This window comes from Cryptomeria japonica, chromosome 9 (genome assembly GCF_030272615.1).
Source record: "Cryptomeria japonica chromosome 9, Sugi_1.0, whole genome shotgun sequence".
In the NCBI taxonomy this organism is placed as follows: Eukaryota; Viridiplantae; Streptophyta; class Pinopsida; order Cupressales; family Cupressaceae; genus Cryptomeria; species Cryptomeria japonica.
Genome location: NC_081413.1, coordinates 559,946,029 through 560,090,207, shown reverse-complemented (window position 1 = coordinate 560,090,207; position 144,179 = coordinate 559,946,029). Strand labels below are relative to the sequence as shown.

At 36.8% G+C, this 144,179-nt stretch overlaps 1 protein-coding gene across 1 annotated transcript; it reads left to right on the top strand.

Annotated features, from left to right (window-relative positions):
• The first annotated feature begins 44,814 nt into the window (after positions 1-44,814).
• LOC131070855 (carotenoid 9,10(9',10')-cleavage dioxygenase) lies at positions 44,815-113,603 on the top strand. The gene is made up of 14 exons (XM_058006524.2): positions 44,815-45,233; positions 45,748-45,818; positions 65,400-65,414; positions 70,021-70,132; positions 105,388-105,487; positions 105,700-105,762; positions 110,295-110,405; positions 110,673-110,857; positions 111,090-111,228; positions 111,556-111,673; positions 111,781-111,882; positions 112,049-112,300; positions 112,846-112,957; positions 113,275-113,603. Exons 1-14 carry the CDS (start codon positions 45,024-45,026, stop codon positions 113,296-113,298), a joined length of 1,614 nt encoding a protein of 537 aa, XP_057862507.2. The 5' UTR covers positions 44,815-45,023; the 3' UTR covers positions 113,299-113,603.
• The last annotated feature ends 30,576 nt before the right edge of the window (positions 113,604-144,179 follow it).

Here is a 144,179-nt window from a genome sequence, read left to right as displayed (position 1 = left end):
TTCTGGTCAGAGAGAACATTACATACAAGGGATTATATGAAAAATCCAAGGAAGAAAACCAGAAGCTGCAAGCAAAGGTATTGCAACTAGAAACGGGGACTCCTATCAGCGAATACACCTCATACCCCGCAGGACGCAGCTTGGATGACGTCTCTGATGCCCTGTACTGGAAATATCAGGCAGAGAAGGCCAATAAACGCGCAGACAATATCCAGCAAAAGATGGACAAATTGGTCAATGACATCATAGGACATCGGTTTAACACCATGCTCTTACAGGTCGAACCATATTGGATAGTTTACAATGGAACAATAAAAGCGCTAACAGAGCATGAGCGGTTAAGAGCACGATTGCAGGGAGTGCTAAGCAATGACGATTCCATGACGCCAGAAGAAAAGGCTGAAGGTAACGCGTATATGGATAATCATGTCAAATTCGAGGATATGCTGAGAAGAGATTTAAAAGAATTAGATGATGAAAAACCCGTTGGAATGCCTTCCGTCTACAAGGAAGGAGAGGTAATAACCTTGGAGGATTTGCGAAAGGAGCTTGTCAGCATCAAGGATTGGGCCTTGTCAGAAATTGATCGGAGTAAGGATATGGTCCCTACCGTCAACCAGATGATATTCAAGTACCTGATGCTAGGGGATGAATTAAAAAAGCAAACGCCTCGAATCAGGACATTCAAAGACGATGATTACATTCATCATTTGGGGCTTTTGAATCTCTTTTTGCTTAAGTTTAGAAACACTCGAGTTAACGACTAATATTTTGAAAAGTCGTGTCTCTTCGTGAAAAACTTTCGTCCTCATACATATATGAGAATGATTTTTGTAATGTAAAGATATTATTAGATAGGATTAAGAGCGAAAGAACGACAGCCTGTAAGTCTTTTGTATACGAACTTCAATGGAATACAAAGCTTGATCAAATGTTTCCCTGCATATGTGTTGTGGATTATTTCATTTTCTTTTGGCAATCGTCTGTGATATTATCTGATAAAGATAAGGTTATTCATATTCTTAAGATCAAATCTATGCTTTAGGCTATAATGTTGCAACAAAAGTTTTGCATGCGGATTGTAATTGTTCCTTGCAAAGCTTAATTGACTGGTCCCTTAAGGGTAGGGTTAAATTCACTCAATCAGCACATAATATAAGCATTCATTTGGTTTTGAAAGAAATAGTAACTGACAGGTTCATAAGGGATGAGTTAAAAAACTGTCTCACAGATTCGCACTACAAGTCCTGAAGAAAATTGTAATGACTCTGTAACCCATGCAGTAAAGAAGGCACTGGCTAAAGTCTCAAGTTATACTTATCATTTCTTTTCATGATTAGTTATTTCGACAGCTACAGGAGTAATTAAGAAACATAAAACAAAATAACAATCTTGAACTCGTCTGCTATATCTCCATTCAAGGAACTCATGCCATTTCAAGATCAGGAGACATCAGAATAGGATAACATATCTGCTATAAAAGGCACTGTTTATTGGAGACATTCAGTGAATAGGTATACCCGCCTAGGTCCTGCAGAGCCTAAAGAGAGAGAGTTAGTAACTAAATAGGTTCACTCTATAAGTTGGCCAAGTCAATTGGAGGGTTTGATCATAGGAGTTGGCATTTCCTTAGAACCCTTCCAATCTGTTGATTTGAGACCCAACAGATTGGCGACTCTGCTGGGGAAGAATTATAAAACTCTGCTGTGGGAAAGAGCTCAGAAGAAATAAAACAATTCATATCCTCTAGAAAAGAGGTGGCGACTCTGAAATAAGAATTTCAATGCACGGTACAAGATCGGTTGCGAAAGGACAATCTTTATCCCAATTAGATTTCCCTCAACGAAGGAACACAAATAAAGAACCCATGAATGATTCCATGAGAGAAAGATACGACCAGTATAAACATGAAAGTAGCCAACACTCGCCCTTAAAGGAACAAGATAGAACAACAACTTCAAGCCCGATGAACGAAGATTTGGTTGCGGCATATAAAGCTCAAAAGGGGCGATGCCAAATTCCCCCTGGTTTTGAAAATCATGAAGCACGGTCCAGACAATATACACCACCTCCATTAGGATCAGGTATGGCAGATCCTGCAGATAGATTTACAGATTTAACCAGACAAATGATGGAGGCAGCTGCTGAGATGAGAGATTCAGGAAGGACTCAGGAATGTTTGGAACTGTGTGCCAAGTTGGGCATAAATGTTGGTGAGGATGACTTTAATAAAGATGTAAACAACTACAAGAAAACATATGCTCAGGGAGTGGGTAGAACAAAGAGTAATGATTTCAAAGCTTATGAGAACCCTCTGTTTGGTAACAAGAGGGATGATCATGTGCAATCAGGTGCACCACCAGTCCAGCAAAATTCACATACAGGCTTCGTCCCTCATAATCAGTATCCACCTCCTGGTCAATTTTATAACCAACATCCACCCCCTAATCAGTTTCAGTATCAACACCAGAATCAATACCCTCCTCCTTATCAAAACCAAATGCCCTTGTATGGTAATATGAACCAGAACTTTGTGAATCCTCATGGAGGGCATGGACTAATAAATATGGAACAAATGAGGCAGTTTGATTTTTCAGGAATGATGATGTATCCATATCCCATCCCAAATGAAATCAGGACAGCAATACCAAAGTTCACAGGAAGTAATGCAGTTTCAGGTGAGGCTCATTGCAAAGCCTTTGATGCAGTAATTGAGGATTTTGGTTTGCCATATGAGGATGTCAAGATCAGGTTGTTTATGCAGTCATTAATAGAAGATGCGAGAGATTGGTTCAGAACGTTGCCTGATGCATCCATTAGAAATCTTGCAGAATTCAAAGAAATGTTCCTGGAACAATATGGAGACCATAATAGTCCTGAGTTTGCTTTGCATGAAATCATCAGCATTAAGAAAGAGCAAAATGAATCAGTAATTGACTTTAACAAAAGATTCAATAGGGTTTTGAACAAAATCCCTAATAGAATGAAACCAGTACCTGAAGTGAGCATTCTGTACTATATCAATGCTTATGACAGCAAAACAAACTATGAGTTGAGAACCAGAAACCCAAGAGACCTCCGAGATGTTATGAAAGATGCCATTGTTATAGAGAACAATAGAAAGGCTGCTGGTAAGGTTGGAAAAAGAGAGGATGCAAGATTGTACAATCCTAAAGCACCCAAGGCCAATAGGGATGAAGATAAGCTTGACAAAGTTTTAAATGCCCTAAAAGATTTATCTGTAAGAGTAAACAAAACAGAGAAGCAGCAATACTACCGTCCTGAGAGACCTAGACTACATGACATGCCTTATAACACTACATGGAAGGATGGAAAACCAGTAGAAAGGAACCACAGAGACAATCAACAAATTCCAGATCCTTTAAAAAGAGCAGTAAATTATACTCAAGACGATGACATGTGGTGCTATGCTTGCAATATGCCACACGCTTCCTCTTTGTGTGCAGTAGCAAGAGGGTTGCAAGAGGAAGAGGATAGCTATGAAGATCATGTGGATGATTCAACTATTAATATGATGTCATTTAGTCAGGAAGGAAGGTCAGATTCAATAAATATTGATCAGTGCTCTATTTTACCTGTGACCACCAGCAAAAATGAAAGTGTCAAACTCAGAGTCCCTACTGAAGAAGAGAAAAGAAAAATTACAGCTTATGCTGTTGCACAAGCAAAAAGGACTTATGACTTAAGAAACAGGATGGTGAATCCAGAACAAGGTAAACCTGCTAGTCTTTTCATGAAAGAAAACGATGAAGCACTTAAGCGAGTGAATAAGGCAACTAAGGCTAAGCAAGATGGTAATCAGGGTCCTGATGTTCAAAAGAAAGAAATGGTAAAAACTCTTTCATCACAGCAATCTACCTCGTTTGATATCTCAGCTGCACTAACACAATTAAAAGTCTCTGTCCCATTAATGGAAATCATGAGGTTTCCTGAATATAGGGAAAAAACTTTGGAGATGATTTCAGGTGTCCAAGAAGGGAAGGTTAATGAATAGAAACGAGAAGTCCCAACAGGTGGCAGTAATGAACAAATGGCTCCAGTTATATACTTAGGGTCCACTATAACTAAAAATCCAACACAAGTAGACCCATTTTACCTCACTTTGGTGATAAACAACAAAAGGGTAAAGAATTGTATGATTGATTCAGGAGCAGCCATAAATGTCATGCCTGTTGGGGTGATGAAAGAATTAGGATTGGAAGTTGATACTACCTTTGGAAAATGCTATGCCATGGACAATAGATCAGTCCCAGTGGTTGGTGTCATGAAGAATGTAGAGTTCAGATTAGCAGCCTGTCCAGAAGCATCATATAAAACAGATATCACGGTGGTAGATGTTCCACCAAACTATGGAATGTTGTTGTCTAGACAATGGTCGAATATTATTGGTGGATATGTGCAGCTAGATTTGTCTTATGCTACGATTCCAATAAATGGACAGGAAATAAAAATTGACAGGGAGCCTCGGTCCACATATATCATAGAAGACATGGAAGGAACAGTGAACCAAGTATGTTTTTTACAAACTGATATGGACAACTTCCAGGTACAGTTGACAAAACCTAAATTTAAAGAGTGGATCCCCATTGAGTCATGTCTAACTGAAAATGATGGTCAGATATGGAAGATGTTCTTTGATGGGTCTTGTAGCAAAGAAGGGAGTGGGGCTGGAATCCTTTTTATTTCACCTACAGGAGAAACTTACAAGTATTCTTTCAAGTTGTTATTTGAATGTACAAACAACATTGCTGAATATGAAGCCCTACTCACTGGTCTTAACATAGCAGTCAAACATGGAATCAAGTTGATAAGTGTCTTTGGTGATTCAGAATTAATAGTCTCACAAGTAAAGGAGAGATATGCCTCGAAGCATTTAAGACTGAAACAATACAGGAATGTTGTATGGGATACCATGGAGCTTTTTGATGCTTTTCAGATAACCTGGATAGATAGATCAAAGAACATCATGGCAGATTTTCTAGCAAGTATTGCACTAAAAGGTAATGATATAACGCTAACTGGGATATCTGAAGTGGAAATGAAAGTGAGACCATCTGTTCCTGACAACTTGTATAATTGGCAAGTGTTTCAAGATGATGCAAATCTGCTGAACTTCTTACGGTGTGCTGATCATTATCAGGCTCAAGCTATAAATTTTAATGACTTTGTGGAACAAACTGAAGGTAAGGAGACCTTATTTGGACATGAAATTATACAACTGAAGTCAAATAAATTACCAAGAGGCCTGGTAGCATTAGAGAGAACTTTTAATGCTCAAGATGTAATTGAAACCAAAGGGTCAGCTGTTAAAGAAAGTGATGTTGAACAAATCAATCTAGGAAATGAAGAAGCCCCCAAGAATGTTTTTATTGGAAAAAAATTGACTCCTACTATGAGGCAACAACTGATAATCTTGTTAAAAAGATATAAACATGTGTTTGCATGGTCTTATGAGGATCTCAAAGCTTACAGGGAAGATCTCTTTCAACATGAGATACCACTTAAGCCAGAAGCTAAGCCATTTAGGCAAAAACAGAGACCAATTAATCCTACATTGCTACCAAAAATGAGAGAAGAAATTATAAAGATGAAAGATGCAGGAATAATAGAACCATGCAGATATTCCACATGGGTTTCTAACTTGGTACCAGTCAGGAAGAAAAATGGGGATATTAGATTATGTGTAGATTTTAGGAATTTAAACATATCGTCTTTAAAGGATAACTATCCATTGCCAAACATGGATAATATGCTGCAGAAGGTAACAGGGTGTGAGTTGCTGTCCATGATGGATGGATTTTCAGGTTACAATCAGGTAAAAGTTAGAGAAACTGAAAAATATAAGACAGCCTTCACAACTCCATGGGGCACTTATGTCTATGCACGAATGCCATTTGGATTGACCAATGCTGGAGCTACTTTTCAAAGGGCAATGGATGTGGCCTTTGCAGAATTGATTGATATAATCATGGTAGTATACCAGGATGATCTGACTGCGTACTCGAAGAAAGCTGATGATCACTGTGAACACCTTGAGAAGATATTTAAAAAAGCCTTAGAATATGGAATTTCCTTGAATCCCAAGAAATGTCACTTTGGTGTTGAAGAGGGAAAACTACTTGGACACATAGTATCCAAGGAGGGGGTGAGAATTGACCCTGAAAGGGTAGCAGCTATTAATGAGGTTCCCATCCCCCGAACGATCAAAGCCATCCAGTCGTTTTTGGGACAGATTAATTTTGTGAGAAGGTTCATTTTGAATTTCGCAGACATAGTGAAACCTATAGTAAGGATGTTGAAGAAAGAGGCAAAAATTGACTGGACTGAAGAAGCAATTGATTCCTTTGTGGCTATTAAAAGAGCAATTTCTGAGGCACCACTACTGATTTCCCCAGATTTTGGCAAACCATTTATGATATTTTCATTTGCTTCTTGTCATACTATAGCAGCAGTGTTGTTACAGAAAAATTCAGAGGGATATGAGCAGCCCATTGCATACTTTAGCAAATCTTTAAGCCCTTCAGAAGTAAAATATGAAATAAATGAAAAGCAGGCCTATGCTCTGGTCAAAGCAGTAAAACAATTCAGGCCATACTTAGTAGGGGCCGAAGTTATTGCTTATGTCCCCAATGCAGCAGTAAAAGATATCTTCAGACAAACTGAGGTCACGGGCAAAAGATGCAAATGGATCAATCAGATACAAGAATTTAACATTGAGCTTAAGATTTCACAGGTTATCAAAGGACAAGGACTGGCCAAACTCATGACGGGAATTGAAATTGAAGAGTCTGATGTGAATCAGGTTGGATGGGAAGAAGCTAATTTCAGTATTGAGAAAACATCATGGTACACTGATATCATGTATTACCTTAAGCACTTAAAGTGTCCAGATGCTATGACCGATAGTCAGAAGAGAGCTTTGAAGTTAAAATCAGCAAGGTATGTGATTATAAATGGGGACTTATACTGGAAAAATAGAGATGGGATATTGTTATTGTGTCTGGACAACTACCAGGCAGACAAGGTTCTTCATGAAATGCATGATGGGGTTTGTGGTGGCCATTTCTCAGCTAAGACTACAGCACATAAAATATTGAGAGCTGGATATTATTGGCCATGTGTCTTCAATGATTCCTATAGATATGTCAGAAAATGCGAAGCTTGTCAAAAGTTCTCAAGCAAAACAAAGTATCAAGGATCACTCCCGTTGAGACCAATGTTGACTGAGGAACCATTCCAACAGTGGGGAATTGACTTTATAGGGGAAATATCAGAAAAATCCAGTGGAGGACACAGATGGATATTGGTTGCTACAGATTATTTTACCAAATGGGTGGAGGCAATACCTACCAAACAGGCCACTAGCAAGGTGGTGATAAAATTCTTAATGGAGAACATTATTACTAGGTTTGGTGTTCCTGCAAGAATCATCTCAGATAATGGCATGTCTTTTAGATCAGAGGAATTCAACAATTTTTGTGATGAATATGGCATTAAGATATCACATTCTTCTCCTTATCACCCCTAGGGGAATGGGCAAGCTGAATCAAGCAACAAGAACATCCTGAAGATCATTAAAAAGATGCTGGGGCAGAACAAAAAAGCATGGGACTCAAAGTTGAATCTTGCATTATGGGCAGACAGGATAACTGTGAAAAAATCCACAGGAAAATCTCCATTTGAATTGGTTTATGGCAAAAGGGCCAGACTACCTTTGGATAATCTTCTACCTGTACATAGATTTATGATTCAAGAAGAAATAGATGTTGATGATCCATCACAAGAAAGAATAATGCAGCTAGTAGAACTTGATGAAGTCAGGGCAGAAGCTCAGAGGCAAAATATCAGGATTCAAAATCAAATGAAGAGGTTGTATGACAAGAGGACATCTAACAGGAAATTTTGTGTAGGAGACTGGGTTTTAATGTGGAATGCCAGGAGTCAAGACAAAGGCAAGCATGGTAAATTTGAAGCCTTATGGATCGACCCATATGTGATCATAGACAAAGGGGGGGAGGATTCTTATTTGCTCCAAAACGCGACAGGGGAGGTCCAAGAATTGCCAGTACATGGGCAGTTCTTAAAGAACTTCTTCTCCTGAAGCACTCTGAATCACCTGTACAGTAGGGTAGGATCCATTTCCATTGTAAATACCATCATATCTGCGCTAACCAGAGATTCTGGATTCTTGAAGGCATAATTCAGAATGCCTTCATCCTCAGTTAGAGCCGCTGTTGAGCACTATTTTTTAAAGAAAAAATATAATAAAAATAAAAAAATAATAATATATGTTTCCATAAGCATGAAGACTAATGGATATTTCGGCCAGTAAGCTGTATCGAGCACTGCAGGAGAAGTTTCATCGAAAGAGCTTTTTCATCGACACAGGGCATGTAAAGCATTAAGCAAAGGTGTTTCGGAAAGAAGTTACCTTCGATGAACGCAAGAAACCGCTCATCGATACCCCAGGTTTCATCGAAAAGGTAAAAGCAAAAGGCGAAAAGGCAAAAGGTGATTTCGAAGAAATATCGTTATCGAGGAAACTCAAGAGACATTCATCGAAATGCAAGTTTCATCGATGAACGTGGTGTCGAACAAAAGAAAAGCTGTTTCATCGAAAAAAAGGATATCGATGAAAAAGGGGATATCGATGAACACTCATAAGCCTTCATCGAAGAAAGAAACTCATCGAAAGTATGGCATCGATGAAACTCACGAGCAACTTGTCGAAAAGGGAGACTATCGATGAAAAAGTAATTTCGATGAGTCTTAAAAGCGGCTTCTCGACGTAAGTTTTTCACCGAAACAATATTATCGAAGAGAATGAGCTTTCGATGGAAGATTCAAACACTCGGCCGAAGATAAGGGTTTCATCGATAATTTGAAACGCGCGCACTTTGAGCGGACTGTACTTCCCGCGAAGGAATTAAAGGCCCAGTTGAAAAGTGTCACATCTGCAATTAAATTTAAAACACTTGAGTAACCGTTACAGATGCAGAACATTAACTATACACAAGTTGCCCATTCAATTACAGTTAAGCTGAGTGAATTTTCATAAGAATCAGATCGATGCTAAGAGATTGAAAGCTGTGAAGAACTTGCAGAGATTTGCAAACGATAACCAGAAGAGTTGAGCATTCTACCAAGTAAGTATTGTCTCTCTTATTTACTGTAACTATGGAACCTTCGTCTTCTTCTTCTAAAAAGAGTAGGAAAGGAAAAGAGCTAAACCCTGAAGAGAAGCCCAAGAGACAGAAGAAAGAAGGGAGGGCTTTGACTCAGGACTTATTAGACCAGTGTCCATCGTCTAGTGTAAGGTCCAAGAAGATTAAAAGTGAAGAAGAAGGATTAGAGGACAAATTTGAAAATCTAGGAGACATTTGGACTGAGATAAGAGGGCATGAGTTATTTTTGTTTGGTTACAAAAGAAGGGATGCACCCGAACCCATTAGTAATCTGTGGAAAAGGAACTTAGGCAAGTTAGTAGTTCCAAATGTATTTGTAGACGTAGAATTAATGAAAGCTCTGGTAAATTGCTACAACCCGAGAACTAAAACCATATGTGATTACAGAGGGAATACATTAGTAGTAATCAACAAGCAGACTATTGATATGGTTTTTGATCTAGACTGGGAAGTCGAGGAAAGCATCGATATGAAGAAACTTTCACAGGAATTCTTTAGTTTGGAAAATATCTACAGGACTTGGAGGCTACCTGTTCACAGGCCAAAAGTGGGTGGGTCATTTGTTCAGTTTGGCAAAAGTGACAAGGTGCCATTTGATGTCAACCACTTCCATCCATATTTCAAATATACGTATTATACTGCAGCCCAAGTACTAGGCATAGAGGCTCATCCACTCATGGATGTTGGGATTATGGTTCTGTGTGCTGATATTCAATCAAAAGACCCTAGGTCATTTGATTTTGCTACTTATGTTGCGGATACCTTGAATCATGGGCTGGAAAAAATGAAAGGAGACCTTGTGAATGTTCACTTTTCATTATACTCCATGCTAATGCATATTCTTCTTTATTGTGGACAAGAAATTAACTTCTGGCCAGATGAGTTCAGCATCAGGTCTTATGATAAGAATGGTCTGAAGAAGCCGGTTCAGTTGTGGGTATCAGCATGGGACCAGAGGTTTATGAACAACCAATATTGGCATTTTCAAGAATACTTTGTGAAACCTCTCAGTGCAGCTTTTGGACAATGCAGGGATTATACTTTGTCCTTTGAAATTAAGAGGTTCCTCAGGCCAAAGGATTTCTCTCCAGAATCACAGATTGAACATAATTGGGGTGATTGGTATTGCCATGATAATCACACAGAGATAAGGGTATTTGGATATGAAGGGAAACCACACATGCTTCCAATTACGGTGCCAGACAGAGTGGCTAGCTTGGAGATTATAAGGCAATTGTCTATTGCCAGTGCTAAACATTTAACTGATTTTGGTAAACAATCTATTGTTCCAGGTTTATTAGTTTTCTCTGATTTCATTGTCAAAAGTTCAAAGAGTTATCATTTATTACAGAATAAATTAAAATACTATGGCATGACTCTGGGTGAGCCTAGGGAGAATTTTGATCCCGAAGGATATATAAGAGCTGACAGAGCCTCACAGAAACTCAAAGCTGGGATGCATATGGCCAAAATGCCAGACGACCTAATTAAAAACCTTGAGCGAGAGGAGGCCAAAGTTTTAAAAGGAAAGAGTGAGTTAGTCTGGGAGGCCTACAAATGGAAAAGGGCAAGGGGAATGATAGATGGAGACCTAATTGGAAATCTCCAAGATCCTCTAGAGGTAGCTAAAAGGCTGCTTCAACATGAAGCTGAAATTATGCACAGAGTTCCTTCACAATTCCTTCGCTTCATTAATACTGAAAGAGACAGTCAGCCCCTAGCTCACATGTCACCAAAATCAACCGCCAGTAGTATCCCACCTGATTCTCCTCGAGAGGATTATCCTCCTGGTTTCGAAACAGAAATGAACATGGACATAGGAGAAATCAACATCAAAGATGTTGTTGACATAAGAATGACTGAGCATGAGGACTTCATTGCTGATGATGGATTCGCCTCCTCTAGGGAATTCCTCTCATTTCTATATCAATACAAAGGGGCTCATGTCAAACGAAGCATGGCTGGAAAACCAGAGGAAGAACAGATGAAGAGATTACAGGATGAAATTGATGTCCTCATGAAAGATATGACTCCTGAAAAGGGGAGGAAATTATTAAAAGAGGCCGGTGTGATCATCTTCTCTGGTTGGGATATCAACTCAGCACTCTTATTTGATGGCTTTTTGAAGAAACAAGATTTGAATCAGCAGGTATTGCCCCAGGAGGTAGATAAACTGTTCCTAGGCTCTGGATATGATCCAGACAAAAAGGCTCTCCTACAGTGGGCACTATATCCAAAAGGGAAGAGGCCAATCATTGTGGATATAGAAGAAACCTTTGGGCATCTCATGGTTCATCAGGTTGGAAAGACTGATCCTAGGGTCACCGCAAAGCTCAACCTGGATGTTGCAAGATTGAACTTGGACCAGAGAGAGTTTCTGGTCAGAGAGAACATTACATACAAGGGATTATATGAAAAATCTAAGGAAGAAAACCAGAAGCTGCAAGCAAAGGTATTGCAACTAGAAACGGGGACTCCTATCAACGAATACACCTCATACCCCGCAGGACGCAGCTTGGATGACGTCTCTGATGCCCTGTACTGGAAATATCAGGCAGAGAAGGCCAATAAACGCGCAGACAATATCCAGCAAAAGATGGACAAATTGGTCAATGACATCATAGGACATCGGTTTAACACCATGCTCTTACAGGTCGAACCATATTGGATAGTTTACAATGGAACAATAAAAGCGCTAACAAAGCATGAGCGGTTAAGAGCACGATTGCAGGGAGTGCTAAGCAATGACGATTCCATGACGCCAGAAGAAAAGGCTGAAGGTAACGCGTATATGGATAATCATGTCAAATTCGAGGATATGCTGAGAAGAGATTTAAAAGAATTAGATGATGAAAAACCTGTTGGAATGCCTTCCGTCTACAAGGAAGGAGAGGTAATAACCTTGGAGGATTTGCGAAAGGAGCTTGTCAGCATCAAGGATTGGGCCTTGTCAGAAATTGATCGGAGTAAGGATATGGTCCCTACCGTCAACCAGATGATATTCAAGTACCTGACGCTAGGGGATGAATTAAAAAAGCAAACGCCTCGAATCAGGACATTCAAAGACGATGATTACATTCATCATTTGGGGCTTTTGAATCTCTTTTTGCTTAAGTTTAGAAACACTCGAGTTAACGACTAATATTTTGAAAAGTCGTGTCTCTTCGTGAAAAACTTTCGTCCTCATACATATATGAGAATGATTTTTGTAATGTAAAGATATTATTAGATAGGATTAAGAGCGAAAGAACGACAGCCTGTAAGTCTTTTGTATACGAACTTCAATGGAATACAAAGCTTGATCAAATGTTTCCCTGCATATGTGTTGTGGATTATTTCATTTTCTTTTGGCAATCGTCTGTGATATTATCTGATAAAGATAAGGTTATTCATATTCTTAAGATCAAATCTATGCTTTAGGCTATAATGTTGCAACAAAAGTTTTGCATGCGGATTGTAATTGTTCCTTGCAAAGCTTAATTGACTGGTCCCTTAAGGGTAGGGTTAAATTCACTCAATCAGCACATAATATAAGCATTCATTTGGTTTTGAAAGAAATAGTAACTGACAGGTTCATAAGGGATGAGTTAAAAAACTGTCTCACAGATTCGCACTACAAGTCCTGAAGAAAATTGTAATGACTCTGTAACCCATGCAGTAAAGAAGGCACTGGCTAAAGTCTCAAGTTATACTTATCATTTCTTTTCATGATTAGTTATTTCGACAGCTACAGGAGTAATTAAGAAACATAAAACAAAATAACAATCTTGAACTCGTCTGCTATATCTCCATTCAAGGAACTCATGCCATTTCAAGATCAGGAGACATCAGAATAGGATAACATATCTGCTATAAAAGGCACTGTTTATTGGAGACATTCAGTGAATAGGTATACCCGCCTAGGTCCTGCAGAGCCTAAAGAGAGAGAGTTAGTAACTAAATAGGTTCACTCTATAAGTTGGCCAAGTCAATTGGAGGGTTTGATCATAGGAGTTGGCATTTCCTTAGAACCCTTCCAATCTGTTGATTTGAGACCCAACAAGGACGATGCAAAGCATTGAGATCTCTTTTGGTCTCTCTCATGTTGACTCAAAAGACACATGTGTTCCCTTCTTCTAGGTGACCTTCCTTGATTAGGGAATGAAGAACAATTATGCATACATACATATGATATACATGAATTATCATACAGCATACTGACCCCGAGGAAAGCGAAGTCACCTTGTGCTTTGTGTTTTGTGTCAATTATCCTTGGGTTTATCTCACACTTGGGGGCTAAATATTTGTGATAACGTGCTCCTTTCCCTTCTCATTTCTTATGTGTATCACTACCTTAAAGAAATCACCCCCGTTGAGGCGTGTGTGATCGCTTTAATGTAGGGGGGCATACATCCCGTCTATCCCTTCAGGATACTTGAAAATTTCTTGGCGAACTTAGCTTTGCCTTGAAAATTTTTGGTATTTTTCTCACATGACTCATAGTGAGGGAACCTTACTACTTACAGTCATGGTTCTCCCTCGTGATCTTCCCTTTTACTTTGTCAATCGAAGTCGTAAGATCCTTAGTCCACTGGGGGCTTGGTGTATCTTGCCTTCTTGACATGGTGAAAGTCTTTCAATGTTGTTTCCTTGTACTTTACCAGAAGTATGAGCGTACGCTTATACTCCCGCTAAAGTGGGGGCTAAATGTAGCGACCTAAAATTGCGACACTTGCAATTTCGACCGCATTTGGGTCTTCACGATGGCGACACAACACTGAACCTGAATGGAGACCCCGAAACTTGTTCATGACATCAAAAACTGCATTTTTCAGCACCCTGGCCTGATCCTCCTTGCACCCTGCTGTCCCTGGAGGTGGGACCATGGCGCCCAGCGCCCTGGTCCTTCAGGACTAGGGCGCCCAGTGCCCTGGTCCCCCAGGACCATGGCACCCAGCGCCCTAGTCCCTGGCCCTATTTTTGGGCCCGGTCTCTTTTGGGTCTCGGGTCTTTATGTTTGCAAATTGGAAAATAATGTTTCCTGGTCGGCCTAAGGTCAGAAAAATCAGTCTTTCAACCCTAATTGACAAGTATATAAACTACATTTCCTCTCCCATTTTGGTAGATGAAAGGAGGAAGGACATATGTGTACAAGACGCGGAAACGATATTCAAGCATTCAAGCATTCAAGCATTCCTTCAAGCAATTGATCATTCTAAGTCTCCATTCAAGGCTAAGTGTTGCATTCAAGACAAGGATTCAACCATTGAAGAGGAGATCACATACCACATACAACATACAACATACAACAACATCTACACCTTCGCATGTAAGAATACAAACATTCTTACAACAAGGTACTAGTACTTGTTTTACATTACAATCATTTACATTTACAGCATTTCTCATTTCTTGGTTAATTCCAAAACCGGGGTTTGACCTAAGGGAAAACCCCTAATCCCTAACCCCCCAATCGTCCTCTCTGTTCTGTGTGTAGGTTGTAGGTACGCGGCTGTAATTGAAGATCCGGAATCCTTGTTCAGAGACGAACAGATCCCCCTTCGTTTCGCAGATTTTTCGGAGGACCGTGTGCATGCCGGGCGCCATCGTCCTATCAACTTTCGCTCAAATTTGCAGGACAGCGCCGTCTCGACATTTTACTGCTAATTCCAGGTCCGCAGCTTCATCCTATATTCCTATCTCTGTTTATAAGTGAATCTTTCTCACTTTTCATGCATTCCTAGCTTAATCCTTCTATCTACATTCTTTACAAAAGAGGGTAGCCTTGTTGTCTTAACCCATGAAACTCATTTAGAATCCAATCTTGCATTGTGTGGGATTGGATCTTGTGGGTTTCAACCCCTCTTTTGAATGTAAAGTCTCTCCTAAGTGAAAACCGTCAATCCTAGTGACCCCCCTTTCTCTCTCCTTGGAGTGGTGGGGGGAACACTTAGGGTTCGCTCGCAATTTTCTGCTTTACAGTTCTTAAGAGGAAAAAATAGGTGATATCTCAAAATGAGTTTGACTTTGAATTTTTAGTTCCTCCAAGACCTAAGGGAATCAAAAAGCCGAAGATAGTATCTCGGGTGGTAGTAGACCCTGCTTCCAAGAGAAAATATGCTGAAGTTATGGTGTCATTGTCAGACAAGGACAAAGGCAACATACAATCTAAAGATTATACCATGTAGGTTGTAGAGCTCAGGGTGGAAACACATGAGAGTGTGAAATTAGATTCTCAAACAACCCTTAATTCTTTATCGAGAAGATTGGATCAAGAAGGGATGAGAAAAATGTCTTGAAACAGAAGTGTGAATAGCTGACCAACGTCCTTTTAAAGGTAACACAATCTTCTCAAGAGGTTGAACCTATAGGATCATCAATAGACACTGAAGCTCTCAAAAAGATTGAATAGGTAGGAGCTAAAGGTCAGGTCATGGATGAATGGATCTCGCGGCTAAGGTCAAAAGGCTCTCATCTTCTGAGCTCAACAATGGAACTACTGTCCGATTATGAAGTGATCCAGAGTCGAATGCAAAGACTCAAAACCTCTTTATCACAGGAAATTGAGGAAGTTGTGAAAAGCACTAGCTTGTGGAGCAAAATGGCGGATTTCAAGACAGATGTCCTAGTTGAGAACAAGATAATTCCCACAAGGGAGAAGTACACTCAGATCCTGTCATTATTGTCTCATAAACAAGAGACAATGAAGTTAATGATTATAGAGCTGGACCGGGAGAAGAAAGAAGGTGACGACAAGGTTGACCTTATTTTTTCTAAAGCTGGTGATCTCCCTTGCTATTATATGATAGTGATCAAAATCTTGTCACTGCTGAAGTCATCACACAGGAATTCCTTTCCTTGATGGACCAATGCACGAGACAAGATTTCTCGCTTGATACCTTTGATAAATTGTTAGAAATTCAAGTCAGCTTTGAAGTCCTCGCATCCATGTTGAAGGATGTTAAAAAGAAACAGGTGAACATTCAAGATGCAATGTCCTGCATCCAAATCATCACAAGTTCTACCTTGATGCCGAATGAAGCAGACATCAAAGCCATCCTTGCTAAATTCAAAGTTTTCCAGAAATCCAATGAAGAAGAGAATCAAGAATGAAGTACCCTCTTTTGGCACTCTTTCTTCATGTAGCCGCACTGATAGATGTTGTCAAATTTTGTGCAGATACACGTTTTCTTTATGTAGTAGTTGTAGTAAAATGGGACTATGTGGTTGAACAAGTCAACTGTGCCCACCTTTTTCCCAACTTATTTTCCTATATAAGGAGGACCTTTTTGTAAAAAAAAAATTTTTATCTTTTTCATGCTTAGCAAAACTCTGTTGGATTTTTATCCCAATTAAGACTTTGGGCTTTTGTGGTTAAAATTCAATCAAATAAATAAAGAAAACAGTTTTGTTGATTGCAAACTTTGTGTTGCATCAAGAAAGTTGTTTATATTATTTAATGTTCCTATGTCCATTGAATACATATTACCTTTACTTCTTTGATCTTTAAGATATTGCTACATGGTTAGAGAGCTCTCAAATCTTGCCAATAGACTTTGTGCTCTTAGCATACTTGAGAAATCTGTTGATAAATTAAGTGACTTGTAGTAAGCTTTGTATTACTGCGGTTATTTGTAGTTTAATAGATTAGAAATCTATGCTTGAAGACTTTGAGCTTTGAGCTAAGTTTCTAATTGTTTAATTTACAACGATCAGTGTGAATTAGTGTTACCATAAAGGAGACTTTGTGCTGCTTAAAAGTAACTCTTTGTGTAGTTTGTTAGACTAATAGTTCTTTTCTTTAAGTAGCTGAAGAGGTAGAGAAATTGTAACTAAGTGAAGGGAGAATACATAAACTTTGAAAAAAAAGAGTTATATGCCCAACACCAACCCACAAATTTAATTTCTTATTAATTAGAGGAGAAATTTCATAGGGAACGTCCCCTTGATGAGAGGAGAGGTTAATTTCTTAGCATAGCGTTGTGTGAATTTTATGTTTTGTCATTAGTACGCTGGTGACAAAATATTCACCCAACACACTGCACCTAGGAAGTTGTGTTCCTATGGCCGACATAAGATTTGTATGTCTATTTAAAGACATCTTAGTGAATCATTTAAAGAGAGAGAACTGATATAGAAGAGGAGATTTTATGTGAATACTGATATGCATAAAGAGTGAAATCTTTTGTTGAAGAGCAATAAGTGTTTAGATGAAGAGCAGCGTTGAATGTACTTAGAATGATCTGATCAAGCAAGTCTTGTGCTACTCAGAATAGATCAAACCTTTCTTGTTGTTTTCTAATCATTACAACAAAATCAAATCCCCTAACAGGGTAAACTCTAACAAGCTTCATTGTACAAATCCTCTAACAAGGTGATCCACTAGTTTGGATTCTCAAATCCTCTAGTAAGGTTACTCTTAACAGGGTAGTACTCTTAATAGGGTATAAGCTTCTAATCAAGCTTGGGATCTCTAACAAGATTCGCTCCTAGTAGAGCACTTTGTAAGACCTTAACCAATCAGTTATCTATTACTGCAGATAGTTTGTGAGTTCCATCTCACCAGGGTTTTACCTATTTAGGTTTTCCACATATAAAACACTTGTGTTATGGTGGATGTTCTACTTTTTGTGGATGTTGTTATTTCATTTTGGATAGCATGTATCTTGTTTAAATGCTTGGTTAAGTTCATCTACCGGTTAGTGTTTGAAGTTATGTTTGTTTTGGTATCATTGATTCACCACCCCCCTCTCAGTGCTTTTCAAGACCATCATATCCCCACAAGTAACAAAAATCTGATGTTATCGAATATCTGATAACATCGAATATTTGATGTTATCAAATGTTCGATGTTATCAGATTTTTTACGTTATCAAATGTTCAACGTTATCGGATATCCAATAATATTAGATAGCTGATGTTATCGGATATCTGATTTTTGTTTGTTTTTTAATAAATATAATTTATAATATATCATAATATATAATATATTATATTACTAGTATGTATAATATTTAAAATATTATTTTATATGTTTTATTTAATATATAAATATTTATATATAATATAATTAATAATAAACATATATATCTTGATAGAACATTTTATATTAAATAAATTATGTTTCCTTGGATCCCTTGTATAATCTCACATTTGGACACTCTTTTTCTCTACCTATAGATCTATCTCTCTTGCTATCACCAACTCTCTTCTCCTATGTATCATACTTCAAGATATTCTCTCTCTCTCTCTCTCTCTCTCTCTCTCTCTCTCTCTCTCTCTCTCTCTCCTAAACAAGGTATACCTATGAGAAAGGGTGCCAATGAAATTACTAGTGTCCTTATGAAAAGATATCAAATATCAAATATTATCTGATATCTAATACTTGGGCCACACAAAAGAGGATAGTGGGTCATTTTGAACATTCCAACGGTCCCTACATTCTTTTTACAGATGACAAACATGGGTTTTTAGATAGACAGAGACAAAATTCTACTTTTTTGAGAACCTTTGACATAAATGTGTCATTAGCAATCATTTTTTAGCATCTTTGTGGAGGTATAATGGGGAGCAATAGTCATTTGAAAGAAAAACGTAAAAGAAAACTTTCGAAAGACCAAATTGAAGCATATAGACAAAGAGATAGAGAAAGTCATAGGAAGAGAAGACAAAATATGTCAAATATTAGTGAAGGTGAGGCCTCTGCTCCACTCGTAAGTGTTATTTCAAGTGAAGAGGAAATTGAATATGTAAATATTGAGCATGAGATTAAAAATGGAAATGAAAATGTAGATATTGATATTGAAAATGTTGAAGATGGTATTCAAATTGGGAATGAAAATGTTGAAATTGATATTCAAAATGTTCAACATGATATTTAATTTGGAAATGAAAATGTGGGAATTGATACTCAAAATGTTGACATTGAAAGTGAAAATGTTGGAATTGACATTGAAGGTGAAAATTTTGAACCAAGTCAATGTTATGTATCACCAAATTACATGACAAATGAAGACCCTTATGTGGAAGAAAGACAAATTCCAAATTCAAGATCTTCAAGAACCCCAAAATGGCTACTTGCAATTGATGAGAACATTAAAGACGATCTTGAAGGAAAGAGGTCAACACAAACCATTCAATTGTGGGCTACACAACTTTTCAACCAATATTTTAGCAATAAGACATTGACCGAGCAATGCCAACTTTTTGTAAAATTGCTAAAAATGCAAAAGATGAGACCTTTGCTAGCCAAATTGAAGATTCGTGTGAACAAGAGGACGAAAAAAAAATGATTATTATCAAAAATCTTTTTAATCCTCTCAATTCTATTGGAAATAATAGCAAGGAAAAAGATAAGAGATTTTCTCAGAGAGTGATTACAACCTCCTTAGTAACCATCATTTGAGAAAGGCTCGCTTTATGAGACAAAATTTTATTGATTTGAACATAAATCATAAAACTTTGGATAAAGCACTTGCAAGAAGAGATAGACTCGATGATCCTCATCAAAATGATACATGGGATTTTGGTGGGGAGGTTCCACGTGTTGACAAGAAGCAAATCGATAATGTAAAGAAAGAAATTAAACAATTTTGGTACTCTAACTCTAGAGTATCATCCAATGTAAAAAGATGTTTTAAAAATAAGAATTGGTAATCGAGACCACACATCGCATCTTAAACATTTCTTGGAATCAAGCCAAACAATTTTTTTTTAAAAAATTTGTGAAACACATCCAACTTTACAAATCTCACAAAGGGCTTTTGAATCTCTAAAGTCATTTTATTGTGTACCTCTTAAGATTCATAATACTTGTTGAAAATACTATGTGTTGTTTTCAATGTACCATGAACTATTATGATATATTTGTTCTACTTTGTATACTAATGAAATGTTGTAGGAGTGTGGTGCAATGCAACTTCCGAGATCATTGAGGGACTTGCTAGATCTATTTTCATGTCTTAGAGATGATGGCTGATTTTTCTATAGAAATGATTGTTTAAATGAGAAGTGCTCACAATGTGGTGGCTTGTCAAAGTTTGTTTCATGTTTTCATGAGGGTAGTGAACATGAATTTGGAAAGAATATTATTAAGAAAAGAGATATGAGACTGTCAAATATACTTTCAAGAGTGGAGGTGAAGGTTCTAGATACGAGTTGCTCTCTAGAGAAGTTAATGTTGTTGATTTTATTTCAAATTTTAAGGAAAAAAATTTATACAAGTATGCAAGGCATACCCATAGGTCTCATTGGTTGGATTGGCAATTCAGGATGTGTAACAACTCTTTCTTGATTGGCACTATTATATCAATGGTCAATTTTACAAAAAAATACAAATTGCAACCACAAAATGAGGTACAAGCTCAGTATTACATTCCATTCAGATTGTTAGTTTTGTCCACATAACATATAGACATGCCCCTGATAGTACAGAAGAGGATGGGAAGATAATGAGGGAGTGTCATTTTAATATGAGTGATGATAGATCTGACTCCTTTGAGTATGTGCAAAATTGTTTCAAAAACAAATTGAGTTCTTACAAGAAAAAGATATTGCAATGGACCAACATCTCATTTGTTCAGAAAATGACATGAGTCAAATCAATAATGCTTGTATGTTTTATTGGTTGAGTATAATGCATGTAGAGAGGGATGTACCTCATATTTAGATTATTTTTTAAGTTGAGCATGGGAAAAGGGAGAATGATGGAGCAAGTGCATGTTTGAAGAGAGCTCTAGTTAGGGAGCGATTGAGGATTTAGGGTGCTAAATTTTCTAATCTAGGTTCTATTGCTAATTGTTGTAGTTCAACAATGTCACAAGGATGGACACTTGATTCAGCAGCACGTAGATTCTTTTGTTTGGTTGGGGAGGGCACAATAGGACATAGATTCAATTGTCAAAAAATCAAAGATGCATTCATTTTGAAGTTCATATGCAAGTACATGGACCATTTGGACATGAGAGTTGGCTTATTTTTGTCAAAGTTGTATTCAATGTGACTAGGATCAATGAGTCAAGTGAGTGGGTGGATACATAGGCTCCATAATATCTAACTCCTTTATCTTAGACAATATCAATTTCAAATGATGACATGGAAAGTTTAGTTGAGTACAACCATCTTTCATGCCTTCTACAACTAGGACATGCTTTTGCAGTTGTTGCACTGCAAGCGAATGAAGAGAGATCAAACTACTAGTTGGCATGATGTGTACGAGGAAAGTAGAAGCTAACACATTCGATGAAAAATGGTGATGGGTTCATGTATTCTATAGGTTCAGTTGTTGTTGCAAGGACTTGATTGTGAAGATACATGATTAGAAAGAATTGCATACCTACATTTGAAGACCATGAGAGATACAAAACCATTCTCATGTATTCACACCTTGTTATAGAAACAAATGTTAGGTTTCTTGAATCATCATGCAAAACTAAAACAAATTTACTATGGATAGTTAATAGTGTTGATCATGAAGCAATACTGGATACTCTTAAGAAAAGAGATGACCCTTCAAGAACACTTGATTGGCATATCTAGCTCATACCAATTGACTGTAAGGAATGGAAGGTACAATGTATTGTTAATACTAACATCCATATGGTTCATTATGCTTAGGTTCATTAATTTGTTTGGTTAATAAACTTATTTAAATTCTCATGGCTTGGGAATGTAGGGATTACGAAAAAATCATGGACACTTGATTCAACAGTGCTTTGATTCAATAGTGTTGATCATGAAGAAATATTGGATACTCTTAAGTGAAGAGATGACCCTTAGGCATACTTGACTAGCATATCTAGCTCATACCAATTGACTATAAGGAATGAAAGGTACAATGTATTGTTAATGATAACATCCCTATGGTTCATTAGGTTCATTAGTTTGTTTTGTTAATAAACTTATTCTTCTCATGTCTTGGGAATGAAGGGATTACAAAAATCATGGACATGCATGATTCAACTGCCAAATTGAAGAAGTGAATTTGTTACAATGACAATGCATCCAACATTAGAGTTTATGTTACTATTACTATTAAATTACTTTTACTCAGTATTCTTTTTTAATAATGATATTTTGTATAATATTGCAATGCAGGTGTCTTTGAGAGTACCAGTGGTTGGAGCTATGTGTTAGGGAGAATAGACATCAGAATCAAATGTATTACTTTTGTATATAGGATTGCTTGATAGAATTGATGTATTTGTATGCGATGACGTTGATGTGATTGGATTGTTCATAGCATTGATATATTTGTACATGATGACATTGATGTAATTGTATTGACGACATACAATGTATTTATACATGATATCATTGATGTAGTTGTATTGATTCAATATATGATGTATTTGTATTGATCATATACAATGTATTTAGAGGCCAAATTTTGTACATGTAAATGAAATTTTGTGATGATTTTTTTGTGAAAAAGATTTATGATTATGCAAGTTCACAATGGTCACCTCTATGTGTAATGATGATTAAGATTATCTTAGATATAATATATCTGTAGTTATAGATAATAAAGACACATTAGATTGCAAACTTGCCTAACCAGATGTATCATATCTCAAATGGAGTGCATTGAGTTGTTCAATGATACATTGAAGTTTCTCCATGAGAGAATTCTATAGGTTACTTTAGATGGATCACTAAGTGATGTGGAGCAACTACAGGTTTTGCTTAAGAAATTAAAAGATCATTCTTCTAATTTGGAAGCTATAAATTTGAAGGATGTCAAGAAGAAGGTAGAGGAGAAAAGATTAGAAGAGCTAGTAAACAATTATGCAGATGTAATCAACTAGCTACAAGAAAACATAATGCAAAGGTATACAATTTTTTTCATCGATGGCCTGAATCAACGAAAGAGATCAAAGATTAGATAGATACCTTGGAAGCAAAATTTGTTTAGTTATATAATTCAGTGGATCTAAAGAATGATGACGATGGCAATGGGAGATTGCAAATTGAGAGCCTATACATGAAGTTAAGTTTGTTGTTAGATTAGAATGAGATGATTAGGAAGTATTTTGGTCATTTGAGAGATGTGGTAGGTATACACCTCACCAACATGGTGAAGATACATAAATAATCTCAGAAGTTAAGTAAGACTATAAATGTTCTAGTTAACTACATAGAGGCAGAGAATCTTCCTTTGAAGATGGAGAGTCAGAGCAATATCTTGGTCTATACATGATAGGATTATAATACTACCTGGGCTCAGCTAAAGGTCATTCACAAGAACATCATAACTCCTTAGTGAAGTGGTTACATGTTTTTTCAGTAACAAAATTTTGATTTTGTACATATGCAAACATGTTGGTAACATAGTTTGGTTTCCAATTTCGAGGTGTTGTAGATAGGGGGAGTTGTATATAGTTCCTTGAATTTTGGTTGTACAAAAATACCCTTTGTATTTGATATCAAAGGGGGAGTGATTTTGGAGTTGTCACAAGTGTTATCATCAATGACAAAGGGGGAGATTGTTGCAAATATGAGTTTTTGCATTGTCATTGATGTCAAACTTGTTGATCTAAATGTGTAACTTCATAGCATTTTTTGGTCTAAATGCGATCTAATATAATGCATTAATAATGGGTTAGCTCTATGATCATGTAGATATGTGGAATCTATTTGTGGACAGTTAAGAAGGCTTATAAAGATGTATCATGAAGTTTTTCAGAGCTTTGATGTTGATTTATGGGATCCACAATTGATGTTCAATCATGTGTGACTATTCTGGTGTCAGTATATAAGATTGTGTTACATTCCTATGTCTACTAGTATTTTGGTGATGTAGCTCAATTACTCAATGTTATGGATATTTGGGGATGTTATCTTGGGTATTTGCTTGTGTCTTTGGTGGTTCACATCATAATTGGTGTCAGTTATACTAGTGTACCTTAACCGCTTTATCTTTTTCACTTGACCTATAATGTTTTGGTCCATGCAGTCACGTGCAAATTTATGGGTGATATTTTAGGATGGATAGGAATGTGCACTGACATGTGTGATGCCTCACAGATCTCATTTTTCCTTCCAGAATACAATGTAGATTATTTTTGGGCTAGCTATTTTGTATTTGCACATTACATCTAATTAGGCTGACCTAATTGATGATGTTGAGGTTGCAAATGGTATATAAAGGATGGAATAATTATGGGAATAGATATACTAGCTGTGTGGGTTATGTGAAGCAAATGTGAAATAGTTGTAATTCATGGAAAAATAGGAATTAGGGTTTCACTAAGTACATCCACTAAATATCCCAATTAACCAAATTACATTGAAAGAGGGTTGAACCCAATAGATCTAGGACCAATCCTGATGGGAAAGAGACTGAAATTCAGATTGGATTCAACTGGTTGGAGATTGATTATTTCTTTCTTGATTGAATTGTAATGTAATTGTAAAATTAAGGTAAAATGAGAGATTATTGAAGTAATCTGATAGGAACAATAAGATACAAATGTCCCACAAAACCACCAACTAATATTTGGGAAAAATAAGATGTTTAGAACCTATCCTCAGAAGTTCAACCTAATTTTTCAGGATCAGGTAGCACAAATCTGCCTTGGTCCTCCGAATTTTTCACCATCGAAAGATGACTTGTTTGTCACTGTTGACTCTGTCAGATTTCCAGAGTACAACTATGCACCTATTTCTTGCACATAGAAAGAAAGGGTAAGATGTTGGGGATAGGGGTTTTCCTTAGGGAAAACCTCGGTTTTGGAATTAGCCATGAATGAAATAATGCAAATACTAAAATAACTATTAAGGAGATATACCTTAGATCTATAATTGTTGATTATGATGCAATGTTCTTTGAACGTAATCACAAATGTTAAATGTAATGGCATTAAAAACACTTGAACATGAAAAACCCTAATCACACACACATGCTTGCATGAAGATTGATGTAACTCTACTCTATAATGCTTGAAGGGTGAATATAGAACCTCGAATCTTGAAAAGTGTTTGATGATGAATTCTTCATAGATGCATGAATACTTTAGGTAGTTCATGGATATGGTGCAGAGGCACCTAAGCACACAAGCATAGCAGGAGGTCAAAAGTCATAATATGAACAATTTATTGTATTTGAGTCATTCATAATATATTAAGGTTATTTGAGTCAATTGAATCATAATATGTAAGGCTAAATGAGTTATTTTGTCCAAAGATATCATATTTGGTCCATATTGAAGTTTTAAAAGTGTCCATGTAAGAGTTCGAGTCATTTATGTCAAAAATTGTAAAAATTGCAAAGTTGCAATATTTCCAAAAAGTGCAACAAAAGTGTAAAAAATGAAATCCATTGGTTATGAGGTGGTTGGATTAGTTAGAAAGGAGTTTGAAATGGTTTATAAAACCATGTTTGGTTGAAATCAAGAAGGGAGATCAGTTTGGAGGGGATTTGACAAAGATTATCCATCAAACCCTCAAACTGTCATGAGGTTTTTGTTAGAGTAAAGGTTTTAATTTAATCATGTTGATTAAATTACCTTTATTCCTCTCTGGAGATTTCACTTTAGTTTGCATTTGCGACATTTAATAATTATATTAATTATTAAATGTCTACCTATTAGGGTTTCTTTTAGGGTTGCACAATATCCTTTTATAAGGATTCATCATTGTAATTTATCTCTCTCTTGGATGAATACATTTTTTCAGCTTTCAGAGCACCCTTGCTTGTTTGTCTCCATCTCTTCTTTCTGTGACAGGTTATTTGCATGCAGGTGATCTTCGGGGTCTGTGAAGTTGGCTTTCTCAACTTCCACATGGTATCAGAGCCCCAGACCTGCTGCTTCCTGTTCATCTTCTGAAGAATTTGGAGCTACGAGGGTTAGATCTGACTTTCAGGTTTTGGTTGCATCAGATCTGTGTTTGTCTTCTGTTTTTTATTTTGGAATAGGGGGGTATTTTTTTTTCGGTGCACTTTGAGCCCAAACGGACCTCTCCGTTGAGCTCGTAGTGCCCAAAAACCCCTATTTCCATATAAAATTCGTCCGATTTGGACACAGTTGCTCCAGAAGGCAAATTTTTTTATGCCCCAAGGCCGTACGGCCCTAGGGCACGTAGCACGAGGCAGATTTTCAAAAAAAAAATCAAAAAAAAATTTTAAAAATGCCATTTTTGTTAAACGGCGGGCGCAGCCAGTGTTAAGGCCAGCGCCACCGGTGTGCAGCCCGGCGGCCACCGGCCGGCCACCGCCGTCGGTGGTAACCGCCCCAGCGCCGCCCAGCGACGACCGCCGCCCGCGCGCCACCCGCACACCGCCATTCCGTCGCTGCCACCCCTGCTCCGCCACAGCCGCCAGCGTGCCAGCCCCCTGGTCAGTCATGTGACCAGGGGCCGAAGGTCTTAGCCCCTGAGGGCTGTGAATTTTTTTTTACCTTTCAACCTACCTTCACGAAATCGGGCATAACTCGGGCATTCCAGCTCGGATTTTCGAATGGAAATAGGCGTTGGAAAGATGGTTCTGAGCCCGATCTAATTGATGGAGTCTTTTTCTTTGATTTTTCCATTTTAAAGTGTTTTTTGCTAGTCAAAGTCAGCACAAGTTTTTTGCACTCCAAGAGCCATATCTTTTGCATACGGACTCCATTTTTCGCAAACGAATAGGCATTGGAAAGGGGTTTCTGTGATCTTTCCAGATCTATCATTTATTTTTCCAGAATCTACACTAGGTACATTTTATTCAGTACTTTGTGTTTTCACACATCTGTCAATTACTTGGACGTTTCAGACTTGGAAATGATTTGTTTGTGTGGGATGGCTTTATTTGATCTACTTTATCAATATTAAAGCCATTTAGTCTCAGATTTGTTAATTTGAAGAGTTATCATGGGTTTTTCTACTCACCCTTCAGTTGTATTTCTAGAACGGGGTAATTACGAGTCATGGGCAAAGGGCATACTTACACACTGTAGGTGGCTTAATATTTTGCCTTATTTGTATGATCTCATACCTAAACCAACAGCTTTAGAGGGAAAACTAGCTTGGGATATCATTAGAAATCACATAGTAGGAGTTATTTTGTCTAGTGTTGATTCTGACACTGTGTGGGCTATATCGGGCATTGATTGTCCTCACTCACTTTGGACACGTCTTTGGGAGATCTATGGAGACCCCAGTCTTTCTCCATTCCCAAAGGATCCTGCTTCAGATTGTCTTGTACCCATTGGTTGGAGAGATAACACACCTTTTGATCATGATACTTTAAAGGAACTTCAATATTTAGACACCCTTACATATTCCGATGAATTAGAGGATTGTTTCACAGTTCCTACTCTTCAGACTGAGAATCTACATGTATCAACATCATCTCCTTTTGTTCCTAATCAGTTTGACATTGCCTCTTCTTTGGCTCCTATTGATTCAGCTAAGCAGGACATCATACATCTTTCAGACATGGCTACTTGGGATTCTTATCTTGTAGGCATTTCATCTTTGTTTGTAGAGTCCTATATTGCAGACTTGGAGGATTACTTTGAGGATTTTCAGCTCCTCTTTGTTGACAGCCATATTCCAGTTGTTAGCCCACCATCATCTGTGCATTCCGAGGTTGCAGTTTTTGAGTCTTTAGTTCAGTTTGGATTTGACATCTTTTGTTTCAGTTCAGACAGAGGGATTCTTCAGCATCCTATTATGGCACACATCTTGAGACAGATTGATTCTTCTCTCTTCACAGGGTTTCTTCATCTTCGTCCTTTGGATCCATTTCTTCCCAAGGGGAGGAATATTATATGCCACTTCAGGATCTCTTTCTGGATTCTACCTCAGGCATCCATATGTGCGACAGGAGTTTCTTCATTGTGGGGGGGGCTTCTAGTCTCTTTGTTTTTCTCCTATGGAGACCATTGTATATGTACTTATATGATAGAAGTTGTCTATGGGGGGTATCATGTTATCCACCTCCTATCCTTCTGTTATTAGTGCATTTATTTCTTTCATCTCTTTTTGGAGTAGAGTTTTTCCCATGAGGTTTTCTCTATTTCTCCACTTTACAGAGATTTGGTTGTAATTGGGTATCTGATCAGGCCTTGTTGCCAGGACCCAAGTTTACTTTCTTGCATTGTAGTTACCTTTGCTTTCTTGCACATGTTTGTAACTACACTTTTGCTCATCTTAAGGGGGGGGTGTTAGAGTAAAGGTTTTAATTTAATCATGTTGATTAAATTACCTTTATTCCTCTCTTAAGATTTCACTTTAGTTTGCATTTGTGACATTTAAATAATTATATTAATTATTAAATGTCTACCTATTAGGGTTTCTTTTAGGGTTGCACAATATCCTTTTATAAGGATTCATCATTGTAATTTATCTCTCTCTTGGATGAATACATTTTTTCAGCTTTCAGAGCACCCTTGCTTGTTTGTCTCCATCTCTTCTTTCTGTGACAGGTTATTTGCATGCAGGTGATCTTCGGGGTCTGTGAAGTTGGCTTTCTCAACTTCCACAGTTTTAAGGAATCTATGGCTGTCATAGATCCATGGAGGATCACATTTGATGTAATTTTTTATATGTAGATGTTATTTAATTATAGATTGATGAAATATCTTTCAGATGAATCCTTTCTTGTGCATTTTTGTGGAGTATTTGGCAAGATATGTTTGTTTTTTCAATGATTGTCAAAACCCTGCCAAGGGTTACCCAATTTTGGAAAAATGATCATAACTTTTGATTAAATTGTTGGATCTAGCTGACATTTTGAGATAGCTTGTATAACTCAGTAATATAAATTTTGACTAAAGCGATTTTCTCTATGAGAAATATGTAAAATGTTATGGATGACTGTTTGTTACAGTTCACGGTGAAAAGCAGATTGGTGAAGGCAGCAACAACCCAGTTGTAGCATTTGGTGTGGTCACATGAGAGATAATATTAAAGAAAGGATATATGTGTTGGAAAGGTCTCTGAATCTTCTTTCCACTGCTTTTGGTCTTACTTTATTTGGTTACGAATTGAATATTTTATGATTATTTTGGTGAAAACAGTTGTTAAGGGATGAAACCCTAAACTAGGGTATTCCATGGCAATAAAGAATTTGTTCTCTCATGTTATGGTGAATGTTATGATATGAAATATTGAATGAAGGGTTTTAAGGATGTAATATAACCTTTGAAATTGTCTTGAAGTTGAGAACAGTGATTTATCTTTTTATATGTCTCTTGATTCAAGTTTAAAATTTACCCCTGAATGAAGGTTTTATGGATTTTCATGATGCTCTGCATCAAATTGGTATCAGAGCTAGAAGATCCTGAGTGTGTGGGTAGAGTGTCGAAGGAGGAAATCCACACCAGGACCTAGCCATGAAGGATTTTTTATTTGGTTTTTGCTGATGAGTTTTTGGTTGCAAGGTGCTCGTCCATCTAGCTGCAAGAAGGTAGACACGAAGGCTTGTCATGGGGCCATAGGAGATGGTCCAAGGGGCCTGAGAAGGAGGTCCAGTTGGTTGCCAAAAGACTAGGGAGAGAGGAAAAGAGGAGAACTCCTAGGTGAGGCATAGAGGTTGTTGGTGACGTGATGCAGCATGGAGAGGTAGACTTATGGCTGGTAAAAGCACTTGGATGGCAGCCACTACAAACTATATTGGTAGGAGTCACAAAGAGATTGTTTGAGAAGGAAGCAGCAGCATAAAGAGGCATAAAGAGATAAAGATGAAGACAAAGGTGAAAATTTTCACTCAAAATTTTTCTTGCAAGTCATTGTACCCACGTTTCCAAGGGACTTGGAAACTTTTCAAGGTTGGGAGTATGGTGTAGAGGCACCTAAGCACACAAGCATAGCAGGAGGTCAAAAGTCATAATATGAACAATTTATTGCATTTGAGTCATTCATAATATATTAAGGTTATTTGAGTCAATTGAATCATAATATGTAAGGCTAAATGAGACATTTTGTCCAAATATATCATATTTGGTCCATATTGAAGTTTTAAAAGTGTCCATGTAAGAGTTCGAGTCATTTATGTCAAAAATTGTAAAAATTGCAAAGTTGCAATATTGCCAAAAAGTGCAACAAAAGTGTAAAAAATGAAATCCATTGGTTATGAGGTGGTTGGATTAGTTAGAAAGGAGTTTGAAATGGTTTATAAAACCATGTTTGGTCGAAATCAAGAAGGGAGATCAGTTTGGAGGGGATTTGACAAAGATTATCCATCAAACTTTCAAACTGTCATGAGGTTTTAAGGAATCTATGACTGTCATAGATCCATGGAGGATCACATTTGATGTAATTTTTATATGTAGATGTTATTTAATGATATATTGATGAAATATCATTCAGATGAATCCTTTCTTGTGCATTTTTGTGGAGTATTTGGCAAGATATGTTTGTTTTTTCAATGATTGTCAAGACACTGCCAAGGGTTACCCAATTTTGGAAAAATGATCATAACTTTTGATTAAACTACTGGATCTGGCTAAAATTTTAAGATAACTTGTGTAACTCAGTAATATAAATTATGACTGAAGAGATTTTCTTTATTAGAGATATATAAAAGTTATGGATGACTATTTGTTACAGTTCACCGTGAAAGACAGATTGGTGAAGGCAGCAACAACCCAGTTGTAGCATTTGGTGTGGTCGCATGAGGGATAATATTGAAGAAAGGACATATGTGTTGGAAAGGACTCTGAATCTTCTTTCCAGTGCTTTTGGTCTTACTTTATTTGGTTAAGAATTGAATATTTTGTGATTATTTTGGTGAAAATAGATGTTAAGGGATGAAACCCTAAACTAGGGTATTCCATGGCAATAAAGAATTTGTTCTCTCATGTTATGGTGAATGTTATGACCTGAAATATTGAATGAAGGGTTTTAAGGATGTAATATAACCTTTGAAATTGTTTTGAAGTTGAGAAGAGTGATTTATCTTTTTATATGTCTCTTGATTCAAGTTTAAAGTTTACCCTTGAATGAAGGTTTTATGGATTTTCATGATGCTCTACATCAAATTGGTATCAGAGCTAGAAGAGCCTGAGTGTGTGGGTAGAGCGCCAAAGGAGGCAATCCACACCAGGACCTAACCATGAAGGATTTGTTATTTGGTTTTTGCTGATGAGTTTTTGGTTGCAAGGTGCTCGTCCATCTAGCTACAAGAAGGCAGACATGAAGGTATGTCATGGGGCCATAGGAGATGGTCCAAGGGGCGTGAGAAGGAGGTCCAGTTGGTTGCCAAAAGACTAGGGAGAGAGGAAAAGAGGAGAACTCCTAGGTGAGGCATAGAGGTTGTTGGTGAGTTGATGCAGCATGGAGAGGTGGACTTATGGCTGGTAAAAGCACTTGGATGGTAGCCACTACAAACTATATTGGTAGGAGTCACAAAGAGATTGTTTGAGAAGGAAGCATTAGCATAAAGAGGCACAAAGAGATAAAGATGAAGACAAAGGTGAAAATTTTCACTCAAAATTTTTCTTGCAGGTCATTGTACCCACGTTTCCAAGGGACTTGGAAACTTTTCAAGGTTGGGAGTATGGTGCAAAGGCACCTAAGCACACAAGCATAGCAGGAGGTCAAAAGTCATAGTATGAACACTGTATTGTATTTGAGTCATTCATAATATATTAAGGTTATTTGAGTCAATTGAATCATAATATGTAAGGCTAAATGAGCCATTTTATCCAAAGATATCATATTTGGTCCATATTGAAGTTTTAAAAGTGTCCATGTAAGAGTTCGAGTCATTTATGTCAGAAATTGTAAAAATTGCAAAGTTGCAATATTGCCAAAAAGTGCAACAAAAGTGTAAAAAATGAAATCCATTGGTTATGAGGTGGTTGGATTAGTTAGAAAGGAGTTTGAAATGGTTTATAAAACCATGTTCGGTTGAAATCAAGAAGGGAGATCAGTTTGGAGGGGATTTGACAAAGATTATCCATCAAACCCTCAAACTGTCATGAGGTTTTAAGGAATCTATGGTTGTCAAAGATCCATGGACGATCACATTTGATGTAATTTTTATATGTAAATGTTATTTAATGATAGATTGATGAAATATCTTTCAGATGAATCCTTTCTTGTGCATTTTTGTGGAGTATTTGGCAAGATATGTTTGTTTTTTCAATGATTGTCAAGACCCTGCCAAGGGTTACCCAATTTTGGAAAAATGATCATAACTTTTGATTAAACCATTGGATCTGGCTGAAATTTTGAGATAACTTGTGTAACTCAGTAGTAGAAATTTTGACCGAAGCGATTTTCTTGATGAGAAATATGTAAAATGTTATGGATGACTGTTTGTTACAGTTCATAGTGAAAAGCAGATTGGTGAAGGCAGCAACAACCCGGTTGTAGCATTTGGTGTGGTAACATGAGGGATAATATTGAAGAAAGGATATATGTGTTGGAAATGCCTCTGAATCTTCTTTCCAATTCTTTTTTTCTTACTTTATTTGGTTAAGAATTGAATATTTTGTGATTATTTTGGTGAAAACAGTTGTTAAGGGATGAAACCCTAAACGAGGGTATGCCATGGCAATAAAGAATTTGTTCTCTCATGTTATGGTGAATGTTATGATCTGAAATATTGAATGAAGGGTTTTAAGGATGTAATATAACCTTTGAAATTATTTTGAAGTTGAGAAGAGTGATTTATCTTTTTATATGTCTCTTGATTCAAGTTTAAAGTTTACCCTTGAATGAAGGTTTTATGGATTTTCATGATGCTCTGCATCAAATTGGTATCGGAGCTAGAAGAGCCTGAGTGTGTGGGTAGAGCGCCAAAGGAGGAAATCCACACTAGGACCTAGCCATGAAGGATTTGTTATTTGGTTTTTGCTGATAAGTTTTTGGTTGCAAGGTGCTCGTCCATCTAGCTGCAAGAAGGCAGACATGAAGGTCTGTCATGGGGCCATAGGAGATGGTCCAAGGGTCCTGAGAAGGAGGTTCAGTTGGTTGCCAAAAGAATAGGGAGAGAGGAAAAGAGGAGAACTCCTAGGTGAGGCATAGAGGTTGTTAGTGAGGTGATGTAGCATGGAGAGGTGGACTTATGGCTGGTAAAAGCACTTGGATGGCAGCCACTACAAACTATATTGCCAGGAGTCACAAAGAGATTGTTTGAGAAGGAAGCAGCAGCATGAAGAGGCATAAAGAGATAAAGATGAAGACAAAGGTGAAAATTTTCACTCAAAATTTTTCTTGCAGGTCATTGTACCCACGTTTGCAATGGACTTGGAAACTTTTCAAGGTTGGGAGTATGGTGTAGAGGCACCTAAGCACACAAGCATAACAGGAGGTCAAAAGTCATAATATGAACAATTTATTGCATTTGAGTCATTCATAATATATTAAGGTTATTTGAGTCAATTGAATCATAATATGTAAGGCTAAATGAGCCATTTTGTCCAGAGATATCATATTTGGTCCATATTGAAGTTTTAAAAGTGTCCGTGTAAGAGTTTGAGTCATTTATGTCAGAAATTGTAAAAATTGCAAAGTTGCAATATTGCCAAAAAGTGCAACAAAAGTGTAAAAAATGAAATCCATTGGTTATGAGGTGGTTGGATTAGTTAGAAAGGAGTTTGAAATGGTTTATAAAACCATGTTCAGTTGAAATCAAGAAGGGAGATCAATTTGGAGGGGATTTGACAAAGATTATCCATCAAACCCTCAAACTGTCATCAGGTTTTAAGGAATCTATGGTTGTCAAAGATCCATGGACGATCACATTTGATGTAATTTTTATATGTAAATGTTATTTAATGATAGATTGATGAAATATCTTTCAGATGAATCCTTTCTTGTGCATTTTTGTGGAGTATTTGGCAAGATATGTTTGTTTTTTCAATGATTGTCAAGACCCTGCCAAGGGTTACCCAATTTTGGAAAAATGATCATAAATTTTGATTAAACCGTTGGATCTAGCTGAAATTTTGAGATAACTTCTGTAACTTAGTACTATAAATTATGACTGAAGTGATTTTCTTTATGAGAAATATGTAAAATGTTATGGATGACTGTTTTTTATAGTTCACGGTGAAAAGCAGATTGGTGAATGCAGCAACAACTCGGTTGTAGCATTTGGTGTGGTCACATGAGGGATAATATTGAAGAAAGGATATATGTGTTGGAAAGGTCTCTGAATCTTCTTTCTAGTGCTTTTGGTCTTACTTTATTTGTTTAAGAATTGAATATTTTGTGATTATTTTGGTGAAAATAGTTGTTAAGGCATGAAACCCTAAACTAGGGTATGCCATGGCAATAAAGAATTTGTTCTCTCATGTTATGGTGAATGTTGTGATCTGAAATATTGAATGAAGGGTTTTAAGGATGTAATATAACCTTTGAAATTGTTTTGAAGTTGAGAAGAGTGATTTATCTTTTTATATGTCTCTTGATTCAAGTTTAAAGTTTACCCTTGAATGAAGGTTTTATGGATTTTCATGATGCTCTGCATCAAATTGGTATCAGAGCTAGAAGAGCCTTAGTGTGTGGGTAGAGCGCCGAAGGAGGAAATCCACACCAGGACCTAGCCATGAAGGATTTGTTATTTGGTTTTTGCTGATGAGTTTTTGGTTGCAAGGTGCTCGTCCATCTAGTTGCAAGAAGGCAGACATGAAGGTCTGTCATGGGGCCATAGGAGATGGTCCAAGGGGCCTAAGAAGGAGGTTCAGTTTGTTGCCAAAAGACTAGGGAGAGAGGAAAAGAGGAGAACTCCTAGGTGAGGCATAGAGGTTGTTGGTGAGGTGATGCAGCATGGAGAGGTGGACTTATAGCTGGTAAAAGCACTTGGATGGCAGCCACTACAAACTATATTGGTAGGAGTCACAAAGAGATTGTTTGAGAAGGAAGCAACAGCATAAAGAGGCATAAAGAGATAAAGATGAAGACAAAGGTGAAAATTTTCACTCAAAATTTTTCTTGCAGGTCATTGTACCCACGTTTCCAAGGGACTTGGAAACTTTTCAAGGTTGGGAGTATGGTGCAAAGGCACCTAAGCACACAAGCATAGCAGGAGGTCAAAAGTCATAATATGAACACTGTATTGTATTTGAGTCATTCATAATATATTAAGGTTATTTGAGTCAATTGAATCATAATATGTAAGGCTAAATGAGCCATTTTGTCCAAAGATATCATATTTGGTCCATATTGAAGTTTTAAAAGTGTCCATGTAAGAGTTCGAGTCATTTATGTCAAAAATTGTAAAAATTGCAAAGTTGCAATATTGCCAAAAAGTGCAACAAAAGTGTAAAAAATGAAATCCATTGGTTATGAGGTGGTTGGATTAGTTAGAAAGGAGTTTGAAATGGTTTATAAAACCATGTTTGGTCGAAATCAAGAAGGGAGATCAGTTTGGAGGGGATTTGACAAAGATTATCCATCAAACCCTCAAACTGTCATGAGGTTTTAAGGAATCTATGGTTGTCATAGATCCATGGAGGATCACATTTGATGTAATTTTTAATGTAGATGTTATTTAATGATATATTGATGAAATATCTTTCAGATGAATCCTTTCTTGTGCATTTTTGTGGAGTATTTGGCAAGATATGTTTGTTTTTTCAATGATTGTCAAAACCCTGCCAAGGGTTACCCAATTTTGGAAAAATGATCATAACTTTTGATTAAACTACTGGATCTGGCTAAAATTTTAAGATAACTTGTGTAACTCAGTAATATAAATTATGACCGAAGAGATTTTCTTTATTAGAGATATACAAAAGTTATGGATGACTATTTGTTACAGTTCACCGTGAAAGGCAGATTGGTGAAGGCAGCAACAACCCAGTTGTAGCATTTGGTGTGGTCACATGAGGGATAATATTGAAGAAAGGATATATGTGTTGGAAAGGAATCTGAATCTTCTTTCCAGTGCTTTTGGTCTTACTTTATTTGGTTAAGAATTGAATATTTTGTGATTATTTTGGTGAAAACAGTTGTTAAGGGATGAAACCCTAGACTAGGGTATTCCATGGCAATAAAGAATTTGTTCTCTCATGTTATGGTGAATGTTATGATATGAAATATTGAATGAATGGTTTTAAGGATGTAATATAACCTTTGAAATTGTTTTGAAGTTGAGAAGAGTGATTTATCTTTTTATATGTCTCTTGATTCAAGTTTAAAGTTTACCCTTGAATGAAGGTTTTATGGATTTTCATGATGCTCTGCATCAGGATATCAAAATTAATTGATAGAATGTCTTTATACAGGGTTCCCTAGGTAATTTACCAATTAGGCTTACCTCCAATGGTCATGTGTAGCCCCAAAAATCAAATGCTATCAGGGAGATATAAATACCTACCCCATTTCAAATTGGGGCCCATTTGAGAGGGACCAAGGCATTTTAGGGTGCCTTAGTCCAGACTAGGGCATTCCATGCCTTGGTCCTTCTACAAATAGGACCAAAATAAGTATTCAGGGGGGGGGTATCCCACAATAGGACCCACCAATGGGTGTACATGATATCAAAGTTAGATAATGGGGCTTGAACGAACCTAAAGAGAGCATGCTGATAGGAAACACTAAAGTTAGAGCACTAACATGGGGTGCAAATTGGATCAATGACAGTTTACGATGCTACATTTAGCCCCCACTTTATTGGGAGTATGAGCCTATACAAATACTCGCTCAATCTTTCTACTTTTTAGCGAGTATTTGAATGGATTATTTTGTGTTTTATTTGATTTATACACTAACCACTAGGCTTTAGATTTTCCACCCTCTTCAAAGACTTTGTTGTGTTTTGTTTTGAGAATGAACACCCCATATAAGACATGCAAAATATAGTACAAAGAGGGTGATATGCAATGTGCCCCCCTTAAGATGTCAATATAGTCCTATTTTTATGTCTTAAGGAAGCTAGAAATAAGGATACAAACCTTCAACACCATTGATATATCCTTTTAGGAAACAATGTTCATAAATCCAAGATAAAGAGGCATTACTCTTACAAGGAAGGAAAATATAGTTGAGAAAGAGATATCTTGCAACAAGTGTAAAGGGATTCTTTGGAGGAGAAGAGATCTTCTCTCAAAAGACACCTACCTCCAAGAGGAGTTTCTTGAACAAAAATAACATCATCGACCAAAAGAGAGGAAGGAGAACAAGAATACATACCTTCCTCCCTTTACTAGGTAAAAGTGATTCTTGATGAAGGGTGACACACTTTTGACCCTAAGTGAGGATTTTGTTTATAGTAGATACACATTACCAAGTGTAGAAGAGGTTGTAGTTAAGGATACACACCTCTTGCATAAGAGAGAATCCTTAAGAAAATAAGCAACTTCACATAAGGAATGATATCATATCATAAGAAAACACCACTCAATAAAGGAAAAGTGGATCCTTATAAAGGATAAGCGAAAGATCAATGCCCCCCAAGTGTGGAGACAATGAGAAGGATTCACACAACCTCTAAGGAGAGAGTTATACATATTAAAATGCACTACTTCAAGCAAAGATAGGTCCTAAACAAGAAACACACATGTACTTGCATGAAGGAATATTCAATGCAAGAAAAGACATCAAGATATGCAAAATACAACTCTAAAGAAAAAGTAATCTTCAAAAAGAAGAGAGAATTGAAATTATATTGCCCTTTCCCCCCAAGTGAGGAAACAAGGAAAATATATGTTGCTGCCCCAAGATGATTGCTATTGAAAAAGCATCACCACTCATGACAAAGAGCCCCCAATTAAGTTAACTACTAGTTCCATAGGGTGAGGAGAAACATGGTAGGGTGAATGGAATGCTAAGTCACTACCTCTTCACCAAGAAAAAGTGAAAGATGAATTGTAAGAGCTATGTGATCTCTATCATATTGATCTTGAACAAATGCTTTGAAGGCTTTACAATTTCCAAGAGAATGAGAATAACTACAATAAAAAAGACAATAGTTATCATCTTATTTATTATTATAATTGAAATTAAGTCTAATTAAGGGAAAAACAACATTCTTATCATACTTCAATCTCCAAATGATTCTAGTAGCTAATTTGTCTTGATAATAAATAGAAGTAGGTCTTGTTTCTTGAGATGTAGGACAAGGGTCGCTAGAGGGAGAAGGATTATCTTCTATGATTTTGATAGTATCATTATTGAATGAGTTCTTTTATTCCCTTTTGATAACCAAAATAATCATTTTCATGGTGATCATGGGTTTGATGATATGAGAAAAAAGGATTATTTGAGGAAGAAACACCTTTAGATGCAAGATACTCCCTAAATCTTTGAATTTTAAAAAGATCATTCATAGGTGAATGGTGAGGATGTCCTAGACCTTTGATACTAGCTTGGGAAGGAGGGTTTATAGGGACTTTGATTCCTTGTTCATATTTTCCAAGTGCTTGCCCACTATAACCTTGTTTTTGAGATTATGTTATAACCACTCCTATAAGAGCTTTTTAATTGTGAAGAAGAAGGACCATTGTCATGAATCTCTTTAAAATTTGTAGTATAAGGACACATGGAAGGATAAAAGGGAGAATTATATGAAGAAGGAATATCCTTTGTAGGGAATCTCTCCTTTCTATCATCATTATTCATATCATTGATATGTCGGGAGGGAAGATCCTTATCATCTAGGGTTTCATATTTTCTTAATGTTATATGAGGATATAGGTCATGAATAAAATGCATAATATCATCTTCCCTATAAATATTTTGATGACTAAGATAAGCTCTAGGAGAATAAGGAGGATCTAATGAGATTGATAAACCAACATTTTGTTCTTGTCCCCCTTGCGCTAGAGCATACCTATGAGAAGAGGATGGTGTCATGTTTCTCTTAAATTCTTTCTCTCCATTAGAGAGATCATTGATAAGAGTATTTAATTTTTCCTCATTCACATTAGATATCCTAGGAGAGGTACAATTGTTAGCTTTGTTGATGTCATCTTTAGGATTATCATTGTCTACAAAAGCCTTTATGTGATCTACACATAATACACGTTGTTAAAAATTTCATCATAAAACAACACATAATATGGATAAAAGCTTTGAGATATCATTTGCAAGTAGAAAATATCTTTGAAACCCTAAAAATGCAATATGCAAAAGTACTATGAATGAAAATATGTAATGTAAAATGAAAGAAGCCATTATCCAATAAATGATTATGATAAATGTAACTAAAAATAAATGTAATCATATGTGAAATAACAAACAAATCAAATTTAGTAATTTCCATTATGAGTGCCTAAAATCAAATCCAAAAATATAAGTGAAAATAATGCAACTCAAAAGCCAAAATTAGCAAAACAAATTAAGGGTTTTATGAAATTAACCACTAAATTTTAAGTAATTGTGATCTATGAAAAAAAAAATTCAAATGCCTAACAATCGAATTTGAGACCACAAATCATAAATAAGCATGCAAGGAGTCGGGTTCACCAAAATGTAATGGTTGGAAAATTAGAAATTAGGGTTTCATTAAGCAAATCCACTAAATAGCAAAAAAAAATGAAAGAGGGTTGAACCCGATATATTTAGGCCCAATCTCAATGGGAAAGAGACTCAAATTATGATTGAATTCAATTGGTTGGAGATTGTTTATCCTCTTTCTTAATTGAATTGCAATGTAATTATAAAATTAGGGTAAAATGAGGGATTATTGAAGTAATATGACATGAATAGTAAGCTATAGATGTCCCATAGAGCCACCAACTAAGATATGAGCAAAACAAGATGTTTATAACCTATCTTTAGAAGTTCAACTGATTTTTTGGGACTAGGTGCTCATAGATCCACCCTGGTCCTCCAAATTTTCCACCGTCGAAAGTTGAATTGTTCGTCACTATTGACTCTTCCAGATTTCTTGAGTACAACTCAACACCTATTTCCTGCACACAGAAAGAAAGGGGAAGATGTTGGGGATAGGGGTTTGCCTTAGGTTAAACCCCAATTTTGGAATTAACCATGAATGAAATAGTGCAAATACCAAAATAATTGTTAAGGAGGTATACCTTAGATCTGCAATTGTTGATGATGATGCAATTCTCTTTGAATGTAATCACAAATGTTGAATGTAATGGCATGAAAAACACATGAACATGAAAAAACCTAATCACACACACACGCTTACATGAAGATTGATGTAACTTTGTTCCACAATGCTTGAAGGATGAATATACAACCTTGAATGTCTAAAAATGTTTGATGATGAATGCTTCACAAATGCACAAATACTTTAGGTAGCTCATGGATATCAAAATGAATTGATATGATGTCTTTATATAAGGTTCCCTAGGTAATTTACCGATTAGGCTGCCCTCCAACAATCATGTGTAGCCCCAAGAATCAAATTATATTGGGGAGATATAACACCTACCCCATTTCAAATTCGGGCCCACTCAAGAGGGACTAGGGTGTTTTGGGGTGCCTTGGACCTTCTAGAAATAGGACCAGAATAAGGAGCTAGGGGGATGGTATCCCACAATAGGACCCACCAATGGGTGTACATGACATCAAAGTTGCATAATGGGGCCTGAACGAACCTAAAGAGAGGATGGTGATAGGACACACTAAAGTGGGAGCACAAACATGAGGTGCAAATTGGATTGTGACAATTTACGACACTACAACAATATAAAGGTTCAAAGGTATACTAGAGCAGTAATGAAGATAATTTCTGATGTGTTTTGTATAGTAAATTGTGATCAACATTTCACTAGATGTATTTCTTTGTAGTTTAATCTTATTGATGTTACTCTATTATAAGTTTTTTTATCTTGCCCCAAAGAAGTGATCTTTAGTGTTTGCAAGTCCCTATTGTATCTTGCCCTAAGGTTGTGAGCTTTAGTCTTCCAAGTCATTTCAGGAGCAATGAGCTCCTTGGTCGCTGACCTAAACATTGTAACTTGATTATCATATAGCAAGATAGTTCTCATCGTGGTTTTTTCCAAATTGGGTTTTTTGCGTAAAAATCTTGGTGTTCATGCATGGTTTCATTTGTGGTTTCAACAATTTACTTTCATGCATATGGTAAATGAATTGAATGTTAAGTAAAAGGTTGAATCTGATTAAGTTTTAGTGTATGTTGCTTTTCCTCCCCCCCTCTTTGCATCTGGTAGTGCTCAACACCAACCTTAAAATCTCTCCTCCATTTGTACCTAAATTGTATAATCTTAAAATTCATCATAAAAAACTACTATTGATGACTTCATCCTTCCATGCTCATTTCCATGTTTTTGATTAAGTAAAAACAGGTTTTAAGGGACTCGAAACCCAATTACATTCGAAAGATATTCAAGAAGGAAACAAACAAGATAGCTGCAAAAGACCAGCAAAAAAACCAGCAGCAGAGAAAAGGACAACAAGAAATTGACCCCAAGCCCAGCATTACAAGAAAATTAAAAACTCTTCATAGTTTCCTCAAAATTCTGCACCAAAAGCATCATTGCCTTGGCCACTTCCCTCAGGTCGTTGTTTTCCTTTCCAATCTGACTCTCTTTCATTTTCGTGTCCTTCTCAGCAGTAGTCTGCCTAGTTCTGCGCCTAGTGTTCTGGTGGGTTGGGCTGGAAGTTGGAGCATCTTCTATAATTACCAGGTTCTTCTCCTGGTTTTTCTTTTCCAGATGATCCACTAGCGCGTTCATATTCTGGGAAGAAACTTTAAGGACTTGGAGGCTGTGATTCATAAGGCTTTTCAATGCTTTCTCATTATGGGCAATCCAGGTGTTGACGTTGTCTTTGTCCTCCTCCACCTATTCTTTCATAGTTTTAATAACATCCTCCAAATGTTTCAGGTCGCCTTTTATCAGATCTTTCTCCAGCCAGTCCTCCATCTCCATTTCCTAATCCACTTCATTGTTTTCCGTATCCTCGTTCTGTTTCCCAGAGTTAGACATCTTAATTAGCTTATTGATCTTATCTTCCAGCTCCCTTTGCTTACCGTGCATGCTGGTGATGTTTTCAACAACCCATTTCTGAAAATTGAAGAATTCAAGGGTGCAGTTGCGGGCGATGTCTAGGATGGTATCCGCAAAGTCCTTGCTCTGTTCAGTCTCCTCAGCATTAGGGTTGTCACCCTCCTTAGGATTCAGAGCCTCATTCTTGCTTTTTGCACCCTTAGGGTTAGAGTGAGGGTTCTCAGAATTACCCCCTTCCTCCCCTTCACCATAGTTCTCATCCTTGTTTGGCTCCATTTCAGTATCAGTGTCCTTATCCTTTCCCTCATCTTCATCACAATGCACCCCCTTTTCTTCATGCTCTGTTTCAACTTTCCTTTATTTATGGGTATGGGTGTTGGGCTGATCCCCATTCGAATCAGAGTCTTTGCATTTCTCAGATATATGAGTGTTGATGATCAAAGGATCATCCTTGGTTGCCCTAGCCTTATCCTTAATATGTTCATATATAAGCAGAATGAGTCCCTGGTGAGCTAAAGGATAGGAGCTAGGCTTTTTAGCATAGTTGACAAGGCTCTCGTTTAGAGAGGAAGCTAAATAGAAGGGTAAGGATATTTTGGCCCCATGACGGAAATGGTTTAGGATAGCGAAATGATAGTTATAAGTTTTTGTAAATCTACCATCCACAGTCAAATATCATGCTCATTTCCATGTTGCTATCCATCCTTGAGATCTATTATTTATTCTTCTTTTTCCACCACCAATATTCTTAATAAAATCCTTATCATCACTTCACTTTCCCAAACCAAGTTGAAAACCATTGTCTTGTTTATTTATTGGAAGAGCTTACTATTACACCCTCATATGAGATTTGTAGCACCATTGCCATCAAAACTATTCAAATTTAACATTGAAAATATAACTGAAAAGAGTTCCTATATAGATTTAGGTTTATTGGATTAGATAATCAAGAAGTTCATTCCTCCATCCAACCCCAACAACAACAAAAGCATTGGCAATGACTATGCTAATATCCTTGAATATAGGGCTAGTACTACTATTCCCACATGTAGTACTAGTAACACTAAACGTAATTTGTGTAATATACCAACATATAGAACTTGATAGACTCAAATTATCAATATATGTACTTGAATTAGCAACAACAAATGCATTGGAGAAATGTCGCATGGATGACACACTCGTCATTAATAAATTTCTAGTTGACAAATAGTACTTCAATTCTTCTATCAACAACCTAGGCACTTCTTAAGGATCTTTTGTAGGAAACCCCTCCATAAATAATTGATATGGTCACTTGAAAAACCTTAGTTACATTGTACTATATTGCCTCTTTGTCTATTTCAATTTTATTGTTCAATAATCGTAGCTTGGAAGTATAAATAAAAGATAGTTTACATAACTATGATTTAATACATGTCATTGCTTCGTATTTGCAAACTATAATAGAGAAACAAAGTTAACATTTATAGTGAGTTTCTTGCTACTCCTTATCTCTTTTGACTATTATGAGATCATTTTGTTTACACATGTCTCAATTTATGATAATTCTATCTATTTGATCCTTGTCTTCTCCTAAATTGAAAAAAAGATTACATATACTCAAGATATAACAACTTCATCAACATTAACAAATATAACAATTATAAAAAATGAAATACATAGTTAAATTCTATATTTTATATGGTAGTTGTACAAGCACTCATTTGATTACACACAATTTTATTTTCTTTAGCAATCCTACAATACAAAACATATTGCTACATGACTTACTAATTTTAGATATTCATGACAAGATATATAAAATATTACTTTTAAAAAATGATCAATTTATAAACATGACCATTCCTATTGTGTAAACATCAATTGTCTTCTACTTTTACATCATCACCAAATTTATCAATTCTAGTCATATATGCAACCACTATAATCTTATCATATTACTATGTTAAAAGATATATTTTCTTCTACATTATAATTATAACAATATATTTGATATGAAAATCACCTTGACTCTATTCTATACAATATAAAACAACTTCTTAATGCTTGCCATATGTAAAGTGTATTAACAATACTTTGTAAAAAGGTGGTTCAAACTTTCTAAATAGACACAACCTTACATCAAAATCAATTAATTATTATTATTTTTTTTACAACTATACTTTTTAATTACATGTTTCACTTGTTCACTCAAATGCATTCACTACAATACAAATACAACCTAAAACATAAAATCATAACAATTATTTTTTATAATAATACATCTATTTTTTTAATTTTCTTATCAACAATAATATATAAAGACAAACAAAATTATAAATTTACTTCAGAAAAACATACTTTTAAAAGAAATCTTTTTAGATATAGCCTAATTTTGTACACACTAAAAATTTTACGACAAATCTTTTTAGATGTAATTTTTAAAAAAAAAAACCAAAATATTTTTTTCTTTCAATTCTCACATTTTGTGCAGCCTGGAGATTCTTGAGAAATTGAGGTGCTCAGGATACCAAAATGATCGACATAAAGAAGACAAATATTGACAGAAATGAATTATTTTAACCTAGTGGAAGTAATTCATTCATAATCACTGCTCATTAAATCCTTAAATACAGTTGCTGGTCAATGATCATTCGATAAAATCCTCGACAGTAAACCCTATCACTGAAAATTATGCAGATAATTATCATCCCGTTTTAATTAATGGTACCGACAAACACGCGTCAGACATTATTGGGGGTACAAAAGCTAGAATCCAAATATGGCATCAATGTAGATTGTATTCATTACAGCGGAATAAATAGAAGTTTAATAAGTGTGAGCACGTCTCAAGCAGGGCTAAAAAGATCTCGTAAATCATTATTATCTTTGTCGTATCGAATGAAAGTGCGTGATAAAAAAATCCATCGACCTTTCCAATGTGAATGGGTCCCTGTCCCATTAGAATGATCAGGAACGATGATTTTTGGGCTATTTATAATGCAGATAAGGAGAGGGTTTAGTATTTTGGTTTGACATGGGGACTGTGGGAGAAGAGGATTGCAAGGCTGTGAATCCTCGCCCCAGTGGCGGGCTTGTCTCATGGCTGATCGAGATTGTGGAGAAAATAGTGGTGAAGAGTTTGTATGGGCATTCCAAAAAGCCACTACATTATCTCCTGGGAAATTTCGCCCCCGTGGAGGAGACCGACCCCAATCCAAACTTGACTTTCGTGGGACATCTTCCTGTAAGTAGCCCAAAAGTAGACAGCTGGCCAGGTGTTTGTCATTTGAAATTTGAAAATTTTATTTTAGTGATGTTAATTTTTGACTATGGAGTATGGATTGTCACCTGAAATGCAAAACCTTTTGCCAGAAGCTCTCCATAATAATAGTATGGAGACTGTTTAAACTTTATGCTGTGTGTACTCCAGGCATGTTGTTTGTAATTTGAGACTTCAAATGTTCCAGATATTAAATAACATGTCAGCCGTTTTAAGTTTTAGGCTTTATGTACTAGGCTTTTGTAATATGAAAGTTTTAAGTATTCCAGATATAAGCTGTTTAAGTTTATGCTGTATGTACTTTACTTGTTTCATCAAATCAAAGCTTTTCATTTCAATGAATATTAGTCTGTCTGTGTGCCGGCAATGCTTGAATAATGTGCTGGCTGTTTAAGCTTTCCACTTTATATACTTTTATCAATTTTAATGTAATTTTTATTTTTCATTTATAAAACTTAAATTTGTGTGTATGTGCCAGCAATGCTTGAATGGCGAGTTCGTGAGGGTTGGCCCAAATCCTAAATTCACTCCAGTTGCTGGTTATCACTGGTAATTACTTCCATGAACTATGACTAATTTTTTTCAAAACATCAATGAGTAGGGCCTCTCTCTTTTTAAATCTAACCCTGCTCACTATCAGACTTCAATTAAAACTACTTTTCTTTTCAATTAAAATAACCATCTATCGTAATTAATGCAAAATTTGAACAATTCAGCAGCCGCAAACTAAGCAGGGAGAAATCAGGCATCTTAACTGTCCTTATATCCATTTCCAATTTCCAGATTATGCTCTAGTAAGTTTGGAGACTGATTCCTGCTTCTGACAACACAAACAAATTTGAAAAGACTAGAAGCGATGAATCCTCAAAATCGATCTTCAAAGGTTGGGTATTCTCATCAAGAAAGGGGACATATCATACTTCTGATGCTTGAACAAAGCTTCAGGAAAGACCTGTGTGAGTTTCCTGTCGCCTATGTTTTGTATAATCCTCCGTGGTTTCAACTCAGTTCGTTAACCTGATGATGACATATGGAAGGCAATTCAAAATGTTGATTTAAAAACTCACAGTTCTTTTCAGAAGCTATGCTCAATTTCTATAGATTGTGAAGGTGCAAATGCTAAATTACTCTCAAATGACAACTCACGTCCCCATCCCTGGTACTGAGGGACATCAGGGTCCTTTTTACCGTGGAAACTGACGTGTCCCTGGGATAGATGAGAATGTCTGAAATGTCGTCAAATGTCTTGGAGATGGTCAGATGCTCCCAGTGGTCTGATTTGCATACAACCGTATGTTGGAGCAGCAAACAATAAATGCAAAATTCAGAACTTCCACAAAAGAATCAAGCACAATAGATTAGCCAAGAAACTATCCAAAAACATGTGTGTATACAACGAATTCTCCTTTTATATATAGGACAAGAAGGAAGTAGGAAGGTGAAATGGAAAGACTGACGGACTCTTCAAGGGATGTGACATATGTAGAACACTTGGGACAATTGTGAGAGCATGTGTTGTGTGTCTATTAGGTGTTGGAAGCTCTTCCAATCTCCCCTTGCACTGGCATAAAAACTCAATATTTTTTAAGGATATGCTCCAAATTGAAATAAAAAGAATGGTTTTTTTCCATTGCTATCCACCGTGCATTATACATCTATTCTCCTTTGTAAATTTCTTTCTTTAAAATGCTAAAACCCTCCATTAATTCCACTCGGCTCCCCAATTTTCTCTACGCAGTTCCCTCCTTTATGCATTCCTTCAATTCTTCCGAGTATCTCCATCAATCTGCCCCTTCCATGTGATTATCCAAGGAAGCTGTCCAGGATGATGCATGAGCTGGCCTTGTACTAACACCTCTACCATGGCCCATTATTGAAGCTACCCATTCTATTGAGTAAAAAAAGTCCTTTGAATGTGATCGGGAGATCATGCAAAATACGACTATGTTAAGCTCTTTATGAAGGATATCATGATTGAAGTTTTGCATGCTAAATCGTCATTTCTTGCACATTATTTTTTGGCTAAATTTAGCCTTAAACATTAAAATACAGTTTCCGGCTTCTTCTTTTCTACTAACAAATGTAACTGAAAAGATTCTCCTAATTTGGATTTCAAATGTGTGCAATGACAATCAAAATATTTCAATATATTCATTAAAAATACCAAATATTGCATTTGCAATTATTAATAAAATCAATCGAATCATTAAATAATAAAAAAATAGAGATATTGAGGATTGTGACATCATGTGATGAAGGGGCAACTTAGATGACCTAGCTGGAAGGGGCAATTTCACTAGAAAATAAATGCCAGATAATAACCACTATCAAAAATTTGCAAAGGGGTTGCCTAGCATTGAGAAATTAGTTGAAGCAATACCCAAAACCATTAACTCAATCCATCAAGCTTGGCATCCAAAAACATGTTCAACTAGCTTAATGAAGTATATGGCCAGATCAGGAAGCTCTGCAAATCACATAGAAGCAACACACAAAAGACCCAAAAACTAATGCCAACATTCACCAAAAAACTCACAATCAATTTACCTTGAAAACCTTCATTTTGTGAAGCCCTAGATTTCTAGACTTCATTAAATTTTGTGTTTCCTATGTGAAAACACCAAGCCAGTGTAATGGACACCCTAGAATGCCCAAAAACTAACCCCACTGCTGATAGGAATTTAGTCAAACAGTTTGCAGCCAACTCCTTATTCCTCCGTTTAATGTTTCAATGTTTTTTTTTGTTTTTAAGTCTTTGCATAGGTATGAAACCACATAACATGAACTAAAAAGAATTTACAATAATAGGCAAGCTGGAAATTGAACTACTGCTGTTATAATATTATTTCCAGAATTAACAAAATCAAATACATAGCAGGTTATTTTCTACTCACTAAATACTCCAGCATTTTGACATAATGTTCCAACCAAAGTTTCTAATTCTGCTGCTACAGTAACATGAATAGTGCCAGGTGAATAGTGCCGTGTGAATAGTGCCAGGTGGATAGTACCCACGTGAATAGTGTCGCGTGAATAGTACCCGCGTGAATAGTGTCGCGTGAATAGTACCCGCGTGAATAGTGTCGCGTGAATAGTACCCACGTGAATAGTGTCGCGGCCTGTAGCTGGAAATGCAACCAAATAATACTGCTGCTTGTAGCTGGAAAAAAGCACCCAATCTGCCTGTAAATGAAGCTGATAGCAAAGGATTCCAAAGGCCAAACCCCAAGGGAATGACATCTAGAATGTCACAAGAGAGGATAGACGTCCTCTAATGCCAAGAACGGATCTGCAACTCACACACCAAATTCTTCTCATATTCCACATGCCCAATGAAGCCACAAAAGCTCCCTTTTATTCTTTCTCCAAGGGGCGACCCAACTCACTCAAGCAATGTGGGATAAAACATGTTCAATATAAAACATATTAAAATATTCACTTATGTCTCCCTTGGTTGCCCCTTTGATTTACACATATCTCCATAAAATAAATATTAAAGTAACACTTTAATATTTTACAATTAAATTAAATGTTTCTTTAATAAAACTTCAGGCATTAAAATATATTAGCAATCGGACTCCGAATAGCGTGAGTGATAGCTCGTCGGAAAGCTCTCGCCAAGGAGTATCAAATCCAATCACCAAAACTAGCCCCCGTTGTGTCCTGTTGACTTACTAAAAATAGTAAGTATGCTTGAAACTAAGTAAATCAACTTCGTTTTGGCCCAAACTGGAAATGACTAGGCCAAAACACTCCAGGATCCCTTTAAACCCTTTGTTAGCCCTCGGGACCATGTAGAGCTAGGCTAACGCACATATACTTGGTCAATCTGCTAGAGTGGGGACATTACAGCCAGCTAGGATGGATCTTTCACCATCGAAACTAGTGTAGATTGATGAGGATTTACCTCCTCAATCAACTTCTAGAAGAACATTTCAGTATGTGTGCAACTCTGAATGAATGAGACTGAGAGCCAAAACCCTTTTATATAGACTTGGGGGGAAAAGAGGGAATTTAAAATTTAAAATTAATTTATTTCCTTCGAAAAGGCCACATTAACAATTTAAAACAACTTAATTTCCAAGTTCCCTTTACTTGGTGTCCAACTTGGGGAACATTACTTCACTTTATATATTTAACACTAAAGTGAATATTAAAATGTTACTTTGTAACTTTAGTGCAAATATTATAATAATTCTAACCAATTTGCGAAAATCTTGTCAGGGCATTGAAAATTGAGACCAGTCATGCAGAAACATAGTTGATGCTAAACAATAATGGCAGGTGCCAAAATGAGAACTTACTATAAAGAGCAATATTCTCCAAGAGCTATGAAGAACAACCCAAAAGGCCCAAAATGCTACAAGGAGTGTTGCCACCAACTAGAACACTAGCCGAACACCCATAGAGTTGTCGAAAGCCAAGAAAACTAAAACTGAGCTCTTCAAGAAAACTAACTACCACCAAATAGCATAGGAGAACCTAGGAATAGGCTAATGGGAAGCATCAATTGACTAGGTCTGAGACAACCTCCCTCCATAGAATTGCTTGTCCCCAATAAATTTCAAATCTAGATGTAAAATCTGCTCACTCTCTTAAGTCACATCCTCTATTGGAAAATTCTTCCACTTCACCAAATACTCCTCGATAATCATCTTCTATAGAGTATGCTTCCTATAATCAATCATTGTCTCTAGAATTAAGACCAATTTACCTTGCCATCCAAAGGAGGCAACTGTGAAGAGGGAATCACATTATGCCCAAGTGCTTTCTTGAGGTGAGATATGTGGAAGACATTGTGCACCTTGCTACTCTTAGGTAGCTCCAACTCATTGCCACCTCTCCAATCCTCTTGCAGATCTTGAATGATCCATAAAACCATGGCTTCAACTTCTCTTACCCACTCTTCTTGAGTGTGGATTGTCTGTAAGGCTGTAAACACAAGTAAACCATGTCCCCTGCCTCAAATGCTCGCTCAACACAGTATTGGTCTGCATGCAACTTCTGTTGATTTTGAGCATGTTGAATGTTATTTGTCAAAGGTCTCATGATATCTTGACTCTGTTGCAATAAATCTTTGGCCTTAGGCACTCTACTATTGCCAAACAGTAAATCAAAGAAGCTAGGAGCCCCATACCCATATAATGCCATGAAAGGGGACATCTTTATGGTCATGTGATAGGTGAAGTTATAGCAATACTCACCCAAATGCAATTATTTCACCCATGCGTTTTGTTGCCCTGCAACATAGTTGCATAGGTACCCTTCCTCCCATTTGTTGACAATTTCTGTTTGCCCATTTATCTACATGTAATGTCCCCTTTTATTAAATGCCCTAGTTTCGCCTTAAATCACAAATCCAAGCAAAACAAGAAATAGAAAAGTTTTAATGATGTCATTTACTTGTTTGGTACCCTGCAAACATGTTAGGAAACCATTGAAACATAATCATAAACTAGACCTCTCCTTTTAGAAACATTAACTTAATTCAAAAGCATAGAACTTTCCAACTAGGGTTAGGAACATTAATTAAATTATAAAATACATCTTATCTATTGATGCAATTTAACCATAGGGGAGTTAGGATAAGAAGGCATGTTAGGGTGCCTGAATGATCCTCTACCCTAGGCCCAAGAGCAGATATACCTTCCCCCTTGGCCTAATGTGGCCCTTGCCATCCATGTGAGGGGGTGTACCTAGTGAGGAGTCCTATAGCCGTTCCCCTTACCTTACTACCTTTATCCTTCTCCCTATGATTGGGATTCCTAAATCTAAGGATTAGCCATGGTAGGGTTTTAGGGAAACTACAATAGGGTGTCTTGAAAGTCCTTCCCTCCTAAGCCCAAGGGCAACACTCCTTGCACCCCCATGACCTCATGGGACTACTAGTCACCACCATAAGGTGGTGTACTTAGGAGAGGACCTCATAACTGTTTTCCCTCCTTGTATTCCCTTATTATCCGTCCCATGGGTGATTTCAGCACTTCAACAAACATATAAAGATTTATACATTATTGCCCATCTATATATAAGAGATCACAAAGAACCCATCTCTCATAGAGTCAGTGTAAATTATGATAATGAGATTGTTATGTGTAAATTGTTCTAAGCATTGGTGCTGGTTAGATGGCTAACATCCCATAGGATAGAGTCAACACCTTTCCTTATTTTGTCTCGGTCTGATTGAGAATGCAGAAAATTGTGAAGTCTTTCAATAAGACAGTTTTCTTTGTGTAGGTGTTTCTTAACATACTTAGTGATGGTGTGAATATTGGTGTCATAGCAGGGACATGACATTGTAGGTGGTAGCTAGTGCTAAGAGTCAATTCTGTTCCACTAAATTTGAACAATTTTTGCCAAAATAAACTCATGAACTTGCTGTCCTTATCACTAACAATGTTTTTGACATCCCACGTAACTTGAAAACCTCCTTGAAGAATAAATCTACCACTTGAATTGCTGTAAACATTGCTAAAATGGCATAAATCAAGCCAATTGGTTAATCTGTCCACTACCACACATATGCAATCCTTCCCGTGCACCTTGGGAAGCCTTGTAATAAAATCCATAGAGATACTTTCCCATTTTTGATTGGGAATGGGTAGGGGCTGCAACAAACTAGTAGGATAAGTATGCTCGTTTCTTTTTGTTGGCATGTAGGACACTCTCAAATATACTTAAGGACTTCCTTCTTAAGCCCCTTAGTAGAAAATCTCTCATGGATTTGCTTGTAAGTCTTATAAAACCTAGGGTGGCCAGCCATAGGAGCATCATGAAAAGTTGTCAAAACCTTCATTTTAAGCCTTGATTCAGGAACCAACTGTTAATTTTATGATCAGATTAATAGAATGGAGATATAAGACAATTCAATCAAATTCGCACAGCATATACCCCGGGAAAACCCTCCAACATGACGGAGAAAAACCCAGCAACAAATGTCTCTTATTATATTAATCAAATAGCAAGATGTCTTTACAAAAAATCGTTTGACCCCTTGAAGCTAGATGTATGAAACAATCCACACTTGATGTTACACGAACTGCTGGTGGTGATATTTGATCTGATGTGAAAGATTGGACTGCAGTGAATATTATTTGAACTGCTGTGTATGATATTCGATCTGCCTTGAATGTGTGGACTATGATTGTGTGTGTATATTGATTGCCAAGGAGGGGAGAATCGATCTCCCTTTATACCCGAGCAAAGGTGACTCTTTATCAAGAGTTGGCTCACTTCGAACCAAGACCACCCTTCATTAGAGCACGGTGACCTTTCATAAGGGTGGCAGACTTCTCCAAAAGTTGGCCCCCCTTAATAAATATATATTTATTTTCCAAACAAATGCATCACACTTTATTAATTATCAACCAACTCCAAATATGCAAGGTCGATGGCCAATTGCATATTTGGTGAAATCGACCCCAAGGAGACTCCCGTAGATACATACGCCAACACTCCCTCTTAGATAGGGAGGAATCCTTGCTGATATCTATGTCATGGAATGACATCCACCATGGCTACTCCCAGAGGGTGAAACAGAGTTCATCACGGAGGCACTCAACGTGGTGACATCCATCATGGCTACTCCCATGTATGGATATGGATATGTACACAAGTGTCCATCACGGAGTCACTCAACGTGATGTCATCATCTAATCATGGTGTTCACCATGGTTGCTCCCAGAGGGTGAATAAACACAAGTGATGTTGTCATGGAGTCTCTCAACATGACATCCACCATGGCTACTCCCAAAGGGTGGTACAAAGGCTTTCACCTCAAACTTCTCTCTCACAGAGAAGAATGCATTAGCAAGGGCTTGCACCTCAAACTTATCTCTCACAGAGAAGAATGCATTAACAAGGGCTTGCACCTGAAACTTCTCCCTCACAAAGAAGAATGCATTAAAGTACATCTCAAGAAATCATTGATACTGAGACTCCCTCTCAGCAAGGGCTTCATTCTCCACAACTCCAAGCTTGTGTCGAAAATGCACAAACTTCACTTTGGCAAGGGGCTTGGTGAGAATATTGGCCATCTGATCATCAGTGCTAATGTACCTCAGTTGAATGGCTTTCCTTAGAACCGTATCTCAAATGTAGTGGTATTTGATCTCCACATGTTTTGTTCTGTCATGAACCACAGGGTTGACAGAAAGTTTCACACAACTCTAATTATCACAATGAATGACAGTAGGCTCCATTGATTGTCCAAACAATCCTACAAGTAGTTTTCGAAGCCACACTGCTTCTTGAGCTGCCACACATGCTGCAATATACCTTGCTTTTGCAGTACTTATTGCCACTGAAGACTGCTTCCTGCTACACCAAGAAACCATAGCAAACCCTAAACTGAAGCAACAACTTGAGGTGCTCTTCCGATTTGTAACACTCCCTGTCCGATCAAAATCAGATTATCCTTGCAGATTTAGATTTGCACTTGAAGTATATCTCAACCCATATCCTACAGTGCCACGCAAGTACCTCAATATATGTTTTGCTGCAACTAGATGAATATGTCTTGGTTCACACATAAACTGACTGAGAGCACTCACTGCATAACAAATGTCAGGTCTAGTATTGACTAGATACATCAATGAACTAATCAACTGTCTGTACATGGTAGCATCTACCAAATCCAAACTAGCTGCAGACTCACTCAACTTCTTCAAATTTGTCTCCATAGGTGTAGACGTAGACTTGTAGTCCATCATTCCAAATCTCTTCAAGATATCTATGGTATATTTCCCTTGATTTAGAATAATCTCATTGGGTCTTTGCCATACCTCCAATCCTAGAAAGTAGTGCATAAGACCTAGGTCCTTCATCTCAAACTCAGAAGCTAACTCTTTCTTACATTTGTCAATGAGATGATCTTCTCTAGTAATAAATAAATCATTAACATAAAGAACTAGTATAAGAGCCTCGCCATCAATTACCTTGAAGTAAAGATTTGGATCTGCATCATTCTTGAAGAACCCCAAGCTCATCAAGTATCGATCAATCCTCTCATACCAAGCACGAGGAGCCTGCTTAAGGCCATACAAAGCCTTCTTTAGTCTGCAAACATGAGACTCCTTCCCATGAATCACAAAGCCATCAAGTTGCTCAATATAAACTTCCTCTTCAATGACACCATTAAGAAATGTTGTCTTCACGTCCATCTGATGTAGCTTCCATCCCTTTGCAACTGCAATGGCAATGATAGTCCTAATGGATGTATAGCGAGCAACCGGAGCAAATGTCTCCTCATAATCTATTCCCTCTTTCTGAGAGAATCCTCTAGCCACAAATTTTGCTTTGTGCTTCTTAATACTTCCATCAACTACATGCTTGATTTTGAAGAGCCATTTGGAAGATACAATTGATTTTCCTTCAGGTCTTGGAACAATGTCCCAAACATCATTCTTAATAATGGATTGATATTCTTCATCCATAGCATCTCTCTATACATGATGACTTGAAGCTTCCTCAACACTAGAAGGTTCAGATTCAATGATATTACTCATTAATGCAACATAGCTTGAAAATTTCTGAGGTCTTTTGCTTTCTTTGAATGTGCTTCTAGGAGCTGCAAACTTTTCTGCCTCCTGCGTAGTTTTCCTAGCCCAAAGAGGTCTCTTCTTGCTTATGACAAAGTCTCTCGGACCATTAGTAGGTTCCAAGGGTTCAATTGGATCAATAGCCTCTACTGGTTCAGTAGACTCCCTTTGAATCTCAAGAATATGATCAACATCCATGTCTTGAGGAGTTTCTGGGTCATCATCATCTATCTCCATGCATGAACCTTTAGATGCAACGTCTTCCTCAAATGTAACATCTCTGCTAACCTCTATTTGTTTCTGTCCTGGAATGTAAATCTTGTAGGCTTTTGAAGTTTCACTGTAGCCCACAAATATTCCTCTCTTGCTATAAGGTTCCAACTTGGTTCTTTTATCTTTAGGTACATGGACATACACTGGACAACCAAAGATTCTCAAATGACTGACTTCGGGCTTAACCCTTGAAAAAGCTTTTTCTGGAGTCATATTTTGCAATATCCGATGAGGACATCTGTTCTGAACATATACTACTGTTCTAGAAGCTTCTGCCCAAAGAAAGGTTTGCAACTCTTGGTCATGAATCATGGCTTTAGCTGCTTCAACTATGGGTCTGTTCTTTCTTTTTGCTGCTCCATTTTGTTGTGGGTTGTAAGGAACACAAAGCTCCCTCTTAATTCCCACTTCAATGTAGAAATTACGAAAGCATCCTGAAGAATAATCACCTCCATTATCAGACCTTAAGACTTTAATCCTCTTTCCAGACAAGTTTTCTACTTGGGCCTTAAACTCTTTAAATCTATCTAGGACTTCTTTAGACTCTTTAGACTTAAAAAAATAAATCCAAGTCTTCCTAGAGTAATCATTTATGAAAATTACATAATACAAAAATCCACTTAGGGATGCTATTGACATAGGACCACATAAATTAGAATGTACAAGATCTAATATACTTTTTGACCTACTTTCACTGCTATGAAATGGACTCTTAGTATTTTACCCATAGCACAACCTTTACAAGTGCCATCATGCTCATGGATGAGCTTAGGTACACCTTTAACCATTTTCTCCAATGATGGAAGGGCCTTGTAGTGTAGATGAGCAAGTCTTCTATGCCATAGCTCGCTAGAACTGGAAGAGTCATGCAGAAGTGCTTGAACTGGACAAATGGAAAGCTTGTATAGAGACTCATGCCGGTTCCCAATCACACGTGTTGTCTTGATGCTAGTGTTCTTTGGCCAAGCAAGAACTTTCCCTTCTGAAAATGCAACTTGATAACCTTTGTCTTCTAAGGCTGAAATAGAGACAAGGTTCCTCTTGATTCCTGGTACGAACAAGACATCACTTAGATGGAGAGGGATGCCAGATTCTAAGTTGAGAGAGGTAGATCCAGAGCCTTTCACCGAGTAGCATGCATCATCTCCAATTATCACTTGAAGATTGGTCTTTCTTTCCACCAAGTCTGAAAGATGTTCCCTATAACCTGTGATGTGTCGAGAAGCGCCACTATCAATCAACCAAGTGCTGCTATCGGTTGGAACATTTCTAGATAGGGTAGAAATGAATAGAAACCCTTCTTGGTTGTTCCTAGATTCCTTTTGAGGAGATACTTCATTAACATCCGCCATAGAAGCATGTTGCTTTGGCCTTGTTAAATAATCTCTTGCATAGTGGCCATACTTGTCACATCTAAAACACTGGATGTGGGAGAGATCTTTCTTCTTCTTAGAATTAGGTGCGGAAACTGAACTTCTATCTCTGTTTCTTTTGAAGTTACCTTTTCTCCAATCTCTTCCTTTCTTCTTTGTAGTTTGAGTAGCTAGAACATGGTTGTCTTCATTGTGAGAGTTTCGGCCATTTCCCCTTGCAGCCAATCTAGATTCTTCTTGGATACAATTTGCATGAAGAGGATCAAACTTGAGAAATTTGGATCTCCCACTAACACTTTGAATAAATGGTTCCCAAGATTGAGGAAGACCATTCAATGTCAACATGACTAGGTCTTTGTCCACAACTTGATCTCCAATGGCACTTAGTTGATCTCTTAACTCAGTAATCTTCATGAATTGCGATATGTCTGATTCTCCTTTCGCCATCTTCTTTTGATGAAGTTGTTTCCTTAGAACAAGGGCTCTACTAGTGTTGTTGATCTCATAAAGCCCTTCCAAGGTTTTGAACATTTATCTAGCAGTTAACATCTTGGAGATAAGAGGCACTAAATGATCCTTCACCGAATGAATCAACATCTTCTTGGCCTTTATGCCATTCTTCATTTGAAGTTTCTCAGCTTCATCAGCTGGTTAAGATATATCATCTTTTTCGAGGAACTCAAGAAGAACATTTTCTTCTAGTGCAATTAGAATTCTATATTTCCATGAAGTGAAGTTTGTTGCACCTTCAAGCCTATCTTCAACCTTAAGTCCGTTCACCATATTGACAATAAGAATTACTCCTTAGGATGAGAAGAAGAACAGAGAACTTTGCTTCTTTAGAGAAATCTGATCACGATCTTCTTAAACCCGCTTTGATACCATGCTACTTTTATGATCAGATTAATAGAATGCAGATGTAAGACAATTCAATCAAATTTGCACAGCATATACCCTGGGAAAACCCTCCAACATGAGGGAGAAAAACCCAGCAACAAATGTCTCTTATTATATTAATCAAATAGAAAGATGTCTTTACAAAAAATCGCTTCACCCCTTGAAGCTAGATGTATGAAACAATCCACACTTGATGTTACACGAACTGCTGGTGGTGATATTTGATCTGCTGTGAAAGATTGGACTGCAGTGAATATTATTTGAACTGCTGTGTATGATATTCAATCTGCCTTGAATGTGTGGATTGTGATTGTGTGAGTATATTGATTGCCAAGGAGGGGAGAATTGATCTCCCTTTATACCCGAGCAAAGGTGACTCTTTATCAAGAGTTGGCTCCCTTCGAACCAAGACCACCCTTCATTAGAGCACGGTGACCTTTCATAAGGGTGGCGGACTTCTCCAAAAGTCGCCCCCCCCTTAATAAATATATATTTGTTTTCCAGACAGCTGCATCACACTTTATTAATTATCGGCCAACTCCAAATATGCAAGGCCAATGGCCAATTGCATATTTGGTGAAATCGGCCCCAAGGAGACTCCCACAGATACATACGACAACACCTACAATATCCTCTCATAAAATATGAGTTCATCCCTTAGTTTATACCTGCCATCATTCAAAGAGCAATCTAAAATACTGTTGGCAAGCGTGTTTGTGGCATACTCTACAAGGATTTGATCCTTCCAATCTGTTGCAATCTCTGTCAATGAACACAAATGTGGCCTTCTCCACAATGCATTAGCCACTACATTCCTCTCCCTCTTGACATATTTGATGTCAAAATCATAAGCTTGAAGCTTACTCACCCACTCCTATTGTTTATCATTGAGATCCTTTTGATTTAGGAAGTATTTGAGGCTGTTATAATTTGTCTTGACAATAAACTTACCTCCCACAATGTATTGCCTGAACTTTGTCAAAGCATGCACAATGACATGCATCTTCTTGTCATAGATCGAATAGCACCTCTCTCGACCTTTCAATTTCCTGCTCTCACAAGCAATTGGGTGCTTGTTTTGCATTAGGCAACATCAATTCCCTCCCCAAAAGCATTACATTCAAGCTCAAATGGCTTGGAGAAGTCAGGGATAGCCAAAACAAGGCATGTGCTCATCAACTCCTTGAAATTATCAAATGATTTTTGTGCTGATCTAGACCATGCAAAGGCCTTTTTTATGGTTAAATGTGTGAGTAGGGCAGCAAACTGTGAAAACCCTTTGACAAATGTCATGTACAAACCACATACACCAAAAAATATTTCAGCTGTGTAATATTTGTGGGTTGAGGCCAATCAAGGATTGCTTTGATTTTTTCTAGATCAATGCTAAGGTTGGGTCCCATGGAGGGGGGCTCCCTAAAAAATAGAGCTGGAGCTGCTGATATTTTTTAGGAATATTTTAAAGTTGGCGGTCCCATGAATTTTGTATTGCACTCCAGCTTAAAAATCTAAGCTCCTAAATATATGGATGTTGGTAGTCTCATCTTAAGTCTAAACTCTTAAATTTAAGCAAGCTGGTTGTAAATAAATTTAGTTCTCTTTGAAATTAGATGATTGACAAGTGGCATAAAATTCCTAAGCTAGTGTGGCAATTTCTAGCACCACTCCATTTTCACCTGCTTAAAATTACATACCTAAAAAGTAGGGGCTCCTATTTTTTGGGAAAGATTCTAAATAATCCCATAGCAGCAAAATAATTTATTCATGGGACCACCTCTTCCTTAAAAATAGAGCTTAAGCTCCCTTCATGGGACCCTTGCTTAACTCCCTTAGATCTAATTATGTGACCAAGGTATAGCAGCTTTGTCATCCCAAATTCACATTTAGATTCCTTAGCAAACAAAGCCTCCGGCTCAAGAATGCCCAATATTTCATCAAGATTTCTCAAGTGCCCCTCCCTTGTCTTGTTGAAAATCAAGATGTCATCAAAAAATTTCAAGACAAAATTATGTAGTTGTGTGTGAAACACTCGATTCATGCAAGACTGAAAGAGGACAAGGATATTGGTCAATCCAAAGGGCATGACCAAAAACTTGAAATGGCCAAAGTGACATCTAAAGGCTGTCTTGTCAATGTCATCATCTTTAACTCATGTCTTGTGATACCCTGATCTTAAATCTATCTTAGAGAAATAGACTGCTCCATGCAACTCATCAATCCATGAGATGGGATCTTTGTTTTTGATAGTATTTTTATTCAAGGCCCCACAATCAATACACATGTGCATGGTTCCATCCTTCGTCTTTACCAAAACAATTGAACAAGCAAATGAGCTCTTACTTGGCCTAATATGTCCCATCTCTAAAAACTCCTTAATTGATTTTTCAATCTCATCCATATGCTGCTTAGGATGCCTATAAGGAGTGGTAATGATGGGTTTAGCATCCTCCTCTAACTCTATCACATGCTCAATGCATCTATCAGGAGGCCTCCTTGGAGGTATGCTATTGAGAACCTTGCTTTGTTGCTTTGCTTAGACAACAAAGCCTGAATCTCTAGGTGATAGGTCCTTTTCTCCTTTGTAACTGTAAATATAATCGCACACTTTGCTGCCCACTCAACCTAATCATGTTTGAAAAGCCTCTCCATGCGTTTGAAAGAGACAACTCAAGGTCTTCCATTGGACATACCCCTTAAGACCACGTTTTTCCTTTCTAAATTAAATTTCAATGCCACGGTCTGAAAATTAAGTGTGATCTAGTCCAAAGAACACAACCACCATATGCCCAACATTTCATCTATATCTCTGATTCTAATCATGTCAAAATCATCCTTGACTTCATAATTACCCAATTGGAGGTTCATTTGTGAAATCATCTTGGTGCATGTAATGGTGAATCCATCTGCTGCCATCACCCTGAAACCATCCACATCCTTTGTATTAAGTCCCCTACATGCCATAATTCCTTCGTCAATGAAATTATGAGTAGCACTTGTGTCAATCAAAACCACCACACACTGCCCTCCAAGGATTCCACGAACTCTAAATGACTCATTTTTTTGAAAACTATAGATTTGTACAAAAGTGTCCTCACTCTCCCCCTTCAACTCTTTTGAAGAATTTTCCTCCTCTTTCTCCTCTGAATTGGCTTGCTGGTTTGAATTTTCAGTTGCTGATTCATCAGCTGCATAGTACTCTATTTGGTGTGCCCTTCCCTTAGTAGCACATTTGTGTCTTGGGGTCCAAGGCTCCTTGCAAGTGAAGCACAATTTCTTCCTCAAGTTATTCAGTGTCTCATCATTTAATCTAGAAGATGTCTTCTTAGTTTGATTTGTGTCGTTATGAAAATGTATATCTTTTCCTTCTTGCTCTAAAATGGTTTTGACTAGAATTTGCTTCTAGGGGCAGCCAACTCCATACTTAAAGTTTTTCTCATGGCTTCTTGTAATGGAGGATCAAATGCCTTAATCCATTTTCTAATGGAATCCATGAGTCCTTTGAAAAGGACTACCAATATCCTCTTTGTGATACCAAGAACCATCATCGAGAGTCTGAAATTCTGCTATGTATGTGTCCAGGGAACCATATTGCTTGAGCTGTGCCAACTCTCTAAAATGCAATTTGGGATCCTTTTTATCAAACCTCTCGATGAGTTTGTTGGTGAATTCATCATATTTGGTGACTAGAATGTGGCCCAAAGTAACTAGGCCATGATACCACCACTCATGTGATATGCCATCCAAGTGCAAAGTGGCAAACTCAATTGCCTCATATTCTTACATAGGCCTAAAAGCCAAGTAGTTATCCAATTTCTGAATCCATCCTCTAGCTGTGCATTTTGTCACCTCCGTCAAAGTGAGCTAGAGTAACCTTACCCAAGGCCTGCTAAAAGACCCTCTGCATTGTTGGTCCTCTCTACTCAACTCTACCACCTCCCCTTTTCTTCATCTGACTCAAATAATCATTCAAAGATGAGTGGTTTTCGATCTCCTCAGGAAGAGTGTCATACTCTGCATGAGCATGTCTCACCTCATCAACCAATGGGAGTTGAACCTCCTGAACAACCTGCACCTCTTCTCTAGTTGTGAAAAAAGGCTGTAGGGGTCTAGGAACAGACCTTGACACTGCTGTAACAGTGTGTCTGTTATTACTTTGCTGGCTCATAGAATTGTTTTCCCCAATATGTCCCCAATATGCATGGTATTACTCTATGTATTGTTTTGAACCCTTGTGGCATGTTTACAACTAGCGTTTGGGACATTATATCTAACATTGCATCAAATTTTCTTTCAGCTTGAGTGCTAGGATTGACTGAACCAACCCTCTCCTCGTTTTTATCTGCCATGTCTCTAGGTGGGCTATGATGAGAAGACCTTGTAGTCCTTCTGCTGCTATCGACCAAACCCCCTTGAACTGTTTGTTCAACTACAAATGGGTCTATTGCCTTTGCTGGTTGTGTTTTATGTTCTGTTTTCCTTTATTATCTGGTGAATACCTTATCTCTGTGTCTCTCCTATGTGTTGATCAATTGCATGCCACTGAATGAAGCACAGACTGTCAGGAAAACCAGCTCTGATACTACTGTACTAACACCCCCTATTTTAAAAAAAATTTCTTACCAATGAAATTCAACAAGAATCAAACAAATAGTCATGGAAAGAAGTATTTTCTGCTAACACAAGTTTTATTTTTTGGCATTATATAATACTTTGCTGTTACAAATGTTTGATGAGTTGTTTAGAATGCGTTTTAACAGCTTCTGTTCAATTCTGAGGGAAAAACATATATCCAAAGTGTAACTAGTTCCAAACTGAACATACAACTAGATAATGCTATTAAATACCTTGAAATTCAGAGAATATCAGATTACAGGTCTGCTGTTGCAACATGACAGGTATGGTAGACCAACAACAAATTCAATGTCATTAGCTCCATCAACAGCCAAGCATTCCCAGCTATGGTGATAGGATTGAATTATACCCAGCTGGTTTGATGACATCTAGAAATGCGAGGAAGAGGTTTTCTCAAGTCTGAAATCATTCTTAGCAACTCCCAATACATTAAACTCCTGCTGCAAGCAACTGAAATAGAGATAACATCCTTCAACTAGTTTGATGACGTCTAGAAAGGCAGAGAAAGAGGTTTTCTCATGTCTGAAATCATTCTTATCGACTCCCAGGACATTAAACTCCTGCTGCAAGCTACTGAATACAGATAACAGCCTTAAAAAATCATTCAAAACCCACCAATGGAGCATATCTCTAGTCTGAAGAAACCTGCAAATATTCGCCAAGACCAGGATCCAGCATGGAGATACAAATAAACCCACCAAACTCCACTGCTTCCATTATGAGCCCTCACACCATGAAAGGGCAGCTTCGATGGACTAGCTAGAAGGGGTGACTTCACTAGAAAATAAATGCTCGCTGATAACCACTCTCAAAAACTTGCAAAGGGGTTTCCTAGTACTGAGAAATTAGTTGGAGTAATACCCAAAACCATTAACTCAATCCATCCATCTTGGCATCAAAAAAGGTGGTGTATGGCCAGCTTAATGAAGTGTGCGACCAGACCTAGGAAGCTCTGCAAATCACCTAGAAACAACACCCAAAAGGCCCAAAAACTAATGTCAACATTCACCAAAAAGCTCACGATAAATTTACCTCAAAAACCTTCATTTTGTGAAGCTCCAGGCATCCAAACTCCATTAAAATCTGTGTTTCGTGTGTGAAAACACCAATCCAGCTAGGATGGATCTTTCACCAATGAAATTAGTGTAGATTGACGAGGGTTTATGTCCTCAATCAATTCTTATGAGAATTCAATGTTCACTCTGACAACATCGCAGTATTTGTGTGACTCTAAATGAGTGAGAATGAGAGCCACAACCCCTTTATATAAACTTGGAGGGAAAAGAGGGAATTTTTAAAATTGAAAATAAATTCATTTCCCTCAAAAAGGCCCCATTACCAATTTAAAACTACTTAATTTCCAACTTTCCTTTGCCTACGTTTTTAACCTGGGGAACATTACTTCACTTTATAGTATTTAACATTAAAGTGAATATTAAAACATTATTTTATAACTTTAGTGCAAATATTAAATTAATTCTAACCAGTTGCAGGAAGTCCACCAAATTATCAGAAATTGAAACCAATCTTGCCAAGACATAACCAATGTTGAAGAATAATCTCAGGTGCCAAAATGTGCAATTGTTATAATTAGTAGTATTCTCCAAGAAATATGGGGAACAACTCAAAAGGCTCAAAACACTACAATGAGCATTGCCACCAACTAGAACACCAATTGAACATCCATAGAGTTGTCAGAAGTCAAGAAAACTAAAACCGAGCTCTCTAAGAAAACAAGAGTCTCTAATCACCACCGAATAGCCTATGGGAACCCAGGAATAGGCTAATGGGAAGCATCAGCTGACTAGGTCTGAGAAGGGGACATTACATTTTGAAAGGGGTTTTTAATAGAGCAATGAAGGACATTTATCAAATGTTTATCTAGGCATCTAGGTCTTTCCTTTTCAGCCATAAAACCCCAAGGTGGCCTGCTATGTGAAACATTTCTATCTAATGGTTTATTGTTCATTCAAACTATCCATGGAAGCATTGCAACATATGCTATGGTCTTACATTCTCACTAGGCCAGATTACCAACTTTGCATTTGGGCAGACCATTATATAGCTTGGAAGGGCATGATGTATGAACTATTCATTATTTAAAATTTGGAGACTAGGAATGCATCATGCAGAAGCCGGTTTCTTATGAAATCCTTGAGACTTACTATTTCTCTATTTATATATTCTGGGAAGAACTAGCTATCTTCTTTGATTTTTTTATTTAGAGATGCTTGGATATGTTTATTAGAGAGAGTCAGTCCTCTAGGCCATAGGTGCAAGAAGGAAATTTTAGGCCTATTGGGTGTATTTTATCATTTTTAACCATGTCAACTATCAGTAAAATCAAGAACCTTTTGGCTTCTGACATTGACACAGGTTATAGATGACCATTCAAGAAATGTACCTTCCAATGCAATGTTTCTGAGATTGATTTGGATTGCTATGCACAGTCTACTATATAAGTGGCCTCTGCCCCTTGTACCTGGTCCAGATTTTGTGATGGCCACTGCCGGCCCTTTTTTGATGTCCTGCATGATATCATTGAACATGGATAGTAGCAGAATACATAGTGCTTTGTTATCTTTTAGCTTTATAAACACCTCTCATACTTGGTCATTATTTGGATGACAGTATTAGACTTACAAATTGGTTATTACAGTGGTTGAAACCTCTAGATTTTCTTTCTGCTGCTGATGAGTAAATTTTTTTTGCTTCTCCTGCACCCATTATGGGTTCTCCTTCTAGGATGCTGTGTCATTTCACTTTATTTTAGCTCATGGACAGTGCTTCTTTGTAGCTTTTCCCATATGTTCCTGTGATACATTATGAGGGAAGGATGATTTGAGCACTTCATTCTTTTGGTATTTCTGGCTGTATTTTTGAGCCCTGTTAAGCCATATTAGCCATTGCTACTAATTAACATATTTTGTTTCTTTCCTTTTCACTGCTTGTAAAAATTGGAAAAGATAAATTTACTAACTGCATTATTTGTGGTTAAATTTTTATTGATCTCAAACCACTGATCAATGTTCTTGGAATTCTGATGTTCTAGATGCTGTCTGATTACATCTGTAACAAGAATGAAACCACTTATTGAAGAACATTTGGAACTGAAGCCCCCACATATCTTCTTAGCAGACTGTAGTATAATAGTTTAATTGTTCAGCCCTAGAGGATAATTGTTTATAAGTTGCAAACTCTTGGTGTATAATTACACAATTATTAGTGGCACAAGATCTTCTTGACACAAATCTTAACACATATACTTATTCACCGTGAATGCAGGAGTACTAAGAGAAGTACTGACAGCTTGCCGTTTCCTTGTAATTCTGATGTAATAATTTATTTATGATTTGGGTGCTAGGTATGATAGATAACTGATGGAAACTTCTAATACTGTGTCTAAATTTTTGCAGGTTTGATGGAGATGGGTCTGTTTTCGATCTCTTTCCTCAAAGCTTTACCGACAAATTGAAATTTGTTTGCTTCTCTACTTCCAGAAAATTTCTTGCTTAATGCATATGTTTTTGGCATTTTTTATTAGTCATACATGTCAGAAATTTTTCATGTAGTTCTGAACAATGCAAATGAATGCTTATCATACTTCTTTTAATATTAAATTAAGAAGACTACAAGTCATATATGCCTAGAAAGACCAATCAAAATAATGTAAATTATAATTGAAGGTCCAAGCTCCAAAAGTTCATACTATTATGAGATAAAAAGCTTAGTTAATAAGTTTACCCTGCCAAAGAGAAGCTGTCCATCCATGCAGAAACATAAGGTACTAACACAAAATTGATAAAAGCTTCAGCTCTGAAAGGGCAGTTGTCTGTCCATAGAGAATCGAAAGCTACTTATACAACAAAAATGGAGAGTTAGAAGAACATCATGAAAGTCATTCAATAGAATTGTCACTTGGGCCATTGTTGTCATCACCACCATCATTATCAACTAGTCCCTTTGTATTACCATACTGTACTTGATTTCGCTCTCTGGCATTAAGAAAGTCTATAATACCCTGCATGTGGTCCACAATAGTCCTAACCAAGGGTGTCAAAATCTGGGAAGAGTGTAATGAAACCTATGTTCAGGTTGGGTAACTTAGGACCCATTATTGAGGTGGGTAAGACCTTCATTTTTTGGTTTTGCAAGACCAAGAAGAGTTCCCTAAGATGCTGAACTGATTGATAGTAATGTGATTGGATATTTGCCTTGTTGCAAATCATATCCTTTACATAGTGTATCCTGATAGTGGTGTTACGATATACCTATGTGCCAGTTTGACAAACAAGGCTGCACACCTTTTACAACAGAAAACTTACTAGGCATGAGCTTGAATGAAATGGATATATCTAGGTTGGTATACCTTTTATGCTCAAAAGTTGGAAAAACCTACCAAACCATAACTGAAAGAAAGTGATTTTAATGTATTGTTTTTGTTTTGGGGTGATGAGAAGTGAAGTTTACAGCAGACCGGTGCCAATACCAGTAGGGCAACAAAGTCATGAGCTATTTCAAACATGCAATTTACTGAAATCTCAAAGGGCACCCAGTGACATAACTAGAATGAAATTTCCTTACCCTTCATAGCTATTCGCCCATGGACTATCTATTGAAGTGTTGAAAAGTTTCAGAAATATTCTTCAAGGACACCCACATCTTTATGGAGTAATCATCAAGAAGTAGTACTGACTGACACTGAAAGATTGAGGAAAAGGTATGCATAGATCATTGTGAACCAAGTCAAGAATGACTTTGGTTTAAACTTTGATGTGATTTGCCATTGTTGAACTTCAAATCTTGTTACTTACCAATGACACTGCTAGAACAAAATTTCCTTCCTGTATGGTTGGTAGTCCTGGATTATCTATTGCTTGCTTGTTGCCATCAGATAAGCAAGACTTAAATCTCCAAACTATTGATGCCATAGGGAACTTTGTTATTCAACAAAAACAAAAATAAACGAGGTTTCATTTAGTGGGTATGGCACCAAAGATGAACATGCCTCTCTAGACTCTTTGCCACATTTTTACTATGCTTGTCTTTTTCTTTAATTAGACAAAATTTGTGACATCCTTTCACATCATTTAATTTTCAAATTGTTGTCGATCATGTGACTCACTGACATTAGATTCCTCTTCATTTGAGAAACGAACAAGATGCATTTGAATTCAAATTTATTTTTACAGCGAGACAGAGGAATATAGCTTTACCTCTAATTTTGAGAGCATTCTTAGATTGACTGTCCTATGCTATTTTAGCTGTGAATCTAGTCTTTCCTCCTAGACATGTTCCTTTTCGTCTTTTAGTACATTATGGAACTAGGTCAGCACTTGGATGACTACTTCATAATTACTTTTAGCATTTTTTACATAATTATTCTCAACATCATTGGTAATATTGTTTTGATGTTGTAGATTTTGGTGTCTTTTGTGGCCTTCAATATTTTCTTAATTTTTCTGTGCAAATCCTCTATATCAAGTCTTTTGTGTCATGGGATAACTTGCGACAATTTGACAAGTTACTATTGGCTGTAGTTCTTCACCTTTCTCATAAAACTCTTTAAGTTGCAGGAACTTTTATTTGGCCAAAGGGCTTCCCTATTTGGCTGAAAGATCTTCCATTCTTTTTGGAAAGAAAGAACCTTTTCTTTTCCATTGTTGTCAAAGCTTGCTGTAATTCTTGTTGTTGAAGTAATCCAACAAGGTCTTGATATGTAACTTTGCAATTGGAGATGCTCAAGGAGGTAACAAACACTTCAGTTGGGGAAATTAGAGTACAGAGTATGATCATCACTATTGGATCATTTTAAACTTCTTACTCAAATTCTAGTAGTTGACTTTTGATGTCTGCCAGTTGCATTGGAATTTTTTCAACTTTTTCATCATCATTCAGCAATTGTTTGTCCCTGAGCATTGATTTTGGCCCTACCATTTTTCTTGGTCTCTTTGGGGCTTATAAAATTCATTCTGCAAACACTATTTAGCTATAGAAAGATGTCTTATTTGAAGAGTACAATACACTCTTCATAAGGCATCCAAGAGTAGTGTATTGTTATTCAGTCCAGTGGACTTTTATGGCTCAAAGAATTCTTCTATTGAGAGTGTCAAATTACTAGGACATTTGATGTGTATGACTATGTGTGTTAAAATAAAAGTTTATTTTCCTCAATATGGGATATATTCTTTTTGGTATATCTTCTTATACATTTGATGACTCAGAATCTTTTGTTGTAAGGGACTGCTTTCACATAGCAAATCCTATGTACTTGAATTGAACATCTGGAGCAAACAACATCACCACATTCTGAGCACGTAGTCTTGTTGGGACCTCATAAAAGCATTGGTGCTTTCTCTGAATTATCCACACACTGTGCTATTATCTGTAGGACTTGGTGTCAGTGTTGTGGATGGAAAGATATGCCCGAGAACGGTTCCTGTGGCATCCAGCATAGTGAAGGTGCTTGGATCATATGTGTTGGAGGGTTATGCTCTTTCACTCCTTCCTTCATCAGTTTGTTGCATCACTTTGGTGCTTCATTTCTTACACCATGGAAGAATGGCCTTCTGGTGGTTCAGCTGTCTGCCAAGGTTATGGAATGTTTAGTGAAATGTTCAACCATATTAGAATGCAAGAGTTCTGCTGCTGTGTATATAAATATTTGTGGACTTTATATTGGCTCTACTCTGTGGCACTGCTTCATTGAGCTCCACCTCACCTTCACAAGAAGATTCTGGTGCTTCAAATCTTGTTCTCCATCCTCCACTCTTCTCCTCAAATCAGTCTCTCTTTCAGCCTATAATTGAACCCCATGGATGCCCAGATCTTCTAACTTTCAGAGTTGAAAGAGTTCAGTAATAGGTCCGGGCTTGAAACTCCCCACAGAAGAATTGGCTTCCTGAACAGAAACACCTGCTGCACACCATTCAATTCTCATTGAAAAGAATCGACCTAACACTAACAAATAGTGGTGGGAAAGGTGAAAAATGTATTAGTCAGTAAATGCCCAAAAGTTGTAGTATAGGATTAGACTTAAAATGGCACCCTATTAAAATGGCACCCTACCTTTGCAAAGGGCATGGAAAACAGAACAGTGTTGCTTCAGTTTTGTACTGAGAAATGCTGGGGTTCACACCTTCACTTTGGATTGTGCCTTATCTTCATCATTGCATAGACATCACAATATCACATCACAAATATATTTATTATTATTTACCGTGCATGAGCCATGGCTCAGAGAATAGTTCTAAGTCTGCATGATGGAGAAGCTAGAACATTAGAAATTGAAGAGTAAGAATTCATTATTGCGAATTCCCAAATGGAAATTATTTAATACAATCAAGATTTCGGTACTGTAGGTATAAATGACCATTTACATCCTAATGATTATCCAAAATAATAATTAAATTAACTAAGTAGGCATTCTTAATATTTCTAACAATTTAAGCTGTAGCCAACGTTTATGGGTGTCCAATCAATCTTTCTCCTTCAAAATGTTTGATAAATAATTAATTATAATTGAAGATTAAAGCAAAGAAACCCCAAAAGATAATTTGCAACACTGCACAATTTATATAGCTGGTTAGCTAGACAAATTTACCCTTATCAAACAAAAAATATCTACAAAGTTTATAACAAGTTCTTTGCTGCTTGTTCTTTTTCAACTCAGAGATGGATGGACAGCGAAAAAGACTAATAGAAAACAATATGAGAGAATAAGAGCGCTATCTTTATTTCCTTATCATATAATACTTGAAATATATGAAGCAATATTATTTAATATTCTCTGAGACACGGTAAAGAAGAATTATAATGATATGAAGTCTCACCTTGAGTTCAAGCACCTCAAAAGAACCTAACTTTGCCAACTTAAAACTATTTTTTCTTGTATAAATTCCATTTCAGAATGCACCATCAGTGGATAATCTGATCTTATGTGGTTTAGAGCCATTAACATGTTCAATATCTTGCAGAGAGCCATATTAGCAATATCAATATTTTCTTACATTTCTTTATATAATGTTTTTTGCACAGAATGATCCATGGTCTCAGAATTAAAGATGGTAGAGCCACTTATGTTTCACGATATATAAAGACATCACGGCTGAAACAAGAGGAGTACTTTGGGAGAGCGAAATTTCTCAAGGTAACTGCCCCCACTCTATGTTTATGTTGCTTTTATATGTTGTAAATTCTGTTCTGTTCTTTTGTTCTTTTTTTCATTTAGTGCCCACAGAACATGCGGAAGGCCCTTAAATGACATAATAAAATTGAGTTGCAAATTTGGCAGGTGGTTATTAATAATTATAGCAGTTGCTTTTGTTCCTTTTTAAAGAATTATGTCACATGTGCAATCATAACATTGCTCATAAGTTCAGGATTCTGGCTACAATTGAAACTAGATATTCATCTTTCTACATTGAACAGTAGTTTTTGAGACATACACAGCTGCCTTGTCTAGTGTTACCTGAACACAAGCATAGATGCATGCATATGTATAAAATATAAAATTATCCCTTTGGAAATTGATTAGTAATTTAGTATACAACTTCTGGAGACCAAGGTCATATGGGATAAAGAATGGCATGATCCTCACACTCTCATCTGCTGCTTAATCTTTCTCTATCTCTTTACTCACCACTAGTTAATCTTCCAAGACTCCAAAGGGTCTTTCAAAGCTGAACGAAAATATTTTATTCTTCTAGATATAATAGTGGGATTTCTATAGGGGCCTCTGACCTTGATATGAGAATAATTACATAACACTTCCAGATTGTATGGTAACAGCTACCAAAAACTACTCCCAAGTCCCAAGTGTAGCAATTATTAGGCAAAATATAACTTAAGTCTGATAGAGCAGCTGCCATAGCAGCAATCCTCATGAAACCCTAGATATTCTACATAAGCCAGCATAAACTCTATACCTACATTGAAGAAGGAGACATAATATACAAATAAAATGAAGGCTAAAAATGCTACACTACACCTCATTTCTCTCTGCCACCTAGAGAGACATGCCCTATGTCAACCACTACCTTGACCTAGGGCACATTTTCATTGCTAGAAGCTAAGTCACAAGGTTCAAATTCGAATTCGAATTCGACAGCCATGAAATTCGACAAGGGAAAAATTCAAAAAAAAATTCGGATAAAATTCGCCTTCTATAATTTTGTTTATTTTTAAATATATGTATACTTCTAATAAATTATCAGAATAGCGACCCTTGTTGGAGAAAATCCAAGGGCGACCCAGCAATTGGAGACACCCATGACCCAATAGATACAAAGCATATACAAAGAATACACACGACCAGCTGAGTTGTGTTTAGAGGCGGATAACAGTGCTTTATAGAGGAGATTCGATTAAATTCGATTTTTTTAATAGAAGTTTGAAATTCGATTAAATTCGAACCTCATCCATGAAAATCGCCGTATCCTGTGACTTAGGCTAGAAGGATTCTAACGGTTTCCTACTAGAGATGGAAAATGCACTTTATAGCAAATCTCCTACCATTGCTAAAATCTATGAATAGAAGAGCCACACAAAAACAGAGTAATGTAATTACTGCTTATATCAAGACACCCTTGAAAGTGATGAACATGTAGTACAACTGATACTCAATGAAAATTACCATAATAAGCCTGCAATGTAGGAATTGACTGTGAACTCCCCACACCCTAGGATCACCTGCGAAACAAAATAACCTTCCACAAGAGAGAATGGAAAAAATAGCTTGCTTGATTATAGATCCTTGAATGGATTGATTGAATATATAAGATACCTTGCTTATAAAGACAAGGTCGAGCGATAGGAATAGACAAGATTGTAATGTGTCTAAATCCTATGTTATGAGACAACTATCTTGACAATTATTAAATGGCCTAGGACTCAAGAATTAAATGTCAAAAGATAGATTTATTTGACAACTAATATTTCCAGAAAGATTCTGTAGGACCTAATTTAACTTAAGCATGTGAATAGGACCCACTAGTGAATTATTTATGTGAAAATACCTTATTCACACCAACATGTAGGACTTTTAACTTCATAGCTTGTCAATGACATTCATTGAATCCAACTACTACAAAGGAGACAAAGCTGAAAATTTCCTCAACTGCGATGGATTGTGCATCCTGACCAGCCTCCATTTATGTGCTGAACTGTCATTCCTGGGAATTGACAAGGAGGATTTGAAGAAGCCATAGACAAATCTCTGCATTCGGGAGATAGTGAGCTGTTTTTGAGATAAAATCTTCACAAATTTGAAGAAATTTTCAAAGATACTTGGTGATATGTCCTAATGGTACATAGCATTGCATAAGTCACACAATAATGAAAACTTCAAAATGTGGAAAGAAACACAGACAATTGCACCTTCAAATCAGTCTTTCATTCCTTTGGAAAACATACAAGGCAACCTACACAATCAATTCACATTTGCATGAAAATTAACAACATGCACTATGTTGTTGTAGTCTATTACAACTATATTTTGTCAACTCTTCAAAAACTTCTGAAGGTTTACATTCTTCTTTCTCCTATTTTTATACTAATTCAGCAAAAAAATTAATCTTCTAAAAATTAGCTTCAATTACAAAAGCATTTGTTTACTGCTATATTTGATAAATTAAATAGAGGAAGTAACAATAAAGATGCCAATGCATACCAGATACAGGAGTAAAATATATCTTTATTCGCACATGAAATTATCACAGAGAAGAAGACCAGAGATGGTCGGCCAAGAATTACAGTTTATCCAACCACATCATCATCCCTTCCTTGATGTACACAATATATTTAAAGGACCCGATGGTTGCCAAGCGGAACACAACTGTTAACCGACACTTACAACTACCCGAGATTGAAACCAACTTAATACGAACAATTAATACATTGTCAGATAACCAATATTATCAAACATAACAATAGACATTGTACGCTGACTACAACATCCTTATCACTAATTAGAATGAGTTGGAAGATAAGTCTAAATTACTAATGAATAATTACACTTTAGACCTATTTAACTAAATAAAAGACTCTCACTTTAGTCCTTCAAAGTGAAATGCAAAATAGACTAATTCTTGCACACTCACATTGAACTTGTGCGGAAGTTGCTATCCAAGCTAAAATAATCAACACTCCATCTTAGCAAGGAAGGAATTTTGCACCAATATTTGTCTTTGAAAGCCTCAATTTCCCTATGCATACCACTCAGGACAAGTATGTTAATGCCTGTAACTTAATAACAATTCTGGTCTGATCTAATTGATGGTGATCAACATGGATGCAATCTGACCTCCTTTTATGAGCACATACTATATATGATAATTCCCAATCTATTCCATCGTTGTCCCTATTCCTTCCCTTCCCCTTTGATAAAGTTCTACTACTGCCCTCTTATATCGTATGATTGGAAGGATAAGTCACTTAGTAGGGTCACGTTCCTTCAATTCGTTATTCTTCTTAACAGCTCATTAATTGTTTCCTTCTATATTATTATTCTGTTAGAATTTCCATTCTTTCACTATGATAATCGTTGATGCCTCCTCATGACTTAATTTGATTACAATCAATCTATTAATACCATAATTCCTTTCAGTTTCATCGACTATTTAGCAGCTTGATGCTTGTGTTGACTAAATGTTTGACGGCTTTGATAATATTAATCTGTGATACTTGCGATAAGCTCCATTCATAGTCCTCACGTGGGTTATCCTTGCTGAGGTGGCCTTTATCATTGTTTCCTACATTCTCATGTTTGGACCAGATCTCGTATGAATGCTTGCTTACTTCCTTTGAGTGGCACATCAAGGGGAATAGATGCCGATGACATTAAGCCATATAAGTTAATCGCACTTGTCCCTGATAATTCATAATTTTTATATTCAAATCATATTTGAATAATGCCAATTCTCTTTCCTTAAATCGATAGTCTTTATGACTAATCGTTGCTGTAACCTAACATAAATTATGTTTTTAATTTATAATATATAAAATTTATTTTTATTTGAATATTTGAAGAATATTATTAGTAATAAATATTAATTAAATAATAATATTAATAAATAAATAAATTTCAAATAATCATTCATTGGTAATTATTATATTAGTTAATATCAATAATTACGTCATTTAGGATATATATGTAACAATCAGGGAGGGGACATGACAAACTCACAAATAATAGTACTAGCTGTCATATACTTTTCCTTTGCTATGCTTGATGCCACTGAAGTTTTCTTTTTGTTGAACTAGGATACCATTCTTGAACCCAAACTAATTCACACCCCAAGGTGCTCTTCCTATCTGCTGCACTACATGCCCAATCAGAGTCTGTATGCCCTTGCAACTTCACTTCACCATCTCTAGTATATCTTAGACCATATGCCATTATTTTCTTTTACTATCTAAGCATACGTTTTTCTGCTACTCAATGCTCTTTCCTTGCCCACACCATGAATTGACTCAAGGTGTTCATTGCAAAACATATATATAGTCTGGTGTTGACTAAATACATTAAGGAACCTATCAATTACTTGTACAACATGGGTTCAATCACCTCTGGATCTGAAGATGTTACACAATTCAAATTAGTGATCGTAGGTGTGCCTATAGGTCTGCAAGATCCATCCGAAATCGCATTAGGACCTCAACTGCATAGTTACCTTGCTTGAGGAAAATCTCTCCTAGTCTTTGCCAAACCTCTAATCCCAAAAAGTAATTCTTAGGCCGATGTCCATCTCAAACTCAACAAATAAATCTACCTTGCACCTTGCAATGAGCTGCTTTGCACCTACAATGAACAAATCATCTACATATAGTATCAAAATAAGGAGATCACTGACAAAAACTATATAATAAAGATTAGAATCTACTTCACTTTTACTGAAGCCCGTACTTAGCAAATATTCATCCATTCTCAAATACCATGTGTTGGGTCCCTGTTTGATCTATACAAGGCTTTCTAAAGCCTACAACAATGGGATTCCTTCCCATTTACCTCAAAACCTTCATGTTGCTCTATATATGCTTATTCAATGAAACCATTTAGAAAAGCTGTCTTAACATCCATCTAATTTATTATCTAGCCCATGACCAAAACTAAAAATATAATTGTTCTAATGGAAGTCTATTTGGTGATTGGAGCAAAAGCCTCTGCATAGTCCACTCCCAACTTTTGGGGGAACTCTCTTGCCACAAACCTCGCTTTGTACTTTTTACTGATACCAATGTAGCATGCTTGATCTTATAGAGCCACCTAGAATTCACAACTAACTTTTCTTTCAGTCTTTGCACAATGTCCCATACATTGTTTGATATGATAGAGGTGTACCCTTCCACCATGACATCTAACCAAACCTGCTGATCTACAGGTTCCTAGAAGCTAGAAGGCTCTAAATCACTGATTTTATTTATCAATGCTAGAACTAGTTCACCTTGTTAACTGTAAAGATTCCCCTCTCTAACCCTATTGCCCGTGCTATATCTGGGCCAGATTCCTTCAATTTGATAAGAACTTGTTGATCCTTGAGTTCAATTGCATAGCCCTTATCTTCCATCACTGAAACTAAAAGCAAATTCTTCTTGAGATTAGAAACAAACAAAACATCATCAAACTCTATAAACATTCCTGATTGTAGTTGAAAGGGAATTGTATCAACTCCTACTATTGGATACTTGGCATCATCATCAAACTTAACTTGAACTCTGTTGTCCTCATTTTTGGACCATTACATGAAATTTTTGTGAAAAAATGAAAATTTTTACTCTATGGCATGCTTCCCGAGGCAGAATTTTGACTAATCCTTGGACTGGCTTAATCCTCAGTCCATCCTCAAACTACGTTTCAAATTTCGTCGAATTCTGGGTTCGTTTGCTCTGTCTTTCCTTCAATTGGGTTTTAAAATCCCGACTGCAGGTGGAGATTTTTTCTTGAACTGCAAGTTTAATGATTTCCATTGTTTTGGTCTTTGTAGGGAAATTTTTAGCTTATTACATGTGCACTTTATTAAAAAAATGAAAACTTGTAATTTGTTTTAAATTTCCCTTTTATTGTTTGTATTATTTTTATTGTTTTTTGGTCTTTTTTAGTTAAAATAGGGATTTTTTGGTTAAGTTACAAGTAAATTTGTTGTTCTCTCCAAAAACCCCTACTTTAATGGTTTTTATATGTAATAGGGATTTTAAACCCCCATTACATGTGTGCAAGCAATTCTAACTTGTTGTAGGGATTTTATTTCCCCTTTACAAGTGATTTTAAACTTGCATAGCTCTCCAAAAAACCCGATTTTGCTCATAAAGTGCATTTTTGAGGATTTTAAACTTGTAATTGCATTTTTAAAACCTGATTTTGCCTTGTTGATGAAAAAGTGACAATTTAAAACTTGCACTTTGTTTCCAAAAACCCGATTTTGCTTATTAAGTGCATTTTTGACATTTTAAACTTGCTATTTGGTCAAAAAATCCCGATTTTGCCTAACATGTTGAAAAAGTGGAATTTTAAACTTGTTATTTCCTCCAAAAAACCCGATTTTCATTGGTTCATACAAATTAAAACTTGTTATTGGTTCCAAAAAACCCGAATTGCAAGGAAAAACGTTTTTTGAGGATTTTAGGCAATTTTTTGTGGAGATTTTTTGGGAGATAGAAGGCGTTTAGGATTCCTTCCTATTTCCTTGCATTTTTAGACACCTTTCACGCCACATGGAGGTTAAGTTTGCTGGTTTTTAGGTTTATAACAGCAAACACGTTTTTGCCAAAAAACCACGTTTTTCTTCACTAAAAATGCCACGAATCAGCAATCTTATGAATCGTTTTGGCCTGGTATGCTAAGGTGTTGAGGTTAGAAAGAGTCTTGGCCATTTTCCATGCCATTTCTCTTGCATTTGCCGCCACGTTTTTCAGTTTTGGGCATTTTTTCAAAAACGTGGCTAGGGTTTTGGAATGCGGTTAATTTCTTTTTAAGAGTTCTCCTTCCTTCTTTCAAAGATTGATCATCTTTTTGAAGAAAGCATTTTCAGATTGGAGCAAGGTAACATTTATTTTCTTCTTGTTTCATTTCTCTATGTTTTGTAAATATGTTGGTTCTTCCCCAAAATCGGTTTTGTGAGAGAGATTTTCCCCTTTGTAAAGCAATTTTAAAATTGCATTGTTCTTCCCCGTTTTCCCTATTTACTTGTATTTAGTATTTTAAATCCCGACTACAAGTTGGATGAAAATAATTGTTCTTCCCTTACGGATAAAAGATTTAACCATCTTTTGTTGAAATTCCAAGTTGCAAAGATGAAAAAATACCCATCCTTTCAAAATCGGGTTTCTAGAACGGGATTACATGTTGAAAGTTCTTCTCATTTTCTTGAAGATGATCTTCCCAAAATCTTTTCATATTCATTTCCATCATCCGTACATATCATTTCATCCATTCATTTCACACCTTCATTCATTTTCCCCATTTAAAGTCTACCTGCAGTCAGCCATCCAGAACCCGAAATTGGTCCAAAATGCAATAAAAAAAACACTTGAAAATGAGTTCTAAAGGTCCAATTACAAGTGCAAACTTGTAGTTACCCATTACACATATGAAGTTGCATGTTTGTTCCCCGCAATTGTAAGTTAATGCTCTTGTTTTCCCCACACATGTAATGCAACTTCCAAAACCCGAAATTCACTGGTGAGCCCATTTTTGCATCAATTTATCCCTTCCCTTGTTAGTCTGGTTTGCACACACGATCTACCAAATCAATGGATTAAGGCATGGGCCTTATTTTGCAAGAAGATTTCAAGAATGAAGGGTGATACAAAGAAGAGATACAACAACAATTCATGGTTGAGAGCATAGAATGCTTTCAAGACAAAGATGGTCATGACATGAAAAGAGGAAGGCGCTCTTTCCCTCTTGAAAATCTAGTACTACCCCAAGCAAGAAGATAATGATGCAAGTTCCCGTTTCGGTTCAAGATGTCTTTACCAATCCAGAATACTTCAACTTCTAGCATCTTGAAGCAACATGAAGATCATCACAGACAAAGAATGATGCAGTTAGAGTCGTGTTTATAGACACATGGAATAGTTTTAGTTATGTATTTGTAATTTTGTTTTGACAAGTTACATGTAAAAGTATCTTTTGTAAAATGCAAGTTACACATTACTTGCACTTTTGTAATTACATGTAAGGCAACTACAAGTTGTGTCCGATTAGGATTGTAGTTGGAATAAGTCTTTGTTAGTTAATGAAGTCTTAGTTAGTTATTGAATAAGTCTTGGTGGTTGAGAGAATCTCTCAAATTAGTTAGGATCCTCCCACCTTTTTCTCAAGGCTTCTCTTCTATAAATACTTGAGGGGTCTATTGTAATTTTTATCTTTTTGGAAAGCAAGCAAAAACTCTACCAAATTTATAGCAAGAAGTCTTTGAGCTTATGTATGTGAATTGAAAGTTTTTGAAGAATAATAAAGAAGGATTACTCAAGTTTTGAGTCTTTGAGCTACATATTTGAGTTTGAATCTTTTTATTTCTTCTATGCAAAGTGTTTCTAAAAGGAGCTTAGTCTAATCTGATTTGAAGTCTTTGAGCTGCAAGTAGAGAAGATTAATTAAAATAGGAAAATCTCTAGAAGGAGCAGCAAGTCTTTGAGATTGCATTAGTTCTTGTCTTTGTGTTGAAAGAATAGATTATTCCAGTCTTTGAGCTGTTGTTTTTTATTTGTTGTAAAATTTAGTATAGCAAAGGGTAGATAGGACTTCCAATAGTCAAGTCTTTGAGCTTGATATTGTTGTCCCGTCTCGAAGGAAGTGACGGGAGTCTTTGAGCTTTCAGGAAACTTCATTTCCTTTCTCTCGTTTTCATTTGAAGTTGTTACCATTATTATACATTTTCTTGCTATCACTTTTCTAAGGAGAGAAAAGGATAAAGGCTTCCTTGAAGAAAGAAGGAAGACTGTTGTCCCATCCTGTTTTTATTTCAGTTTTAGATAGATAGGGGGAGCCTTCCCTTAATTAGGAGAGTTTCATACTCACACATTGTGGTTGAAGCCACAATTATGTTTGCTTTCACGAGTGTACAAAATTTTCAACCAACAAACTCCAAAATTCTGTTTCTTGAATTTGGTAAAATATTCTTAGGTTGATGTCATATGCCTAAAGGCCCCTTTGTCCACATACCCACCAAGCATTCCTCAGAACTGAGTTAATAGAAAGACAAGAAACAATTGAGAACTCCTCAAGCTTGGTAGCAAATTCATTCAACCAAGTTTCTATAGAGGCTTCTACTTCTTGTCTAGACATTGTGATGCATAATGATCAAACACATGACAACTAGAACACTTGATTCTATTCAAGTTCTTCCTTATGAGGATAAATCCTCTCTCTTTTCCTTACCTTTGATGTTTTACTCCGTTCTTGTCTCAAAGCCATAGGGTACAAACTATTGAAACCCCACCTATATGTCTTTCATAGACACTGCTGAAATAATTTAGTTTGCCATTGGTTCAAAAGACTAGTTGCGGCTCATAAACTCCTACAAACCCAAGTTGTGGCTATAACTCAAAATATATCTTTACTGGCTTGATGAACCCTTGGCTGTGTGTTTTCAGAAAAAAATGGCTCAAAAGATAACAAAAACCATCACATAAAAGTTTAAAACTTGCAAGCTGCTACCTAGGTGTCATGCTTCACAAACCCTAGTGTTGCGGATTTGCTTCACCTTTGGTCATGGGTTTTATTTTCTTTGAAAAAATTAGTTTAGAAAAGTAGAAAACCCTGATGCAAATTGAAATCATCTGAGCTGCAAATTTTTAACAATTAAAGAGAGTGATTTATCATGCCAAAAAAAGTCTTGATTTTTGCACAAATCTTGCTTGTGAAACTTGCCCAACCATGATTTTTCCTATTTTTCTCACTCTGTTTTTACACTTATATTGGGTCTGATTTTTCAACACAAAAAACTTTTGTGACATTTTTTGCAAACTAGGTGCAAAAATCGTGATTTCACCCTTGTCCCTGGCAACAATTTTTATACAAAAAAAGAATTCCTATGACTCCACAAAAAAAAACCTTCACAATTTTCAATAAAATCTCTGAATTTTTTTCTCTAGGCTGCATGATTTTTCTCCAGCATTACTAGCTTTAATACCATGAAGAAATTCTCAAAATGCTTGGTGATTGAGTCCTAATGCTAAATAACTTTGCATAAATTTGCACAACAATGGAAACTTCAAAATGCGTAAAATACACATTTAATTACACCTTCAAATTAGTCTTTCATTCCTTCTAAAAACTTACTTGGCAACCTTCACATCTGATAATATTCACAACTGCATGGAAATCAACATGTACTGTGTTGTTCTAGAATGTTATAACTTAAGTTTCCTAGTCCTTCAAAAAGTTTCTGGAGCTTTACATTCTTTTTTCTTGCTCTTATCTTTATACTAATTCAGCTTTAAATCGAATCTTTCAAAAATCAGCCTCAACTACAAAAACCTCCTTATTATTTATAAGGATGAGTTGGAAGATAAATCTAAATCATTAATGAATAATTACACGTTAGACTTATTAGCTAAATAAAGGACTTTCACTTGAGTCCTTAAAAGTGAAATGCAAAATAGACTAACTTGAACCACTTGAACTTTTCCCTGCATATTTGCATTGAATCTATGCAGAAGCTCCTATGTGGGCTATAGAACTGAACAAAATTGTAGCTTTGGAGCAAATAACTACACATTAGAGCAACACTCCAAAGATGATTTTAGCAAATCCTAGCAAAGTCAGATAATGGCAAGCGAGAATACATTGCAAATGGTGATCTAAGATGCAGCCTTGCGACAACTTCTCCCCTTTGTAATTCAACAATGGCTGGCTCTCCATTACAAATTTGGATTGCAACCTAGAAACTATGAACAAATGTCAAATATATAAAGCCACAGCTCTGCAACCATGATTTTTACAATGATAGGAAAAATTGACCATTGACATCCTCTATAACACAATAAAATTTAACTGTCTCCTTACACAAAGTCATAGAGGCATCATGCAAAGTCCAATCAAAACTTCAAACTATCTGTATGCTGCAATATTGAGATGTCATTATTATGCATTTGTGGCAACCAACCTTCAATTAATGATATTTGGCATGATTCAAATACCTCTGCTACACTTTTTTATGACACACCATTCAGGGGGTTTATAAGCTGATAGCACTTCAAGATTGTTCCATGCATTGACCTTATGACTATAAACAGCCATTATAGGGGCTTGATTAACCCTTCATTGGCTAAGTGGTCAGTTACACCATTAAGACGATAATTACAATGTTCATATTTGATCACATCATAACTTTTTTATTAACATTTCTAACTCTTGTACATATATATCCATTTTCCAGCTTGGGCTTTTAACCTTAAATATCTCACTTATCACTAGCAAGGAACTGCCTTCCATTGTCAACTTAGAGAGCTTGAAGGAAGAAGCTCCTCCTAAGTCTGCACTTGGAGCTTCCCAGTCAGCTTCAGTATTTGTACAAACACTAGAGAAGAAAGATCCTCAATACATTAAATTACCTCACAAGAATTGGATCACAAACCCTCCTTTTATTGTACCAGGGTTCCCTTTTCCTGCCCCATCAAAGTTTAATTTGGCATAACCTTCTAAAAGAGGAAACCAGAATTCTTTTCGTCTGCTGGGTTGTTAGTCCAGGCTTTAATTCCTTCATGCTTTTGCCACTTATCCCATAAATGGGTATTGAATCCGTTAGTCCCCAAGCTTGCAAAATCCTCTTGTCATATTAAGTAGCCTCTCACATCTAATTTTCCACTAAGGGTTGGGACATATTCTTTTATTACAACATGAATTCTTAACTAGCACCTTTCTATTGCCAATGGTAACACTAGATTCCATAAACCTTTCAGATATCCTTAGCTTGAGGGCCAGCTTCAAAGGAGCAAATATAATAGAGCCCAAAAGGATCCATTTCAATTCATCAAATTAAGCACCTTATACCAAATCTCTTCTGAAAAGAGGCATTTATTTATCAAGTGGTCCACTGTTTCCTCCTCAGATTCACATAAACAACAGGAAGGACCTTTAAAGCCTCTTTTACACAAGTTATCAAATGTGAGAATTTTTTTAGTGCTGCTAGCCACACAAATGCATTACATTTTGGTGGTGCTGTCAATTCCCCAACAATGTTTTAGCAACTTATATCCCGAAGATGCATTATTAATCTCTATCTTGCTATCATTCCATATTGCATTATCAGAATGATCTCTAAATAAGAAACAATGATGGGGTTAAGTAAAGAAGATAAATAATATTTTTCTCTTTGGGAATAGGAACATCCAAACTTTTCCAGCTCCATAGTTCATGAACATTGCTTTCTTTCTTGCACTGGTAATTACCAACTTTAGATCCACACAACAGGGAGGGAACCCTACAAGCATTATCTAAGTATGATAGGGAAGATAAAGGTCCTCATCTCATCCAAGAGTCTTTCCAAAAGTCTGTTCATTCACCTTTCCCAAGATTCCAAGAGATATGATCTCATATAATAAAAAGACATTTTTAAGTGAGACACCATATGGCTCAACCTTTTGGTTGGGAAGCAGAATTTAGCATGCCAAAAATATTTAAATACTTCAGATATTTTAAGAGTAGGCAACGACTTCATTAAGTGTAATGTCCCCTTTTTTAGCTCATTCTTGTCTTGATGGTTTAGCCTATTATTTTGGCCCTTGTAGGCTAAAGTGGATGTTTAGAGGGTCCTAGTGGGCAGTTGGCAGAGTGCTCTCTTCTCCAAAACTTAGTTTGGTTCAAGACTGGCCTTCGTTTGACTCAGTTTCTCACACTTAATATTTATAGTAAGTCAATGGATGATTGAGAGGGCAGTCAGATGCGCAGTGGATGAAGTGGTTGACTCCTTGGTTCAAACAAAATCGAGAAATAATTAGTATTCATGGATTTATGCTATTTTAATTATTAATAAAGTAATACTTTATTAATAATCAATCATTAAAGGCATATTATAAAATAATGTTATAATTGCACATTTATTGAAGGGGTCAAGTTATATTAAAGGGGGCCATATATTTTAATTAGTTTTGGACGTCTAACCCAAGGTCACTTCATTAAATTATGAAATGAATGAAAATTATAACATTTAATGATTAAATGGTGCTTTTTGGAGGAAATCGACCACCTCTTGGAGAATATAAAAACTTTGATGAGAAGTAATTGATTCATTCTATTGTGCATCTTATTCATGAAATTTTCTCTGCGAGAAGAAGCCAGGGGTTTTGTTGTGACCTAATCACACATCACCCCATCCCAGATAGGGACCCCCCTAGCTTTTGCCCCTTTTGGTTGTTTGGTCTTGTTTTTTTGTGTGTTTTGGTGGCAATCTCGTCAATCTCTCTGCTTTGCGGATGTTCGGGGGTCAGTTAGAATCGATCTGCTTCTCTGTCGAGCGAGTTCTATGAAGTCTAGGGCCTATTTTGTCCCTTTTTAGGGTTTTTGCCTTCTGTCCTAGATTTTAGGGGTTTCTGTTAGGGTTTTGGGAAAACTGAACATACAACAAGAATCAGGACCCTTCAAGGAACCGCCCAGTAAAATTTGAGCCCAAACGGAGCAACTTTCTATTTTTAGAAAGTCCCTATTTTAAGGGATTTTTTTGGGTCCCGGAATGTCGTTGTTTTGCCAAAAATCAAACTTACTAATTTTTAGTAAGTTTCTATTTAGAGTAAGTCATTCATGCACCCTATCTAGGGGTCTAACGCTGACACTTTGAACGTTTCTATTTTTGGAAAGTTAGTACTGGCAGGGTCAGTTAGACAAGGCGACAAGGATCAGACGTTCGCAGACATTTCTAATTCCGACAAGTCAGACAACAGACAGAGAAAGCCAAAAATTGATCAAGTGCTGGAATTCTATGCCTAAAATGGAAAGCTTAGAAATTCACCAAGGTTCAGGAAGTCATTCCAAAACTGCAAAGCAGAACAAATTCTATGAACCCATGGCATAGTGAAAATTCCGCCCAAGGATGCAATTGGGCGCCAAAATGGGTCAAGCAAGGATGGATGGACAAATTCCATGAATCCATGGCATAGTGAAATTTCCGCCCAAGGACGTAGTTGGGCGCCGAAATGGGTCAGGCAAGGATAGATGGACAAATTTCATGAATCCTCCACATAGTTAAAATTCCGCCCAAGGGAGTGCTTCGGCGCCAAAATGGTATACCCATGGAAGGTGTAAAAAATGATATAATTCCAAGGCACAGTGAATTCAATGCCCAAGCTAAAAGTTGAAATTTTGCCTAAGGCATGGAATCCAAGGAGTCAAGGAGGAATAAAAAGCAAAATTCCCCTCGGGCAAATTTTTGAATTTGTTATTTTTAGACACCGAATCTCGACAGAGTGTGGAAAATTTTATATATTCGGAATTGGGGTGAAATTCTCCATCCAATGAACCTGACTCCTAAATTTTAGGAGGATCCCTAAAAAATAGGGATGTTGAAAAGAGACATGGACAATTCACAAAACAATGAATTCCTTCCTCAGGAGGAATTTCCGCCCCAACCTTGTGGAGGGCGCTAGAATGAAGAGTGCATGGAGAAACAGACAAATTGCAAGAGTCCTTGACCAAGGCATTTTAGCGCCCAAGTGAGAGGAGCGCTAGATAGAGGGATGCAAGGAATCCATGGAATTGAAAGAATTCCCCACCAAGTGTAAAATGCCGCCCTGGAACACAGGAGTGCGCTAAAATGATCTTCTCATGGACAATACACAAATAGATGAAATCCTTCATTGGGGAAGAATTGCACCCAAGAAGAAGAAATTCCAGGAAAGGTGAAAAATTTACTAAGTGTTTGAAATTTTTTCCTTCAGAACATAGTTCTTGGAAATCATGAAAATTGACTAAGGTATGAAGAATTTCCTTCCTCAGGGTAAGGAACAAATTTCTTTCCAAAGGAGAATTACTCCACAACAAGAAATCACATCCAAGGATGAATTGAAGATAAAATTTCTAAGGCAAGGAAGGAATTAGGGATGAACTAAACAAGAAATTTCCCCCCCCCAGGGAAAAATTTGAAAAATCCATTCGTGGGCGTCAAATCACATCCAAATTTCAAAAGTTTTACTGATTTGGATTCGTAGGAGAATTCTCTTCCTCCTGGACTTGAAACCCTAATTTCTGCAAAATTCCTAAAAAATAGGAGATGTTGAAAAATCATTGCAAGGCAAGTTCAAAAATTTCAAGAAAATACTTCCAGAGTCAGAGATTCTCCTGCTTGAAGTTTTTCTCTTTCTAGGGTTTTTTTTACCAAGTGGCAGCCGAGTCAACAGACGCTGAATTAATGAAGCATCTCTTTGCATGCAACCGTCACATTTATGGCATTATGGCAGATTCCTTCTGCATGCGGCCGTCATGTTCAGGAGATGATGGTGCATTTATGGCATCATGGGCAATTTTTGCATGAGGGCACATTCATTGCATAGTGGGCACTTTTTGAATGTAATGGTTAATTAATGCTTTATGGGTGCCATTTCTGGCAGGATTGTAATTAATTGTATATGGGCATGATGGGTTATTAATTACCGATTCCCACCTTGTTGCACCTTGAGTGGGAATCTTTTGGGGTAAACCCTAATTAGGGTTTGCATGGCCTGAGGCCTATATAAAGGGGTGACCCCCTCATTTGTAAGGGGGAGAGATTATTGTCTGAGATTGTTGCATCAAGATTGTGAAGTAGCCAACTTAATGCATTGTTCAATTTGATGGCGTATTCTTGTTCTACTTTGGCAATCTGCATGGTCTTTTTGTCTTCAATTAGACTAAATTTGCTTATGAGTTGTTAGAAGAACTGGATTTGATAGGAGAACTTGTTGCAGAATCTGAGCTCATACTTTTGGTGTGCAACTGATTGTTGTATGCCATGCAAAGTTAGCCTGAGCTTGTTGATGTGTATGCGTTTAACTTTGGTCATCAGTAGAGATTGTTCGATCCAATGGTCTGTATTGATGATCTAAAAAGCCTCCACGCACCCTTTGAAGATTGCACCGCCTTCATGTAGTTGTGCTTTACTGGCGAAACGAAGATTGGTTTGATTTTGCATAAGCAATCCCATCTCTTGTTCTTAGGATTAAGTTAGTTTTAGCATATATTCTCTCTACCCTATTCCTATTTACTTTTTGCATAATTGAAAACCTAAAAGATCCAAAACCAGAACTTTCATTGCAAATCTTCCACACAAAAAATCTTTGAGCTTACATAAGTCTTCTCCAATTGAACACGTGTAAGGCCCCTTGGGTTATCAACAAACCCATCAAACATTTGAGTCACGTCCACGCACTGAAGGAACCTTGGAATTAGCCATTTGAACTTTAAGAAATCCTAGCATACAGACTAATCTTGATCAAGAGAGGATAAGGTGACCGTTGGTGACTTTATTTTGTGTTGAACGCTGTCATAAAAAACACGTCAACAGGTTTCTGTCTTCAGCCAGCCATTGGAGAGTGACAATTCTTCAGTGTTGCAGCCATTGACGTGGTGAAATAACCATTGAAAGTGGCAACCAGGAGGACTTCATACAAAGGTTCTATTTGTGCAAATCGAAAGAAGAATTTCAGTGAAATCAATTTGGAAAAGGGTTCAGCTTATAGAGGGTCAGAAGTCTGCATTTCCGTGATTGTTGGCACTCATTTCAGGGCTGATTGATCTGCTTTTGACAGCCATCACTTGCAGCAAGGAGGGCGATTTTATGTGCAGGGCGATTTTGCATAGAGAGGGTTTAAAAATCCCAATAAAATTAAGGAGAGGGCGCTAGACCTTGAAGAAGACTTTGGCATACATTTAAGGTTTTCATTTCAGATTTAAGGAGAATCAATTCATCTACAAGCTGCTTTTTACCAGCAGAAACATTGAGGAAGGGTATGCATGCAACTGTAAAGCCTTCAAAATTTAATGAATAATAATGACATATGGTTCATGTAATCATTACGCATTGTATCTCTTTAGTTTTCAGTTTTGAATATTCATATTTTACATTGCATTGCTTTTTATATCCAAAAATACAAAAAAAATTGAAAATTCAGAAAAACAAAAAAAAAACTTCAATATTTCATCCAAGAATTTAAGAATCAGTGCAAGAGAGGACTTGGGGTCTTCACATTAAGCCTTAGGCTTGTCTAACATACTCCAAACTAATTTCACATCCAGTGCCATATTCTACACTGCCAGATCTCTTTCACCAGCTCCACCTCACTTTTTTTGGCATGCAAATCATTTCCCACTTTAGCAACAAATTCTTTTGAGGTGCATCTGTGCCTTGACATAAAAAAGTCTTTCTTATTTTCCCTATTTTGTCTAGAATTTCCTTTGGAATAGGAAGAAAGGATAAAAAAATAGGGGAATAGTTTGAAGAACCGATTTAATTTTCAAAATCTTGCCAAAATAGTGAAGCCATTTACCACTCCTAGCATTAACTTTTCAGTGAATGTGCTAATAGATCTCACCTCATAGGGAAGCTTTATCTTTTCCAACAAATAAGTAGAAGGCCCAAGTATTTGCAAGGAGGTTGAGATATATTAAACCCATGAAGGGGAGCAATCCTTCCTTGGAGAAGTGGAGAGGTATTAAAGAAGAAGATTTTAGATTCAGGTTTTCTAATTAACTGTCTAGAAGCAGCTGTATATAAATCTTAAATTTCTTTCCATGTTACAGCTTCCCTTCTTTTTGCCCTCCCAAACAAAAAAGTGGCATCTACAAATTGTTTGTGTGAAAGCCTCCAGCTGGGGGTATAGACATGTCCCTGGAATTTTCCTTTGCCTCTTGATTTTTCTTTTAATCAAGCATCCTAAAGTATTTGCCATAAGAACAAAAAGGCATTGAACCAATAGGTAACCCTGTCTAAGAAGTCTCATCTTTTGAGAGAACCCAACCTAAACTCCATTTACTAGAATCAAGAACCATAACTTTGCGATTACTTGGAAGACCTAATTTAACCAACACAGCAATGCCATAGACTTCTATGGCTTTCCTTAAAAATACAATTGTAGACGGCAATTATGCCGCAGCTAAATAAAGTATGTTTGTTATGTTTTGAAATGGCAATGTAATGGGTAATTAGTTCTCGTAGGTAGTTGGTAGTTACGGGAAGTTGGCCTCTCTACCAACCGACTGAGTGGTATATATTATGACATTGTATCAAGAATAGGGAGATTATGATTGAAGATGTATTCTAATTACTGTTGTACTATCCATTACATGGTGCAATAAAGTTACATCATTCTGCCTATGTTTTTGTGACTGTTATTTGTGTTTGATGTACACTATAGTTTCTTTGTTTATTCCATGAAGTTAAAAGATATTCACCATAGGGAGTAAATATTTTGGTATCGTTGCCGATACGAATTCAGAGATCAATATGGCGACATGCAGTAAGCACTAATGCATCGACCATTTGACCAACAATTGATAGTAGCTGAAAGTGATACATAAGAGGAAGTGCCTCAGGCGGGAGCACAGGAGGATCAATTGATGGAAGATTTGGTGGACCTGTGGGAGGTTTCGGTTGCCCAGCACGTGTAGAGGGAATCTCGGAAGAGAGCTGTCCTTGAAGGCACGATACATGGTGAACTCACGGTCACCCCTGCTGTCTTTGATCTTCTCAAGAGCCTTCCAAGGTTGTTGGCGTGTAATCTCATTGAACTACAAGACCGAAGGGAGGAAAGCATTCGTGAACGTCATCGGCAGTAGATACTACAAAGGTACGAAGAACGAAATCGTAGGGAAGAGGAAGAGAGGGATACGAGCAGGTGTCGTACCCTTGGCAATTAATGCCCCTACGGCTGAACAAAGACCGATGGCATACTAGTACCACCCGAGAGGTAGGGGAAGGATCAGTACGAAGATCCCTCCATATAAGAGAACAAAGTGAGCAAAGTCCGGAAAAGCGAAGAGTTGAAGTGTGAGTCGGAGCCATAGTCGGGAGAGGTAGAAATTGTGTACGTGGAACCAGTTGGTAGAGGTTGCGAGGAACCTACCACTTCCAAGCGTAGCAGAGGAAGATCTCGTTGACCAGGCCACACACTCGACGTCAAATGAAGAATCCGGAACCGAGTCTGAGAATAGCTCATCCGAACACTCCGAACGTGATGCAGAGTTACTATGGGATCTTGAGGGTGAAGTTGCTGAAATTTTTGAAACCAATCTGTGTAGAATCAAGAATCTATCTTTGGTGGAGCAGTCAAAAATAGGAGGGCTTGAGTCGAAGACTCTAGGAAGGAGAGAATACAAAAATGAAGGTGACCAAGGTGCAGAAGACACATAAAGTGGATGCGTAGAGAGCTCTCATGTGGCCGAGAGTGCAAGAGAGGCACTAAAATGTGAAGAGGAGAATGGTCCAATCTGGTCGAACGCATATAGTACCTTCTAGGCGGCACAAAATACCTTCACAATGTTGCATAATTAGAATAATCTGGAGAGGCAAAAACTCTCAAGATTCATAGGTGATGGGTCAGAGGACCTTGTACGACATTGTAAAACATGTATAACGATATGGGAGGCAAATATCCAAGATGACCAGGACTATTGGTTGAAGGCATTTCTCGCTACACTTCGGAGGATTTCCATTAACCGGTACACAGACCTCAATGCCCAACACAGGATGAGATGAAATGATTTGAAGAAGGCATTCTAGGAGGATTCTTGAGGGATGACAACGAGATTGTGGCCGAAATCTACAATACCTAGCAAGGCAAAAGTGAAAGTGTTTGGGCTTACAATCGTAGGCTGAAAGAATTGTTGAACAAAATGGAACACCAGTCGGTTGATGGCTTGAAGAAAAGATGGTTTGTGGAAGGACTTGTTTTGTCCCTGAGAAGGAAAATGAAAGTGGTTCCTCCACCATTGTACGATGAAGCCTATAACCGAGCAATGGATATTGAAAGCCAAAGCAAAACATCCAAAGGGAAGAAAAGGGTGAGTGATTATGATAGTATGGATGGAAGTAGCGACGGAGAGTCAAAGACCGTACAAGCGCTACAGAAGGATATGCTTTGAATGATGAAGGAATTGATGGTAGGGAGGGAGTGGCAAGGAAAACAAAGAAGTGCGGTGTGCTGATTGCAAAGTAGGTCATACCAAGGGTACTTGCTCGAAAAAATTGTTTTGTGACATTTGTCAAAAACTAGGCCATTCCACCAAGGAATACTTGTACAACTTGAAAACAAGGAGCACACAAGTGCTCTACGCCCAAGGGGAACATGCTACCCCGCCAACTACACAACCCAAACCACTAGCAAACTCTGATGCCTCACCAAGATGGTATCGTAACAATCAACGAGGGAACAATCGTTCTAACAACAACACGTCGAGAAGTAAAATTCAATATGATGCCAAAGGGAGACCCATGATTCAGTGTCGGAAGTGCAACAAGTGGGGTCACTTTTCTCGCGAATGTCAAAGCGGTAACAACAATGGGAGTTTGCTATGTAAATGGTGTGGACCAGGAAACCATGAATATATGGACTGCCCAAAGCAAAAGGGAGTGGGTATGCTGGATGTCAAGGAGCCAGACGACGAGGTACTGACAATCTTGAGACTACAAAACAAAAAGGCAATGCACCATGATCCCCATACAAAGAAGGTAAGACTCTGAGAGGCAAAGGTGGATGTTGAATGAGCCATGGTGGAGGAGTGAAGGGCCTCACATGATGCCACTAGTACTCCACTACGGTCAGAGTCTGATAAAACTATAATAAAATAGATCTTGCAAGCTATCGTACTAGTACAGGTATCTGACCTTCTGTAGACTATGCCACAATTGAAAATTGCCCTCATAGATGTAGTTGGCGACAACATGATCGGTCAAGAACACCACGAGCTAGTAGCAAAACACTTGGCATGTCGGCCATGGTCCCCATGTTGCTCACTGTGAGTATTGGTCGGAAGCCAATCATAGTAGAAATGGAGATCATGGGACGGAAGTTGAGGAATACCATTGTCGACGATGGCTCTGGAATAAATGTATTGCTGGAGGAGACATGTAGGGGTCTAGGCAAACCAACTCTCTGGCCACCAACATTCCAACTTGTAGGTGTTGACCAACACGGTATCAAGCCCTTGGGAACACTTATGGCACAAAAAGTTGCTATCGACACCCAACATTTCTTCATCAACTTCGTTGTCATCCCATTGGAGAAAAAGGCCTACAATGCTCTCCTCGGAAGAGGTTGGCTGATTATGGCAAAGGCAAATCATAACTGGAAGAAGAATACACTCTCCATCAAGAGTGAAGGGTGCAAATATGTGATTGGCTTAAGGAACCAAGTAGTGAGCGAGGAATTGGCATCCTCAGATTCAAACTTGGATGATTCTCACGAGTATGAATGGGACATGGAGATGAACCAAGAAAGATGGAACCCAACAACAAGGCAAAAATGGAGTTGGAAGGTTGTTTAGAGGATGAGACGAGCTCTCTCAGCGAGCTCTTTCATTGGTAGATGGAGGACTACGAGGTCTTTCACCCGAAGTGCCGTATGTTGCAAATCTATGAGATTGAGGAGCCAAGTGAAGGTACGGAGAGTGCGGCCTTCCCTCCAGAGTACGAGGAGTACCGAGAGGGCGTGGCATGGGTGGATGATACACCGACCCATCGGTTCGAAAGAGACAAGGCTATCAAGTACAAGGAACCAAATATAAAGAAAGTAAATCTGGGAGATGACGACAACTCGAAGGTGATCCTTATAGGGGATGACTGGGATCCCGTATTAAAAGCTGCAGCATTCAAAATATTTTTGGAATACAAGGATGTTTTTGCATGGACGTACAAGGACCTAAAGGGGATACCTCTGGAGTTGTGCATACATCGAATACCCCTCGTACTTGGTGTTGATGATATAGCGTCGGTAGAAATCCTACAGGCCGACTCAACAAGATCAAATGTGTGAATGGCCTATTGGCCTTACACATTTGATGAATGTATAACTTATATTAATCCTTTAATATCTTTATTAAGTCACATATGCATGATCAGGTTTAATGATTAAACATACATTATCGAGTTTGACTTATCGGATTTGTTTCAAAGGGGCCAACTTTTGGTTAAAGTCCGTCACCCCTCGTTTGAAGGCATGTGATGCTTCATGAAGGTCGTGCCTCCTTGATGAGAGCCGACTCTTGGATATCTCCTTTCGACAGATATATATGGACGTGGTCTTCCCTCTTTGGAACAGAGATAAGACAACAAGTTCGATCATAATCAGGCAGATCGAATTCATGTACAAGCAGATCAATTGATGGTGAGAAATTTATGTAGCGTGCTCGGGGGTGACGATAAGAGCTTATCGTCCATGGTTGGGAAGGCAATAGATCTGATGTTTGCCTGTGGTTAACGAGCACTACCTTAAAATCAACACTTGGTGCCCAGCTTGTACATAAGAGGCCATACAAAATGAACAAAAACTATGAAGCCAAAGTAAATGAGGAGATTGAAAAGATGCTGGAAGCCGACATTATTTTTAAAGCAGAAACAAGTGAATGGGTATCAGCCATCGTCATCTCTCTGAAAAAGGAGGTGAACCTAATCAGAATCTGTATAGACTTTCGGTGCCTAAATGCAATGACCATCAAGGATCCCTTCCCAATTCCATTCACGGACAATATCCTAGAGGAGGCGACAGGCTACAAAATACTCATTCATGGACAGGTTCTCTGGTTATAATCAGATCAGCATTGCCGATGAGGACAAGTTGAAAACCACCTTTGTAGTGGAAGATAGAGTGTACACCTACAACTGGATGCCCTTTGGTCTATACAATGCTTCAGCCACCTTCCAACAGATAATATTACACATATTTGACAAGATGTTGATGGTAAATTTTAAGGCTTTTCTTGATGACTGGTCCATCTACAGTGAGCAAGAAACCCATCTGAAGGTGCTATCATACACGTGGATGCCTCCAACTATGCCATCGATGCTACTTTGGTACAAGTAGGCGTACAAGGGCTAGACCATCCCATCTTCTTTGCCAGTCGCTTGCTCTCCAAGGCAGAACGAAATTATAGCACGACGGAAAGAGAGGCACTTGGAATGGTATACTCTATACAAAAATTTCGTCATTACCTTTTGGCGACACTATTCACATTCTATGTAGACCATTAGGCTCTCATGTACCTGGCGAATAAGCCAATCATTCAAGGGTGCATGAGCAAGTGGCTATTGCTACTCCAAGAATTTACTTTCACCATCATACTACGGCCATGGAAAAGCCACATGATTGCGGACTAACTGTCCCGAATCAAGTTTGGAGAGCCTCTGGAGGCGGTAAATGAAGATTTTTTTGATGCACACCTGTTCTAGATAGCAGCACTGCCCCCCTGGTATGAAAATATTGGCGAAGACCTGTCTACCTCAACATTTCCAAGGGATATGATGCCAGGGGAACGACTGAAGTTGGCACTAAAAAGCAAGATGTTCCAGTTAATTAATGGCCTGTTGTACAAAATGGGACATGATCAAATACTCCAGAGGTGCATGATGCAGGAGGAGATTCCCAGTGTATTGAAGGAGGCACATGGACTTGTTGGAGGCCACATGGGACTCGACACCACTGCATAGAAAGTTCTATTGACAGGGCTATGGTGGCCGACACTTCACATGGACTCCCTTGAGTGAGTCGTAGGGTGCGATACATGCCAGCGGGTAGGCAAGCCACTAAAAAGGGATTTTATGCCCTTTTTTTTTCCTCTCAGCTACAGGAGTTATTCGAGAGGTGGGGTCTTAACTTTGTGGGCCCATTGAAGGTAAGCAGTATGCACAAATGTCGGCATATCATCATAGCTATCGAGTACCTTACGAAGTGGGCGGAGTTGAGAGCACTCCCAAATAATAGTGTTGTTAGTGCGACAAGGTTTCTCTATGAGTAGATTGTAACAAGGTTCGGTATTCACATCCAAATCACCTGTGATCGTGTGGTACATTTTGTCAATCAAGTCATTAGGATAATGACAATTGAATTCAAAAATTTTCACAATCTGTCAAGTTCATATTATCCCCGAGCGAACGGCCAGATAGAGTCAACCAACAAAGTGATGGTATCAATCATGTGGAGTGGAGCAAGAGAATTGGGAGGAGTGACTTCCGGCGGTATTGTGGGCATACTGTACGACATACAAGGTGACGATGGGTCACACTCCCTTCCAACTCATGTACGACCAAGAAGCTATAGTACCAACTGAGTACACCATACTAAGCCTACGGATTGCGGCGAAGAAACGGCTTGGGGATGTCAAGAGTTTGAATGAACGCCTCCTGAATCTTACACGGCTCAACAAACGACGTATGATGGTGCAATGGGTGACGGTGGTTGCCCAAAGGAGACAAAATTTTTGGCATGACAGACACCTCCAGTGGGTGAACTTCCATCCAAGCCAGTTAGTTCTAATATATAACAATTGTAACAAAGTACGATTGGGGATGTTCAGAGTTCGTTGGCTTGGACCATATTAAATCAAGGAGGTGGGCAAAAACGGTGAAGTGAAACTCTTCACATTGGATGACGTATGATGGTGCAATGGGTGACGGTGGTTGCCCAAAGGAGACAGAAATTTTGGCACGACAGACACCTCTAGCAGGTGAACTTCCATCCAAGCCAATTAGTTCTAATATATAACAATCATAACGAACTCCGATCGGGGATGTTCAAAGTTCGTTGGCTTGGACCATATTAAATCAAGGAGGTGGGCAAAAACGGTGAAGTGAAACTCTTCACATTGGATGACAATCCCATCCAAGACTTGGTGAATGGTTCCAAATTGAAAGTCTATAGAGAACGAGATAAGCCTTTGCTTTCGATCAACATGTTGGGTTACGCTACCAAAGGAGATTGGACAATTGGCCAAAGTAATGAAATCGAAGAAGATCCTGTGATTGTGATAGAACCATACAGACCCGATGAGAACTAGGCTGATTCAGTCACATTTTTGGAGGAAAGACTGGTGCCCAAACATGTTGAAGGCATCGCAATACCTCGAAGACATAAACATCTCACCAATGCATTTTTTGGTACTCTAGCTTTGTGGGAATGGTATGGAGGACATTGGAGGAGAAGGGCTTTGTATGAGGGGATCTGAGAAGAATACATAGCCTATGACATCGATGAGGAGGCTGAGGCATGACAGAAGGAAGAACTAGCTGCAAAAGAAGAAGAGTCGCTTGACCTAGAGGAGGAAGTTGCCCTGGAAGAGTACTATGCAACCCTGGGGCCGTGCCTAAAAATGGTGATTAAAGGGGAAGATTATTACATGGCAAAAATGCATCTAGGAGAGAGGGAGCCAGCCTCCAACTCACTTTAGCAAATAATTCCCAATCCTATGGGCCCACCGCAGATTGAAGGTGAAACAGTGACCTCGTACTAGTAGTATGGCGGACGATACATTGATGAATGGTACAAGGGGGTGGGACTAGCGCCCTTGCTGGATAAAATTTTCGACTTGGACTGTGTGGGCACATGCTGCAAACAGGAATGTTTCAAGATGCCATTATTGCCACCATTCACCTACTGGTGTCAGCACAACTCAAAAATAAAGATGCGAGAGAGAGACTTCTGGGGAGTGAAATGGAAGGTTGCAATCAACGACGAAGAGGAATCACGGAAAAAATAGAAGGCAAAGGCTGACAGTATGAGAACTGGAAAGCAACTAGGAAGATGGATCAAGAAGAAAAGAGTGATGAAATTAAAAAGACCAATTGATCTAGCAAAGCCAAAAATGTAAATGCACAAAAGCAGGCCCAAGAAATTCAAAGTACGGAAAAAATTGCATAAATTGCTAAAGGTACAAAAAACTAAATTCAAATACTCTTGCCAAGGTAAAATATGGAAAAAATACTTTCAAAAGATAATATTAAAGCTGGAAAAAGTGAGGCAATTTATAATTATGAAAAGGGAAGAGTTAGAAGTTATTAAAAAATTAAAAGGAAGGGGAAAAATAATAAAGTCAATAAAAGAAAAACTATGTGAAGCAAAAAAGATGTTTTATAAAAAATTGATAAAACATTTGGTTGCAACCCTAACCTTGGAAATAAGAAAGTGTTATAAATTCTCCCATCCTGCCATTGGAAGCCAATTACGTAGTGGAGGAAGGCGAAGTGAGGCACGAGTTCCAAAAGGCGTATGGCACAATGGAAGGGCATCATATGGACCTGTACAAAGACCAGTTGAAAATTTTCAATGCAAGAATACAACAATTCATCCATAAAAACCATATGGTGGTTGTGGCGAAGAGATCCAGGTGAGGGAATATCACAGCAAGGAAGTCGTACATACCATACCAAGCTTGTATGGAGGGAGTGAAGGCAATTGGAAGGTTGTGAAGGCCAGCAAATTACAAAATTCAGACATCGTACAGAAAGCAAGGTTAGATGCCAACATAAGCAAGTCGATCGTACGGAAGTTGAACGTTGTCGAGAGCACAGTTGCCAAGAGTAATGTTGTCGAGAGCAAAGTTGTCGAAGGATTGACTAAGTTCATACCGTATGTCGTGTTGAGTTTACCAATCAGATTGAAAGTAGATAACAAAAAACATAAATGCAACATATAACACAGTGATACCCTGGGAAAACCTCCCTCTTGGAGGTGAAAAACCCAACAAGAAAGTCTTAGATCCAATTAGATTAGGCACAATGGCAAATTACAACATTACTCTTCTAGGGCATACAATGCAACTTATCTGATATATGATGTTGATAAAAAATCCAAACTTGACAGTGACGCTTAGAATATAGTTTGGTGATCCCAGATTGAAGTTCTCTTTCTCTTTGAGAGTGATCACACCACAACCACAGGGATTTGACAGTGTGAAGCAGGTTCGGCAGCCTTAGACAATCTTCAGCAGACCTAGAATGATATTCGCTTAGCTTGGAACAGATTCGCTTCACCAAGAAACAAGTTCGCTGATGTTTGATGCAAATTGCCATTAGATAGTTATTACATAGCAGAGATAGATGTATTTTTCTTATGATTTGATTGACTTGAGATTACAAGTCACCTTACATTTATAGGAAATCATACAATCAATAATCTTGGTCGGCTTTATACAATTTTGGCGCCAAGTAATAGTAAATTCAAGTTCTTTACAAGTTTCTTGAATAGGTCTTGACCTATCATTACAAATAACCGCCATCTTACACAAGATACATTTTGGGTCAGGACTTAACCACAAGTTACATAATCCGCCCAAATAGGGCCAGCCTCAAATCTGATCAATGCAACACGGAATGATGATAAAATGCTAAGGCCGATAGGCCAATTAGCATTTGTATGTGCTAGGTCAGCCCTAGAAGGGATCCGACCTAGCTACACATCAACATGCCATACAATTCACAACAAAGAACAAGTTGGCTCCTGAGAGCCTAGGTTGCGTGACGTGAGGAGGTTACCGCACAAAGCTAAGAGCCACAACTACGTCATACAAACAAAGAAGTTGAGTGCAGGGGATCCGTACGGTTGAGGGTGTCAAATTACAGAGCATTGATATTCGTATGTCATACGGTTTGGACACACAAGCCAAAGGAGGTGCTACGCACAGGAAGTTGTGCAATCGTACAAGCAAGAGGAGGCCATACGAGTAAAGAAGGCTATATAGATTGAGGAAGAAGCCGTATGAGTAGACTAGCAAGAAAGCATTTGTATCATCATGTGGAGGCCTTACGGAGGAGAAAAATTTGGAATGGTGCGTACAAGCATTGGAGATCCTAGACAGGGAAATAAAAACCGTTATAGTAACGGTCTGCCAAGAGCAAATAAAAGGGCAGTTATTCACATAATGACCACTTCAAGCATTGCAAATATGGCCAGTAGCAGCAAAAAGAAAAACCGTTCGCATGTGCAGAAAGATGAACCGATGATTGCACATACTATGACATGCAAAAATGTGACTGGAATAGAATGTCGTACCTGGTGGCGAGAGGTTCCGGATGACCACCTGTTGAAAGAATCCATGTGCAGAGTGGAGGTGGACAAAGCAATTCAGATGCTGATATTCAACTTATGGGAATTCGAGCCTGTACTGCGAACCCTAATCGCAAGGTATGACGAACACTCTAAACGGTTTATTGTTGAATTTTGGCGACACCAGGTATCTATATATTACAGGTTGAGTGAGTTCACCAGAGTATTCGGCATCCCTTCCAAAGGGTTTAAGGTGGTCAAGCCAGCTACAAAAATGGAGGACAAGTGTTTTTTGTTGCAGTTAGTGTGTAGAAATGATCTCACCAATGCTCAGTGGAAGGGGTTGTGGAATAGTTCCAACAGCCAAGGGGTGAAGAAGAGTTATATCGCAATGGCTAAATGGCATTGCATCATGGACCTCATCAAAAGCTGTCTAATGGGAGTCAACTGATCTAACATAGCCGTGTGGATGATTCGGTTGATGAATGGGATTATGACGGGTGTTGTGTATGATTTGGGCGACGGTGTTATCTGCAAGGATCGAGAAGTTCCTCACTTTGCAACATAAGACTTTTTACATGGGGCACCATGCCATAGGCCTCTTTCTGGAAGCGTTGCAAATGCAAGTACCATCAAATTGTTGGGGCTAATTCTAGCCTCTCAGTCGGGTGGAACTGAATAAGCCACCTATGTTCTATTGGATGAATTTGGACACTCTCAGAGGAACAGTCACAGCAGAAGAGGGGACGGCTAGATGCTCAGGATATGGAGCCGAGTGTGGATGGAGAGTAGTGTGGGTGAAGAGGAAAACATTGTAGAGGTGGAGTCAGCCAAGAGTGAGAGTGAAGATAATTCCTTTCATATGACCTTGCATGGAGAATGAAGGGAATTATAGTTGGAGGGTGAGGCAATGGAGTGTCCAGGGGCAGCCACAAAGGAGTATTCCGGTGAGAGGGAAGAGGATGTCGTTGAAGGGAGAGAGTTGTCACGGCCTACCGTACCAGAAAAAACCCCCACAACACCGAGGGGCTGTGGGAGTCGGGTGATGTTTGTGTCGGCGTAGTTATCCCTTACCGCAAATTTGATAACACTGGGCGGATTGTGAGGGTCTACGGGAGAGGCGACTTTAGTCACCATAGCATGGGGTGATAAACACATGAAGAGGGCCATATCAGTGAGCAACGTGTCGGTTGAGATCACACCCACTATGAGTGTTCAACAAAGCCTAACTATACCAGCAACTCAGATTGAGATTGCGAGCAAGGATGTGGTGATTGTACCTCCCTCCCCACATACAATGGAGGACCCTGTAGGTGAGAACTTGATGGAGGAAGGAGGTGGAGGTGTGTGGGAAGTACATGCCGAAATGTCATGGAGAGAGAGAGAGAGAGCATAGACACAGTCATCGAAATTGAGGATGAGAGCACTTAGTTGGGAGAGACAGGATTGCGGAGTAATAGCATTCGGGTGTCCTGACCAAACCCACAAGATGCATTGAGGTCCATCCATAAATTCTTGGCGGAGTTAGAAGGCTTCACGGATGTTGCTAGGGGGATTGCGGACTTGGCCCGACGGGTGGATGTAGGTACAATGCCGAAGGAAGAGAAGCTACTCCATTTCATGCAGATTGGGTGCTAGGAGGAGTTTGAACACCATTTCACACAGCATGGTTTTCTAGCTACCAAGACTCTGCAGATGGTGGAGCATTGGCGCCAGATGCACACCATAGAGGGACAAAGGATACTTGGGCCTACGTTCCAAGGCATGGAGAGTTCTTACAAAGAGTTTTTTTTTCCAGATGTGTAGGGCCTAGGCAAAGCAAGAAGCTACCAAGGCAAAGGTGGCACTCATCCAGAACACTAGACTGATGAATGGAACTCGCAATGGGTGACCAAAAGTTATGCACCACTCTAGAGGAGGAAGTAGAACGCCAGAAGACTCTTGCGGCTATGCAAAGTACCAAGATGGGGGAGATGAAGGAATGCATGGTTGCTCTCACAGTCGAGCTTGAACAGAAGGAGAAGGATATGTAGGAGGCAGTAGTGATGGTGAAGACTGCTTGGGAGCGTCAGTTGGTGGCTAAGAGAGAGTTGCGGCTCCGTACGGAGCAACTCCAGCTCCAGTGCCTGCAGCAGCGTCCAACATCCTCAGCTACTCCAGGGACGTCCTCTCACCTTTCTAGCCCTCAATAGTAGTATCATAGTGTTAGCCCCATTTTGTTTTAGTCGCCTCAAAGATGACTCCTTTTTGGGGGGCCTGATGTAGACGGCAAGTATGCCATAGCTAAATAAAGTTTGTTATGTTTGGAAATGGCAATGTAATGGGTAATTAGTTCCTGTAGGTAGTTGGTAGTTACGAGTAGTTGGCTTCTCCGCCAACCGACCAAGTGGTATATATTCTGGCATTGTATCGGGAATAGGGGGATTATGATTGAAGATATATTTTGGTAACATTTGTACTATCCATTACATGATGCAATAAAGTTATATCATTCTTCCTATGTTGCTGTGACTGTTATTTGTGTTTTACACACACTATAGTTTCTCTGTTTATTCCATGAAGTTAAAACATATTCACCGTAGGGAGTAAACAACAATCAAATGCTTTCTCCACATCCATCTTGATCACCATACTTTTTCCATTGCTTTTGTTTAAAGAATGCATTACTTCACGAGCTATCAAAATTCCATCCAAAATTTGCCTCCCTTCAATAAAGCCCCCATGCTTTTGTCCTAACAATTTGGGGAGGAGATGTTTAACTCTTTCTGCTATCACTTTGAAAAGGATTTTATTTGCTATGTTACCAAGTGCAATAGAGCAATAATTTGAGGAATCTTTTGAATTAACCTTTATTGGGACCAGCGCCAAGATCGTGCATTTAAAATCTTTTAGTACTTTCCCAAATTTTAAAGAACCATTAACAATATCTACAATGTTTTTTTCTAAAGTGTCCTAAAAGAACTGAAAACAACTTGCATTCAAGCCATTTTGGGCTCAAGCACAATCATTCTTCAGCCTAAAAGCTACTGCTCTAACTTCTTTAGGCAAGACTAGAGCCAATGACATTTCATTTTCTTTCTCACTAATTAATTTGAGTATGTTTTCCAGCAGACATTTTTTGGCGTCAAGATTATGAATGCTATTATCCATTAGAAGGTGAAAGTTGTTTACATATGCTTTGGCAATATCTTTTCCATTTTCCAGTTTTTCCCTTTACTACCCTTTATAATCTTATATGATTAGCTCGGTGCTTAGCTGTATTTATGTCATGGAAATAAAAAGGTGTTCCAATCTCCCTCCCTAACCCATTTATGTTGTGCTTTTTGCCTTCTAAAGATTTCTTCCTTAGCTAGACATTAATACTTTGGATCTCTTTCGCTAACTTCTCTAAAGAGAAGTCAATAGTTATATTTTCCTCAAATATATTGTCAAACTCTTCTTTATTCCATATCCGAAAATGTTGTTTTACCACTTTAAGCTTGAATGCAAAACAATACATTAAAGAGCCAGAAAATTTAAGGCCTTTATCTTGCAATGTTTAAGAGATTGCACAGCCCCTACCCCCATGACAGCTACCCTCTTTGATAGATAGACCTCTGCTACCTCTATAGTGATGGCGGGAGTAGAGAACCCATCTCTAGAGTAGATATAGTAGGAGACCATCACAACTTTGATACAACCATCGTACAACATTCTTCTTTGAAATTTCCACCAAACTTTGAAAAGACCGTTGATACTAGGGTATAACAACATTAGCTCAAATCTAAAAGGGCCGCTAATTTTAATGGAAAGTGGTCCAGACTTGATGGGAGGATAACCATATCCCAAATACATTTCTGCAACAGCCATTGAGAGGTAACTATTGTCATTTTATGACACCCTTGGTCTATCAGTGAGAACCGATTAGAGATATGTTCCATGGACCAGCGCTACCCAGTTGATCAAGGAGAAAAGCAATGGAATTATGAAGTGTGAAGTGTTGTCTTGTCAGAAGGAAGTTCCTAAGTCTTCCCAACTTCGGTAACCCAGGTCGCCAAAGTTACCTTGGAACTCCGGAACCCCCAGGTTCCCAAGTTCCTAAGTCTTCCCAACTTCGGTGACCCAAGTCTCCGAAGTTACCCCGAAACTCCAGAACCCCCAGGTTCCCAAGTTCCTTGTTCTTCAACCCTAGAACTCCGGAACCCCCAAGTTCCCAAGTTCCTTGTCCTTCTAGCCTGGAACTCCGGAACCCCCAGATTCCCAAGTTCCTAAGTCTTCCCAACTACGGTGACTCTGGTCTCCGAAGTTACCCCGGAACTCCGGAACCCCCAGGTTCCCCAAGTTCCTTGTCCTTCTACCCAGGAACTCCGGTCCCCGAAGTTCCCCAACTATGGTGACTCCGGTCCCCGAAATTCCCCAACTATGGTGACCCAGGTCTTCAAGGTTTTCCAAACTACTTCTGGATGGTGTGATCTACACTCAAAGCTTTAAATGCTCCGATAGCTTTGGTGACTTATGCACCTTCTTTTGTGGAGCCACAGGGGTGCATTTAATGTTTTTGGCAGGATTTCCATCAAGGGAGGTATGGGGCCATGCTTGGTGACTTGTGTCATGACTGCATACTCTAACTTTGGAAGGTCATTCAATCCACCCTTCTCAGAATTGCCTTTTGTGGGTATGGCTAGGTTGCTTGCATGTACAAGTCAAGTGCATGCACTTCCCTGCACTCCCAGACTAACATGCAGGGGTCATGATCACCCTTGTAACCATTTTTTCTATATAAAGGCTGTTAAAGCCTCATTGTAAAGGGTTCTCTCCCTGCTGGCTTGAGCTATTCCATGCTCTCCCACTTCTCTTGTATTTATGCAACTGTAAGTTTGGCCATTGGCCTTATGATTAATTGAAATCACCATTCTTGCCTACTTTCAACTTATGTATGTTGTGTATGCTTTCTTACCTCCATCATAGGTGTATGTCTTGTGGCTTTTTCTCTCCATATATGCTGTGTTAACTGTTTTTCTGAGTGTGACTTGTGGGAATCCTTCTCCCCTCTTGGCATTCAGTGAATTCTAACCTTCATACATGCATTGGGGTCACTCGTACAACTGAAATTGTGCATCTCCTGGGTGTTTTCAGCTGATTTTCTTGTGTCATTTCGGTGGGGAGAGAAACAATCTCTTCTTGGTGCATCACCTCCCTTTATTTCAAGCATTTCTCTTTTCCCTTTACCTCTGCAAATTGTTAGGATAGGCTGAGTTAGTTTCGAAGTGTTGAGTTGGTTCAACACCTGCACCTGGAATGAGAAGGAAGCCGGCCTCCTCCGGAGATCCAACCCCCTCGTGCAAGGTCCCACACTTCAGGGTTGTTTCCATGTTTCACAAGGTTGCTGAGTTGATAGCTTTAGCAAGGGTGCAAGCTTTTGTGATAACAGTAACCATGAAACAATGTAGAGGCTTAGCTTTGCACCTAAAACCAATTTGTCTGTTTGACGAAGTATAAGAGCCTTCCTTGGGGAGGAGGCCATATAGGCATCTATGCAGTAGAAAAGGCTGGAAATCCAGCTCAGACTGATTGAATGCAGAGAACCTCCTTTCTAATTAGGAGAAGCTCTTATTGCATTAAAATTTCCGCTTAAAGGAACATTATTTTCTTTATAAGCTCCATGTTGATACAATAAAGCCTCCCAAAGCTGCTTCTTATGCATCATGTTGTCAAGACCATATATGTTGAACATTACTCCTGAAAGACTTATTTTAGGGATTAAAAGGACAATTTATCCAATTCTAAGGGCTTGCTAGAGAAGTAGGGTTCCACGACATGCATAAGCCTCCTAAAGCACCTTTTTCCTCCACTGCATAACCTTGCCAGCAGGAACCTAAAGATCTCAGGAATCTTTCAAATTTCGTTCAAGAGCTTTGTATCTTGGAGGAATACAAATCAAAACTTTAGTTTTAGCAGCTGGTTCTTGTCCAGCATTTGCTTGTTAGGGGCATTAATAGCCCTGACATTCTAGGTAAGACCATTCATTGCTGATGTGGAGGGTTCTCCCCACTCCATTTTTCTAAAACCATCTAAGGTTTGTTGGATCCCTTCAACATCACCCTTGGCTCTGCCTTTAGACTTTAATTACAGTTTTTTACCTCTTTTTGTCTTACCTGATCCTGCTACTCCAATAGTAGCCGCTTGCGAGCCTTGGATTCCCCCCTCAATGCTTCAAGAGATGCTAATCTCATGGGTTTCCTAGTAAAAATTCCAGGCATTGGGCTAAATCCTCTGACTTTGTAGAGTGAAGAATTGGATCCTCTGCTGAGACTCTCTCGAACCTTGTCTTTACCTTTTTGCTTGCATTTCGTAGCCAGGAAGTCCCCCCATATTAGAGCTTCCTGCTGAGCAGATTTGTCCCACTCTTGATTGTGAAGAGCAAATAAATCTTTCATAAGTAGGGAGACTTGTTTCAGATGCCTAGCTTATGCTCTACCTTATGGCATGCAAATCAACAACACAGGATCTCATTAAATCTATTTCTTGCACAAAAAGAACCGTAAAGCACTAAAAATCCTTTCTTTGAGAGGGGGAGACCTAAATCTCTGGACATTTTCAAACAAGGACACATCATTTGGAACATGGATACAGACTTAACATCTTTTGTTTTCAAGTCTCCTAAACTATGTCCAGTAGCTTCAAAGCTTTCTTTGTTCTAGTATTCCAATGGGAGCCCATAGAGCTTTATCCAGATTATCTGCCAAAGAAGAGGGGAAACCAGTGCCAGAAAAACATGGACTCTGACACCTTAACCTTACTTGTCTACCTTGAATCCAGCACTAAAACTTTAGAGCATGATTTGTCCATTTCAAAAACTAAAACAAAATAACTTTGGGGCAGAAAGAGAAAATAGGTTACATGAGGCCATGTGGAAGAAACCCAGCCTTGAAGCACTTGAGCTGATTCACAATGCTCCGAGCCTGCTTCTATCAGTGCATGTGATTTAAAATATTTACATTCTTTGAATATTATCTTGCTAGGGATGTCTGGCACTGGGGTAGATTCTGCAACTCTATGCATTTTTTATTAGTTTGACCCTGTGAGAGTGACCTCTCTTGCTTTCTGCCTAATGGTATTCTATTAGAACCTGTGGTAGGAGGCAGAGAAAAATTTATCCCATCTTCTGAACCGTGCAGCATTCCTATTTTGAAGCACTCTAGAGATGCCTGACTTTAACATTCATGAGAGATATATTCCACTTGAGAAATTCCATTAACTATTAGTATTATTTTGCCATAATCATGGAGGCTGCCATGGCCATTGCATCCACCAGTATTCCATTAAAATGCATGCTGCTACACAAAAAAGTTTCTCTATCCTTCCTGATCTTCATCCAACTTCTATGCACTCTAACCAAATTCAAGGTGAACAGAATATTGACACAGTAGAAAGATTTTGTTTGAAGAAAATATTTATGGTGACTAGTCTGCATGTAATCTACAGGTTGGAGATCTTCAAGGAATATTTGGACTTTTAATGGTCCAAATACAAGAATTGCGCAAAAAATTTGGTGTCTTGGACATGTCATATGGAGGTGGAACAGGCAAGTTCTTTGAGCTAAGAACCATGCTGTGAGTGGCATATTCTTAATGCATAGTGATAGTTTCTTCTTGTATAAATGCATCATTAGTTATATATTAGCTTGCTGTGATAGAAAATTGTTTTGTTAGTAAGAACTGATATTTTGGTTTCGGCAGTCTTGGATCTTTTATATACTTGTTTATTTGACTAACCTGAGTTTTTCATATTATACAGCCAACACAGCACTTATATATCATCATGGGAAGCTGCTTGCACTTTCAGAGGCAGATAAGCCATGTAATACTTTCTCTTTATTCTCTCTGCCCTTACAGTATTTCTTATTGGTTAAGCCATTTAAAAGTACCTGTAAGATCTGGTGATCGTCTGAATATATTGGAGTAATAAAAGTGATTGAAGAAAATTTTAATACCTAGTGTTATGTTTTAATGCTAAATAACATTGCATAAAACACACAATAATGAAAATTTCAAAATGTGGACGTGTTGTGACGTGTTCACCCATTGCTCCATTGGAAATGGGGATCCCCACTTTTTTCTGCTTTCTAGGCTAGTTTTTGAGTCTTTGCTGTTTGCCTTTCATTTGAAGAAGTGTAGTTGGTCAAGAACCAATTAAGTCAAGTCTCTCTAGTAAGGTCAGTCAGTTGTCAAGGTTTAGGGAGTGAATGGTCCACATCTTTGCTCACTCTAATCAAAATTAAAAAAATGGCTAAAAAATTAAAAAAATGGCCAAGGCATGAAAATGATCTAGGTCGTCATTGCTTTGAACACCTTGTCATTGCCTAGATCACCTTGTCATTGCCTAGAACACCTCGTCTTTGGCCACAATGAAGTATGAGTGAGAGCAATCAAGTCAAGTTCGATTATGAAAGAGAGAAGGCAACGCCTTGGGTTCCATGATGCAAGTCTTCCAATGGATGCAATCAATGAAGAAGAATGATGCATGCTAGGTATGAGCATTGAATGATGTTGCCTCAACACTTTAACCCCACGATGAAATCCTTATGCTATGTTCAATGAAAAGCCTAAAGTTTTATGAAGGATTTGAATGATGAATGAAAGGCATTTACTAGGAATTGTTGTACCAATGCAAGCATTTAAATTGATGTCTATGATGTTGTAAAGTTCAATATGGATCATTAAATTCAAGGTAGCCAGCTTGATCACAATCGAGAGAATCAAAAGTTTTAAAGTTCTAAGCTGGGCGATTGGTGATAATTGCGAATTGGGATACAAAACTCGAAGTTTTTTCATAGGAGTCAACCATAATGCATTCAATGTATGGTGCCTTGCGATCATGAGTTCGTTCTAAGACATTTAATGATTTAAAAACGATGCATCATAAAGACATTACACTTTTTGTAATAAGGTGCTTTCATTTAAAAAGTGAAAATGATGATTCCACGATATTAAATGGTTGCAATCAATTCCAATTACTAAGCATTTAATTATAATCGCTAAAGCAATCTGTGATGAGGTATTATGTTTGATAGCGATTATAAGTTGTATTGATCATTTCATTTGATCAATACAACATCAATATTAAAGTTGATTTCACTTGGACAGCGATCTCAAACACAAAGCATCAAATTACAGACATTATCAACAGCGATGAGGAGTGAATCAGGTTTCCAAGTCAAGGTGACGATTTTTTAATTTTGATATCTGCAGTTGCAAGCGCACGCTACCCACAGCAAAGGCATTTGCAAGGAGCAATTTTGATAATTCGCTGATAGATTTCTTTGACAGCGATTCATGTTTGACATTGAAGCGATGCGATCTTGATCAGTTTATGAGCAAAGGACAATTTCAACAGACAGATTGCAGCTACATATGGTCATAGAAAATCCACATTTGGTGTATGATTTCAATCCAAGCTGCAGAAAATTCATTATCAAAGCCCAAGCGAATTGTGTCTATTTTAAGATCAGCGATTCCCATTCTTGATCAGACGTATCGAACAAATGCATTGCCTTGGCAGTGATTTTTAATCTTGACAGTGATTTTCAGTTTGAGAGCAGGGGCGATTATTGGAGGTGGCGACTTTTATCATTACCTCAGTAAATAAAGCCTCTCCATAGCAAATTTGTCTAGGATTTTGTCACTGTTTGACATCAGTGGACCACGGTAAATTCATTTGATAATTGTCTCTAAGGTGGCAGCACTGTTTTGTTACACTCAACTACAATGATCCATACTTGTTTGGGCGTATAGGTTTGGTCAAGAGAGCAACTGAAGCAATCGATCTATTTAAAATAGATCGCAGGTCTGAGATGGGTTTGTTTAATCATTTTGATAGAAAATCAGATTATGTCTTATGCTGGTCCAGCTTTTGTCTAACCAATTTTGTATGATCTTGATTGTGAGGGTCTTCTTTATTACGTTTTGGTCATCTTAGAGCTGTTGTAAGGAATTATTATTGAGTTAGGATGATCATGTTCAATCAATGGCTAGAGATACAACTTAAGGTTTCAAGCTTTTTAGGGTTCCTAGCCTAAGTGATCAATTCAATTTTGCAAGTAAATGCCATTTCATGAAACTAACTTAGACAACTCTCACAGGCACAAGATGGCTGGAACACGACAAACTCACATCAAGGAGGACATTGCACTTCAAGTTTCTACAAGGCAGCGGATAGGATCATCGAGTCACAAGCTCACAAGGCAAGGAGAATACAAGAAGTCTTCAAGTCCATTCTAGGCTAGAACGAGGTCCGTCCAAGGCAATAACACAAAGCGCCCTAGACAAGAACAAGGTCTGTCCAAAGCAATAACAAGGTCTGATGCAAGCAATCAACATCAAGCACTCAGAAAAAAAATTCAAAATCTTGAATTTCCTTCAGAAGTCCAAGAATCATTGTCAGTATAGCTAGATGAAAGCTCAAGAATGCAAGTGGTCAAGACAAGTTTTAGAATAGTTAATCAAAGTTAGAAGATCGATTTTAGCTAAGTCAGCATCACATCAGGAGTTTGATAATGTTGAGTATCAAGTGATATACCTCATTCATTCACAACTTGTGATGAGTTACAAAGATCAAGCAAGCTGAGATGGCACCCAGTCATCATTTATCTAATCATATCACATCGAGATAAGGGGTCCAGATTCAATGAACTTGACTCATACATCAAAAGAAGATAACTATCACATGGGCATAGAGTTCGATGTACCTACTGTCATCATCTATTGGTTGAATTTTCAAGAAAGGACATGTGTCCCATCAAATGTAATTGTATCATTGGTCAAGCATTAAATGCTTTGCAATGGGTGTAAGATACCCTAATTAGGGTTTCTATCTTTCAATCTTGGCCATTGATTGCAAATCAATTTGAGCCATTCAATTGTAAAGAGAGCACTATATAAGGCCCCACTTCTTCATTTGTAAGATATAATAGTGAATAGAGAGTTAGTAGTAGTAGTTCAAGTATAGCAAGCAAATAATTAGAGTAGAGTAGAAAGTGAAGGCAAAGATTGTTGCCAAGACATTGTTGTAAAAGGCATGTAAACTTCATCGAAGATATGGTGAATTCTATATGTTGATTCACCAATTTACATAGTCTCTACTTCTCGATTTGATTTCATGTTGTTTAGATGAATGAAAGACTTTGTGTATGATCAATGGTGAAATTCGTATGTCCATACTACCAACACCTTGCCAATGGTAAAGTTCCCTACGTAGTCAACTGGATCCATCTTAGCCAAGCTTAACTTCAATTATCGCTCCTTCATTGATATGCATCAACTTGATGGTGTCTATGCTTGTGGTGATGTTTTGAAAATCATAAAGCTATCCTTAGGAGATTGCACTAGCCTTGTGGAGATGTTCATAGCATGTCAAAGCAAGACTTAGTTGAATTTCATCAAAGATTGTCCTTTGATCTTACATTCCTAGAGTTAGCTTAGCCTTCTAAACCCTTATCCTTTTAAACCCTCATCCTTTTTCCTTTTTTTCAAATCAAATGAAATCCCACATTCTAGCAGTATCCAAAGCATTAAAGTATTCAACATATGTCCACCTTGTGATCCCAGCGATATCACATCATAGACAGCTGAGTCTATCCAAGAGCATATCAAGACCTGACATTCAAGAACCTTGGAGTTGTCCCACTTGATCACGCAACTTAGCATTTGGGAGACTTTATTCAAGAGAGGATAGAATACTTGGTATTTTATTCTGTGTTGCATAGTGCGTAAAAACACCATCAACAGTAAGCATACACAGATAATTACAGCTTGAAATCTACCTTTAATTCCTTAATCATAATTACAAGTTAACCTCCTTAATTCATGCTACCCACAGGTGCATGGAAATTTACCATACTCAGCATGTTACAATCTTTCTATTTTGTTCCTATCTTTATACTAATTTACCCAAAAATCAAATATTCCTTAAAATCAGCTTTACTTAAAAAGAATCTTTATCACTTGTAAGGATGAGATTGAAGAAAAGACTAAATCACTAGTGAATAATTACACATTAGACTTATTAGGCTAAATAAAAGACTTTCACTTTAATCACTACAGTGAAGTACACGATAGATTAACTTGAACCACTTGGAACTCCAACACATTCATACTGAACCTGTCCAGAAGTTCCTATCTGAGCTAAAAATTTAACAGTGATGCACCAAGAAACTGTTAGCATGTATCGGAATTCTTCATCACTAGTTTGTCTGTTGTTAGCATATTTATTACCCTGTTGATAATTTTTTTCTTGTTTCACAATAGAATTTAATAGATAAGAATCTATTTGATGTTCCAGGGAAGGAAAAATAATCCTAAATGTGACTTATTTCCTTCTTTTACCCTTTACAGATGCTCTTCGAGTCTTTGAAGATGGGGATTTACAGACTCTTGGTCTGATGGATTATAATGCAAAATTAACACATTCGTTCACTGCACACCCTAAGATTGATCCAATTACAGGTAGCAGAACAAGTTTTGATTTGAGAGTTAATGTAGTTACTAGTAAAGAATGTTCGAGGAAGCTATAGACCATTTTAAAACAAAAAAGAAGAATCAAATAAGTAATGCACACCCAAAGATTGATCCAATCACAGTAGTAGAACATGTTTTGATTTGATAGTTAACGCAGTTACTAGTAAAGAATGTTTGAGGAAGCTATGGCCTGCTTTAAAACAAAAAAGAAGAACCAAATAAGTAATGCCTGATCATTTTTTCCATTATGTGCAGGAGAAATGTTTACATTTGGCTACCAACATACTCCTCCCTATGCTACCTATCGAGTTGTCACAAAGGAGGGAATAATGCTTGATCCAGTTCCCATAACGCTTCCAAAGCCTGTCATGATGCATGACTTCGCAATAACTGATAACTATGCAATTTTCATGGATCTTCCTCTCTATTTTGCCCCAAAGGTATTTTTATTTCAGAGTAATCTTATAGCATTACCTTGCTGTTTGAAGAGTATGGAGAATTTATTGGAAGCTGTCTGAACTCAAATAATTCAACTACATGAATAATGCATTTGAAGCCTTAGGACTTCTAGATTCTTTTTATTCTTCATAAAGAAAATATAGGATACAGGTTATGTCTATATATCTCCCCACACTAAATGAAATCGCTCAATTTTACGTGTTTGTATCTCAGGATATGGTAAAGGATGGCAAACTCATTATTTCTTACGATACTACTGTAAAGGCTCGTTTTGGTATACTGCCCCGATATGCCAAAAATGATCTTCAGATGAGATGGTTTGAGCTACCAAACTGCTACATATTTCATAATGGTAATGTTAGGAAATAAGCAAAATATTTTAGTCTTTCCTTTTATCGATAGCTCATTGCCCATTTTGTCTTTGGCCTCCTTCTAGATGCATCTTTCCTCGCATTTTTTAATGTTATAATTAATATACTTACTATTTTATGTCTTGAACTAGAACTGCATAAGTTCCTATTACTATTTGAACGTGCTTTGTTCACAATTGAGGATATTTGTCTGCTGTTAGTTTTATGATTATCCTATATAGGCTGGTCAATCACTCCAAAAACAAGCTGAGATATCTCCTAGGAGTCTTATATGTCTTTGCTGTTGGGTATTGTCTACCAAATATTAGCCAATGCATGGGAGGAGGGCGATGAAGTTGTCCTTTACACTTGTCGATTGGTTGACTTGGACCTGGAACTGGTTGGTGGACCCGTGAAAGAAAAACTAGGAAATTTCCAGAATGAACTGTATGTGAACCATTCAATATAACTTGTTCTTTTGTGCTTCACTTATTAACCCATGCATAAATAAAGGATAAGTCATCAGGTATTATCTGTTTAACTTTGGTGATCAGATATGAGATGCGTTTCAATTTAAAGAGTGGAAAGGCTTCACAAAAGAAACTGTCAGCATCTGCAGTAGATTTTCCAAGGATTAATGAAAAGTATATTGGCAGGTAAGAAAATTCTAAGGGATAATACTTACCCTCTTTCCCAGAACACTACAGCTCTTGTTTTGTCTCCATTTCCTCCCTCATAAACAATACTATCGGTCATATGACCAAGTATACCATACTGATTGGGAAATATCTAATTCTGCTTTGTGATTGAACATGAGTGCAGAAAGCAGCGTTACGTGTATGGTACTAAATTAGATTCAGTAGCTAAGGTCAAGGGACTCGTAAAGTTTGATCTTCAAGCAGAACCTGAGGCTGGCAAGTTTCAGATTGAAGTTGGAGGCAATGTGCTAGGGGCTTTTGACTTTGGACCTGGAATTTTTGGTTCTGAGGCAATATTTATACCCAGGGATTCTGGGTTTGACCTGGAAGAAGATGATGGTTACTTGATCTGTTTTGTTCATGATGAGAACACTGGGTATGGTTCTAGCTTATATTTAGTTTTTTTGAGTCCTGACTTGTCTTATATTTTTTCTTGAGAGATGATAAGAAGTAAATTATATTTATATGAAGGCTATTGCCTGTCAAATACATGATGAATAGGTTGTCTAGTGCAGGCCACTATTTCCAGAGATCCAGTCTTTAACAAAATGGTTCAGAATAATAACAATACCACATAGCCAATCATGAAACTAGGACCGAGATAAATCATAGTAATAACCACTACACAAAAAGAAGATTATCATTCAGATATACAGTAAAAGAAAAAACAATCTTGAAATAAGCATTTGTAAGTTTTCCATGTGTGTTTTATGAGATTGCAAATCGGAACTTCAAGGTATATATTAGATTTATATGTGCTATTGCACGAGATGTTTTTGGGTTTATAACAATGAACTTGTAACTGATATTTTTAGTTTGGCACAATCATAATTTTATGGATAATTCAAATTGGAATCATTTCTTTTTCCTGGACTTCCATTGCTCCATCAACTGTTCTTTTTTCAATGTTGTAACTTGCAGGAAATCAGAGGTGAATGTCTTTGATGCAAAAACAATGTCCCCTGAACCTGTTGCTGTTGTTCATCTTCAAACAAGGGTACCATATGGTTTTCACGCCTTCTTTGTTTCTGAGGTTTGTGTTGTACCGGTATTCTTGTTGAAATATTTTGATTGTTCTAGAATTCCTTTAAATCCATTAAAGACATGCACAGAACAACTTAACCTAGATCACCGCATCTATTTATATGATTTCTAAATTGAGTGTGCCCTCTTAAATTTATGCTCAGTATTACAAGATTGACTGTATAATTATATTGCTGTAATTTTTTTTCTGCAACCCATACCTCGATTCTCATGAAGGCTAGATTTAGATAGCATGTCTTATCTTTTTGCATATATGACTCCGTAACTTTGTCCATTTATTTGATCTCTTATCTTATGTGCGTGCAGGAGCAACTTCAAAATCAAGGCTAAACTATTGTTGATATTAATGATTCTTGCAGTCTATTGTAGACTCAGATGCTTTATATTTCAATAAATCATAAGTTGGTTTACTTGTTTAAAAAAATAACAATTTTACACTCCACGCCTCAACTTACACAGTTCCTAGGGTGCCAAGTCGTGTAAAGGTGAATTTGCTCTCCATAGGATTCTATTATTGAAAGGCACCTTGAGCTGTAGTATTTGGGATGCACATCACTGGTTCAAGACGTAAATCACTGCAAAGCTTTCATACTAACTTGAGTATTTAGATTATATTAGTGTGTTTCTTTTGTTTAGTTGCTGAATATAGCATGGATGATTTCTAAAAATATTTGTTGTGAGCTTCATCTTCTAGATTAGTACCATTGCTTGTTAAATACATTGCATCTAGTTGTCTCCACTTGACCTCAAAAAACTTTTCCATACTCAACAACTGCAAACATGGTCAATGTGGAACAATGTTATTCTGATTTGTAATTACAGCAAATTTAAAATGATTTTGGTGAAAGTAAAATACTAAAGATATCTTTTATCAACTCAACCCAAGTGGCTTGTAAAGATCAATGTAGAAAAACTAATTGAAGGAACCTCTACCTGTTCAACAAGGGCTGCGATGCAGCTGCAGTCCCTGCCAAAAGCTGCTATGTTTTTTTGTCTTATCGTAGATCTTTGCAAGGGAATTATCAAATATATGATTGATGTTCGTTCACTCAAAGATTGCGATCAAATTGACTTCTTTGCTTAGACTTGGCAGAATGTTACTTCAAATAAGCATATTTGTATAAGCTATGTATTGTTACTAAAGATCAAATTATGAGAGTGGTCTGCGCACAATTAAAGCTAAACAAAATGAAATATGAATATTATGGATATCCTCCTGAACATTGCATGGTAGAACATAAACAAGTTCCTTAAAGAATCAAAAGGACTAGAGTATGGCAAGTACCTTAGCATTGTTAATGGCATCAACACGATTTAGCTAGTACCTTAGCACTGTTAATAGCATCAACACCATTTCAGAATACCAATACAATGGGTACGAAAAGGAGCAATTAGGATCATAAACAAATGGTGTAGACATTTAGTTTAATATTAGTGACCTTTTTAATAACCTCAAGACCAAAAATGCCTTACAAAGGTGAAAAAATACATGGTTGAAGAAGTGCACAATGGGAACGTATGTACATGCTGTTGAATGCAATGAAGATAATTACAAGACTATTAGTATACTGTACATATAAAAAATGAGTCTTTAATGGACTACACAACCAAAAGAATTGGAGATGAGTCAAAGGGATACAGTTGTGGAATGCACCTCCGACATGAATCTATGGGAGGAGGTGTGGACAAATAAAATAAATTTTTGCAATTAAAGAGAAAAATACACAACAAAACAATGTATTATAACATAGTAATTTATATGGGAAAACCCTTTCAGAAGAAAAACTCCATGGTTCAAAGCAACTCAATATATTATATAATAAAAAAAGGTTATAATAGATTTGGAGTAATATTGGCAGCATAACAATATCTACAAAACTCATTATCAAAACCCTAATCTTAAAAATTCAATAAGTAGAAGAGACAATACACGAACTATCAAAGGGTAATTATAAAAACATGAGCTAAAGTGACTTAAAATGTGGCATTCAAATTCTTAGAAAAAAGCTAACAATCAAATTTCAAGATGAGTTTATAGACCAAAAATTGTATATTTTTTTACTCACAATGAGTTTGTTATAATCTACTTAATAAACTTGGGCATTTTATTTTGGTGTCTTAAGATGTGTCATAACATATGTCATTAGTTGGTCGACATGTGTAATTTTCTTTTACAATGTTTTTAGTGTCAATGTGGGAGGCTTAACTTTTAGAGGTCATAATCTCTGATTTAGGAGGATACTGAGGGTTATTTTAAAAAAATCATAGAGCTTGGAGAGATCTATTCATCGAGCATGTCTAATAATTTATAAGAGAGAAAAAGGTGAATTTGTTTAGTTTTTGTGGCATAAAATTTTAGTTTTTCTACACTACATGCTAGATAAGATCAAGTGAAGTGAAATAGAAATATAGTTGAGTTAAAAATTAAGAATCATAGATAAGATGAAATAGAATGTAGAACTAGAAAGTATAGAAGTTAAAGAATTTAGTATTTGAAGCTAGAGCTCTTTGTGATTCATTATTGTCCAAAATTGTTGGAAAAAACAAGTTCTTCTACAAAATTATGAACTCCTACACATAGGGGACAAGGCACAAAAACAACACCCTAGTACCTACCAACTACTATAAAAGTGCTAAAACTTGGCATTTTCAATAGAAAGATAGATTGTTGATATTCATTAAGGATATTGAGAAGGTTGTTGAAGGCTATTTGATATAACTGAAAAAAGATGATAACTATCTTTATAATATTATTTTGTCATTGATGTCAAGAAATTGATTTTCTGATTCAGTATGATGTTGCCATATCTTGAGGAAATTGATTTGAAGAGAATTAAGTGGTCGGTAAAAGACACTGAAAGAATGTGATAAGAAAGGGGAGAAATAAGTTATTCAATAGGCAATTATTACCGAGTTAGACAATGATGAGATCATGATGTTTAGATTGTTTTGATATCCTACATATGTTGTTGATTGTAAGGTTAATACTATCCTATGTCACCGAGCGAAGAACCTAGTCGGTAAACCCTAAGGTTATTGATGTCAGTTAATGAAGGCAGAATGTCTACCGAGTAAAGTTTAGTATTTACCGAGTTGCAACCGAGTTATGACTGAGCGCATTGGATGAATACAAGCATTATTTAATGAAGGACAATGATTAGCTGGAGATGTATAAATGATTGGAATGCCGCACATGAAGTTTGTTAAAGGATCTATGACAATAAAAGATCGGCAAGAAGATCTATAGCGCAGATTGAACTACAATAACCTTGTGCAAGTTCCAAGAAAGGAATGTAAGTCCCGAGGCAAGGTAAAACGTTTTTAGATCGAAAGATGCATTGAACCTAGTCAAGATTGAAGATCTGATGGCTAAGATTGATCATGCGAAATGCGATCAAGGAGATTAAGCAATGAGAATTGTTTATAAATAAGAAATTGTTGATAAACAATGCATGTGGGCAAATGTAAGCACAGGGATGCTACATAGTGATTACCGAGCACAGAAGCTTGAAGACCTGTTTTGAATAACAGAGTAAGGTGCCTAGCAGAAGACTACATAAGTCTTATGACAAGATTGTTTTGAGCAAATAAGAATCTGCTTTAGCATTTTAGATGTAAAGTTGCAGATATATTTCCTACTATTGTTTATTCTGAATAACAAAGAAATCTCTTAACCGAGTGGACTTAACAGTCTTATTTGTAAACCCTCTAGCAAGGTAACATTCTAAATGAGTGTTTAAAATCCTTTCACAAGGTCACTTCTAACAAAGTGAAGATCCTAACAGATCTGAGGGAAATCCCTTAACCGGGTCACATCTAGCAATGTGTTTGTAATCTTTAACAGGATTTGCTTTTAACCGAGCATACTCTAGAATAGTATATTTCTTAGTGGGTTCGAAATCCCACAATGGTTTTTCCCTATTTGGGTTTTCACATTAAATCTGGTGTTATGAGTTTTATGATGATTATATGTTTATGAGTTTGCATGTTTAGCAGTTTTTGGTTATATTGCTGAAGTATATGTTACCGAGGTTGAATCTATTGATTTTATGGAAGTTTAAGTTTGTATGATTTCCACCCCCCCCTCTCATTTTGTTAGCTATTGACATCAGCTCTTTACATCAAGTATCAGAACTATCAAAAACAAAGTTTAATAGATGGAAAAATGAAATGAAAAAGAGAATGGAAGAATAAAACCATAACTTTGTATATTTGTAATTTTTTAAACCTTACTAGCTTGAACAAAGAGGAAAGTTGGGTTGTTTAGGAGCTTGCCAAGAATGGTCAAACCCCTATTTAGCTTTGGACCTCCATAGGTAGCCAATGATAATATAAAATGAGATGTGTGCTCCTAGCTTACATGTGTCTAGAACTAGAGAAACAAGTGTCATGTAAACATTAACATATTCACAAATGTTGTTAAAACAAGAGTAAAAAAATAAGGTTCGAATACTATTACCTCACATCATGAAATGGAAGCAAAAATTGCAAGAATCGCAATTTAGATTTCTTCTAAATGTTCAAAAGATGTCAAGGAAATCACATTGAACAACAAAGTGCTCAAGAACCTTTAATATGTTGGTAGTATTGTTGATTATAGATCATGCAAGAGCATGAAAAATCAAGAACTTGTAAGAGAGATTCATAGATTGTCCAAGAGTGAGATTTAGGAGTGACTTTTTATAGATTCAATCAAAAGAAAAGGAAGTACAAGGGAAGACAAACATGTTAGGTACTTGAACTGGCAATTAGAATTTAACCTAGATTGGCTACCAAGCCCAATCATCAAGATAAAGGTGGCAAAAAGTTACATAAATGATTGTTGCATGATTGACTATTAGTGGATGTTAGCACATCTTATGAAAATTAGCATGATGTGTTGCCATTTGAGCACAAGACGCTCTTAAAAATTTACTATCCCTTCAAATTTAAACTAACATATATCAAACAAACTCACAAATAAAATCAGATTTAGAATATGCAAACATAACAAAGATTTATTGATTGAAAGAAAAATCTGATTTCTATATATAGATTATGCCTTCAAATCCATATCCATATGGCATCCTAGCAATAGTTAATTTCTCACCCTCCTCAAGCCCATCTTCATCTATCTAGAGGGCTCCCCTCTTGCCAATTGAATAAAAATCAATTCAAACTACCACTATTCACTCTAAATGGGCACTAACTAGAGTTAATGGGCACTTTGAACTCAATATCTTTGTCATAACTTGTAGAAGAAACTACAACAACAAATAGATTTCCAATCTTATTACTTTTCATCTCTCTTTTTCTTCCCCCTCAAACCCTTGCCAAAAACTAAGTCTAGAAATGAAAGTTGTTATTTTTTAAATCTACTTGAATTACCTTAACCTATGGTTTTGGTAACCTCTGAAAAGGTTATGTCAAAACCAAGAGGGAAACATTTTCTCACTTTGCTGCCATTAGATGCTTTGTCAACTCCACCTTCAAACCTACCAATAATATCGATCAACTAGGCCAACCATTTCACTCAACATTCTTGGTGCCCATTTGTGTAGCTATCATTTAGGAGGAGAACTATGAGTGATCACAAATGGTAAATCCTAAAATATTACACTCAGAAAGGAATATTCTAGGCTTGAAATAGAATATACTAGATTCAAATTTGAGTCACCTCTAGTCAAACTTGCCTTCAAAACTATGGCCAAATGTTTACTAAATATTCTTTGTTTATTACAAATTTACTCATCTTGCAACATTATTCAACAAAAACCTTAGAAAGATTAAATTCAACATTTTTTTAGTTGAGGAGGATAACCCTTTGACCATGGGTACTCCACTATTCTTTCTCATTTGCTTGAATATTTTTCTCACCTTTCTCTGCAATTTTATGTCTCCTCTCTTTTATTCTTCCTCTCTTTCTCCCTCTTTTCACATAATCCAACTCCCATCAAAATGCACTAAGATTCGAGAAAATCATACATATTTTCCCCTTTAGTAAAATAAGAAATTTCATGCATTACATCTTTCTCTACCATTGCTGAAACAACTTCTTCATCATCATCAACCTCTGTTGCAACATTGTGTTTCTCTTTCTCCATGTCTTCTAAAAGACAAATTTCAGCTGCAAACTCTTTCTCCTAGGCTACCAAATCAATGTTAGCAAACTAAATACAAGGTTCGTCTTTCCCATCTTGCAACAAACTATTGGTCATGTGATCTTTATATTCACCGATCTCTTTCTCAAACAAGAGATCATCAAACAACTCAACTTTCACTTGCTCATTCTTCCTCACTTTTAATTGTACCTTCATCTTCTAATGCATTCATTGCTTCTATATCTTCTTATATGCCAATCTTATAATTCTCAAGTAAATTAGCTTAAACAAATTTTTCACAAAAATAATATTTTACCTCTTCTTTCTCTACTAAAACTTTCACTCTACCTATCTTAAATGCAGTCAACACTATTTCAACTTGCATTAGTATATCATTATCTTCATCCTCATCCTATTTCATTAATTGTTTAACTTCATTAATGAAACAAGATTGCAATTTGTTTACCATTTTTTCATAAACAAGATTGTCAGTACTACCACCATAAATAATAACATTACATACTTTACCTTCACACTTACATCTTGTTCAAAATAAATTTCCTTTGAGTTGATTCTTTTCCTTCGATCATCAAGGCTTTTCTTGAAACAAGTACTTCTCCACTTTCTACATCTTCTGAATCTGAAGACTTAACATCTTCATCGATATGTGCTACTCGAGCATTTCCTTCTGGTCTTCTATTTGTCTTTCCTTTTTCTAGACACTCGTAAGCTCTATGTCCTTCTCCACATCTGAAACAAGTTATTTTGTAATTTCCTCCTCCAAATCCTTTGCTAGATCTTCCTTTTCCTCTAAATTTTTTATCACAGGGATGGTATGCATCATTATTTTCTATTTTTCACTACTGGTATAGTCCTCATTATTTTGATCCATTTTGGTCTCCATATGATCTACATCTTCCCTTTTGTTTGCTTTCAATTCTTTTGTTCAACTTTTAATGCAAATTGGTATGCATCTTTCATTGTGTAAATTGTAATTAAACTCAATTCCTCTTGAATACTTGGTTTCATTCCATTGATATAACATGCCACCTTCTCCTTACAAGCCTCAAAATGTCCCATTTAGACCAAAACTCCTTGAGATTATTCACTGCATTCTTCCACAGATCTTCTGACTTGTTTCAAACTTTACATTTTCTCCAATAAATCTAGTTCATAATCAACAAGAATAAATTGTCTTTTCAGTTTTTCAACCATTCTATCCCAGTTTTTCAACCATTCTATCTCACTTTGTGATCTTTTCTTTCCCTCTTCTATCTCTATCCAATTGAACTTCCTTCCACCAATTACCGACATAACCTTTTGTATTGCAATCACATCATATCAATTTTTAATTAACTCTAATCCATCTCATTCTATTTCAATTTATATTTCAAATATCTATTTATATTTATGGTTAACTCCTAATATATCTAAACCTAACTTAATTTATCATTACTTAGACTTATGTTTAATCACCTCCATGTGTTATGTGCATCCATATGAGGACATGGGACCCTAAATCTTTTCCTTTATTACAAATGCCCCTTGAACACATCATGAGTTTTCAAGATACAAAAGCATCCCACTAAGTGGGGCATTGGCCATCTTAGTGCTCTTTTGCTTTTGTGTAAGAGGAGTCCCCTTCTTAATAAAGTTAAATATGTGCTTTTTGTTGTCCTAAACTTTGTTTTCCTCTCCTCTTTTCCTTTAGCCTAACAAGAGGGGAAATGCTTTGGGAAAAAGAAACAAGGAAATAGCTTTAGTTGGATTCTTCCTTGGGCCTAATATTTTGGACCTAAAATGTTAGGGCAGTAGAGAATCCCGTGAACCCTTGTGAAACATTGGGCCACATGATGATTACACTTCCTATGATACGTGTCAAAAAAGGCCATTATTTGACTCTTCCTTTTCCAAGGTCCCTTTTACTCTTTTTCTTTTCCGTTTTTCATGGTTCCACCAAACATTACAAATTAAGTTAATTTAATATTTTTAATATTTGTGTTGAATAAACTAAATACATAGAATATGTAGCTCACTTAAAAGTCATGATGGAATTTAGAAAATCGATAGATAACTAAATATTAGGTTGGTTTTAGTAGTTGATATACAGTTTTTTACGTCTTTGATTAGAACATTTAAATTGTAATTAAGAAGTGTTTGTTTTTGGGGTGAATTCTTTTTCTTGTTGAAAGTAGAATGATGGAATATAAAGTGGGCTATTTTCAAGATTTAGTGATGGTGATTATTGGAACACAAAATTGGCCTTGCAAAAATGTAATGTGTAATTGACCTCTAAGCAGATGCTTTCTATGGATATATCATGAATGCTTTTAGATCTAACTAATGTGTTAAAATGGATTGAGTTTTTTTAATACAATATGCTGAAATGTAATTTTTTTTTTTTTTTTGTACTTTAAGTCAACACATAAGGACTCGCTGAAGGTGGATGATATGGGTTCAATTGTAAAGTTTATGTTTAAAAATATAAATGTGGATTGAGTTGATATCAATTTCACATCACAAAATCAATCTAGCTAAGCAAGTGAACAAAATTGAGGATTAGGACTAGTCCCTCAAGTGTGTGAAGGTGCAATTAGGCCAGGTTCATCAGATATGCCAACTTTTTTAATCTAGATCCCATATGGTCCAAGGGACAATGGTCTAGATGAGGATCTAGATGTCTTTTGTGTGTGCAGAAGCAATATAGAGATCAAGGTTTAAATATAGAAGAATATGAGTGAGAATTGGAATAAACCATTTTATTAATTTTAATGTTATGTACATATCATACTCTTGAGGAGAATGTATGATATGTATTTTGTGAGGCCCTACCCCAAGCAGTCATAGCTTTGCAGTTTTTTTTTCATGTTGAACCTATTATTGATACTTTATTTTGATGCATTATGGATATAGATTCTATATGATCCAGTGATTGGATAACATTGATATGATGTATGACATCTATTTCTCATTTGCAGTACTTCATTTATGATGTTAGAAAACATGGATGCATGTCTTACGAATGATTGAATTTCATGATGATTATGATGATGCCGTTGAGTAAATTATTTCATGTGGATTCTATTAGATAATTGATAATTTGATTGTTATGATTTAAATTGTATGCGAAGTGTCTGAATTGTACTATTTTCATATATTAATATTGCGTGTGATTATTTGAGATTACTAATGTGCAAAGTGAGATGTGCAGGAAAACTAATCCATGTGACCATGGAAACTATTTGGAGAATCAAGCTAAACCTATGCGTGTTTGTGAAGCCAAGGGTTGTCTATTTGGAGAGACAACACCTCGTATGTAATGTGTTTATATTTGTAAATGTGAATTCTTGAATGTGTGTGTAATATGTATTTGTTAATTTTGTTAATTCCAAAAAGGGACATGCCATGCGTATTATGGTATTGTGTATTTTTATTGTGTCACTTGACACTTGTGTTGTGAAGTGAGTTGACAATGACATGTCCTTTGGAGGGAATTTGTATAACCAATGCATTATTCAAAATATCTTAGTGTGGTCTCAATAAAGTCTTGGTTAGAGGCATTAGAATGGTCAACTCAAGTTTGACCTGTAGACAAACTTTAGGTGGGTTTCTGGAGGGTCAACTAACTCCTAAGGTTAGGTTTAGGGCACTTTTGAAGGCCCATATGTTATACCTATGGGTAAAGGTCAATTTTATCCATGTGACCACTCACATGTGACTGTCAAGTCACCTCAAAAGTGAGTTTTCCAAGATGGACGAAAATTCAACTTTTGAGGATTTCTCCTTGGTTAGACAACCTTCCATTTGAGTGATAGTTGCTCTTCCCCACTTTCTCTTACCTTTTTAAGTTTCCATTTTTAGAAACCATGTAAGAGGTTGGGAAGACCAACCTATGAGATCTCACATCCCTTCCAAGGAAGTTGGAAAGTGTGAGAAGAGCCTACTTAGGGAAGGGATTCAAACTTAGGATTTTGATCACCCACTCTCCAATCTTGGAGACTTAGAGTAGTTGTTGAAAATTTGGATTTAGAGTTGCATCTTTGGTTTTGGGAAGAAAAGACTAGTGGATTGGGAAGCACTTCTTCAACCATTTCTCATACCTTTTTGCATGATCAAAGGTTGGTAGTGTTCTCCCATGCATTTTGATTATCATAGTTTCATAAAGGAAAATTTGTTTTTGTATTAGTTTTTGTGTATATGTGTTTCGTGATGTTGGATGTTGATTTTCCTTCTTTGTGTTTGTCTTTGTGATTTTTGTGATATAATTGTTATATGGTTGTTTCAAGTCCATACTCACCCTTGGGAGGGTAGAGTAGCCTTGGGGTGAAGGGCTGATTAATAACCTAAGAGTGTAGAGACTCTCTTCTTGGAAGAGAGATACACAAGGGTTATGGGACCCTTGCTGCATTGTTTTTATGCTTATGCAAAAGGGGTCACGAGGGGAGATATGGGCTTGTAAGCCATGGGGGACATAAGGGTTGTTTTGGGTCAAGTATTTGACCTTGAGTTGGTTGTAATTTGGTAGCCTTGCGAAGGCATTTGTTCCTCTTTCTTGTAGATCTCCTCTAGGTACTTGGTCCACCTTCACCCCACAAAGTTAGTCAGATAGTGACAATGTAAATCCTTGGGTTGGGAGTTTATGTTTGTTTAAGCTTTTCTTGCATGTGTGGTTGAGTTTGTTTGTAACCCATTTAGCCTTGGTTCTCCTAGCTCGGGGGTGGCTTCTTGTAAGCCTAGGTTGGGAGGTGAGCCTCCATGGTCACAACCTACAAGTTTGTTTCCAGGTTTTCATTCGGGATAGAAAAACCAAGTTCATGTGCAAAGTCTCATATTAGATTTATTTGGAGTTCTAAAAAGATGTATTGTAACAAGCTCCTTATTTTTTTTGTAAAGCAAAAGAGAGGCTTGAAGTTGTTATCTTGTTATTATTGTAAAGTAGATTCAAAAGAAAAGAATGTATATTTACCTTTTTTGTATATTCATTACATTGGAATCAAAGAAGCATTTAAATAGTATTCTTATATTGTTTATTTAATATCATGAAATGGAGTGGGAAATATAAACTTATTTTCAGCTATAATGTCTATTGAATATATATATATAAAGGGTAGATAAATATTTAAATAAAATGCAGCTTTATCTCTTTACTCTATTTTATGGTGTAAACTTGTGTAGTATGAAATCTAAACATGCGGTGTTGAATAAATATATTTGTAATTAATTTATTTATTTGAGCATATTCTTATGTTAAAAGGTGCTAGTAGTAAATCTGTAGTAGGAAATAAATATTTAACAGAATGTAAAACCAGAAAGTTAAAGTTCATATTTAAGTCTTGTGTTCATTCATTATGTACACTAAGTGTTATTGTTGGCTAGTCTTAAAGAAAATAAAATCATTACTGTTATATATACTATTCTAATAATTTTTTTGTGAGACCTTCTTTAAGAAAAAATATATATTTTACTTGTAAATCAAATGTTGTTGTATTATAGTCTATTCTGGAAAATACATTTGCACAGTAAATGAATGTTAATAAATATATATAGAGGCTCCACCCCACCCCACGCCATTGTGAGGTTAGCCCACAGTGGAGGCTCGACCGCCACTATGGGTAAACCACTCTGGTCGGCTCGACCACCACTATAGGTAGCTCGCAATGGGGGCCACGACCACCACTCCCCTCTCTCTGCTACCTCGCCTCCCCTCCTTTGGGTTTCATGAGACTCTCCTCCATCCCTGATCTACTGTGGGGGAGAGCCGCTAGGGTTCGGCTTCCCTCCACCGCCCTTCCTCCTAACTGCCCTGCCATTCACCTAAGTGTGGTCTGCAACACGCGACACCGCCTGCTAGCGATCGTCGTTGCTTCCTTCACCCTTGGTCGTCGTGCTTTGGCCTCTGCCATTCCTCCACCATGGTCGAAAACCCTACAACATAAGAGAAATAAAATAAAATAAAATAAGAAGATTTCAAACAAAGGATAGTAATAGATCTAAATTGTATTTCTCATAGAACCCTAACCTGATTTAGGGTTAGGGTTAGATAAAGAATATAAGAAAATAAAAGAAAGAAAAGTAGTAGTAGATAGATATGATTTTTAAAATAAAAGGGGGAAACCTAGTTAGGGTTAACCCACTTATATTTTAAAAGATTATAATATTAAGGGGCGGGGGGCGGGGGGGGGGGGGGTTGAACTTTGTTTTAAAATTAAGTTAATGGGAAATATTTCCCTCCCCCATTTTAGATAAAGTAATTTTATAATGTCCTCATGTGTTCCTTTATTTAAAGGGTTTTTATTTAACTCTTAAGGGATATTTTATACTACTATATTGGGTAATTTAAGTGTTAATGACCATTTAAGTTTTAAGGGGGTTTTTAGTTATCGATTATAGGAGATTGTTTCTCTAAGCAATAATAATAATTTAATTGATTAGTTAATTTAATGATGTTTTGGAAACTTGGTATTCATTTGCTTATTTAAATAATTAATATTAATACAATTAATTTGTATTAATGTTAATTTAAGGAATTATTTAAATACTATGAGGAAATAATAATTAACTCATGATATACTTAAAAGTGAAGATTGACTTGGGCAAATTAATTAATTATCTAGGTTGTGATGACTTTATAGGGTTAAATAGTTCAGTTTAAGTAATGGTAATTATTGTAATTGTTTAGTAGATTAAAATCTAATTTGTTTATTAAACCGCTTAGGAGATTGAGATAAGACTTAAGTCTCCTAATTAAATTAAACAAAATTTCGCTCTCTTTAGAACCCATTCTTAATGACACGTGAGATATCTTTTATTGAAACAAATTATGATGTCACACCCTTTGAACTTAGAACATCAAGTATTTTAGTGTTGTTTAAAAAAAATGTTGTTGCATTTTTGCCCAAAAGTTTGGGCATGACATAGTTACTACTATCTAATATCTTAATGGATACCTAATTGTTATGTTATAGATGTACATATATAGTTTACATAATTATGTAAATGTGGATCATTATGGAAGTTAAACCAATTAGCTTTTCATGTATGACACTTCATCTCTTGATGATTAAGAGCTTGGTCATGCTTTGTGTTGACATATAGAGTCTCAAAAAATCACTCTAGAAGGTGTGATGGCTTGATGCTTAATATTATGTGATATTGCACGAATTTTGATGTTGAGTTCTAGATTATGTGGTTCATGTGTTGACATGTATAGATGTAGTTATGACATTAAACTTAGACAAAGTTACTTATGAATTTGTGCAACATAATTCTTGATGTTCTACAAGTGACATGTGATGCAAAAAATTGTGCATGAGTTGTGTGATTTCATTAACATTACAAAACATGGTTCCAAATATTACACAACCAATACATGAAGAAATGAGCTATGTGTAGGTTTATTGCATGGTTATTCAAGTTATGTACATGCAACATGGTGTATGAGGCTTCACACAAGGTTGTGCACTATTTTGAATATGACTAATATTGGCATGTAGGTTTGTGTAATATCATGTAAATTATTCAACCCTTCTCGGAAGGAAATCATCCCAATAATGCATAAGGATACGTGTGAATTCTTGTATAGAGGTTGTATGAAATGTTTGAGTCTTGGAATTGCTTACGTTATTTGATAGATCTAACCACTTATTGATATAGTGATTTTGTAAGGATTGATTGTGTATACAACTTGGTGACAATGTAAGTAGGAATATATAAGGATTGTGCCATTGGAGTCAATTGGCATAATGCCACGTAATTGCTCCTCACAAAAAGCATTGAACATATGTGAGAAATAATGTTCATGTGTGATATATATCCCTTGAGTACATTAGGAATTTAATTCATCCCAAATTTTAAAAGGTGGATGAGGCATGGCTGTCAAATTTAGGTACATGATGGTTCCTTAAAAAATGACATTCTTTATGATTTTGGCATTGACAAAAAAAATTAATATGGTTGGTCATGCAACCACATTTATAAATGTACTAGGTGATTTTCTTCTACATTTGATATGGATGTTGTAGTTATTACATGAATATATGTAGCTTTAGGGTCTTTCTTCTCCACTTCATATTTGTGGGAACCCATTGCTTCTACATGTGTGAACATGTTTTTCTACACATGACACTTTGTATTGGAGTGGTAGCTAGATTTACGTTTGTCTCACCAATAAATTATCTTGGATTGTTTGTTCTTCTATGAAGAAGAACTTTCCTTTGACATGAGGAAATTTTCCCATTTGAATTTTAATTTTTACTATTCATTGATAGTTGTTGTCAATGATGTCAACTTGGTGTCTAACAATATATGTTGTCCTTGATTGTATTGTCATTGATGATTGGCTAGATAGAGAACTATTGTATTCAGTGAGGGAGTGATTAAGTTTATCATAAGAATATGGTATGATGCATTGACATAAATATGGAAGATCATGATAGATTGTCAGGAGGTGTTGGCTCTCTATCTAGTTGTGGTTGATAGATAGGGGGTGTTGGTTCTCTATCTAGTTGTTGTTGATATCTTCCATGATGTTAGCACATCGTTCAATTGAATGGAGGTTGTTGATCTTCTATAGAGGACCATGGATAGTGGAGACCATTCCTGATATGGTGATTATTGTAGATTGTGTATGTTGCTCTAATAGATGGAGACAATTGATGAAGATACTTGCTCTTGAATGATACTGATGCTTGTTTTGTCCAATATGCAATGGTAGAGATGTTTTTAATAATGTTCTTGGTTAATGACCACAATCAATTTGGTGTATTGGGAAGCAATGATGATTGCAGAAGTAATGATGAAGTTGATTACTAGTATATAAGGAGGTTGTTGACAACTTATTGTCAGTTGTTATTTATTGTATTTTACATAATTGATATGAAGAGTTTGATATAAAACAAATGGACATTGGGTGTAGATGATATGTGGATGTCCACATTCTTGGTGTATGATGTCTACATTGTGTAATACAATTGGTGATGTTGGTAGGCAAAGAGTGCGTGATGAGGTTTAGATGGTTTGAGATATTAAGATGAGAATAAGATGCATGATATTAGAATACATATATTGTACTATGCGAGAAGATAATTTTTCCAGGACATTTTGGTCCTTAGACATTTGATAAAGTGAGTTGGTGCAGAAGTATGTATTGATATGTGTCTAGAATAATGCTCTGCATTCTTTCATATTTATTGATATGGTCCTAAGGAATTAAACATAATGTTTATGCTTTATGGGCATTGCACTCATTTCTTTTTAGGTCCTTGGTGTTGTAGCTAATATGGTTAGTGATTAATATTGACTCAATACCTAGTTATCTGTCATAATTGGTCTGAGAAGTGCTCCACATTAGTGTGTTAGGTGTTGCAGCTTGGAGGAAATGTTTATAGTGTTAGTGTTATGTCTTAGTTCAATTTTCATGTTATTATGGTTCACAATTAGTGGTAATGTGCTATGTATTTGATTGGCTCTCTGCAATGAAATGCATTATATCAATGTGTTGTTCAAGGAATGTCTTGGTGTGTTGCATCATGTTAGATGGTCTTCTTGATGTTACATTGTGATTGGAATGGGTGTTTCAAGGTAATTGCTCGAGTGCGACCAACAAATGTTAATCTTGTTGAACAGACCAGAATACTAAGAGGGGGTGTGAATTAGTATTCCTCTATATAATAAAACTGAAACAAATAATACTATGATGATTTGAAACTTAACTTAGTCTTAATTATCCTTGAAATAGAAAATAGAAAAGAAATCCACAACATAACAAAGCCGAACAAGAGACACTAGATTTTTATACGTGGAAAAACCAAGAAGGGAAAAACCATGAAGAGGGTTAACCCTCAAGATAATATAACTAGTTATATGAGATTACAAAATAGGCTCATTATCAAAGGGCTCACTGTCTGGAGAGCTTATTGTCAGAAAGGCTTACTGCCAAAAAAATTGAGCTGAGAAAATTGCATCTACACATGCATGGAATTAGTTCTAGTTAAAGCTCTAACAATACACTGACTGCTTGCAGTAGATCCAGCTAAGAACCTCTGCAAAAGGCTTCACTAACTGACTGCACCAAACTGCTCACACTAAATCAACTCTCTTACTCTGATGCTTACCACTTTATCCTTCGCTCATGCTTAATTTCTCCTTCACAATATATCCTTCTCATACTTTCTTATTCACTTACTACTTCAATATATATTACAATCAAGAGATCCTGCATATGTGTTTGTGTGTGTGTCAATTAGAAATATACATCAAGTCGGCCTCTAAAACATTTCTTCAAAAGAACATTTCAACGATCAAGATACACTCTACAATCACCGAAATAAAACATCAACATCAATCTTCAATGTTGGCCAAGCCCAAAATAAACATTTCCTTGAAGTGCCAAAACAACATGCTAACTAAATGTCGCAATCACTGAAGCACAAGGTAGAACATCTGGGGAAAAACCAAACCAAGATAGAGCATAGCTAAGACTGGGGTGCTATAATCACGATCCAATTTAGCCCTACACGATTCAAGACGTGACTATCAAACCATCAAACAAGTATCACCAAAAATCAAAAGAATCAAAGGGAACTGGACCACAAGAATCTATTTATCACAGCATACTCGAAGATACAACTGGAGCACAACATCCGGAGAATGATTTTCGGAGCATGAAATCAAATTCCATAGCCAACACCAAAACTCTCACATCCAAATACACATATTCTCATATTTCTAATACATAATTCTAGAGAAATAGACATGTCAGAAACACACCAATCTGTACCATATGCGTCATGCATACCTATCTTCAACTATTCTGCAACACGACATACATACCTATCTTCCATAGTTCTGCAACATAACATACATATCTATCTTCCATTTTTCTGCAACATATCCAGAGCAATCCAGACCACCAAATTTGACATCAAAGAGAACTTAGATAAGTAATTCCAACAATGTCTCCTTTGTCATTGATGGTAAAATAATTCAAAAGATTTGTTAGAAAAACTCAAAAACTCCCCCTTAGATAGAGATTCCTTATATCTTCAAGATTCTCAAGATTCTCCAAAAATTCTTCAAAATTTTCCAAAATTCCCCCCCTTTGACATCAAGGACAAAGGTGGACAAAAAAATAGTTGTTCTGCAAAAAGTACCTCACGCTTATGAAATATTCTCTTATATTTTTCCTTCAACTTAGGAAGGGAAGTCTTCCAAAAATTCACCGCCAAATGGATACTTGGACTCAAACTATCATTCCGCACAATTATATCGATTGCTTCTAATAACATACCTGGAACAAAGATGTTTCACTCACACTTCTCAACTTCAATGAGAATACCGAAAAGATGTTCTAACTGAGCTTCGACAAATTCTTTTACTTTTAAGAAAACACTTACCACATCTTCTTTCTGTCTTTGATAAAATATAAGATCTATTTGCAAGGAATTTATCTTTCTTCTATGTGCACCATCAAGATCACTAAAAATATCAAATGTCTTACCCAAGGAACACAACTCAGATTCAATAGAATCAATTTTTGCTTTAAATTTCTCAACATTTGCAAGCCATTAAAGGCAACATTTGTATACTTTGTTTGCTTCTGCCACACAGACTCTCATATTACTTATGTCTTCAGATAACCTGTTCTGAACATATAAACATTTCTTTTCCATGTCATCCTAAATATCTTCTTTAACAACTGGTGCCTTAAGAGGTTGATTCATCCTATTGTTAAGCACTTTACATAGAACATCCAACAGGATGTCTGCAATACTGTCCAGAGAAATACTGTTTCGAACCAAATATTCAACCAAAATTTATTCAATTTGATCTTTGATCATAAGAGGGTTGCTCAAGCCACAATTCACCAACCTTTTTCAATCCAACATCTTTCTTTAGCAGACTTGAAATGTTATCAACACTGCACGGATCATCATTCTCATCTTTCCCTTCAACAACAACATGCTTATCCTTAATCACAACAGATGATTTCGTATCAACTAAAGAAATAATCTCATGTTCAACTTTTCTCTTTGTCTTCTTCATTGATTCTGGAGGAGGCACCACACTTTTCCTTTTTGAACATTTACTTTTGGAGGAGCTTCCCTCGGAAGTATTGACGGAACTAAGATTCAGACAAAAGAGAAACTTCTTCTAAAAATCTATGAAATATTCTTCACATAATATATTGTTGTTTTCCAAGCAAGCTAAATATTTGAAAATTTGTTTCCTAATAGAAATATTCAATTTCTATGCAATATTTTCTTTCAAGGGTAATGACTTTGTGAAGGAAAGCATCAAACATATAATCAAGGAACCAAACCAGAAGGGATAAGCCTAATCTTTTGTCATTTTGATATTTTATGCCATCTGTGTTCTCAAAAATTCACATAAATCAAAGTTCTTATCTTCTCTTACCATCTAATGTGCAATGTATACAACAATAGCTGAAGTAGAACCTTCTCTATTTCTGAAGTAGATATTATAAGAAACTCCATAAGCAACATACATCACCACAGGGTCAAAAATAGTGTCAATTATTAGTGCCCATTGATCACTTGGGATGCCAATTAAGGTTTCAACTTCTCTATTCTTGATTGATTTCTTCACCAAAAGGGGTCCATTATCACACAAACCAGAAACAAAAAAAATAGTTTCTTTTGAAATCTGATAGGGTTTATCCAAAATCATATGATCATCCTCAATGCAACTCAAGAGAAACTTTATTATGTCTTCATTTTCAAACCAAAAAAATTTGTTCCAAAAGTCTAAACCTTTATGCTCTAAATTTATGATTTCCTACGTACTTTCATTTGACAAGGAATTTCCCAATTTCCTAATTTTGTCGTGATTGTATTCATCTAGATGAATATCCTCAATTTTTCGAATGGTCATCTTCTTAGAATCCATAAGAAAAGATATGAAAAATACCTTATGTGCGAACTTAGCTCTGAATCTCCTACTTCTCAAATGCTCAGCTTCTCAATTCCTTCAACATACAATGCACAAACTAGCCCAACAAGTAGATATTTACCTAGTTCAGTGTGCCGCCAAGAAAATATCTTATCAAAGTGATGTCATACGATTTTTACAATTTAGTGTATGTAATCCACCAAAGCAAATAACAACATCAACACTATAATAACAATCCAGCATATGCATCTTTTACTCAAGGGGGTATAAATAGATCTATCTTTGAAACTCTCCCTAAGTCAAAGCTACCCGATCAATTTCTGGAGGAAGAAACACCAACACCGAACTCAGGTGCAATAGACTCAGTTGATTCTTTCCTTTTCCAAACCATAACATTCTTCTTCTTAACTTCATTGGATTTAACCAAAGCATCCACATTCCTGCATTTGTTAGCAAAATGTCCATACTTGTTGCAATTGTAATAGTTTATATTCCTCTGTCCTAAATTTACTAAATTTACTCTAGATCTGCACTGATTATTTTTATGACCAATTTTTTTAGCATATGTAACAATAACCTTGAAAGGGCATATTCACATGTGATCCATTCATTCCATTGACAAACAATCTATAGCTTATGTTAATGACTTGACTACTACAGTTATTAGCCTTGTGTCCAAAATTTCCACATCTAAAGCATTGAATATTCTGATTTACATTTATTTTGCATTCTATAGCTTTGTGTCCAAATTAATTACACTGAAAACAATAGCCATTAAATTATGAGTACCTTTGAGCATTAGGTTGTTGAACTAGAGGTCTGTTTGTAGTGTCTCAGATTTCGGACTTTGTTTGTAGCTTCGATCTTCTTTTCAATCTCCATCTTTTCTTTTCCTTTACCTTTATCTTTCGAACAGTCATCGATAAATCCTAATCCTTCCTTATCCTTGTGAGAATTTTGCATTGTCAACAGTTGATCTAATAACACATTTCTTTCACTAACTCTTGCTTCTAATTTCACCTTTTGCAATTCTTGTTCTAACTTCCCATTTTCTTCAGCCTTTCGATTAACTGCACTCTTCAGGCTTTCTTCCACTTTCCTACTTTCCTCTGTCTGCAATTTTAAATTCACAATAGTCTCATTTGCTTGCTTGAATTCCTTGTTAACCTCTCAATGTCTTGCTTTGAACTTTTGGATCTGATCTCTTAGTTTCTTCACACATTCATTCACTACCTTCACATTCTCTTTCAATTCTTCAATCTCATATTCCACACTTTCAAGACCTTCAGGGGTTGTCTTCAATTCTTCATCCATCTAATATTATCCACCTGTTTCCATAGAAGCTATATGTTCAAATAAAGATCTCGCTTAAGTGGTTAAGCTAGCAACGAGGGACCAAGCTCTAATACCAATTGTTGAATAGACCAGAATATTGAGGGGGGTGTGAATCAATATTCCTCTCTATATTAAAATTGAAACAAATAATATTCTGATGATTTGAAGCTTAACTTAGTCTTAATTACCCTTGAAATGGAAAATAGAAAAGAAGTCCACAACATAAGATAGTCGCACAAGAGAGACCAGATTTTTATACGTGGAGGGAAAAACCACGAAGAGGGTTAACTCAAGATAATATAGCAAGCTATATGGGATTACAAAATAGGCTCACTATCAAAGGGCTCACTGCCCGAAGAGCTTACTTCTCTGATACAATGAATTACTGTCAAAAAGAAGTGAACTAAGAAAATTGCATCTAGACATGCATGAAATCAGTTCCAGTTAAATCTGTAACAATACAATATTTTCTTTTAGTATATCTAGATAAGAACCTTTGCAAAATGCTTCGCTAACTGACTGCACCAAACTGCTCACATTGAATCAACTCTCTTACTCTGATGCTTACCACTTTATCCTTCACTTATGCTTACTTTCTCTTTCATAATATATCCTTCTCATAATTTCTTATTCACTTGCTACTTCAATATCTATTAGAATCAAGAGATATTGCATATGTGTGTGTGTCAATTAGAAATATACATCAGGTCAGCCTCTAAAACATTTTTCCAAAGGAACATTCAATGATCAAGATACATGCTACAATCACCAGAATAAAACATCAACATCAATCTTCAATATCAGCCAACCTCGATATAAACATATCCTTGAAGTGCCATTTGAAACAATATGCTAACTAAATGTCACAATCATTGGAGCACAAGGTAAAACATCTAGGGGAAAACCAAACCAAGATACAACATAGCTAATACCGGGGTGCAATAATCATGATCCAAGTCAACACTACAAGATTCAAGATGTGACTATAAAACCATCAAACGAGTATCACTAGAAATCAAAAGAACCAAAGGGAATCGAAGCACAAGAATCTGCTCATCACAACATTCAAAAAACAATTTATGGAGCACATAATCAAATGCCACAACCAACACCAAAACTCTCACATCCAGATACATATATTCTCATATTTTTAATACATAATTCTAGAGCAATAGACATGTTAGAAACACAACAATCTATATAATTTGCATCATACATACCTATTGTGCTATGCTCAAATTCATCATTGCTAAATATGAAATAAGGAAAATCATGAATCCCTTAACCATCTAAGAAATTAGAACACAAAACCAATGAAATTGGACACCATTCAATGAGGCCCTCGCAGCAAAATACTGAAACAAGATGGATAGATAGAGAGTCTGGCAGCACTGGCTCCACTCCATGACACACACTTCTCGAGCATGCCAGTCTCTCTTACCCCGAAGATCTGAAGATCTTATCACCGAGGGATTTCTATTTCATAATGCAAGGTACATGAGGGGTATCTATGGGGTACGATCCACACTCTCGGAATCACTGAATGTAGGATTTTGGGCTACTAAGTTGGTTCTTATTGTAAAATTTTGAGGGATCTTGATCCAATGATGGATTATTAGAGCTAGCCACTTAAGACTTTAGTTGAGATTATCGGTACAGGGAAGGCCCCCACATACGTCGAATTCACTCAACACTCTAGTCGCATGACCAGTATGTTTATATAGTGGATCAAAAAACCCGCTCGAGAGTACACTGGGAGAGATGATATCCCCAACGCATCCCAATTTGAAGTACCTCTGTGGGGTGATGAAACCCCCAGTCAAAGATACCCCTCTCTACTTGAAATAAAATAAAATTGGGGTCACCTTCTCCCTTTCTCCCAAGACCCCGAAGGCGGGTGGAAAGGTAGTTAATGCAATAGTAGGTCCACCCCAAACATGATAAAATTTATTTCCTTTAAAGAAATGAAAAATGAGTTAATATGTGTGCAGCCTGATTCATGTTCATTTTAAAGCCCAAATTGAGGTGTTGAATATGCATGTTAATTTTAACCAATGTTAATTTTAAGCCCAAACTGAAGTGTTACACATGCATGCCAATTTTAACCATTGATAATTTTAAGCTCAAAAATGAATTGTGAGAGCATAAATGTTTATGATCTAATGCTAATCTGATCTCCTTCATAAATTTGCCACAGGCTGCAAAGAGATGATTAGTAACCAGATAAAACAAACAAAAAATAGAGGATAAAAATGAATGTGTTATGATACTTGTGCAATTGCATGACCCTGCATAGACGATGGTGTAATTTTGTCATAGCGAATGCGTGATCCTGACAGGAAAAATGTGTGATTCTAACAGATCAATTGCGTGATGCTGACAAGGTGATTATGTGATCCATGAGCAAACAACACAAAAAATAAAAAACTGAAGCTAATTTTGATCAGAAACTTGCAAAACAGATTGTGAGGCTCTAGCAAGGTCTCTCATCATCCATTTAATGTTAACCAAATCATATTTCACCCGATATGAGAGAACTAAGCTACTATATCTGTCGATGGCTGGTTAGTCTTCTGGATCTTGTATCTTCTTTTCCTCTTTGAGAAATTGCTGATGGCGTCTAGCTTGTCTTCTTTGCTCCTTTGTCCTCTTGGCACCTGAAATCCTGAATTGTACCTTATGTGCCATTAACTGTTATAAAAACATGCAATAAAAATAATTTGTTTCCAGATTTAGTCAATTTCATGTAGAATTAAACAAATCAGAGAACTGAAAAGGAATAAAAATAGAATTATCAGAACAAAAATATTCAAAACGAATGCATGACAGTATCAGAGCGATTGCGTGATGGGTTCTGCACAAATGCATAACCTTGTCTGGTCGATTGCATAGCCCTTTCTATGTGATTGCGTAATGATGCAATAATGAATGCGTGACGAAGAGATCTTTTTTGAAATTCATGCAAAGCCTGCTAAAAAGGAAAAAATCTATACAATCATGGCTTCCATTGTTCTTCTCCTCTTTGTGGTATGGTGGCTCCCAGATATCGCGCTGGCAACTGCAAGTGACACAAAGATCCAAAGTTCGTGATTGTTGAAAATAGAGATTGAATGCTCAATTTATAGATTTTTGGAGAAGATTGATTGAAAGGTAGAACAGATTGATCAAGAGATAGAATTCAGGTGAGCTCATATGAAAATTGATAGTTGAACTACTGATTTGGAGGTGAAACAAAATAAGTTGAATAGATTAACTGAGTTGACTGATTGAGAAAAAGATGACTAAAGGAAGAAAAAGAATGATTAAAGGAAGAAAAAGAATGATTGGAGGATAATAAAGAGGATGACAAAGCTAACTAGAAGATGGAAATCGAGATTGGAGAGATAAATGATTAATTAATTGATTGAATTAATTAATTTAGCATGTTCTTGCACTTTGACTTAGATTTTCAATTTAATCTTTGCATGAGATTTAATTCAAATAATTGAATTTATTTTAAATTCAATTTAGTATTTGAATATATTTAGAACTTGATTTTGATTTTTGAAATCATGCACATGTATTTGAAATTAAAAGAAATTAGAAGAAATTGAAATTGAATGAAATTAGAATTTGGGGATTTGGAATTGAAGAATTAATTACTTAATTAAATAATTTAAAGAAACCATTTAATTATTTAGAAATGGACTTTAATTAAATAATAAAGATTAGTTAAATTAAAGGATTAAAATCACAATTAATTAAATAAGGGTTGAATGATTAGATGATTAGAGATAGAAACTGAAAATAGAAGTAATTTATTTAAATAATAAAGATTATTTAAATCGGGGACTTAATCAGAATTAATTAAATAATAAATATTTAATAAACATTAGAAAATAGTTAAATGATTAAATGATGAAAGAATAGGAAATAGAATAATAGGTAAGATTATGAGGAAATACAAAATTAGAAGAATAAGATTAATTAACTTAATTAAAGAATTAAAGAATTGTTTAATCAATTAGACGAATAATTAGCACATGATCAATGAGACATTTTTAGGTGTCTACATTTGCCCCTCTTTGAGAAAAAGTCAGAACAACGTTGTTTCAAAGAAAATGAAAAATTTATGCCCCCAGTATGCCTCGACGACACTTAGGGTGTAATGCCCCCTCGAGAGATTGTTTGTGCATTAAAGGTATGAATGATCTCTTGAAAAAAGAAGAATGTTAGATAGAAGAATAGTTAGTTGATTAGAGATAGAGATAGGTGATGTGAAGATATTGAGATAGAATATGAGAGAATGAACCTTGGAATGAAATAGATTGGCGAGAATTAGAAGCAATTGGAGATGATAGGTATGAGAATTAGAGGCAATTGAAGATGATCGATATGAAATGATAGATTGAAAATGATTTAGAAAGAGATGATGAGAAAAGAATCAACAAACTTGCAATAAGAAAATGAGATGAAGTGAGAATGATTGATTCACAAACTTGTGTCATTATTTTTTGTGCAATATATATTCATCACTGAGCCTTATTATTGAACAATGAAGCTTAGCACATCAAGGTATAAGGAACCAAGATGTAAAGATATCTCATTGAAGAAACAAACACGTAGCAGACAAGCAACAAACAAAGAAAAATATAATGCCCATCATGGCTCCTCTAGTCACTTGTGGACATCTTTGAGTAGCATAAGAACATAATCTGTCATCAAATGATAAAAGATACAAGACTGACCTGGACAAAATTCAACAGCTATACTGACCTTGTGCCTTCGTTCTCAGTTGCTTCATGTGATGGTCGACAATGTCTGATCTTAGAAAGTTGTGAACCTCGTTTAATATTGATCTGTCTGATTTCGAGTGTATCCTCTTCTATTTAAGACAAGATAATGATCACTTGATATGGATATGATACGATTGATAAGACAGTTCGATCAGTTGATTGCAGATGTTTGACTGGATAGTTGTATCCTTTGTTAACTTCATGCGAAGCATTTGTTGGATATCTGCTAGGGTATTTGTTTCTCACAAGACATTTTGTTGCAAGTTTTTTGATTGATTGATTTTTTATTGTTTAGTTCTTTTTCAAGAGCTTTTTCGATGGTTTTAGATTATGTGGATCGATATTTGAATGTTTTTTATTGAATTTTTCAGGACATTTTGCAGATCTTTTTGATTTGTTTCAAAGGACGTTATATGAATGTTTTTGGTATTTGCAAAGGACGTTCTATGAATGTTTTGGATATTTGCAAAGGATTTTCCAATGTTTTTGGATTTTATGTTTTTCACTGTTTTTGGATTTCTTCAGGACATTTTGCAGATGTTTTTGATTGATTTTTTCAGGACATTTTGCAAATGTTTTTGGCATTTTTTATTTTTCCACTATTTTTGGAATTTTAAGTTTTTCACTGTTTTTGGATTTTTAAGTTTTTCGGGACTTTTAATGATTTTTAGGATTTTTTCAAGACTTTTTTTGATTTTTAGGATTTTTTCAATTATGCCCCCAGTGTGCAAAACCTATATGACATGAAAAATGCATGTGGAGACAATGAATTTTCGGCATGACCTATGTTAATGCAATATGCATGATGAAGATGTATTTCCTATCCGAACAAGGTTGATTGTGTTTGTTTGGCATTTTGTAATACACCAATTGAAATGGAGGTGCAAAACATTTCATAGATAAGTAGTCAATCGATCCCTAAGGTCCTTTGGAACATCCAAATTAACACACTTAGTGACTAGGACTTACAAATGGAGATGCAAAAAACTTCCCCATTGGTTCTTGAAACTTTGATCTTCTTTTGCCCATGTGTGTGTAGATGAGTTAATTCCCTCTCTTGTACTTACTAAAGATCCTTAGCATCCTATTTGACTAGCTACGTGGATTATCCTAACTTCAAAAGCATCATGAATAAAGCCTCACTGCCAGCAAGCTTTTAAAGCTCTGACGAGGTTATAAACTGTAATTTCTCAAATTTTGCTCCATTGCCAACAAGCGTTCATAGCCCCGATGGAGTTACTCGCATGTTCCCATAGTCAATATTTTTTTCGCACTTGCATGCGTGATATTTCAGTTATATATCATTTCTCTTTTGCCTTGAGATGAATATTTGGCATAGCTCTTTTTCTTTTTTATTTTCTTGCATGGACTCTATAAGTAATGAAACCTACTTGGGTGTGACAATTACAATAGCGTTGAAGTAGAATTTTAGATTTTTCACTAGTCATATGATCAACTAGGTGTCTAGAATGAATTAGAGATTGTGTTAATGTGTTTGAGATATATCAATTGATAGATTTTGGGTTAACAAGTCTCAAATAGTGAAATCACTACCCAACCATAAGTAAAGCATCGTCACGGGGTAATGTTGAAAATGAATGACCTTATGACCTCAAAGACTTCATGTTTGAATATCTAAGAAAGGAGATGACCCTTGTTTCTCTTAGATGCCAACAGATGACCACCTTAGACAGTTACCTTGTTTTATTGATGTTGCTATAAGAAAATGCAGAAACTTATGTTATAAAAATTGTGAATATGATGTGCTTGAAAAAGAAACTATATGTGATGTAGTTCTTTGAAAGTCAATGATATGAAGTGCGGAAAGTAAAACCTAAACTAACCTAGCCCTTAGGTATAATATCCTTTAAGGTGCATGTTGTTCATAGGATCAAGGAGTTTTGTGCAGGTAGTTCATTGGTCTTTGTTTGAAAAGTCGGACAAAGGTGTCTTTTTCAATAGGATATAAGGAATCAACTAAGTGTACACATTTAGCATCTCCAAAGTTGATTTCCTTAGTTTTTGGATTTTATGGATCATCAAAGGGAAATCCATCTCTGGAATCCATGAGTTCAGCTATAGCCTTATCATTTTTAAAGCAATCCAACTGTGGTAGATTCTCTTGCCCCCATTCTATTAAGTGTGGGTGTATGAGGAAAATAGATTTTGGTTTTGAAGTTGTGACATGAGCGGGTGTTATGCATGTTTATATTGATGCACTTGAAGAGGATGATGAAGTCAACCAGGTGTTGATCTCATTAGTTGGTATTATGCTTTTTTTGTCACTACATTAGCATTTGATGATTGCACACATACAATTGTTGACAAGTTGCTCTGTGTAGTATGATCTGGATTGGTGATTTCATTGATAAGGGATTCATGAACAACTTGTGTAGAGGGATTAAGATCACTAGGAGAAATGGTAAATTCTTTTGAGAAGGAATCTTGTGAGGAACATAGAGGATTATGACATGAAGATGAAGGGATGGAGGGACCTTGATCAGGATTTAAAGAAATAATGGGATCTTGTTTAGGACATGAAGGTAAAGGTATGCTTTGATCTTGTCTTGGAAATGGATTGATGTCTCGACCTTGCTTAGGAGGTGGATGTTGGATGGGACTTGAAAGGACACTTTATTCTTGAGACGGAAGGGTTTGATTATGAATGGAATAGAAAAGAGTGAGGGGATCATCATAAGATTATTGGTTGGTGGGATCTTGATCAAAAATTGGGTAGGATGGAAGTGGTTATTCTTGATCTTTATTTGTTTCAAGACTCATTTCTTCTGATTTAGAATCATCCACTTGACACAGGGAAGGAGTTTGGAAATGCATGCGAGATTGTTGGAATGTTTCAAGATTTTGGCCTGATGAAGAAGGATTTTGAATGAGATCCTCTGAATCATGACTTGAATTAGATTGGATTTGTATTATGGATAGCCCTTGGGAGGTTGTGTTATTAAATAGAGATGGCATGGATTGGTCTTGTGTGACTTCAGAGGATGATGAAATGGTGGATATATATGGTTGATTTATGATTTTGTTGAAAGGTATTTGATTTTGGTTGAAAGGAGTATGATTTTGGGTGAAAGAGGTTTGATTTTGGTTAAATGAATTTTGATTTGGACTTTGTTTGAAAGGGTTTTGATTTTGGTTGAAAGAGGTTTGAATGTTGGATTGATGTGAATTTTGATTTGGACTTTGGTTAAATGGGGTTTGATTTTGGTTGAACGAGGTTTGAATTTTGGGTTGGTGTGAATTTTGATTTGGACTTTGGTTGAATGGGGTTTGATTTTGGGTGAAAGAGGTACTTTGAATGTTGGGTTGGTGTGATTGGTATGATTGATATAGTGGGTTGAAAGAAAAAGAATGTTTACATGACTCTAATGTTGGTTGAACTAAGGTAGGAATGATTTTGTTGAAGAATGAAGGTTGGCATGTTTGAAAGGTTTCACCAGAAGAAGAAGGTTGGCCTGATACTGATTTCCTCATGGTCATCACTTCTCTCATCATTTTTTCTAACCAGCCCCTTTGGTTGTTAGGACTAGTCATGTCTATCACTTGTTGTTGCAAAGTCTCGATCTGTTGAGCTAAATTTTATATGGATGACGATGGAATAGGAATGGAAGGGATGAATTCACCACCTTCCCTACATAATGTATAATGCCAATCCATGATGTTTTCTTGATTGGGTTGGACCTAGGATCACAATATGTAAGATGTTTTCTCCATTTCTCTTAATGTGACAATATTTGATTTGATGAACTTGACAAAATTGTTTGAGTTGAGGTTGAGTTTGATTGTTCCTTTGATTGTGATTTGGATGTTTGGGGTATGACTTTCTAGGATGATTATTCAACTGATGATGAACTAAGAGAGACGTATATGAAGTCTAGACAAGGACGTATATGAGGATGATAACGAGGATGTAAATAGAGATTATGCAACTTCTAAGGATGATAATAAGGACGTAACTGAGGACTATGCAAGGACTAAGGATGATAATAAGGACATAAATGAGGACCATGCAAGGACTTAGGACGATAATGAGTACTATGCAAGGAATTAGGACGATAATAGGGACCTAAATAAGGACTATGAAAGGACTTAGGATGTTAATGAGGACTATGCAAGGACTTAGGACTATAATGAGGAATATGCAAGGACTAAGGACAATAATGAGGACTACGCAAGGACTAAGGACATAAATGAGGACTATGCAAGTACTACCTATGGTCACAAGTCTGTATTTCTTAGAGTTTGCAGGACTATCTGACGTTTCAAAACAGACTTTGTTTTTAGTAATTTTGTGTGTAGGACAAGTTTTGTGGTTTTCCAAGTCTGAGAACAATTGTTTAGAGGTAGATATAGCTGACTGAACTGGTTGTCAAACAATCTCAGAGAATTCAGAGATATGCAGGATAGGGCTTGAAATAGCCCAAATAACTGACTCAATACTGGTTTGATACAATGATACATAAAAAGACACATAACACAATCTTAGGCTAGAAATTGGACACCATTCAATGAGGCCCCCACAAAAAAATACCAAAACAAGACGGACAGATAGAGAGTCTGGCAACACTGGATCCACTCCACAACACACACTTCTCAGGCATGCTAGTCTCTCTTACCCCGAAGATCCGAAGATCTTATCACCGAGGGATTTTTGTCTTATAATGCAAGGTACATGAGGGGTATCTATGGGGTATGATCCATACTCCCAGAATCACTGAATGTAGGATTTTTGGCTACTAAGTTGGTTCTTATTGTAAAATTTTGAGGGATCCACATACATTGAATTCACTCAACACTCTAGCCACCTGACCAGTATGTTTATATAGCGGCTCGAAAAACCGCTCGAGAGTATGCTGGGAGAGATGATATCCCCAACGCATCCCAATTCGAGGTACCTTTGTGGGGTGATGAAATCCTCAGTCAAAGATACCCGTCTCTACTTGAAATAAAATAAAATTGGGCGTTGTTGTTACCTTCTCCCTTTCTCCCAAGATCCCGAACGCAAGTGGAAAGGTAGTTAATGCAACAGTAGGTCCACCCCAAACACGATAAAAGTTTTTTCCTTTAAAGAAATGAAAAATGAGTTAATATATGTGCAAATTGATTCACATTCATTTTAAAGCCCAAATTGAGGTGTTGAATATGCATGTTAATTTTAACCAATGTTAATTTTAAGCCCAAACTGAAGTGTTACAAATGCATGCCAATTTTAACCATTGTTAATTTTAAGGTCAAAAAATGAATTGTGAGAGCATGAATATTGATAATCTAATGCTAATCCGATCTCCTCTGTAAATTAACCAAAGGCTACAAAGAGATGATTAGTAACCAGATAAAACCAACAAAAAATAGAGAACAAAAACAAATGCGTTATGATACATGCGTGATTGTGTGCCCCTACATAGGCGATTGCGTAATTTTGTCACAGTGAATGCGTGATACTGACAGGGAAAATGCATGATTCTAACAGATCGATTGCATGATGCTAACAAGGCAATTGCATGATCCATAGGCAAACAACACAAAAAATAAAAAATTGAAGCTAATTTTGATCAGAAACCTGCAAAACAAATTGTGAGGCTCTAGCAAGGTCTCTCATCATCCATTCAATGTTAACCAAATCATATTTCACCCAATATGAGAGAACTAAGCTATTGTATCTCTCAATGGCTGGTTGGTCTTCCAAATCTTGTATCTTCTTTTCCTCTTTGAGAATTTGTTGATGGCGTCTAGCTTGTCTTCTTTTCTCCTTTGTCCTCCTGGCACCTAAAATCCCGAATTGTGCCTTACGTGCCATAAACTATTATAAAAAATATGCAATAAAAATAATTTGTTTCTAGATATAGTCAATTTAATACAGAATTAAATAGATCAGAGAATAGAAAAGGAATAAAAATAGAATTATCAGAACATAAATATTCAAAATGAATGCGTGACAATATCAGAGTGATTGTGTAATCATGTGTTAGCAATTGCATAATCCTGTAAGGGTGATTGCGTGATGAGTTCTGCACAAATGTGTAACTCTATCTGGTCAATTGCATAGTCCTGTCTATGTGATTGTGTAATGATGCAACCGTGAATGCGTGATGAA

Bases quoted from the DNA above. Each gene is read 5' to 3' on its own strand.
- LOC131070855 (XM_058006524.2), top strand. From the start codon at position 45,024: ATGGGGACTGTGGGAGAAGAGGATTGCAAGGCTGTGAATCCTCGCCCC. The intron at 105,763-110,294 runs GTAATACTTTCT...TACCCTTTACAG, and splicing joins TTCAGAGGCAGATAAGCCAT to ATGCTCTTCGAGTCTTTGAA. The intron at 110,858-111,089 runs GTATTTTTATTT...TTTGTATCTCAG, and splicing joins CTCTCTATTTTGCCCCAAAG to GATATGGTAAAGGATGGCAA.